Here is a 144,179-nt window from a genome sequence, read left to right on the forward strand (position 1 = left end):
AGAAGGGGCAGGTGCTGATCTATTCTTTCTGGTAATCAGTGATAGGACCCAAGGGAATGGAGTCAAGCTGTGACAGGGGAGGTTCAGGCTGGATATCAAGAAGTTCTTCACTGAGAGGGTTGTCGCATGCTGGAACAGGCTCCCCAGGGATGTAGTCATGGCACCAAGCCTGTTGGAGTTTAAGAAGCATTTGGACTGCACTCTTAGTCATATGCTCTGAATTTTTGGGTAGACCTGTGTGGAGCGAGGAGTTAGACTCAATGATCCCTGTGGGTCCCTTCCAACTCGGGATATTCTGTGATTCTATGTGTGCATTTCCTACCAGCATTCAGAAATGAACTGTCCACTGCATATTCCAACGTCAAGACAGGGCTTACTGTCTCACTGCTAAGCCTCATTCACTAACCCTCACAAGATTAAGTTTCAATGGCCCTCCTATGAACTCAAAAGGCACAACGCTGAAATGATAAATAACAGTGCCTCAGGCAGAAAGGATAGGGAAAGAGAGTGTTTCCTTCATCATGTTCAGGCATTACTGTAATGCAGAAAAAGTATTCCTTAAATAAAATACAAAGATCTCTAAAGCCAACACCTCAGCAGAATTGCAAATCGTCTTTTCTAAGCAGCTCTCCATTGAGCTGGGAGATACTACCAATTTTTGTTTTCTGAAAATGTCCTCAGTTCTATAGGAGGAGCATATCCCAGGGAGATAAAATGTTAATATTTAAAAAAAAAAAATGATATAAAATTTTATATGGAAAATTATGAGTTATCAACACAAGCTGCTTTTCAAGAAGTACTTTCTTTTACCATAGAGATATCTTTAGTTCATATACTCAGTGAGTCAGAGGAGGTTCAGTGGTGCTGTCTGTAACTGCAAACTTTAGTGTATGTTCAAAAGGAAGAATTGTCTTAAATCAAGATATACAGGATAGAATATGTGAAGGAGGATTTGTCATCTCAGAGCCTCAAATTTCCTAAAGTCAGCACCATACTGTTTCAATATCAACTGAATCATGCAATCAAGGATTACTTATGATTCAAATATTCAGATCTTCTGTGATTCACATCTTGAAGTGTTTGTTTTCAGTAGAATATAATTTCCATGTTCTGTAATATTTCTCAGAGTCACTCTAGTTATACTCATGAACACAAGACTAGTAGGCCCATAGCTCTAATTGGTTAATATATAGCCACTTGGAAGGCTTTTTTTTTTTTTTTTTTTTTTTTGCTACTTATAGTCACGGAGGACACTTTTGGGGCTTGTCTCTCTACACAAAAACATTTCCATTGTTTGGAGCATGTCAGATGAGTAAAATTTGGCTGCCAATAGATCATCTTGTTCAGTAAGAATTATTTGCTGTAAACACTGTGCAGGACTGCAGCCTTACACTACCACCACTATGGATCATAAATTCAACTAGAAATTATTCTCTCTTGCTATTCTGCAGGCCTCAGGCCTATATTCTGCCAAGCAGGAATCTCCTGCTCATTCTAGAATCTCTCCTCAGCCTTTAGGCTTTAGGCAAAATTAACAGCCCACCCAAAATGGAATCCTAGGACCCCTAGCAGAGGATTTTTTTTTGCTTGTATCTTGCATATGATGAACAAAATACAATCTTATGGAAGACAACACTGTGAAAAGGGAGCCTAACTTCATATGCAAAAAGATTTGATGATTGGCACTGAGTTAAGACACAATGTTTTGTCTCAGGACTGAGTGGTACCTCATCTCTATCCAGTCTTGAGAACCTGCCTGTATGAGTCCTGCAGGTGTGGCAGATGTAAAACTGTGACCAAAACACTCCAGTGTAAACGAGTGAATTCTTTAATCCCTTTTTATCAACAAGGAGTCTACATCTATAGACAGTGTGATAAAATGCTGAACAGGAAATTAATGCTAATAATATTTGTAGGACAAATACGCTCCTTGGCCCCCAACATACACACAAACAGATGTTCTATTTTTTCATGTCAGTGGGAATGGTGAGTTACAGTGCAGAGCTGAAATTCCAGAAGCTGTGTTTGAATTATGCTGTCATTTGGGGATAGCAAATATCTTCCATCTCTGCTCCATTTTTCATGAAGGAAATAAAAATGGAAGTCCCTGCTTGCCTCGTGAAGTGGGTCTGGATTTAAGGGAGGTTGCAAAGAGGATGCAGCTAGGTAGATACCGAGGTGGCCAGTTGCAGAACAAGAGGCAACTGAAACACAGGAAATACTCCCTGAACCCCAGGAAACACTTCTTTACTTTACTCTGTGGGCGACTGAGCACTGGCACAGAGAGGCTCCCTCTCTTGTTGTGGACTCTCCCCCCCGGAGATCTTCAAAAGCTCCCTGGACACGGTCCTGGACAACCTGCTTCAAGTGGTACTGCTTGAGCAGCAGCTTGGACCAGATGACATCCAGAGGTTTCTTGCAACCTCAGTCACTCTGTGGTTCTGTGGACTGTGTGAATCCTGGAGTCAGAGCTGCATGTTGTTATTAGATGTAGCAAAGGAGGACATTGCACTGAGCTTAAAGTATATTCTGGGAAGGCAGAAGAATGACTACCAAAAAGTGAAGTCTGCCAGTGTCATGTTAAAAGTTTGGACTATAGATTCATTGGTGTTTTCAATTATTCTCCTGTCATGTGGTAGGGGGTATGACCAGAGATTCTTCCAGTTATCATTTGATAATTTGAACCTCCTCTCCCCCTCATCCCACAAACTAAAGATATTTCATAATAGCAGGAATTGTTCTTTTTGTCCAATTCTTAGGGAAGAATTATTCACCTTCAGAGTCTCCCAATGCAGATAATTCAGTGAATCTAACAAAATAATTTAGGTCTTCTATTTATACACAAGTAAGTGTTGTCAGGAGTGTACTATCTACAACTCCAGACACCTCACAGGGGGCCTCTGTCCATGGTGCCAGCTGAGGCATTTTCTTATTTGCTGACTGTTAAGTAAGCAGCACAATGGAAGACTAGAAAGGATAAATACTTAGAATATATCTGAAGAATATGAAAGACACCATGTAATATGTTTCTTTAGTCTTCTGCAAGAATACAAACCCATCAAATTACAGACATTTGCCTTTTTTTTTTTTTTTTTTCTCCTAAACTAAAGGCTTTAAAATACTATTCATAAATCTCAACATGTGGAGAAAATTGCTTTGATCCAGAAAGCCTATAATATAGACAGATAACAGAAAAGATAAAATAGCAGAAGTCATGCAATGATAGTAGGACATTATAGCAATGATGCTGCATTTGTGTCTTTGCCTTTTTTTCTACAAATGCATTTGCTATTTGTTTGTTTGCTTTTTATCCTTCTGTATTAGCTGCCATATTGAAGAAGGGATTGAAGGAATTAATAAGCTAAATGCATTAGTATTAAATGGCAACAAAATGAATATCAGCAACCTCATAAGCCGCTTTTTTGCATAAGAGTTGACCTAGCAAAAGCTATGCCTTTAAAAATAACCTTTTCTGAAAAAGTTAATTCAAGTAAAACAAGTAAATTGGAAATATGACATAAGGCATCTAAATAAGGATCCCATTTGTGGAGATGTCATCCCTTTATCTGCTGTGAAAGAAAACAGGCCCTTACAAACTGCATTATAGCTCCATCTGTAGGAAGCTTGGACATAAATAATTTTGTGAGTCAGCAAATATACATATGGATATATCTTGCAGCTGTGGCATCTCTTTTTGAAAGCCTGGAGTTTACAAATTAGGTCTCTAATTCTAGGTCTCCTCTGGCCCTAGAATTCCTTCCTGAAGTCAAAAGGAAAACAGGGAAAAAGGAAGATGAGAAGGAAATAAAAGATCATGTTCCATGTCTTCGTCCCAGTTATCTGAACTGTTTTACATATATTTTACATATAAAAGTATCAGAATTTAGATTAAGGCTTTTTATAAAATTCAGGCTTATGATGTGGCTGGAATGCTTTTCAAGGTTTGGTTTCTGCACCTTAAGGCTTCTTCTTTGTCAACTCAAATGACAGACAATATTTTAAAGTGATAGACTGCTATAATTGTTGTTAGAATAAATGTGTTTTTGTTTGTTTGTTTGCTTTCATTTTTGTATTTGTTTTTCCTCAGAAAACTATAGGAATTCTGTAGGAACTAGCTACATGGACAAGTCTTTTCTCCCTGTCTAAATGCCTGTGCTACCGCTCATCCTAAGAGGCCACAGCTGCAATGCATCTGAAAGAACACATAAACTAGGTAGGTATTACCATACACATCTAAGAGTTTTAGCTATCAATGGATACTAATTAAGCTAGGCTATATTTAAACTGACTTTCTTGAAGGCAGTTATTGGCTTTATTTCAATAAGACAGAGCACAATGCAGACTGCAAAGCTTACCTGAAATAAATCAAAAGTCCACACTTGCTGCATTGATGTGGTTAAACTACTACTTGATATCCCAGTCAACTAATATAAAGCCATGTCACTGTAGGCAAGCAGAAGGGCACATTTTCTGATGCAATTATTTTTATGGTTATACCCAGGGATTCTTTTAATTTAGATATGAACTGTGCTGGCACGAGAGGTCTTGTTTAGAATATCTTACCTAAACAAATTATTTCAGTAATTTTTAGTCTAAGTATATTGTTAGATATCATACTACTTATATTGCAATACTAGCATAAGTTTTCAGTAGACATGTAAACCAGCTGTTTTTGCCAGTTGAAACAGTCTTTCCTAAATGATGGTAGCTACTTTTGGTAATGTGTTTTCACTAAAAGTGGTATGCAGACTGAAACAGTACTCTATTTTCTCAGCTTAGAGGCACATTCATTCCAAAACAAAGAGCACAGAGTCAATCACCAAGCCGTACAGTCTTCTCTGACAATCTTCTGCAAATGACCACATCCACTTTAGCTGATATAGTAAAATGATTTCTGTGTTTACACAAAATTGCTTTAACCAGTCTTGGCACAAATGATTCTATTTCATTGCAGATTTATATATTGACTGTATGGAACTCTAATTTTTGGTAGAAAACAATACATAACAATAAAAGCTGATCTTGGAACTTGAGTTTACCAATGTGAATCTGAAGCTCTGAAATGAGAAACTAAGAAGCAAAGGATTTTTTTAATTTTTTTTCCTGATTGCTGTAAGTGTTCTTTGTTCTCTCAGCAATTCTTTCATTCAAACTCCCTGCATTTGTTTGTCTAATTGTAAAATGTATTGCTGCTGTCAGTGTACGCTGCAATATGTTACTGGCTGGGTATCAGAGATGCTGTGACAGAAAATATTGTTAAGTAAAGTATTTGAAGAAAATTAAATAACAACTTCCTGCAGCTTATGGAACATTTGGTTTTAAATTACAGGTTTATCCTATCACCTATTTTGCACAAATACATGCCAGAGTTGGTAGTACAGCATTTGTTCAATCACAAAGTTGTTTCTACAACATACTGCAGTTCATTTTGTATTTATAAACTATGGTGTCTGACAACACTTTGAAAATTCCTCTAGGCATTTTCCCTAGTGGCTAGGTTTGGTTTTGGTGAGCAATTTCAAGGCACAAGAGCTGTTTGCCTTCTAATTGATAATTAGATGGCACATTAGCAATAGTCCTGATCCCTGAGAAAACCAGCCTAGATTTACCCCACAGGACATTCCCTCTGGTGCATGAGAAAAAAACGGTATATTTCTCAGATATTATCATTTCTTGCCATTTATAGAATAGAACCAGTGTGGTAAATATGACCTATGAATCAAATTATACACCAGGAGATTTTTACTGACTTTTCCAGATCATAGCTTTTAAAGGGTCTTTCATTACAATGAATTCTGGTTGCTCCAGAGAGAGCTGTACAGCAGTTAACAGGACAAGTAACATTCAGTTTATGTGCAAACTGTACTTTATATTGAATTTTATGTATTGTAATCGTCCATATAACTGCGAAGTGGTGAGATGTGATTATACTATCTACCAGACTCCCCTAATAATATTCAAATCTTTGGACCAACTTCACCTAGAACAGACTGAACCACAAAACCTTTGTCAAGTTTAGTTGGAAGAGGTTTTATATCCAACCTCTTGCTGAAAGCAGGACTAAATTTAATCTAGATTATATTGCTTAGGTCTTCATCCAAGATCATGCTGCTCAGGTCTTCATCCAATCAAGTGTTAAGAATTACTAAGAATGGATTCTTTAGCTCACAAAAAATCTCTGTGAAAACTACATATTTAAGGCCTAATGAAATTTGTCAGCTGGGTAGGTAGGCCAGTATGAGTGGCTTTGTCAAAGGCAAGGCAGACAGGAGGCAGTTAATAAACATTTTTTTCACTTCTACTAGTTAGCCAGGTAGGTGATAGTTGAGATTAATGTTGTGCCCTATGGAGGAACTGGCAAGAACCTGATGGACAATATCAAAAGGAAAATAAACGAAGAAACAGACATACAAACAAACAAATAAATAAATAAATAAAAGAAAACTTTGTTAGGTTTTCTGTTTCCCAAATATATTGGAGTAGCTTTCTTTTTAGTTGGTTTGTTACTTTCTTGGTTGCTTGCTTACTCTTGTTGTTGTTGTTGTTTTGATTTTGTTTGCTTGTTTATTTTGACTTCTAAAACAAATACAACATCATAAGCCGAAGTTTCATTTTTCAACTATTTCTTCTCCAGTGAAATGGAGATCCCATTCATGAACAACATTTTCACTGTGGAGATACAGGAAGTAAGATACTAGATACATAATTGGCCTAGATTAAAAACTCTTATTTGCCGACATCCTTCAAATACACTTAAACCACCTAGCTTGACTTTAACTAGGATTCAGTTTATTTCTGAAGGCAGAATGCAGATGTGCTGGTTTGTTTTCATTATATATTTTTTAATCCTGCAATTCTTACAAGTTCCTAATTGTGCTTGATACAACAGAGTTCATTTAGACATACTCCAGAGTTCATTTTCATGCTCCAGAGCAAGAAAGCATCAACTGCTATAGAGTGGATTTTAGCTTCCCCAATTAGGTTATAACACATGAGTAATTCTGTGGATTCATACAGGTTGGAACTACTAACAAAAACCCAGAACTGATGTATCCAGACCTTTCTAAACCTAGATAAACCTATATTCAAGAGCTAGAATTAGCATTACAAGACATCATCATATTCAAGAATACAGCACCTTATTACAAGTTCAATTTAAAGTCTTAAAGAAATGTTCTGACCTCTTCAGACAATTTTAGATATTACTACATTTAGTATGAGAACAATATTTTTCTAATTTAAATATGGAACACCACCAAATGTGTTTGTTACTACTGTTGAATTTTAATATCTACACATGTGTGCACAAGTATTTTATTACTGGTAAAAAAATAAAATTATGAAAGTCATTATAAAGGTGGAACCAAGGCATATAACTAAGGCATGTGAGAACAGACAGAAGCACCTGAGATTTTTGGGAATGTACCAAATGGCTGATAAGATCAGTAGAATAAACATTAAGCACTGTTAATATGGAAATTTATGTTCATATTTTTTCATGGTGGTTCAGAAAAGTCCACAGAATATATATTCCAAATGCTGACAAACCTTATGGAAGAGGCAAAAAAATAATCTCTTGCTCTGTTAAAGGTTTTCACCAGAAATAAAAATACTATAAATATAACACATTGCTATAATTTCTGAAAGACTGTAAACCTGTGGGCCTCTGAATGTCCATTATAGTAAGAAAACATATACAGGTTTATTCAGTGGGCAGCTGGCATGCCAGTTACCTAGCAATGAAAGACAAAATTTTTTCTACATGCACATTTTATTGCACATCTGTCAATAACCCCCCTTTAAGTTGTTTGATATAATTGCATCAGAGGCATTACCATAGGAAAAGACCTCTCCAAAGCAAGCATCTTATACAGAAATTGCTTTTCAGAATAATTTCATTGCTGTTTAAATGGGTATCTAACCTCTGAATATTAAAGAAAAATATCTTTAAAAGATACAACTAAGTCTCAGCATAGAGGTAAAGGCTTACATTCAAACCACCCTTAAAATTCACTATACATACGCATGGTAACTGTGGTTTTCTGCTTACCAGCACTGCATTCAGCAATACTTGGCAATGCAGCACTGTATGTTCTTGAAAGGGAGAGTGACATCAAAACAGCTAATCATTTCAGGGATCCAGTAATACAGACTGATTTCTTCTTATTTCGGATGTAGAGGACATTTGTTTAACTGACAAATTGGATTTTATTTCCCAGTCAACTATATCTTTCAATGACTGATCATCATCCAGTCCTGAAATAAATGTTACCTGATTAAAGTAGTAAAGGTTAAAACATTTAAAACACATGCTGTAGACCTCAGAAATCAAGTCAAGATGTGTAAGGGTAAGAATTATTAGAGGATTTATGAAATCCGCCCTGAACAAATTAATTCATCAGTTTAGCCAAAGGCCTGTCAATGAATTCAAGAGCTTTACAAAAAATGGAACATCTGTTGCATATTTAAAGGTTCTGTTTATATGTGAATGTAGTGGATTATTCTTTCTGAGACGGGATACATAGTTTACATAAATGTATTTGGAAGTTAATTTGGAATTGCTCTCATGTCTTTGAGGATCAGAAGTAATCCATGGAGGACTCTAACAATTACTAGTCCTCAAGCCTTCGGAGTGACTGAGGAGAATTAGGTCTTGAGTGAAGCTGAAAGATACATACATAAATCTAGATAATGACAGTGTCAAAACAATCTACTACCACATAACCACATAAGGGTTAATTTCTTTTTCCTTTTTTTTTTTTTTTTTTTTTTTTTTTAATTTTTAGGAATCAATATAATGTGTCTTTCTAGAAACAAAGTAGAGTCTCTCTCCTTCTTGTGGTCTTTCCGAGATGATGTAATAATTTAGGCTCTAATTTGTCCCAGCACTAAGTACTTACTAATCTCATTCTGTTTTAGAAAATCACATAAGTCCCATTCAGCTAAAAGAATTTAAATGTCATGTTGTGAAAGGATGGTACTGATCAGAAAATTTGCATTAACCACTTAGGCACTTAGTTTTTTTCTTCTATATATATATATCAGCAGCTGTGATAAGAATGCTCTTGGGAACTCCTTTTTCTGCTTTTTTTTTTCCATTTTGTTATACCTAAGACTGTATTTTCTCCGTGTTCTTTTCATCCGGGTGGAGGTCAATGGAAAACACTTGACAGTTGGCAAAGGTAGCGAGGGACTTCTGCCTTACACTTACAGTCTGTGTCATGCTGGCAGAATCAGCCTCTAGGACAGACACAGAGGAACAGAAGAATTTGAAACAGGGCTGGAAAGCTTTGGGCTGACTGTAATCTTCCATGTTGTGGAAATTCTCTGGAATTTCCAGGAAGCAGAAGAAACTCAGCATCTTTATTTTTCTCTTTGTCTTTGGCTGTTCTTTTCTTTTTGGCTTGTTTTACTTACCATACTTTAAGCATTTTTGTTTACAGAGAGGGGAATGAAGCCTTCAGTGCAAGAGAGCACTGTTCAGGGGCAGGCAGGTCTACCATGCAGTGCTGCCCAGTGAGACCAAATTTGCAAGGCTATTTCAGGTCAGCAACCTATCATGCTCAGAAAGAAAAATATTCTTCCAAATACAGTAAATTCTCCTACTCTTTGGCACTGGTTTATGCTACCAAAATGTGTTAGCAAAATCAACCATTTTAAACTAATTTAATATCAAATACTACATATGAACACACAAAAAGAAATCTACTCTATTTAAAAAATTAGGAAAAAAAAATATTAAGGTTGTGATTCAATCCCTAAATAAGACTGATTTTATTTATTTATTTAATAAGGAAGCTTATTACATCTTCTTGAGGTAAATTCAAGATTAAAAAAAAAAAAAAGTGTGCTTTTACTGGTAGCAGTAATTACTTTTGTAAGTCATACATGTAGATTCTTTTTGTGATCTATACATAGCTTATTCTATATGCTACAACCTGAAAAAAAACATATCAACATGGAGTTTACTGGTTAAAGTGATCCGCAGAAAATACTTGAATGGTATAGCTCATAGGAACTGAGAATTTGCTTGTGGCTGAGGAAGATATATGTTTGCTTTGGACAGTAAGACTTATGGCATATGAATTAAATTTACCATTTTGTGGTTTTACAAAGTTTTAATTATTGATACTTGCATTTGGACATGCTTAATAAACTAGGAATAGGTTTCACTTTGTTTGGAGGTCAGTGCCACAGTATGTGCATGTACCTGTATGCGCACAAACTTGCAGGTGACATATTGCTTTGAAATGGAAATGTGACATACTACAGTGATCAGGTACCTGACAATAGCTGTAAATGATATTAACCCAAGAAAAGGCATACATGACAACTTAGTTTTCTCATATAAAACACAAAACGTTTTTGATTATTTCATTAAATTAATTTAACTGGCATAATGATTTTTTTGATGTTATAAAATCATGTCACAGAATTTCTCCAATTATACTTTCATTTGCAATTTCACACACAACCAAAGACTTGAAAATATCCACCAGTAGTTTTACTAGTACTGTATTCTGTTGCTGATGTCACAAAAAGTTTCATCTTTATATGTAACTAGTAAGTGACTATTGGAAAGGGGCTCAGAATTCATCTGAATCAAAGATACAGTTTGCAGTGCAGTTCACATCATTCTATGAAATGTCTCTGTGCTTGGGTTACTGGTTTAATATATTTGTTATATTGAGAGCTGATTCTGCAGAAATAATCTCTGACATACTGGCCCAGACGTTTGTGGTTTCTGGCACCAGCGGCAGGCTGATCCTCATAGTAAAAGAGGTTAACAGACTTCAGTGTTGGGGAAAAATACCCCATGAACAAAAATATCCCTGCCTTCTACATGAACACACAGCATTCTTACATGCTTTAGAGGACCTGACTAGTGAATTGTTTGACAAGCCTCCAATTTAACTTGTTTAGCTCCAATTTGCATCTTCAACATATTTGTACACAGTTAAAATGCTCTTCTAAAAACTGCCACTTCATCAAGCTACCCCATTTTGCTAGATGTGCTGTATGAATAATGCAAAGAAACACAGGAAATAACTTGTATAAAACACTGCATTCTACTCATATTATCAGAATCTATTTTTCTGTTTGTTCGTTTAAACAGGAGTTGTTTCTTTTAATGGAGCTTCAGAGTTGCTTTCCAACATATTTTAGGGCTTTTTTTTTTTTTTGGGGGGGGGGGGGGGAGGGGGCTGGAGGAAGGGGGAAAGAGTGATGTGAATGTATGTCTCTGCATGTTTCATTGAAAATTGAAACATCAGGTTATGTTTCACACAATTGAGGCAAATTGCTTAAAACGAGTCAGAAAGAATTAAAAAAAAAATGTTCTTTATGCTTACAGCTATATGCAGATTTTCCTTCATTTTTGAACATCATAGAAGCTTAACAATTCACAGCTGGCATCACAATTTCAAGGCAACCCTACAGTTTTATTTGATGAGCAATATTTTGGCTAGGTTTGACCTGACAATTAAGTCAGACGGCCTGTTTACAAGGGTTGTGCATTCCAAGTTTTCTGATTGTAGCTACGAAAGCTGCATGTCCAGTCTCATATATCACACTGCATTTGCATATTATCTGGTTAGGAGGCTTTAAATCCTGACTTTCTTATTGCTTGAGGACAACTTGCTACGTACCTCCTGACTCCATCCACCCTCCCCTCCAAAAAGGAAAAAAAAAAAAGTGTCTTTCCACTTCTAGTCTTTTTCACTCTCTTTTTGCATGTGCACTACTTTTAAGTCTTTCCCTTCATGATTTGGTGTCAATCAAAATTCAAAAAAGTAAAATCAAGCATGAGGAAGCAAATGCTTTTTATTTTTTCCTGAAGGAAAAAAAGGGATTACGGGAACCAAACTCAACCGTAATCTCCATAAACCATTTCTATGACTACTGCTCCTAATGGAAAGCTCTGTTCCATTTCTGAAATAATTTATATTTGTAAAGTGAAATGTGTAACACATAATAAAAGATCCTCTGAAGAACAATTATGCTGATTCGGTTTAACCAGGCCCAGAGCAAAACTGAGACTGTTCCACAAACCTTTCGAATGTTCACATATTTTTCTGAAACATTCAAAACTGCTCTACACAAATATCTGCAACAAATCCAATGGAGCTGACAAGTCTCATTAGCCAGTTCCCACTCCAGGCAATCATGAAATCTGAGTGTTGCTGACATGATCCATTTATATACAATATTTATTTAAGGACAAAACTTTGCATTTTCCTCAAGTTACCCTTTAACCAGACACTTGAAGGAAATGAATCAATACTTTGTAACACTTGCGGAATCAGTCTCTCAGGTTTATTCAAGCTGAATAACACATCATCTGGCAGACAAACTTTAAAGGACAATTTTGCAGCATGTTATAAGAATTATACTGCCCTGGCTTCTAAGAGCTCAGAAGATTTAAGACTGTCTGGTCTGTTTTTGAGAAAGAATGAGTTAGCAATACAAGGTATATCTGATTTATTGAGTTAAACTCTCAAGGTGTTATCTATTTTTATCTGTTATGCATATGTTTTACGTGTTGTGCAGCATTTCCAGACACACTTAGTTAGCATTTTCAGGATTTTGTTTTATGACTGAGGGCAAGAAAGAGAAGAAGGACTTGAAGACCTTGTGAGTTATTAACAGGAAAATGAGATTGGAAGTATGCATATAGTTAGGTTAGAATTATTGTCCTGTGTTCTGACACTGGGCTACAAGGGCCAAACTGGTCTTTGGCTAAGCAATCTGCCTGGTATCTAAAGCTCTTCATTTTTAAGTAATAGCACTAGCAGTTAGCCAGAATTCAGTTTGTCCTACATACTTCACAGAATGGTTAAGGTTGGAAGGCTCCAACCTCTAGTCAAACCTCCTCTGCTCAGAGTGATTCACCTTAAGCAGGTTGCTTAGGCGTATGACCAGCTGGGATCTGAGTATCTCCAAGCATTGGTACCCCTGAGCAAACTGTGCTGTAGGAGAATCACCACCTTTTGACCATTTGGAGATGCTCTTCCTTGTGCAGCCCAGCATGTTGGCCTTCCGCGCTGTGAGCCTCCACTGCTACCTCATGGCCAACTTGCTGTCCACTGGGAACCATAGGTTCTTACCTGCAAAGTTGCTTGCCAGTCTATCGAAGTCCCTCTTGGATGGCAGCACAACTATCCGGTCTGTCAAACACTCCTTCCAATTGTGTATCACGTGTAAATTTGCTGAGGATGTACACTGTCCCACTATCTGCATGAAAATGTTCTGGCCAGTACTGGCCCCAGTATTGACCCGAACATATAGAATCATAGAATCATAGAATATCCTGAGTTGGAAGGGACCCTTAAGGATCATCAAGTCCAACTCTTGACACCGCACAGGTCTACCCAAAAGTTCAGACCATGTGACTAAGTGCACAGTCCAATCTCTTCTTAAATTCAGACAGGCTCGGTGCAGTGACCACTTCCCTGGGGAGCCTGTTCCAGTGTGCAACCACCCTCTCTGTGAAGAACCCCCTTCTGATGTCAAGCCTAAATTTCCCCTGCCTCAGCTTAACCCCATTCCCGCGGGTCCTGTCACTGGTGTTAATGGAGAAAAGGTCTCCTGCCTCTCGACACCCCCTTACGAGGAAGTTGTAGACTGCGATGAGGTCTCCCCTCAGCCTCCTCTTCTCCAGGCTGAACAGGCCCAGTGCCCTCAGCCGTTCCTCGTACATCTTCCCCTCCAGGCCTTTCACCATCTTCGTAGCCCTCCTCTGGACACTCTCCAACAGTTTCATGTCCTTTTTATACTGTGATGCCCAGAACTGCACACAGTACTCGAGGTGAGGCCGCACCAGCGCAGAGTAGAGCGGGACAATCACCTCCCTCGACCTACTAGCGATGCCGTGCTTGATGCACCCCAGAACACAGTTGGCCTTCCTGGCTGCCAGGGCACACTGCTGGCTCATATTCAACTTGCTGTCTACCACGACCCCCAGATCCCTCTCTTCTAGGCTGCTCTCCAGCGTCTCATCGCCCAGTCTGTACGTGCAGCCAGGGTTTCCCCGTCCCAGGTGCAGGACCCGGCACTTGCTCTTATTGAACTTCATGCGGTTGGCGATCGCCCAGCTCTCCAGCCTATCCAGATCCCTCTGCAAGGCCTTTCCACCCTCAACAGAGTCCACAACTCCTCCAAGTTTGGTGTCATCAGCAAACTTGCTCAAAATACCTTCTATTCCTACATCCAGATCTTTTATAAAAATATTGAAAAGTACCGGCCCTAAAATGGAGTCTTGAGGGACCTCACTGGTGACCGCCCGCCAGCCTGACGCAGCCCCATTTACCATAACCCTTTGGGCCCTGCCCGTTAGCCAATTGCTCACCCATCGTATGATGTTTTTATTTAGCTGTATGGTGGACATTTTGTCCAGTAGGATCCTATGGGAAACCGTGTCAAAATCCTTGCTGAAGTCCAAAAACATCACATCAGCTGGTTTCCCTTGGTCCACCATACGGGTGATCTTATCATAAAAGGAAATCAGGTTACTTAGGCAGGACCTACCCTTCACAAGCCCATGCTGGCTGGGACCAATGACTGCTTTGTCCCCCAGGTGCGCCTCAATAAGTTCGAGAACCATCTTCTCCACGATTTTACCAGGCACTGACGTGAGTCTGACAGGCCTGTAATTGCTAAGGTCTTCTTTCTGACCCTTCTTGAAAATCGGCACAACATTTGCCAGCTTCCAGTCTACCGGGACCTCTCCAGATTCCCAGGATCGTTGAAAAATAATTGAGAGAGGTTCCGCGATGACGTCCGCCAGCTCTTTCAGCACCCGGGGATGAATCCCATCCGGACCCATGGACTTGTAGGGATCCAGGTGGAGTAGCAAACCCCGCACACGTTCAGGGCCGGTTGGGAGTTTGTCATCCCCACCGTCCCGGTCCTCCAGCTCAGGGCACCCTGGGTCCCGAAGCCCATCATCGGCATTGAAGACAGAGGCAAAGAAGGCGTTAAGCGTCTCTGCTTTGCCTATGTCATTGTCTGTGAGGAGACCTTCCCTATCAAGGAGGGGCCCTATGTATTCTTTAGTTCTCCTTTTTCCATTCACGTATCTAAAAAAACCCTTTTTATTTTCTCTCACAGACACAGCCAGCTTCAACTCTAGGTGTGCTTTAGCCACACAAATTTTCTCCCTACAAACACGAACAGCATCCCTGTGTTCTTTCCATGACACCCGGCCCTCCTTCCAGTAGCGAAACACTCTCTGTTTCCGCCTAATCTCCATAAGAATGTTCCTGGTCAGCCACGCCGGCCTCCTGCCCCGCCTGCCTGACTTGCGATATTTAGGAATTGCCTGATCTTGTGCTTCTAGGAGGCATCGCTTAAAGAATGACCAGCACTGGTGGACATCGAGGCCTTCAAGAGCAGTTTCCCAGGGGACCTTGCTGACTAGTTCCCTGAGCAGCCTGAAGTCCGCTTTCCCCATATCTAGGGATGAGGTTTTGGTGGCACTTTTCCTTCTGTCACCGTAAATTTTGAACTCAACCACTTCATGGTCACTATGACCGAGGCGGCCACCAATCACCACATCTCCCACCAGACCCTCTCTGTTTTCTAGCAACAGGTCTAGGAGGGCACCTTTCCTAGTTGGCTCCGTTAGCACCTGCACCAAGAAGTTATCATCTAGGTGCTTCATGAACCTCCTGGACTTGCTCGTGTCAGCCGTGTGGCACTCCCAGTTAACGTCTGGCAAGTTGAAGTCCCCCATAAGGACAAGGGGAGTTAATCTCGAGGCCTCTCTTAGTTCTGTAAAGAATAAGTTATCGGCGCTATCGTCCTGGCCAGGCGGTCTGTAATAGACTCCCACAGCGACATCCCCTTTATTCGTTCGTCCCTTGATCCTTACCCAGAGGCTCTCAACTTTGCCATCGCCAACCTGAAGTTCCACACAGTCCAGCCCCTGCTTCACATACATCGCCACCCCACCACCTCGCCTACCCTGCCTGTCCCTCCTGAAGAGCCTGGAACCATCTATCGCAACACCCCAGTCACAGGACTCATCCCACCAGGTTTCGCTTATGCCGATGATGTCGTAGTTGCGGGACTGGGCCAGTACTTCTAGCTCATCCATTTTATTCCTCATACTGCGTGCGTTCGTGTAGAAGCATTTCAGGTGCGTCTCCTTACACTCAGCACCTTGTGGATCTAACCGAAGGACCTCACTGGCACACAGCCCCTCTGATTCTAGCGTACCATCCCTTAGGTCTTCACCGGCGTGCCTGGTTTTAGCCCCTTCCCCCTTCGACTCTAGTTTAAAGCCCTATCTATCAGCCCTGCCAACTCCTGACCAAAGATCCTTACCCCTCTCCGAGAGAGGCGCATCCTATCCGGTGCCATCAGGCCCGGTGTAGCATAGACCTTCCCGTGATCAAAGAACCCAAAGTTCTGCCGCTCACACCAGTCTCGAAGCCACAAGTTTATGTGAACAGCACACCTTTCAGCTTCGATCCCCCCTATCGGAAGGACAGAGGCAAACACAACCTGCGCCCCTGATCCTCTAAGTAGTCGCCCCAAATCCCTAAAGTCTCTTTTGATTGCCTTCGGACTTCTCATTGCAACTTCATCGCTACCAGCCTGAAAGACCAGTAGTGGTCTACCACTAGTAATATACCACTAGTAATGGGACTGCAGCTGGACATTTTGCTGCTCACAATCCTTTGAGCTCTGAAGTTCATCTAGTTTTCAATCCACCTCACTATCCCTTTATCTAATCCATAGTTCATTACTCTGTCTATAAAAGATGTTATAAAAGAAAATTCTGAAATCCTTGCTTACGTCAAGATAAATAACATACACTGCTCTCCCTTAGTCCACTAAGCCAGTCATTTCAGAAGGCTGGTCAAGCATGAGCCTGATCTCCTGAAGTACAAAATCATGATCCTGCTATTTACCTTCTTCCCTTCTCTCAAGATCCTGGACTCCACCATCTCATGGCTGCTATCACCGATGCTGCCCCCAACCTTCATACTACCAGCCAGATCTTTTTGGTAGGTATGAGACTCAACAGGGAAGCTCCATCTGTGGAGATCACCTGTGTCAGAAAGTTGTTATTAGTGCACTCCTGGATTGAAGTTGTGAGGAAAAACAAAACAAAACAAAACAAAACAAAACAAAACAAAACACTTCTGGATTGCCTCTATGCTACAGCACTTGTCATATGAACATTACTGGGTTGGCTAAAATCCCAATGAGGAGAATGGCCTGCAAACAAGGGTGTTCCTCCAATTATCCAGAAAAAGACCTCTCCTATTTCTTTCTGATCTGGCAGTCTGCAGCAGACATCCACTAGAATGTTGCCCCCTTCGGTCTGCTCTCTATTCCTAACCTATAAACTCTCAGCTGGCTTGGGATCTGTCCCCAGGCAGAGCTCTCTCAAGGAAAGACTGTCCCACTCCTCCCTGTTCTGGTCCATCCATCCTAAACGGACCCTGTATATCCATACCAGCACTCCATTTGTGTGAGCTATTTCACCACACTGATCACTACCATACTGTGTAGCCCTACAGCTGCACACAAGAGCTCTAATTTTTTTTTTATGTTTCCTAAGTGTGTATGAGTGCACAGACACTTCATAGCACCCCAGCAGGCCTATTTCCAACAAGAACTGCAAGAGCTTCTTGAATGTTATTAATAGGGGATGTGTAAAACTGTGTGACAAACAAACTTTAGGTAGAGACAAAAGGCCTTCCAAAATATTAATTCAGCACATATCACATAACCAAGTTCCTCTAACTAGCACTTTTAATACTATAATGCTTAATTAATATCACTGAATTGAACGACCCCTTTTTTCTTCTGGTACGGAATTAGGCAATTGTCTTATATTTTCAAAAATTCGAGGTGCTTGTGCTTTCTATGGATTTCAGCTCAATTCGCAAACAGTGCATCTGAGAACCACTAACCTGTTTTGTTTTCAGACATGCTGACACGGAGGATGCTGTAAAAAGTAATTAAGCTGCCCTTTTGAGATGCACAGCAATTAGTTTATTTCCTCTATCTGTCAAAGAAGACTGAACAGGAAAGCCATGTGAAATGCCTTCAGGAATACAGTGCATCTTTTCAAAGTGCATATCCCCATTATCCTATTCATTTGGTTATTACGTGAGTCTAATCCTTAGTCTTATGAGATCTAAAGTTAAATATAAGCAAAGTTCCAGTTTTCATATGGAGTTTGGATATATTGAACTTTTCAGTAATATCTACAGCTTTTCAAAATAAAATCTTACAAATCTTTTCCTGCAGAAACATGGTGTGAGATATTTTTAATATCCTGGCTTCTAACTTGAGCTAGAATGATTTCCTGGAAGGACTTCTATATTCTAAAAACTGTAACAGATAGATTACATAAGTAATTAATTCACTGACTTCTGAAAACATTTTCATTGTGGACCTGGTCCTACAAGGAAGGAATGTCCTGGTGAAAGTTCTCTCTCTCTGTCTAGCTTCCATTTTTTATGGTTTATTATTATTATTATTATTATTATTTCCCTGAAGTGTTGTAAAGTTACAGAAACTGCTTGTAATTTGTGAGAGGAATTTTAACAGCAGAGGAAAGTTATCTGATGAGATAAAAGATAACCAACTAAAAAGCTAAGTAAGGATGCCTTTCTCCCTTTGTTGCCCATCTTAAGAAGAGTTACAAGAGCATACCTAAGTGTAATGGAGACTCAACCTAGTAATATCAGATGGGTTTTCATGGGCAGTTCTGGCTCCAGATAAGCCACTGAAGCCTTACCACTGAATGGGACCATTGGAGTATAGTCAGAATGTTAGTTCCTGTTAGAAGAATTAAAGTGTTTAAAATTTAAAGTGTTTAACCTATTTCTTATTTCCTCCTATTGGGAAACTATAATACTGTATTTATTACAGTAAAATAACAGATGTACTCTGCTGGGAAGAATCCTTATTAAGCACAAGTATCTCTGTAGAAGAATCAAATGCAACATAATATAAAATAAATAAACACCTTGTGGTATAAACAAACCTTTATCTTCAAACATGACCCCGCTTAAAAGTTTGCCTTAGAATCACAGCATATATTCTTGCTGATCTAAGACGTTCTGAGGGCTGAGGTTCGTTAAGCATGTGAGGTCGCAGTGGGGTTGCAGTGCAATTATTTTGCCAAAGCTTCGAAATCTGAAACATCATCGTGCTGTTCCCAGCCTTGGCTTTGTGACAGTTCTTGTCACATCCCTTTAGGACCGACGCGGTGCAGGTAACTACAAGACTACACGTATGTTTTTAAGGCAATATATTTTATTGGTAGCACATTTTTGAACAGTTTTCGCCAATAGATGCGGTGCCTGATGTGTTTTATTGTGTGAGTACACACGTTGTACCCTCACGCCTCACAGAGCCACCAGCCTAACCCCCTCCCCCTCAGCCCCTCTCCACCCCCCTCTCCCGAGACAGCCCCCAACCCTCGCGATACTTAGCGCCGCGGCCCGGCCGTGCCCCGCGGGGTGGCGGCGGGCCCAAGATGGCGGCCGCGGCCGCGCTCCCCGTTGGGCGCCCCGCCGGGCTCCGGAGCGCTCCGCCGGGCCCGTCCTGCCTGGGGCTCCGCGGCCGCCCCCGGGGAGCGTGAGGCGCGGCCCCGCGGCCGGGATGTGCGAGGCGACCGCAGGTGAGGGCGGCGGGCGGCCGGGGAGTCCCGAGGGGGTGTCGGGGGAGGCTCCGCGCGGCGGTTTTTCTGTGAGGAACGGCTGCCTCCCGGGCTCGGTGTCTGTTGTTTTTCCTTTGGAGAAGGGGTGGTGTGCCTTGAAGTGAAGGCGAAGCTCCTCGCTTCGTCATCTTTCTGGAAGACAACGTTAGCCGTAGCCTCCCCCGTTGAGCAGTTTTTAGGACTTTTCAGGAAAAGCCGCGGTTTTGCTTCATGGTGTGTTGGGTGTGCTCTGAAGGTAGGTTGTCGGAGTGTAAAACCTTCCAGCTTCACGTTAAAGTGGTTCAACCTCAATATCTACAGAGCATTCGCAGTGATTTTGCTTATTTTCTGCGGGAATAGTTGTTAAAGTGGGCGAGGGAGTGACTAGGCCATTACCTCGCTTTGCATTTTCTCATAAGTGGTAATGAGATAGATAAATACAGGCAAACATCTTAAATACCGTCTTTTTCTACGGATGGCAAGTGTACTGCAGCTATACTTGGAAGCCACACTAAAGAAATTTCTTAATTTTAAAGGTTTTACCCTACATAAACAATTGTCTGGTTCCAAAAAAAGAAGCGAGTGAATCAGGCTAGTTAAAGTAGCAGTTCTTACTTCAGCCTGTACAGCGTTATTTTCTGGAACCTTGCAGCAGTGGTATCCTTAATACCATTATTTTGCCATTTTTCTCATTTTTCTTAGTAGGTTTAGAATTTTGTGTTTCTGAAGTTACTGTCCAATGCTCTGTATTCTGCTTTGCACCTGGAATGCTAGTTCTGTCAAGTCAGAAGTGACTTGTAAAACTGAAGGAAATGCCTTAGAAACAAAGGCACTGTCATCTTATCATAGCTTTAACCAAGTTAACGTACGCTTCAAAGGCTAGGTGTCACAGATATTACTGTAAAAGAAACTGAAATAGGAAATACTCATGTATTTTAAATTCTGTTTTGCATATTTACCAATGAGCTGGATATCTCTAGTTTCATATTTCAGTCTTGCTTCTCAGTTTTGAGAAATTGCCCAAGGATTCAAATGCTAAGGGGAGAAAGTCATGCTCTCTCCCTCTTTTGTTTTTCACGGATTTAGGCATGTGTGTAAGACAGTACAAATACCTTAAACTTCAAGAGATTAGTTTCATATAATTTGTTGAATATACTGTCTGTACATCAGCCTTTGCCTCAGAAAGATATACTTGAGCTTCAAATTTCGGGGAAGATCTTCAGGCATGACTGAAGGTATGTAGTGTCTTATGTACAGGGCACAGGGTGTGGGGTGGGACTTCTCATCCCAAGCAAGAATGGAAGGGCAGCATGAGAGATCTGCAGAATCATGAATCAAATGGAGTGATCCCAGTTTATGATCTCAATAGTGTAAAAACTAGTGGGCCACTGGTTTAGGATGAAACAGACCATGCCTGTGAACATCCTAGTCAGTAGACATCAAATGCAAGAAATTTGCATGTGTTGAAAGGGGAATTAAGCTACTTGGAAGAGAGGTCCACTGTGGTTTACCAAACAGAAACCTGTCCCAAGGAATTTCCATAGTTCAAAAAAAATCTTAAAGGCTAAAGAATTTTAGAAGAGAGGTATTCTGTATACTTGTGATTTTTTCATTGTGACCTGAAAGTCCATTTATGGCCACTGCTAGCTACAGAATAGAGGGCTACGTGGATGTTCCTGTTTTCTTTTACTATATGCAATTTAGCCAACTGAATGAAATATACTTATCACTAGCTAATAAAGTGTAGAGAATAACCTTGTGAGTATATGCTTCCAGGAGCTCCGGGACTGGTGAGAACAACCTGTCTCCTCCATCAGCTTTTCGCACTGAGACGTAAAAGTGGGGGAAGGTGGAGTTTCTTGCCTACAGCACTTCCTCTTTTCTGTTCCTTACTTCTGAAAATTAACTTGGTTGTATTTCTGTTTCTTTCTTTTACTCAGCACTCAGATTACTTTTTTTTTCTGTACATCTGCAAAGAATTGGAGTGTGAAAGGGTGTATGTATTGCCACTGATCGTGGGTATGAAGTACAAATTGTTGCAGGATTCTCTCTTACTCCTTTGCAAAAAAGGCTCACTGCCTGCTTCTGCTAATGACTTTCCCAGATGCAGCAAACTTATTCCAACTAATAAATAAGAAACAAAAGTTCTGAAATGAATTGTATTTGTCACTTAGTTTTTGGAAAGCTGAGCAGGACAAGGCTAGAAGTTGTTTCCACAAACTTGGAGGCCTGCTTACTCAGTTCAGATTTGAAAACCTTTTCATGCAATCATTAATTTTCTAGGACTTCCTCTTTTGACTATAAAAAGTGAATGCCCTATTTTTTCTAATGAAGACATTTTGTTGGATGTTTCCTTGTCAATTTGATGTGGATTCTCTCAAATGATATACTGCTGTTCTTAGCTTTTTCTGTTAGCAGCATATATATATAACATTTTAAAATTGTATATGAAATAGCTGGAAATAAAGCAGATCAATCTTCTCTGTTGTTAGTATTTGATAAGCTGTATGAAAGCTGTAAGACTTTACAGAGACCATACAGAGGAACAGATCTTAACAGTTTAAGGCCTGACAGCTACATAAGGAATTTGGTAAATAGCTGTTTCAGTGAACAACATGGGCATATGCTAAGATACTATATGTTCTTACAATACACTTAGTGTTGTTTCTAAGCATGTTTTTTGTTTATTTTTTAATCTAATGCTAGACTTTGTAAGGAGAAGGGTGATGTTTTAGTGCATGATTATATTTGTAAAACAACTTGCTAAAGCTGCACTACTAGATTTAGGTAGATGAGAAATATATCTAATACAGAAGATCCCTTTGACCAGATTACATAGACTGTTAATTGGATGCTAAATCTGCAGGTATCGCCTTTTAGTGTGTGTGTGGGCTGAGTGAAACGATCACAGAACAATGTAATCTATCAGAGTTTGGCTTTTACAAAGGATATTTTTCATACAGATTTTCAGGCATTTATAAAACAGCAATGCTTCAGCAAACTATAATATACCTAGCTCAGGGTTTTGTTCTAAACACTAAGCAGTTTCTAAACACTAATACTAGGGCTGCTGTCAATAAAATCTTAAGTTATATGCACTTTTCAAACAAATTTGTATCTAATATTTAGATTAGTATGACAAGTGCAATACTTCGTGCTTTTGGCTAGTTTTTCATTATGTTTTTGTTCTGCTTTTTTTTCCCTCCACAGGTAGGTGGCATGTTGGAGAGAAATGCCTTGCACCTTGTCCTGAAAATGGGAAACTTTGTGAAGGAACAATATCATCTATTGAAAAGGACAAGAATGGAAAATCATTTGCTACTGTATCATTCCTGGAGTCTGAAGAAAAGAAAATACTAGCATCTAAACTCTGTAGAGTTGAAGCTGGTAGAGGTCCCCGGAAAAGCGTAATATTTGATGATGGTGATCTGGAAAAGCCTTATTTTCCTGACCGAAATCTTCTGTCTTCAGCAGTGGCTTTTAAGTTATCTGACAATGGCGATTTTATCCCATATACAATTAATAGATACCTGCGTGATTATCAAAGGGAAGGAGCCCAGTTTCTGTATGGACACTATGCTAATAAAAGGGGATGTATTCTTGGAGATGATATGGGCCTTGGAAAGACAATACAGGTATTTATTTTATTCTTTATGACTACATTGAGACAAAAGATAACAAACTGCAAAAAAATTATCTGTGAGGTGTAAATTATTTTATTTATTTATTTTTAAATTGACTTATTTGAGAAAAGCCACCTCAGTGGAGTTTAGCTTCCCCTTTCTTGGTGTGAAATTGGAGGAGGCAGGATGTGATGATTCAGAACAGTACTTAGATCCAGAAACCTGTGCTACTTTAAATCAGCCCCTAACAGGCCACAAAACTGGCATGTGACCACTTCTAGTGTAAGGCTGGGTAATTTCAGTAGTTACAATGTTAGTGCTTGTTTCATGTCTAATGTATTTTAAGGGTTGATACCTGCACATAATGAAAGTAATTTGCACAGGCAAATGTACATACACCTTTTAACTGACTGTAGGTATTAAAATGTCTTTTTCCTTTTTTTCATGGAAATGAATAATTTGACTGCACTGGGAACTGGAAGAAGAAGCCATGTTTACTCCCCTGTCTGGGAAAAAGTGCTTAGATGTTCCATGTTACTTTTGTCACTCTGTTGGAAGTACAACTTGTATTGATGAAAGGACAAAGTATAGCTGGATTTTTCCATTATGCTGTGAATAGTGATTCAAATTATTCATTTATTTTATTAAAATCAGGGTGGTTTTGTTTGAAACAATTCTCTTTAACCTGTCTGGTTTTAATTTAGCCCATTGAATGCAATGGTCTTTGTCCCTCTCTCATTGCTCTTCCTCTACATGTGAAATGCCAGCTCATTCCCTTGCTGGCAAGTGCTGTCTGTTGCGCTTCCATTGAGGAGAATGTCAGCTGATGCTTCAGTGCGCAGAAGCTTGTTCTGTAGCGAAGCATTTAGAGAAATAAGTAAACTAAATTGGCAAAACTTGTCTGGATAGGGAATTTAGAGGTGTATCATGGATGAGCAGAGGTTCTACTGATCTGTTAATGCAGTTATTAAAATCAAACTGGATCTGTTTACTTTGTGCTTCACCTAATCTTGGCCACATCTCTTGTCTGTGGCAGCTTAAGAACTAAGTAATTATGCAAGAATTGCAAATAATCTGGTTTAATATTGTTGAAGCATCCACATAAGACAGTATTAAATCAGAAAAAAATAAAGTTGAGTTATCTTGCTTCTATGTCTTGTATTTGAGAGTTGTAGCTGATACTGTGATGACCGGGTCATACTGAACATACAGCGACTTGCGTTCCTTTGTAGAATTTAGAAGGCATAATATCACATCCAATCACAATGTCAAGTTCACTTAAGAAAGTAATCCATAAGATATTCTTCAAAAAATCTACCTTATTGAAACACAGTATTTATGCTCTTATAATGCAGTGTGTGAAAGCAGCTTGGAAGATAAGAATTAAAAGATGAGTTCACTTGTTTAGTACAGATTACTATGTATGAAAGAATAAATACTACTTAAACTTGATCAAGTACTAGATAACTGACTTAGTGTTACAGAAAATTTTGCTTTTGTTTATCAGTTGTTTGAGTCTTACCATTTCTAAATTATAGGTTGATATCTGAGATAGACTTTTCTGTAAGATTTTTGCCTTCTAATGTTCTTTCTACTCCTGTTTTTTGGTTAAATTGGCTTGAGTGCATGGCTCTCTCTTTTCAAATTGAAGTGGAAACAAGTGCAATAATGTTTTTTATATGACTGCAGTAATTTAAAGTTTTCTGTGAAAGCCTTTAAATCGCTTCCTGCATTATCTGAAAGAGCCAAAGGTTTGTCAGCAGAGTTGCTCTTTTACACCTTTGCTATTATTACAAATGTGTGATGCATAATTCTTCTGAAACTGGAGGATCTGGAAGGCACATGCAGATTTTGTTTGGTAGAATTTTATTGCCATTCTTGACAGGATTTAAAAAGATAGTGAAGTCAAACAACACGTGCAAGCTTGCCTCTTAGTCTTGGTGTATATGAAATATTATGCAGTCAATTACTTTTTCCATATATATTTTCCCATCTAGTCCTGTATGCGATGGGTTTCCCTGTGTTCTTCTCATCTAACTCTACTCTTCTCAGATATTTTTCAATCAACTCTTGTGCTCTTGGCTGGCTCTTCTCCCCCATCACTGGAGAGAGAAAGCTTTGGCTACTTTTTTTTCTTTTTTGAAATCAACAGCTGACAGCTCTACCTCTGCCTTGTTATGAGCAGCTGTGAAGCAGCTGCAAAAGTCCTGAGTAAAGGGAGACCAGTGAACTTTGAAAAGAAGGGTACCTCCGTAATGATGCATTGGTTCTTGCTTCTGCTTAGCTCCATGGATGTCATTTGTCCCAAGGGGGTGTTACAGATTTAAATGTTCTGGCCAGATACCAGAAACCTCTTCCTTCTGCAGAAGTAGGGTTGGAGTACGGTTAGCAATTATCTCTTCCTTCTCTCCTCATCCCACACTCATGTGCCCTTCATGTCAGGAGAACTGCAAGATGTGCCTTATCCCTTCCTGTCTTCTTTATCATTTCTTCTGTAATTTTGAGACATTTCTACTTCAGTGTTAAAGAGCAAATAGAGCAATTAATAAATTTACAAATGCCCTTGTAAATTCCGAATTCTCCAAGGGGAGTGGTTCCCATTTTGAAAACTGAGATTGATTTAAAATAAGAAATATATAAATATTATATATAAAAATACTAAATCCCATTCAGGATTTTGTCTGAAGTGTTTATTTTCAGTGGAACTTGTTCATTCTGTTTGTTTTGTTGTTTGTTTGTTTTTTTTTGTTTTACACGATTGCTGAGAATTGTTTTCTTTGTCAAGGTCATTTCATTTCTGGCTGCAGTGTTGCACAAGAAGGGAACACGTGAAGATATTGAAAATAATATGCCAGAATTTTTACGGAGGACAATGAAAAAAGAATCAAAGTATAGCCCTAAGAAGGTACATCTTTTAATGATAAACTTTCAAGGATTTTGATAAAAGGCAATAGTTGTTGTTTGTTTGCTTTAGTTCACGTATGTTCTTTTTCAATGTTCAGTTAATTTGGTAGGTTAGGGGTTCTTGGTCTTTCTGGGTGTGTCAGGGAAACGTTCAGTTTTCCAGATTGTCACAGCGTATTGTCTAACAGTTTCCTAGTCTGTTAATGCTGTCAGTATGTACTAGTGCAAAACATTTTGAAGTATCTGTGAGATTTGTGGCTAGAGTACTTTAAAAAGTCTGTGTCAGGGAGCAGAACATAGTAGTTTTGTGTGATTGTGTTCCTAAACTACAAGAAATGTTGTATGTATATGAGTGGATATGGTAATAGTACTTTTAAATATTTAAGAATAATGCATGTATTTGGTAAGCTTATTGCTAATATTCTTGTGACTTTGCATGTTGAATGGCTATTTTAATATCATAAGTAAGGCTGATTGATGATCTATGTAATCAAATACTGTTACAGCAAATAGGGATGTATGTAACTATTCTTAGTGATACAGTGTAGTGGAGGTCTGGTTAGTGTTAAGTCAGAGGTTAGACTAGGTGATCTTGGAGGTCTCTTCCAACCTAGATGATTCTGTGATTCTATTCTGTGTGAATGGGAGAAATAGGACGTTTGTAATCTTACACGTCAGAGGACCCATGCAATTTCTGTTGTTCAATGCTTATGCTATTGGAATGACTAGAATATCTTGACTACCAGAACGATCTGTATGACGATCGCTTTGTGAACAATGGTTATGGGTTCACTGAGAAATTCAGGCAAGCAAGAAGAGGTGAAAGGGTAGCATGTAATGTGAGAAGACAGGGGTGCTTCTGACTGGCTACAGGACAAGAAGAATTCTACTCTAGGGGCAACAAAGTATTGGAACAGGTCACAGAGAAAGGTCCATCCCTTGAGTGTTTTCAAGACCTGAGTGGGAAAAGCTATAAATGACCTTGTCTGGATTCAGTGTTGCCTCTGCTTTGACCAGGAAGTTGGATTAGGACTTCATGAGGTCCCTTCCCATCTCACTGATGTTATTTTTCTGTGATAACAAATGTGTTATACAGATTGTCTTAATTTTTTTTTTTTGATGCTTTCTGTTTTAATCATGTATTAACCAAATTATGGATTGGAGGAAGCTGCTTTACTTCTTCAATCTTCTATTTTTAGCATCTGTAAAACATTACATGGTATATGGATGCAGATGCTATAAGAAAGCAGTGTGATAGTATATCATGTCTTACTGCAGTTGATAATTTGAATTAATATCAGTACTACTTTGGCTATTTTTTGTACCATTACAGTGTTTTTTTTTCATGTAGTATTTGCACACTCAGTAAACTTACTACTTTTGAATTTATATTGACTGTTCAGATATTTTCTATATTGTGCTTTGAAGTGACAGAACAAACAGTTCAAACTACGAAGTAGTAAAATAAATCTCAAGATTTTGATACTCCTTATTGAGAAAGGTTTGTGCTGAAGATTTTCAGTAATACTATGACGGTTGTTTGTTTTCAGCCTTTTCTCATAGTGGCCCCTCTTTCAGTGCTGTACAACTGGAAGGATGAGTTAGACACGTGGGGGTACTTCAAAGTCTCCATCTTACATGGCAGTAAAAAGGATGATGACCTGAGCCGCATCAAGCAGGGGAAATGTGAAGTTGCCCTTACAACATATGAGACACTTCGCTTGTATTTAGATGAACTTAACAGGTAATTATTTTAATGCATTTTTCTACACATGCAGCTTTAAACGCCTGTTTTATTCTGTGTTACTCCTTGAAAGTACATATTTCTAATGTGTGATGTATTTACTGTTAAAATCCAGTGACTCATTGCATGGAAGAAGTGAATCCCACTTAAATGTCTTTGGAGAGTTTACCCTATACTTTCTTTGTAATAGGATGCTTGGGAGAAGTGTTTGAATAGTTTTCATAAAACTTGTCCTTGCTGTTTAACCCATTCATGAAGTGTTCTCTAACAACTGCAGGAATTGCCTTCCTGAAACAGTGGTAGATAAAGATATGCAGAAGATATTTCTATCTTTCAATACAGTTTAAGGAAAAAGAGGTGTGGAATTTTTTATCAAATGTTCACAAGGTATTTTCCTTTTTATTTGTATTTTTCACCTGCTTGATGAAATGCCTGAGTCCTAAAAACTTAGATATACAAGGGAAAGTATATAGGTGTCCAGTTTTAAATACACAATCAACTTAGCTGAATCAAAGTCTTTATGAGATTAGATCATATTAGAAGTCCTACTTTGTTTGTCTCATGGTTGCCAGTGGTTTTAAATGAGGAGTTTTGCCTTTCCCTTTGTTATATTTGGGAGTACTTAGCTTTTCACCTGATCCTAGTGGTCGTCTTTCCCTGTTTCATCTTAGTAGGGTACAAGCTGCATGAACAGCTCTCTGTTAGTAGTAGCAGCCTGCCCTTAGCAGCTAGTGTTGTTTGTCAGTGGCTTTGCAGACCTTCTTATGCCAGGTGATAGGAAAGGCCCAGGGCCCTGTGTGTCCTGCTGTTCTGGACAGCCATCACCAAAACAATCTGATCTCCAAAGATCTATCTGCAGGGCTGAAAAAGAAGTGCAGATAGAAGAAGACTAAAGGAGTAATGCTAGCAGTACCCTCTCTTCTTCCTGTTGTCTTTCTGAGGAACTCTTCACACTTGGAGATTGAATAGCCCATGTCAGCACAGGAGGTCCCATGTGTGAATAAATACATCGCTTTAGTGTATGGATTTACCAAACCATTTCTGCAGAGCATGTGACTAGATGGGCTTGATACTCTTTTGACACTGAGAGGTGTCATGCTTAGCTAGAATGATGGATTGGCCTCAGACTGGCTCTAAGTAATTATTATTAAGGATGGCTTGGCAAGATTTTGTTCTTAAGTTCTCTAGTTGACTTTCACGCTTCTGTAATAAGTAGATTAGCTGTGAAAGCTCTTCATAGCTAATTTCATATCCTTGAAGTTAGCAAAGCTTTAGATTGGGTATATAGAAGTTCTGTAAAGAGAAAGAATACATAGACTCCATTCTTCATGTAAATTAAGTTATTAGCAGACTTTAGGAATATAAGAAACTTGGATGTGAGTATTTAGTAGGCATCAGAAATGTTACGAGATGATTTTCACAGTAGTCACGTAAAATGCATAAGACCCGCTCAGGAAAAAGGTTTTATATAAGTGTGTCTGCTTCAGCCTTTTGCTGCTTCAAATAACAAATAATTTAGTTGAAATATTCGTTCATGTATATAAAGCAATCTTATAAAATTATTCAATTTCTTCCTAAGGACTTGATGATTTTAAACTTACATCACAGTATACAGTTCATTTTGCTTTCAAATTTTATACTTGAACTGGTTGCAAAGTCTCATTCAGTCCCTCCTTCTGCCTCTTGGTCTCAAAATCATGAAATTCTAAGACACCTCTGCCATATTGTTTTTTTATAGATACTGAAGAAGTTGTGTGATGCTTTCATTTAGGAAACTGCAGTTAGAAATGCTTTGAGTCTATTCCTAGTTACAGTGGATAGTTTTTTGGGGAGGAAAAAATGAGGTATACCTATGTTAGTCATGGTTCAGAAGTTCACAGTAAGAGATTTATTCAGTTTATTTCTAAATCTTATTAATGAGTGGAATTAGCGCTGGTAAGATGTGCTGATTGATAGTGCTGGTGAGATGTGCTGTAGTTGATTGCTCCGGAAATGGAAAGCTTTCTTCACAGAAAACGTTTGATACAGTTGACGTTGGTTCATCTGTTTGTCTAAGAATTTTAGCTGTTATACTTAACTATGGCAATTACATTTACTAAACAAACAGAGTATGAGGAAACTGTTTTGTATAACACAATGTAAAATACAAAAAAAACCCCATACTTTTAGGCTATAATTATCAGGGCTATGTGTGTGACTGATGTCAATTTTTATGTGTATGTGGAGTGATGGGATACGTAGTTTCAGTTAAGACAGTATTTCTTCTGCTCTTCTGCAGTGTAGAGTGGTCTGCTGTGATAGTGGATGAAGCGCATAGAATCAAGAATCCAAAGGCTCAAATAACTCAAACCATGAAGTCCTTAAAATGCAGTGTTCGCATAGGTCTTACTGGAACCATTCTTCAAAACAATATGAAGGAACTGTGGTGTGTTATGGACTGGTAAATAAAGTACCTTTTTTTTTTTTTATGGTAAAACACCTGTATATCTTAATTATGTAGTGGGATTGGGATAGAGCTGGATTTGGACTTGTCTCTGACAAGACAAGAAAAGACAGCGTATTTGTGAGAATGTAAATATTTTTCCATATATGAATTTGAAGTAAACTCTTGCTAGGTCCGCTTGTAATACGTATTTTGCAGGAGTTTAATAGATTTGGAGTTCCTCTTAACCTTCCCTAGTGGGTGATGAGGCAATGGAACAGGTTGCCCAGAGAGATTGTGGATGCCCTCATCCCTGGAGGTATTCAAGGTCGAGTTAGATGAGGCCCTGAGCAACCTGATCTAGTGGGTGGCATCCTTGCCTATGGCAAGGAGGTTGGAACTAAATGATCTTTGAGGTCCCTTCCAATCCAAGTCATTCTGTGATTCATTCTATTCTATGATTACTTCTTTGAGGAATTTGGGAAGCATTTAGTTGTTTGTTGTTTTTTTCCCTTTCATTTCTCTTTCTTTTCTAAGGACTCTTTTTTTTTTTTTTTTTTGCTCTTCTCTCTTCCACACACTAGGTTGAGAATGATTACACAGCTTTGAATGACATCATGCCTTTGTTTTGTCCAATATGTGCAGGTCATTCTGACATACTTGGAAGTTGAAAGTAATAATATTTTGCTGCTTTTCAAAATGAACTAGTGCAGATTTTACAACGCAACAGTCTTGTCCAAGGAAACTTTTGAGAGAGAGGTGGAAATCCTCCTAGATATAAATCCAAACATAGAAGCTTTTACTGGCAATACTTTACAAAGGAAAAACAAAGGAAACGTTCTTTAGGTGTAAGGAAATCCAGGCTGAAGTTGAAATGTCAGGAAAGAAATTCTTTAATGCTAAGCTTAGTGTTGTATCTGGTCCATTAAAACTATGCCAATGTTGTTGATGGGTTGTTCCAATATATAGTGATACCAGTGATTACTAAATTCATGTTTCTGTTGGGTTTCTTGGAATTTTATTCTGTAAATTGTAGTATCTATATAGCCTGTTTTTAGTAAAAATGGTAAACATTGAAAATGTGACAGTCTAGCTTCCTATTTAAGCTCTTAAACAGGAGCAGCCTTGGAGTTTGGAGTTTCTGTATGCTTGTGACTTGGTCTGCTGAGCTGTAGATTTCTGGAGATGGCATGCCTTTTCCTAAGGGGAATCTCTTTAAAATTTGAGGATCATAATAAGTAAACGAAAAATTTGAATGTCTGGAAGTAGTGTATGTTTCTATTTACATACACCACTTTTATTCATTTCCTTACTGGTTGCTAATTTAACTCTCTTGCTGTTAGCCAAAAACAATGTATGGTATGCTTTTTTAATCAGTGGAAAGGGATGGGCAGTCTTGGTGTAAAGAAAACGCTGCTATTCCTTCGAGACCAACCCCCCTGCCCCACTCTTTTTTTCCCTACTTTTTTTTTTTTTTTTTTTTTTTTAACAGGGCTGTACCAGGACTTTTGGGTAGTAGAATGCATTTCAAGAAGAAATTTTCTGATCCAGTGGAGCATGGTCAGAGGCACACTGCAACTAAAAGAGAGCTAGCAACAGGTCGTAAGGCCATGGCGAAGCTAGCAAGAAAGATGTCCGGCTGGTTTCTGAGACGTACTAAAGCACTTATCAGTGATCAATTGCCAAAAAAGGAAGACAGAGTAAGAGCGCCTGTACATTTCAAATACAATGCTAATGAATATTTCTCTTCTTTATTGTTGTTCTCTCTTTTGTCATGCCTCTACTAGTTCATGGTTTTCTTTTGGACTTATGAATTTAAGAAGAATCCAGAGCCTTGGAAAAAAATGCACATGCAGTAGTGTGCTTTGTTCACATAATTACTATGATTGCATGTTGAAATGGAGTTAATCAAGCATGAAAATGCTCAGCTAGACTTCTGACTAGTGATTTACACATCTATTTTATGTGCACTTCTGTGCTTATCGTTGCAAACCCAATACAATGTGTGTAAATCTCTTGAAATTTGATGTAGGACTTCTGAATTTGCAACTTGATATATTGTAAGTAGAACAGCTTGCTTTTAATCTTTTCTAACTCTCATTGTCAATCATTAAGTAGAAGAAAAAATCCCAAACTAAAAATAATGATTATTAGGTCTGTAATCCTGTTCATCTAGTGCTATTGCAAACGTCATATAAACAGTAATAATACTCTATAGCTAAGAGTTCTAATTAATTCTTATCAGATATATTTCCTTCTAAGTAGATGAATGCATTAATTTGAAAATGTTTTTGTTTTCAAAATTTGGTATTTGTTCTTCATCCTTAGGTTATAATAATGTTGTCTAAACTGTCTTCTAAAGGAAAGATTAACACAAATGTCAGTCAGTTGCCTTTCTAAATCTAGCAGGTTTTATTCTTTTCATTCTCTTGTTAATGTGAGTATATGTTCAAGTTACTGCTGTATTATTATAGCTCAGCATGCTGCTGTTGCTTTGTGGGTGGCCTGGGTTAAGGAATGATCTTGGGATTTCTGTCTCCTGCTGGTTAAGACTAAAGATGTCATGGAGATGCCACCCATGGTCTCTGAGAGGAGGGATAAGAGTTTTGGCCATAGCACTGTGTAGATCCTTGCCTTCTCTGTGCTTATTCTGTTTGTGCTGCCTGTGGTGTTGCCCTACAAACAGCTAGTGCCTAAGAAGAGGAAAGGGCAAATTAAGCAACTGGCAAAGCACAGGGGAATCCTTAATTACAATTACGCATTTCTCTCTTTCACTCTTCCCTCCTCCTGTCCTTCCACAAAAGCCCTACTGAAAGGTTTATAGAAACCTAACTGCAAGTTATTGTAGCTTGACATTTGTATTCTTTGTAGAATTTTGGGAAGGGATGAAACAACTTTATGTATGTTTTGGATACCGTTTCATACTACTTTTGTGTCAAAATGCAGATTTTTTTTTTTGGGGGGGGGGGGGGGGGGGTAGAATAAATTCCTGTAACTACTTGGGCAAATATATTACTGTTTTCTACTCTAGTTCCAGAGCATTCTTGATGCAATGCTCTTTGCTTTTGTTGTTTGCTGCTCGTAATAGTATTTTTGGGGTTTTCTCTTTGGCAGATGGTGTACTGTTCCCTGACAGAATTCCAGAAAGCAATATACCAGGCTGTGCTGGAGACAGAGGATGTAAGCTTAATATTAAGAGCAGGAGAGCCCTGTAACTGCAACAGCGGCCGTAAAAGGAAGAACTGTTGTTACAAAGTAAGAATTTGCATTGTCTGAATTTTAGAACATAAGACTTGCATACTTGAGTAGTAGATGGATTTTCTCAATAGGTTCCCTGCTGAAGGTGAGCAGATTGAAGTGGCTGTCTGGCCATCAGTTTGGGATATCTGACTAGAAACATTGGAGTGAGGGCATTGGAGTTAGCAAAGTTAGGGCTTTGCTAGCTGCCTTACTAAGCAGTTAGCTGCCCTGCAGGTAGTCATTATTAATACAGTAAATTTGGTTAATACAACTTTGGTAAAGTTGTATACAACTTGTATAGTAAAGTTGTATTAAGTATGTCTGTGATACAGTTGACATTGGAAAGGGTAATACATTGGGATGTTCAGTATGTGTAAAGTATGTTGCTACCATGCACCTTAACTGGTCAGTGCAGAAGATACAAATTAGAGACAACCTGGACCCAGCAGATTGTCTGGGCTTTGGCTGTGTCATGACTACAGTTAGATCATGTCTTTCTTTGCCACTATACATGTGCTTTTATTTACCTTACTGAAGGGAGAACTGTGACAAACCTTACAACGCAAGCAGAATGTTGTTCACTAGGAACAGCTCTGCAGATTCCTTCCTTCTTCTTTAACGTTGATTAACCCAGCTTTGTGTTTTTCTCTGTATCTCTTAGTAGACTCAGTTTAAGGAAATATTTTAAACACATAGGAGTATATATCTCACACTTGCTTTTCCCTGTTTAACTTCTGGCCTATTTAGATTCTTGAGCATTGGGTTTTTGTTTTTTGTTTGTTTCCCATTCAATTAATGTAGTTTTAGTCTTCTGCATCTTGATTTAAAAACAATGTCAGCCCATTTAAGTTGCCATGAATAGTGCCATTAGCTCTTTGCAAGCTCTTGTTTAGCGTGATGTTTTATAGAAAAAAGTAAAATGCTGTAGAATGTGATTCACACAGGGCATTAGGCAAGTCTGGGAATACTTGAGAGGTCTTACAGACTGACTTATTCCAAAGTTAATAATGAAATTTAGTAACCTGAGCAGGGAAAGGAAAACTAGTATTGGTCAAAACAGCCAACCATAATCAGAAAAATACCTGCTGCTGTTGCTGCTGCATTGTAGAACATTTCAAGTTGTTTGAATTATGTTACTTTAGTTGTTTGTGAAACCTTATAAATTTTTACAGTAAAATTAGCAGTTGTAGGGTAAGAAGTCATTCAAACAACTCTACTTTGATTTGCATTTACATCAGTTGTAAGGTTACTGTTTTTTTGCCTACCAAGGAATTCTTGGTTATATTAATTTCTGCAGATATCATGCTATCTGAAGTAGTTAGCAAAGAATGAACATGGCTTTTTTTTTTCGTTTTGAGAAGACATTTTTTATTAAAAGGACCATGAAGCTAGGAATGAAAACTTAATGCATTTTTCTTAGAAATACAGAATGCATTGGTTTGGAATCAATTTTAGTGCTATGCAGAATTGCTAATGCATTGAACCTTGTTAGAACGGTATTTTAGCTTTTCTTATTTTCAAGTGTATTTGTTTGCATCAAGCATTGTTGTTTGTTTGTTTCTTGTAGGCGAATGCTTATGGTGAAACAATTAAGTCACTGCGCTTCAGCTATCTGACAATCCTACAGAAAGTTGCAAATCATGCTGCACTGCTGCAGACAGATAACACTAGCAAGCAACAGGTTAGTTTCAGAAGTTTTAAACAGTTGAACTTGTGGAAAATAGGGTGAAAACTTTTGAATAAAAGTTTCTGCTGTCTTCTTTCTCTGTCTTAACTAAATGTAATTCAGATATTTTTCAAAATTCTCTTGCCATTCAGTAACTTAGAAAGCACCCATTATTTAGTAGATAGAGATGGCACACAGTGGAATGTTGATATAGTTGATTATCTGGAAACAGGGTCTATATTAAAATTGAAGAACTCTTGGAGAAAGAGTCATTTTAGTGATTTCTCATAAATGCAATAGAAATAGCATTATTAGAAATGTTTACAAAGTGTTTACTATTATGAGTGTTTACTTTGTACAAATAACACATTCTAATTGCTTATTTATATTTTTCTCTATAATTTTATTTTCAGAGATGATCTTCTGTAAATAATAGGAGAAATGTTTTGGCAAAACAAGGGGAGAACAGTATCAGTTTCTCTTGTTACTATGGCAAGTAACCACAAAAGGCAGAGGTTTTTAAAAAATACTTCTAGTGCACCTTAATATCCCAAAACGATCAAAGGTATCAGGGATGTTATCACTTCCTCTCAGAAACCACAAAGGGAAGGAAATGAGAAAGTCCTAGCAAATTTTGGCAAGTTTGTTCTATCAAAAAGGTTTTGTTTTTTAGGAAGTGTTACTGTTAGTGCCCAGAGACATATGTAGTTAATACGCACGTGTTTTTTGTGTGTTGCATATGTAGTTCTTGCTGTGAAAACATTTCATAGTGATTCTTAGTTGACAGATTAGATGTTTTCCGCTCCTCTGGAAACAGAGATGTAACATGTGTGATCTATCCAAATTTTAGCAATAGAGTTTTATTTGGCTTTTGAGAAGTTTAGTTGCAGTTCCCATACTGTGTTCTTTTATATCAGTGGGACTGTAGAAATGCAATTACAGTAACAGATACAGGAGAAGTTCTGGTACAGAACTATTGGGTCATGCAAACACCAAGTGAAGAGTTCTTTAAGCCGAGTCCTGTTACAGTCTCTGCCCCAGAGAAGAAATCTTCACCATCTCTTATTCTAGCAACTGGATTGTTTCCTTTCACATAGGATCTTCTGTCTTTTTTAAATGAAGCAAACCAAAACACACAGGAGATGAGTGATCCAATACTTCTGTACCAAACTGAATAAAAATACATAACTCTTTCTGGTAGAGTCGCTTCAGCAGATTGTTTCAGCCTCTTTGACTCCTTTCATGGCTTACTGTTAGCTAGTGCAGCTGTGACTTTTAATGCCTATTCAAACTTCCTGCTTTTCTTTCAGGAAGCACATATCAAACGGGTGTGCAGCGAGGTCTTTTCCAGTTTTCCAGATTTTGTGCAGTTAAGCAAAGATGCAGCCTTTGAAACAATTTCTGATCCAAAGTACAGTGGAAAAATGAAGGTAAACCTTTTCTTTAGAGGAAAAATAAGTATTGATAATAATAGATCTGTCACAGTGTATGGGTGTAATAAAATGTACACTTAATGTTTTTTTTATCTTACTTATTCTTTTTGTGGTGGTGGTGGCACTGCAAAGATCACTTGTTTTGGATCAGGATTGCATCATACAAAGACTGGAAAAGAGTAATTTGTGATGCGAAGACTGATATCCTGAAATACTTGCTTCGCACATTTAGTGATGGGCACTGAATTGACCCTGACACTCAAGAATCAGAATTTGGGGTTATGACAGATGGTTCTATGAAACCAACAACTTGGTGCCAGTCAGGAATACTTAGGAAAGGGAAATAGAGCAAAAGTAAATTATTATGAATTGAGTGACTTGTGCCTCCTTTAGTATTTTGGCTATCTCAGTCCCTTCTCTCAAAAAGTGTGTTAGACCTTGAAAAGGTTCAGAGGAGGGTTACAAAGGTGGTCAGTGCTAATGGGTGGAAGGAACCAAGTGGGCTGGGACTCTTCAAACTGGAAAAAATTTCAATTTATAGAGTTCTACACAATCATAAGTGGCATGGAGCTAGTGAAGATGTACTGAGTATTTATTGTCTTTTCTAATCCTTGGAGCGTTGAATGAAACTCACAGGATCCAGCCTAAAGATGATCAAAATAAACATCTTCAGTGTAAACCTGTAAAACACCTCATTTCAGGAGCTGTGAGTTTTCCTGGTTCGTTATAGAGGGGAATGAATAACTGAAAAAAATGTTTACTGTAGTTAATTAAAAAGAAAAGTATACCTGGTTTAGGAGTACTTCTGAGACAACAATAAATAGTGAATAAAAAGCTATTCAGAGTGAGGTATGCTGTATGTTTGCTTTCTTTATAAACCAGGCTGTTTATAACTGCTCACTGGTGCTGGAGGGAGGCAGAACAAAGTCACATTTTTTAGCAGTGATGATTACGATCACTATATTGATTTGTTGTTATGCAAGCAACATCTTTTTCTGTTACTATATACATGAGAGAGGCCTGTATCTGACAATATACAGTTAATTATCTCATGAAAGTTAACTTCATTGTTGGCTTGATACTGCTGAGGTGTCTCACTAGAGACTTTCCTCACCTACTATATTATGCTTTTTATTTCATTTTTGACCTTTTAGCATGTGATAAGTCCATACAGATCAATCTTCATATATTTTGAGGTAAACAGACTGTAGGTAAATGGGGGGGGGAAAAAAAGTTCACAAGGAGGGTCTTAGTATGGAGAAGTTAAATTTTTAAAAAGTGCAGTGTATATTAAGTATTCATGGAAAACTAGGTTTTTAAAGCTGTCTTTTGCTTTTGAAACATTTATTTTGAAAAATGTTTTTTCAGTATTTTTGGTAGATGAGAGGTAAGTGCAATATAAAATGCTGTGGAAAAGTAAGAAAATGTTTTGAAGTGTTTTTCACAGATCATTTTATTACCCTATGATCTTTTTAAAAAAAAAAAGTCAGCTTAGACTTTTTGTACTAGTTGTAGACATTGTATTAGTAGTAGGCAAAAGTGCAAAGCAACGTGGACCTTTCTTTCCTCCACCATAAGAAACTATAATTATTGTATCATAGAATTATCAGAGTTCAATGGGACCCACAAGGATTGTCGAGTCCAGTTCCTGGGTCTCCAAAGGATCACCCCCCCAAAAAAAAAATCAGACCATGTGTCTGAGAGCATTGTCCAAATGTTTCTTGAACTCCAGAAGGCTCAGTGCCGTGACCTGGGGAGCCTGTTCAAGTGCCCAACCACCCTCTCAGTGAAGAGCCTGTTTCTATGTCTGTCTTGAATTGTGGCACCCAAAACTGAACACAGTACCTTAAGGTGAGGCCATACCAGCACAGAGTAGAGCAGGACAGTCATGTCCCTGACAAGGTAACAGTGCCGTGCCTGATGCACCCCGGGGTGTGATTGGCCTTCCTGCACACCAGGGCACACTGCTGCCTGATGTTCAGCTCGCTGTTGACCAAAACCCCCAGATCCCTTTCTGTTGGACTGCTCTCCAGCCTCTCATCCCCCAGCCTGTACATACACTCAAGGTTGCCCCTTGCCAGGTGCAAGCACTTCCAGCAAACACATCTAGCACTTGCTCTTGCTAAACTTCATATTATTGGTGATAGCCCAGCTCTCAAATTTGTCCAGATCTCTCTGCAAGGCCTCAGGCCCTCAACAGAGTCCACCCAATTTGATATTGCCTGTGAACTTGTTCAAAAAACCCTCAGGTCCTTTATCAAAACCCTTATGAAAACATTGAAGGGACTGGTCCTAAAATAGAGCCCTGGGGAACCCCACTAGTGACAGGTCGCCAGCCTGATGTGACCCTATGTACAAGAACTCTGGGCCCAACCCATGAGCCAATTGTTCACCCATTTTATTATGCTTTTATCTAACAGCAATCTGGTCATTTTGTCTAGAAGGATGGCCGTTTTGTCTCTCAGAGGACAGACAGTATCAAAAGCCAAACTGAAATCCAGAAAGATTACATTGACTGACTTCCTTTGGTCAACTAGCTGAGTGATCTTGTCATAGAAATTAAATTTGTTAGACATACATGTAACTTCTCCTAGTGAACCCATGTTGCCTCTGACCAATGACAGTGTTGTACTTTAGGTGTGTTTCAATAACTCCCAGACCAATCTTCTCCATAATTTTACCAGGCACTGAAGTTATGCTGATGTACGATCTTTTGATCTATTATTACAAGGGGTTCTTGCATGTTTATTTTGTTTTTTACTTTATGAATTTTCAAGTGCTGCATTTATGACAGCCCAGTAGATTTATAGTATGGCTTTGCGTTTTTGATGACCTCTGGTTTCGTCTATGTGATGCTTCATTTGGAAATCTGTAGTACCTGTTTTGGTGTATTGCAAACTGTATCGAATTTTTTAGAATTACTATGCATTAATTCAGGAAATATGTCTGAATATTCTGAAGAATGTGATGGTATCTCAGTGCCTGGAAAGAGAAGTTTTATGTTGTGGGCCAAGTAGCCATTTTTGAAAAACAAGGGTTCTTGAGACCATTGAATTTTACTTCAGAATAATTTTACTGCCAAAAATTGGTCCATGTGTATCTGGTACTGGGGGTAAACAACCCAGGGACAGTGACTCCACCACTTCCCTGGGCAACCAACCCATTCCGATGCATGACTGCTCTTTCTGAGCAGAAATGTCTCCTAATTTCCAACCTGAACCTCCCCTGGCACACCTTGAGACCATTCCCTCTAGTCCTGTCACTAGTTATCTGCAAGAAGAGGCCGACCCTCAGGTTCTCACAACTTCCTTTCAGTTAGTTGTAGAGAGCAATGAGGTCTCCCCTGAGTTTCCTCTTCTCCAGACTAAACACCCCCAGTTCCCTCAGCCGCCTCTCACAGGACTTATGTTGCAAACCCTTCACCAGCTTTGTAGCCCTTCTCTGGACATGCTCCAGGGCCACGATGTCCTTGTACTGAAGGGCCCAAATACTGCTGCTGATTGCAGTAGAGGTTTGTTTTCTGAGACAAGACTGTCTAACTTGTTTTCTATTCTGATTTTTTTTTAAAGCAGAAGCTCTTTTAGATTATTTTTTTTAGATTCTCTGAGCAGACTCATTTTGAGGACCTTTCATTTAGAAGGACCTCTTACCGTCAGAAAGTGCAGAGAGGAGGGTCATCAGATATTAGAGCTTGAAAACTACTTTACATATTTTTAACATGCTTATTGAGAAATAGAATATTTACTAATTACAGAAAACGTCTTTAATATCCTTGTGCCACTGTAGTAGCTCTACTTTTCTGTTCTGTAGATACATTTTAGAAATTAATTGAAATGTTATTATAACTTTCATCTGGTAGCATAGACACAGTAGGTATTATTTAGTTCTTTTAATTAAACTTTAGTATGTACTTCTCGGAAATTTTGGCACAGCTGATTCATCTTTTGCAGTTGAGCATATTTGCACAGGAAAAGTTTGTGCCACTTACTTTAAATTTATTCCAGAGAGGAAAGGAAAAAGGCATGGATTCTTCAATGAAGTTCAAAACAGTTACAACTGCTAGCAAAGTAGCTGTAACTGTTTTGCAGAGGTAAATTTCATGCCTAGATACTTAAGCTGAAGTAGTTGAATATATGAGAATGGAAGTAAAAGGGGTGTGCTGCCTAGTTTGGAAACCACTACTTTTCCATCATGAAGTGAAAAAAAAAAAAGCTGGGAACTACAGACCATAAGGACAAATTACACTTTTACTTCTGAAAAGCAAAGATTGCAAATTACAGTTTCTGCCTCCATACAAAAGCTGTTTGGAAAAAGAAGTAAGATAAATGAAAGGAGAAGTAATTTTAAAGCATGCAGTAATCCTCAAGGCTATCTTGTCTGATAATTTCTATAGTTTTGCTAAAATCCTGTCTAAGATAGGATTCATATATTTTTGAAGTGTGAAGGGCTATTAAATGTCTGAGCAGTTGAAATGGCACTTTTTTTAAAGATACACATATATATTTCCACAGGCATCCATTTGTGGAGTTTTGGAATACTGTTCTTAACATAAAACCCTTAAATTAATCCTCTGTAGTTACTTCTATTTAACGTATTGTCATTATTTTAGTAGGAATATGGAAATCTGTGGAGAGTACCTTGCAAATAACAGTGACTTCCACTATTGAATATAAACGTAGCCCAAGTACACGTTGTTTTGAAGGCTTAAAAATCTTGTAATTTAGTATGGACATGTATATGTAAGAATTCTCAGATATGATCGGCAAAATTTCATCGTAGTCAAACAACTCACAATATGTAGTGATGTAAATTTACATGGACTCATACAAAAATAATTTTGTTTTGGAACAATCAGTTATTATTTTTCATGAACAATTATTTACTTTTTCAAGCTACCAGATTTCAGAATAATACTTTGATGTGCAAGCATAGAATTTATTTCTCTTTGGTGTAAAATCATTCATTACTTTTTAGTGTTCTTTATGATCTAGAATAGCTAAAATCCCCATGGACGTGACATTGATCCAATTTATTTAAACAAACTGGGTGGATTTGTTTTTATGTTCTCCCATAGGAAATTATTTGACCTATATTTTATTCTGATAATAACAGAACTACAGTAACCAAATTCCTTCTGCTTTAAAAGCATGTGTTTTTTTTGTTTTTTTTTTTTAATTTAACTAAACAAAATGCAAAAATAAGTCATTTAACTCTTGCTGAATTACCTGATGTGATTTTTTTTTCCTAATAAAATAAATCCAGTTTTATATTTTTATTTTTGCCTGGTTTAATTGTAAAACATCCTGTTCTACATTGTTTTCACTTGTAACTTGCTGGCTATTATATACAAATGGGTTTATAAATTATGTAGAATGGCTGTCTTATATTTTAGATATTGTCCAGAACTGTAAAATTAATATAAACACTCCTCATTATTTGCTTGTCAAAGATTTGTTAGGCTTCTAGTGAAATTAGAGTGAATTAAAAGTGTAAGTATTTATCAGTGGGAGAAGAAAACAAAACACAAGTTTTTAAATATTTATTGCCCAGTGGGAGAAAACTACAGACATGGTGTAAAAAATTCCTCTTTCCCCTCCGTGTATTGCTTCTACGCAGTACTCTGGAGCTGCCATTGCCAGATGTGGACATGCTTCTTTTGAAAATAACAGTATCACTATTATACACACGGCTCTAGATTATTTGCTTCCCCACCAGAAGAACATTGTGTGTGGGCGGATTATTGGCATTTCAATGTCTGTGCATAGTCTGGGAAGCTGGATCCTACTGTAAACAGAGCAACAGACAAGAGTGGGAGCGGGGAGGGGCATATGTCTCACTGCTTATTTTAAGAAGACAAGTTACAAGAAGTTCTGAACTCAGATGTAGTGCAGAAAACTTAAACAGGCCTTCCTGTTTTCAGGGGAATTCTGCACATTTGTTAAAAGCAAGAATTCACGACCTGACCTAGTGTGAGATAAGTAACATTTTGTTGCAGCCTATGCACTGATACAAATAGCTTCTGAATTTACCTGTTAATGGTATGATTACCGTGGAGATACTTAATGGAAAATGAATACATTCAGCATGTCTGTTACCTTTCAAATTTTTGTTATGTTAGTTTAAAAAAACTATTTTGTTAATGCTGCTGTTTGGCTTTGCAAACAATCAGTGTAGCATGTTTAAAGTCTGAAAACACAACTGAGTGCATCTGAGATGACCTGTCGATGAAATCTCTTCACTTGTGTTCTGTGGTTCATTTGTAGGTTCTTCAGCAGCTCTTAAATCACTTTAGAAAAAACAAGGACAAAGTTCTTCTTTTCTCCTTTTCTACAAAGGTGAGTTCCTTATGATTTTTCTCGATTAACCACAGCAGCAAGTTCTGATGTGTAAAGCAGTAAGGACATAAACAGTATTCAACCGCCTTTTTTTTTTCTCTCTGTGCAGTGTGAAATGATGATAGAGAAGGACAGCAGACAATACTCTAGAAGCGTGTTGAAACCTTATGTTATCTCATGATGAAAATACTGATTGCAAAATAGACATAAGCCTCTGTTTACTTCCTTACAGCTTTTTAGATTTGTTTTAGTACTTGAGGTATATTTGGCTAATACTGAATTCAGTTGGTGCATCTTGAGTTAGAGCAGCATCACTGCAAAGTATGACTGAAGTATCATACAACTGTTGTGTTAGCTCTGCAAAGTACTTAAATTTCCTCTTTTGCTGGCTTTTGACCATCAGCAGTACTCAAATTTCAGCTTTGAGACTGAAACACCAAACCAGTTGTTTTAAGCTTAAGGCTGTTTAATTGGAGCCAGAGTGGTATTTGCACTTTGCTTTTAGAGACTTGCTCTATAATTTTCTTGTCAGGAAATACTGAGTTTCTTGAAGTGGTGCAATCCATAACATTGGTTTCTTTAAATGTTTGTAATGATAGCACTAAAAAGAAAAGGCATTATAATACTGAATGACAATTCAGAGTCTTAAATATTTAATCACTTTGTGGCTGTAAGGAAGATTGCAAGTTAATGTTTAGGTGATTTAAGCTGTGGTTCAGTGCTCAGGACAAGTCTGCTGGTTACTGCAATTTATTCTACTCCATGCCTTTAAACTCTGACTGCATACCAACCTGTTTCTCTTTGTTGGCTCTGGCGCTTATTTACCATACCTAAAGTCACGTTAACTTGCTAAGATGGTAGGAAACTGTTTTAAGTTTCTTATCAGCTTATTGAGGTGAACTGACTCAGCATCATGTAGAGGTGGGACAGACAGACAGAGTGGAAGTATGAGACCCTAGCAGACCAATATTAATCGCCTTAAAGTGCTGTAGAATCACAGCTATAGAAAGTCAAGGGCTCTGATACCAAAATGTGGAAGATTTGCTCTAATTTTTGTTCCGTTGTTTATAGGAAATATTCAAGAAAGAAGGCACTAGTGATTACATGTAATTGAAAAGATACCAATGAGTACTTGATCTTTTTTCTTCCCCTTTCCTCCTCTCCCCCCCAGCTGCTAGATGTGCTGGAGCAGTACTGTATGGCATCTGGGCTAGATTACCGAAGACTTGATGGAAATACAAAATCAGAAGATAGAATGAGAATCGTAAGAGAATTCAACAAAAATCAAGAAATTAACATATGCCTAGTATCTACAATGTAAGATAATTTAACTTATGTTTTTGTTTCACTCAGATGTTGTACTGTGTAAAAAATAGGTTGTTCTAGATTTTGCTTTATGATCTTGTGAGGGATAACTTTTTGGAGAAAGCGAAGTATGTTTGTTGGCAAACATGGACTTACTGCTGTGGACTCTGGCATTGTAAAATTTCTAGAGGCTTTCGCCCTCCCCATCTCCTCTGTTTTTGAGGGATTCTAAGATCTGAAGAAAGGAGATCCTCTGAATTACAGTTTCAAATTTCCAGTTCCTGTAGGAGTGAGGAAACAGTTATTGACGTAACATCATGATTTACCAAAAGCTTTCACTGTATTGTAGACCAACTCCATTTCTTGCACATTATTAATAGAACTAGCAAGTGGGTATAAACACATGTGGTGTTTTCATACTGAAGGCTAGCTAAACACTACAATACTCTTACTCCACCTCCTCAAAACACCAAGGGGGAAAATTTTGCTGAAAAAAGGCTCATGGATTGAGATAAAGATGGTTTAATTAATTAAGGACTAATATTAGGGGGAAAAAAGGTAGTAAAGGTTGAACAGATGCAAAAGGAGAATTTTATTATTCTCTACTTCCCATCAGCAAGCAAAGTTTGTCCATGTCTTGGGAAGCAAGGCCTCAAAATGCATAATGGTTGCACAGGAAGTTACATGCTTACCTAATGAAAGCCCCCCTGTTCTCCTTCCCCGTCCCACCTTTTATTGCTGGGGGTGACATCATATGGTATGGAATATCCCTTTCGTTGGTTTAGATCAGCGGCCACAGTGATGTCCCCTCCTCTCTTTTTGCTCACCCCTAGCCTGCTGGCTCTGGGGGGTTAGAGGAAGTCCTGATGCTGTACCAGCATTGCTCAGCAGCACAAGTGAAACTCCATGTAACATGCAAACATGCTTTTATCTGTACCATCACTTTGGTCCTTTGCTAAAAGCATACGTGTTGGAGTAAAATAGAAGGGTCCATACTAACTCTGTTTAATTAGAAGTCAGATAATCATCTTAAAAATCACTGCAAACACGTGTCAGAACTGTCTTTGGATACTCCCTGGAGCATGTGTGGGGGCTTCTGAGGAGATTTGTAGTGCTGGTCATGTGCCTTTGCTTATAACTTCAGATTTTGGCCATCAGCTTCCCTAAGACCTTCAGGAGTCCCTGTTCTTTGCCACCAAAGACAGCAGGGTATTACTGTGCTTATAACTTAGTTCAGTTTTGTAGCTATAACTTTTTCAGTCCTCCTCTATTAATTTACACAGAAACAATTCTGAAGGTTAGGTGAATAGAGGTGGACCTTCTCTTACTGAGCTTGTGAATACTGAGGTAGGGGAACTGTGCATGCCTATGCCTGGTAGTGGTGATTGATAGTGGTTTTAGCATTTCTCAACTTAGTAAATGGAAGGAGCAATCAATGATGGAATTGCAGTCAATATAACCTATCTTTACTAAGTTAAACAGGAGGTGCAATTGCAATTCTTAGTGTAAATCACCATAAAAGACAAAAAGTGATCTTTTTGCTTGATTGATACATAGTGCTGGAAGCAGCTTAACTTTTGTAATCCTTTGGAAATCAGAAAATTATTTGTCTCCGTTCTACCATACAAGAGGTTTTCCTTTTACTCAGATTTTTCAAGCATTAGGGCTTTATATTATTGTCTTATTTCTAATTACATAGTAAGTTGAAACATGTTGACAGAATTGGGTCATGCTCTTCTGTTGATACTGTATTGCAAAGTTTTTGGCTGACTGTTCTCTGTAGTCAATTTGTATGTGTTCTGTCCCATTGCTCAAAGAGACAAATGTTGTTTTTCACCAAAAATACTTACGCATTCTTTTGGCTGTAAAAATGTGTTCTGCAAAGGATGAATTCCCAGCATAGTGATTTTGAGTCTGCCATTTTATTCAACTGACACAATTAACAGCTTTAAACAGGAAGTACCAATCAATAAATTAGTGAGTTACACTGCAGAGTGGTGATGACTTCACTGTTAAACATACAGTGTTCTCATTTTTCATATAAGCAAAATGGCCTTTTTGCCAGGAGTTGTCTCTGTATAGTTCATAGACATTTGAAAATTCAAATTTTAATTGATTTTTTGTGTTTCTGAGAAATGGAGCATTAAACAGTAAAGTTAAAAACTGAAGTTGTATCCCTATAGCTTGACCTCAGGTATTGCATTTAATGTTAGTACCAAACACACTCACATAACTATTCATAGTGTTTGTAAACTCTGTATGTTGAAAGAAAATATGGTTGATTTCATCAGAGCTTACAAATTCCATCAGGCCAGTTGATATAGATCATGATATTTCATCCTTAATCTTTATGGAAAAAGAGGTTTAGATCTGTTGAAACTTCTAGGGCTCATGAAGTAAAATTTGGTTTGGAGTACTTCAGTTCTGCACTGGTGTTGCTGGGAGATCACATGATTATTTGGAAGAAGAGAATGGTACTTTTCACAGAATCACAGAGTCGTCTAAGTTGGAAGAGACCTCCAAGATCACCTAGTCCAACCTCTGACCTAATACTAGCCAGTCCTCCACTAAACCATATCCCTAAGCTCTACATCTAAACGTCTTTTAAAGACCTCCAGGGATGGTGACTCTACCACTTCCCTGGGCAGCCCATTCCAGTGCCTAACAACCCTTTTGGTAAAGAAGTTCTTCCTAACATCCAACCTAAACCTCCCCTGGTGCAACTTTAGCCCATTCCCCCTCATCCTGTCACCAGGCGCGTGGGAGAACAGACCAACCCCCACCTCGCTACAGCCTCCTTTAAGGTTCCTGTAGAGAGCAATAAGGCCGCCCCTGAGCGTCCTCTTCTCCAGGCTGAACAAGCCCAGCTCCTTCAGCCGCTCCTCATAAGACTTGTTCTCCAGACCCCTCACCAGCTTCGTCGCCCTTCTCTGGACTCGCCCGAGCACCTCGATGTCCTTCTTGTAGTGAGGGGCCCAAAACTGAACACAGTACTCGAGATGCAGCCTCACCAGAGCCGAGTACAGGGGGACCATCACCTCCCTAGCTCTGCTGGCCACACTGTTTCTTATGCAAGCCAGGATACTATTGGCCTTCTTGGCCACCTGAAGTACTTTTTAGTTTAGTTTAGAAATACGTGCTGGAATTATTAACTTGATAGAATGTGAGAGCTTAGAACTTCATTGATGCTCCTCTGCCTAAAGAGAGGAAACTGCCTACAGACAATACTGAAGTTGATGTGGTAAGGCTCTATCACAGTTTTCTGGAAGAAATAAGAACAAGTATTTGCACCTTAACAGCTAAGTTACCTTTCTCTGTGTTTTCCATGCTAGTCCTTACTTAGAATTATTCTGAAGGAATTTAATGAAAATCTATTCCTCCTTCTCTTCTTTATTATATAGAGAGATTTGCTTAGATGATGATGATGGGTACAGAAACTTGTAGACGGTTTCTATTGTGAATAGGTATAGTATACGTTTCCATTTTGCCTGCAGGGTTCAGAATTACTGCCCATTACTGGACTGTTCATTGCTTTAGACGTGATTACAGGGCTTCATTTACCTTCACAACTTTTGCAAATAATTCTATGTGCATTTAATCACACTGAAAGAACTCTCAGCCACAAGATTTCACTGAAACAGAACTTGTAAGCTATAAAAGGCATATCTCAGTAAATAGAACTAAGTAGTCACAGCTTTCATGGAAACCTTCCTAATGCAATAGTGTTTTGTAACTTTTGAACATTGTGGTATTAAGTTGTCAGTGACAGGATACAAAAAAAAAAACACAGTGTGCAGTCTTAAATAAAATGATCTTTTGAAAACAGTTGTTTGCAATAGAAATGTTATAAGGCCCTTAATAAAGGGCTTTTCATTCAAGTCATATTATACTAATTTGCATGGACCATCTTGCAGTAGTATGACTTAAACAGCTGATTAAAATGATATTTAAAATGGAGGATTTTTTTTTACAATGCACAAACTAGCTACTGCATTCGTTTTGTCCATGCAGGATATAGGAGACATAGTTTTTCTGTTCTGGAGTATCTGAATTTTTGTGACATGCCTAAAATTACTGAAAGGTAAAATCTTTATAACACTGAGTATGCTGTTTAGTTATTTTTTGCAGTTAGTCCATTTAACTTGCACCGAGGCTTTTCACTGAGAATTAATATTTCAGTTTCAACTACTGCATTTTTTTTATGAGAAAGCATTTGGAAACATGTGTTGACTTATGCATCAGTCTGATCGCATGGTTGTCTTGATAAGAGGAGAGTATGAATTCTACCCTCAGTAAAAAGAAATACACCAAAAATCAAAAATACAGTAAATTATTCTGAAAAACACAAAGATTTTTATTCAACGTTTCAAACGTTGAGATTGCTCATCTTCCAGAAACCTCCATTAATACTGGCAGGCTTTTACACCCTCAACCTTTCCAGGTTTTATTAACACTACACCACACTACACCTAGTAGGAAGAGACCACAACTGTGTTTACATTAGAAGAATATTCCATGTAAACCAGAAGGTGGTTGGGTTCTGTAAGCTTTTGGTTTCTGTTTCCATTCGTTCACTTCCCTGTAACCTTTATCTTTCTCACTGCTTTGAACAAGCAGAGTGTAAAGTAATCTGTTAAACAGTTGTTTGGTAAACTAAATTGAGTAGACTCTTAAGTTTTGCAGTAGGTCTTTGAGAAAATCCTATTTTCAAATTAGTGCTGCCTATGACAATGTAAACAATTGTTCTAGTACTTAAATGCTATCATTTAGCATGTAGTTATATAGAGAAGGCTTTGCCTTTTCTGTAGGAACATTAGTTGAGACAGTGGAAAAGAATTTTCAGTATATGCTTGTTTTGCAGTTGGATGAGAAGTTGTATTTTCCTCACTGTGGTTCCTATCAATTGATACAGCTATGCACATTTCAAACTCAAGTAACTGAGCAGTTTTGTTGCATTCAGCCAGGGCATTAAGTAGTTACCTCAGGTTAAATGTGTATTCTAATTCTCTTCTGGATTGCAGTCTTTACCTGTAATCATGCCACAGCTATTTAATTATGGTGATTTAACTGCTACCTCTGCGACTCTTTTCCCCAACAGTAGAAATTTTTTTTTTTTACAAGGACTTTTTTTTTTTACATGTAATGTATATGAGTACTGCTCATACACAGATGTGTGGCTAGCTTTATTTTTAGCAGTTGTCTTAAATACTGTACAAATAGACTGGTGAAAGTTGTTCATTCTTCTAATGCAACTTACCCTAGATTTTGACAAGTTCAATCCAAGAAGCATAGCACTATTGTTAAGACCATGTACTGGGACTAGAGGAAATAAAATTCAATGCAGATGCTTAAGTCCCTCTTTGCTTAAGCTATACTTCTCCTGTTTCTGTTATGGTTCTGTAATATTAATTGCTAAAAATATGGTTATGAATTACAGTATACTCCTTCGGGGAATTGGGCTGCGTAGCTCTCAGCATGCGTGAAGAAGTCAGTACTTCTACTGTAGTGAAGGTCACAGCAGTTGGTTGTGACTGAATGGGTCATACAGTTCGTAGTCATCTTGCTACTTAGGTGAGGAGACTGCATCTCACAGAAGTGGTTATTTAAGTGCTTGGAGGCAGTCAGCTCAACATTAGCACAAAGCTGTCAACACAGCATTAACACAAAGCCATGCCCCAATTTCCAGTATCTCTGTAGTGCTGATTTAATGAGGCAAGGAAGATTCATGCTTATATGGACCTAATACATTGGGGGGAAAAAAAAAGTGTTGTTCTTGCTATCACATAATTCTGCTGGTTTTGTTTGTTTTGTTTTATGTTTTTAGGGCTGGTGGACTGGGTCTTAATTTTGTGGGTGCAAATGTTGTAATACTGTTTGATCCAACATGGAACCCAGCAAATGATCTTCAGGCTATTGACAGGTATATTCTCAAAATGCGTAACTTGAACTATGTTGTACTCTTGTTTTGGTTGTGTAATCTAATTGTCCAACTATAGTTTTCCTAAGGGAAGACATTTTTTAAATAGTCTGGCTTATCTGTAAGACAGTAAGAAATGTCTGGTTAAATTATTTTTTTTTAGCTTTGATGTTCTTGTTTTTAATCCTTATTTTTGTATCTTATTTAATATCTTAATCTTGTATTTTATTTTCCATTTTATTTTTGTGGCACTGTTACAGTTGGTTCATAAAAAAAAGTCATAGTTATTGTAACTCTTTGTTATCTCTAAAAACAAGTGCTTGGGTAGAGCCGGATGGCATTTTTCCTGTGTTTGTCAGGGCAAAGTACGTTGTCATTGACCCTAGTTCAAGTGATGTTTTGAATTCCAGAATCCTTTAAGAAAAACATTTATGTTCTTTTCTACCACACCCTTGTGGAGATTAGTCTTTTACCAGCACTCACTTCCATGATAGTATTCCTTTGTGGAGTTTTTCTAGGAATCTTGGTTTGTCTGTCAAGGCTCTTTGACCACAGGATGTTCCCTAGGAGTTCAGGACAAACATTTGAATCGTGGAAGTAAAGATCATTGGAAGCCTTAAAAATTCAGTAGATACGCGTATTTTCACGAGGAGAAACAAACTTCTTTTTGTTGTCCGATACAATTATGTAATTCTGCTTTCAGGATCTTTCTGATATCTAAGAGGTGTTTATGTGCACCTGTCCTACAGAAATACATATATCAGAAATGCGTGTTGTTGGAAGGGACCGTCTTTAAAAGAGTCTTCTTAAGTTCACATTTCTATAAATTGGTTCAGCATCTCATGAACTTCATGCATTGAATTTTCTGAATATAATTTGTTAGAAATCTCAGAATTTGCCATTTAGATAATCTACTGCCTGTTCATTAGTTATTTTTATGATGTTGTAACTTGCAAAGTGCTTTACAAAGTTAAGAAAGAACAGACTGCCCCAAGTAATCCATGATCTAACTCATGTATAATGCAAATACAAGAATATCTTGTGCAAGAGCAGATGCAGAGGGAGAGGAAAAAGACCCTGAAAAAACATAGTGGAAGTGTTTTTTAGAGAAATGAGAGACAAGCCTTGTGATACAAAGAGATGAAAGTTTTTGCAGCTGGATAGGACTTAGAAGAAACGTGGAAAACTAAGGATAAATGAAAATGGAATTAAATACTGAGAGAGTTTGGAAAAATTGAAAAGTAACTCATAAATGATTTGGAGTATTCCCATTTTGTTGGAATGGTGATCTTTGTTTCACTGCCCTACGAGCTTGCTTTATTCTTTAATTATTTAAAAAAATGTTTTTTAATAAGTCACTTTCTTTGCAGAGCTTACAGGATTGGTCAATGCAAGGATGTTAAAGTGTTTAGACTGATATCCTTGGGAACTGTGGAGGAGATGATGTACTTACGTCAAGTTTATAAGCAGGTAAATTTCACAAAGTATTTTAAATAAAAAGTGTTTTATAGGTGTTTCAGTTTTCATTTAGTAGTCTGACCTAGCCATATGTCTGATGCAAATAAAATCGAATCTAAAATACAGAAACTAATATATGTATCCTGAAGTATACTTTTGTGAATACCGTGCATAATTCAAGAACGATATAAACTGTGCCTTTGGTTGCTAAAGTTAAACTGTAATTTGGTTGTATAGTTACTGGCCTACATAATTTAAGAGACATGCTGTCTAGGAACATGCCTATTCAATGCTAGAAGTAGAAGTGAGTAGAGCTCAAGTACTACCAACAACTGAGAGACAGGTACAAAAAGCATTACATCTCTGGTATTCATAAAACCATAGTTTTGACATTCTTTTTCTTAAAATCAAATACACAGATTATTCCAAGGACTGCACATTTTTCAACATTTGTATAAAACTAAATCTCCCCGACTTCAAAAATTCTTGAATTCTGCCTGATAAACTATTTACTTACATGTTTCTGTTTCATGTGGAAGGCTTTTTAGTCTCTTCTGCTTAAGCTACTTTGGAAGAGTACATAATAATTTAATTGTATTGATCTCTGAATATTTTATCCTGTGGCTGTGTTTAGTGTTTACTAAGTAAGTATACAATTTCAAAGGCCGTGTAAAAAAATAAGTAGTCGAGATACAGAGGAAGTGTCAGTAGTTCTTATAGTAGGTATCTGATACTAGGTAACAGTGAAGTAAAATATTTGAAATAGATGTGTATTCATTTATTCAGTAAAACTAAGCGGCTTCATACTATACCACAGTCTATTATACCATCATCTGCCAGGGAAATTAAAGCAAAATATCCTCCCTTAGGAATTTCTGCCTTCTCTAACTAAAGCTGTGTATATAACATAGATGCCAGGAAATTCTGACATGTTGTTGGAGCAAACACTTCTGAAATCTGTTGTGTTGTTCTGTTTTAGCAACTACACTGTGCGGTGGTTGGAAGTGAAAATGCCAAGCGGTATTTTGAGGCAGTGCAAGGATCAAAGGAACATCAGGGAGAGCTTTTTGGGATCCATAACCTTTTCAAACTCAGGATTCACGGGTCTTGTCTTACCAAAGAAATCCTAGAGGTGTGAAGTCTTTCCCTTTCACTTTTGGTTATTAGTTCTATATTTTTCCTTTCTCATGAGATATTTTGTCAGAATTTTGAATGGAAGCACTTTACAAAACAGAATGGTGAAACTTAACCATGTGTCTTGGTAGTACCTTAAATGAAATAGGCCTGCTAATTTCTCTGCAGAATATAAGCTGGAAAAATTTCCTTAAATCAAAAAACTGTTCAATAAAATTTGCTTAAGGTTGTTTTTTCTCAACGTTACAGGACGGAGTTGTACAACTGAGGTTTCATATTCTGTAGGCTATTGTCCCAGTTCCAAAACATGTAGTGCAAATTGTTTTTAAGTGTATGCAGTACATATTCACTTTCTACTGTGCATGTTCGTTGCAACTACTTCGCATCTTAGAGTTTTATTCTGGGCTTCTTTCTATCCTTCCCTTTATGTTGTCATTTTGCCTAAGAGCAGGCTGGGGAGATACTGGGATATTTGTAATGTGCTATAGTTGTATAAATGTACCATAGCCAAAAGAGTAACACAAAGATGTAAATACATGTACTTTGGGGATGTTTAGCTCAAAACTTCTCTAAATTAAATGTTAATTTAAATATGGCATGTAATGTGAATGTTGTAGCAAGTATTCTGCTGTGGGGGAAGAAAGGTGTAAAAAAAATATTGAAACTGTGTAAGATACAATTTATACAATAGGTCAGTTTTCCCGTGGGTTGTGTGCTCCTGCAGGTCATGGGTTTGGATCAAAAGAGAAGTAAGTTTATTGCTAAAATGCAGGTCTTAGTCTGGGGTTTGCTTATTATACTTTAGATGCCTATACCTCAATAGTAAGGGAAAAAAATGTATTGCTAGGCCTGCCTTTGTTAATTTGAGAGGATACAATTTTTGTTCTATATATATTTTTGAATCTTTAGAGGGAAGGGCGAGTAGAAGCGGGAGTTATGACAGCAACTACTTGGCTAAAGGAAGAGTCTCCTCCACACAGCTCAGAAAGGGTGAGTTATCTCTGTGGGATACAGGGCAGAGTGTGAAAGTCTCTCTAATTCCTGACACTATAGTAGCAAATGTTGTCGGTACGTTGTTAGGCTGGTAATGCTTTTACATGTGATTGCACTTGCTGTCTTTCATTGTCTGCTTGCCTTTTGTTGTACATATTGTAAATCATTATATAATGTTCTGCTGTCTGGATTTACAATAGAATATTTTGAACATCTGGTGTTACAGTGTTCTGTGACCTTTACACTACTTCGGTATCATCAGGCTCAATGAAGGTTTTACTAACATGCTGTTACTATACAGCAACATTCTTTACTGATGGATTGCTCTGTACTGCCTTAAGAGCGATAGCCTTATGCTATCACAATATGACCTGATATAACAACCAGTCATTTAAGAATCTGGCACCTACTGCTCTTTGGAAGATTTTGGTTAGGTAATTGTGGAAAGGAATAGAGTTGTTTCAGAGGATTGAAAACTTGTTTCAGGCTTTTTGGCCCTCTGTAGAAGACATGGGCTATTTAGTTGATGGAGTAAAACAGTGATTATTGCATCAGTGGTTTGTTTAGTCGTGGCTTTTTAATTCAAGTAATGAATCTGTAGGCTTACTTCTGGAACCAGAAAAGTTTTTCTTTAAAGGCTAGGCTTAAATGTAAATATTTTATTTTTTTATTTTTTTTATTTTTTGACTGAACACTATATTAAGTTGATTTGGGAAATAAGCAATAGAGTCTAGAATATGGCCTCTAAGGGTGAAAATATCATATCACAGTGAATTATGCTGAAAATTAGCTGCTATCTCATGTTTTGGAAGGGAGGTTCTGCAGGTAATTATCAATACTAATTTAAATCAGTGTGACTTCACAGTGGTCATGACCTCAAATTGGACTTGGTGACACAATTTTTGGGTTATGTTAAATACTCTTACAGGCAGGATTGTATCAAGATTAATATATTAAGCTGAACTTTTGAAACTTTTCTACATGAAAAAAAGTTGAGTATTTACCCTCTGACTTCCCGTTTACATATTGTCACAGTAATATACAATTTTAGAGCTGTACTCTGAACTCCTATAGATTTTTAAGTGTTTTTAGGTTGCCTGGAGGTAATTTTTGTTGGATTGCAGTAGGGTTCAACTAATTTTAGAGCAGAATCTTAAGTACGTACAGCTCCTTTAAACTGTTAGCTGTCTTATACAAGGAGGTTGACCACAGTGCAATGAGATTTTTTATGAATACCATTCATAAAAAGGCTTTTTTATGGCTTGAATCATTAAGTCACTTTTCAAACTACCTTTGAAAGATGGAAAGTTGCAACAAGATTAGTATAAACTGAAAAAATATGGGTGTGAATTAGGAAAACAAATGTTGATTTAGACAGCGTACGCTGCCGACTGCTGAGATGCATTAACAGTTTTTTAGTGTTGTCTTCGTTATTGTTCTGCTAAAGACTTTGTTCTGCCTCACCTTGTTTGTAGTATCTAACTGCTATAATTTATTTTTCTTTTTTTTTAGTATGAACGACCAGACTTTGGAGGAGATGGAGATCCCCCAAACTCTAAGGCACAGTTAGAGAGAGAAGAAATAGATTTTCATAATGATTTTAGTGATGATGATATGCTGGAAATTTCCATGAAAAGAAATGACAGAAAGAGGCCTTGCAGTGCAAATAATTTAACAGTAACAAAGGGACAGCTTTCCTTAATGCAGTGTGGTTTTTCTAAATTGTTGCAGAGTGAAATTGAAACTACCAAAAAAAATGATAATGACAACTCTTATCATTCAAGTTCTGATGGTCAGACTACAAGAACAAATGTAAATAGCAAATGTACTGGTGTTCAGAAACATCAAAGCCATGTGCGTGTTTTAGAGCACAGCAAAGCTGCTCAGTCACCAAATGGAACTGACAAACAAGAAATGTGTAGTGCAGATTGGCTTGTTTTATCAAACTCGGAGGAGGAAGAGGATGGAGAAGATGAGGATCACTGCATTTCAAAGCAGAATGATGTAGTGATGGAAACTGAAAGTAGTTCTGAAGAGAACGATAACATTATCTTTCCAACCCAAGTTTCAGCATGCCACCAAGCAGTGCTTACTAAAAGAGCTGAAATACACAGATCACCGTCTGAAAATCCTTTAGAGTCAGCAAAAGATAGGTCTATATTTAAAAGAGACTGTAGGCAACTTGGATTCTGTAGTACTGAGTCAAATGTCAGCAAAATCAGGTCTTATGAAGATGTTAAGAACAGTGCAAGAGATTTGAAAGGTGCAAGTGATGTGAGTGATGAGTCTGATGATATTGAAATTCCCTGTAATTCTGAATCGGAAAAGTTGAGAACTTCCAGCTTTCCAAGATGGAAACAAAGGCATGCCCATAGCAATGAACTAGGTAACTTCTCCAAATCTCAGCTGCAAGCGAAACCCAGTAGAAAAGAAAAGGAAAGTGAATCTCAGAACATAGATGAATTTTCATCCTCTGAAGATAACTTACCAGTTGAGAAGATTCATGCCAGAAAGCAAAGCTATAAGTGTAAAAGCCAGAGACGGACAGTTCGGTTTGGGTCCAAAATCCTCCATCCTATTCAAGATAGAATGTGCACTGTTGCAGAAAAGAAGTCCAGCAGTTACGCTCCGCGTAAAACTTATGCACATAAAGCAGAATTTGACCATCAGGATCACAAAGTGGAATCAATGGACAAATATTTAGGTAACTAGTCATTTAATTACCTTGCTTTTCTTTAATCTAGAGTAGTAACATGTTTAATTTACCACTGTTGGAAGGTTTTAAGTTCTTCTGTTCATTATCTTGTTACAATGTACTAAGTTATCTAATAATGTCTTGCTGTTACTCTTTCTACCTGCTAGCCTTACTTTCCTGTCTTCTGGGGAAATGAGCTGCTCTAAAGTATTCTCTTGAACATGTACTGTCCATTGAAAAATACTAGGATTAAAGATTTAATAAGAATTCAGAAATTAAGCCATGTAAACAGTAAAGACTTGAAAGTCTTGACAGGGATGGTAGTTTTTCCTCACACGTCTTAGTTTTTATTTATGTGACTTAAGAGTTTGAAATACCATGTAGAAGATTTGGTTCTGTTAGTGACTGAACTTTAAACATCAGTATTGCAGCCATTAAATCACGGACACTTTAAAACTTCTTTCTCAATATGAAAAAGTCCCACACTGAAATGGCAGCAGCATTAAACTGGATAAATCTAATGATTGTTGTTAATTTCACAGAACAGGAAAACCTAGGGCTGAGTGAAATAATAACAAAAGTTACAGCTTTCAAGTAAAACCTTTTTTTAAGATACGATATGCTTCTTGAGGATAACTGTGTACCTTAAGAGTTTTGGAATAACCAAGATCTTTGATATTATTCTCCTAATATTTCAGATGGTGTTCAGGAAGTGGCATATATACATTCGAATCAGAATGTGGTTGGATCCAGCAAGGCTGAGAATCACTTGAGCCGGTGGGCAGTGCGAGATGTATTTGAGTTGAAGCAATTTTCCCAGCTCCCTGCTAATGTAACAGTCTGTAGTGCCAAGGTAAAGAGAAATGTTTGGGAAATGTTGGTTTTAGTCTATTTTTATCCTCATTTTTCATCTTAAAAAGCTGTAACAAACTTGGTGGGTTTTTTTGTTAATGGCCACCGTGAATGATCAAAGTCACCGAGGATGGGAGGAGGAGGAGGAGAAGGGTCAAATGGTGGTCTAATAAATTACCTTTTTTTCTTTTTTCGTATTGGTCAGCTCTGAAAGAGTTGGGAGTTGAGCAACAGAGCACCCCTCTGCGTGATTTTTCTCTGAGAGAAACAGTAGGAGTAACGATTAGGTGTTTGAAATCAAATTCTGTGCCATGTTGCTCTGATTTGAGGCTTGAAAAATCTTCAGTTTGACCTGGATTCAGTTAACAAAAATCCAGTTTCCACAGCACATACTAGAATCTCTGTGGCATGGAAAGTCAAACATTAATCAGTTCGAAGATTTTTTTTTGAGGGTGGAAACATGCAGTTGCTGTAATGGGTTAAATTAATGGTCATTAGAGTCTGCGCTTAATGTCTGAAACATAAAACTAGAGTTTACTGGGAGAGCTTCTTTGCAGCAACAGATACGTTTTAAGTTTTTTTGTTGGTCATGCGTCTTTTTTAATTACATTTGGAATACATACAATCTGGAATAAATTCAGGTACAGTTTGTGTATTTTTATTCTTATTACAGAGTGGTTTTAATCTACTCTGATTATCTGGACACTTTGATGTTGTTTGTATTGTAATAAACATTTGCATTTTCCTAGACTGATTCTTAAGATAAACCACAACCATATAATAAGTAATTCGTGAATAACCAGTTTAGTCTTTACAAACATATTAGCAATCACTGTAGGAATTGTAGATACAAGATTTTGTCGTTCTAGGATGTTGAACATCCACAGTGGCTAAAAGAGTTTCTTCCAGTGTTGTTGATGTACTGTAACTAATAGAGCCATTAGCAGGGATGCCAAAGAATTTTTACACTGGGAAGATCAAACCAGGCCAACTGTTGTAAAGTGAGGCCTTTCAATTCTAACACATTTGCATTAGAATGTCGCTTCTTAACAGAAAAGTAGGTCAAAAATACTCAGGAATACTGTAGAAAGATGCTTTCTTAATGGGTGTTGCTGGTAACATTAATAAAATTAAGTATAAATGAAAGAAAATGTTGAAAGGACAACTTCGAGCAACTGTGTGTTGATCTATCTCTCTCAACATTTATTTTGTGAGAGTTCAGTTGTATTGTTTGTGCAATTACCTAGAGCCTGTGTGACTACAAATATTATAAATTAGTTTCTCTTGTTTAACTTGTCAGTTTAAGCTATCTATTTTTTGACTCAGAAGCAATGGTAGTATCAATTCTCTTGGAGATTGAATGAGGCAGGAAGACATCAGTAATTATGGAGAAGGCTGCCTCTTGATTTCAGTTCCTGTTCTTGCTTTGACATAGAAAGCATTAATCTAGAAATAATTCCTCTATGGCTGCCTTTTCTTAAACACGGAGCTTGGAATTCCTTGTTCTGTGCTTTTAAAAAAAAAAAAAAAAGAGCTGCTAAAGCCTCATAAAATTGTTTGAAAAGAGTATCTACTTAGAATATAACTTTTATTCTGTTCATTTATTCATTATTTTAGTTTCAAAAGGTTTTCTATGAAAAATATGATCGTTTTTGCTCTTCTGGCCATCAGACCATTTTTCAATTAATTTGCATTAGTTGAAGTTTGGTTTCATTGTCGGAGCAATTAATTCATCATAATTAAAAAGCTGATTTCAAGTGAAGCTTACCCAAAAAGATTTCAACAGATTAATATTAGATGTAATACTATTTTAAAAATACAGCTAAGTTTCCATCACAGTTTTAGGGAAATGGTCATAGTCTTAAATGCTGGACTCTTAACTATAACCTGATAGTTCTTGAAAGAAAAACTGAATTTCTGATAACTGATATTTCTCATTTATTTTGATTTCTAGTGTCATTATTCTAACAGGGACTAACAATTACTGTATAGCTGTTTCTGTTCACTTTGAATTATCACTTTTTTAAATAGAAGGTTTTTTTAGTTATTTTATATTGAAGCTTTATTTGAGAGCATCATGAAGACCTATGAATATGTCCTTTTTTAAAGTACATTTAATGAAATTTTCTGATTTTCTACATAAGACTGATCAGAAATTGGTATTTTCAATTAATAAGTCTCTTCTTGACAATCAAACTATTTTTTATGCTGTTCAGTTTATCTGTACCAACTGTGTCTTCCTGCTTCGATCTGCAATTTGTCTATAATAAGGTGTTTCTGCCTTTAAATTTATTTTACTTTATTTTATTTTTAAGAAATGACTCTTTTGGGAAAGGAATACAAAAACATTGAAAACTAACAGAGCATTCAATTGAAGTGGATGTGTTTTCTGTTTGGAAATACTGTTTTTTCCTGCAGATCTCAAAGACTGACTAAAGCATTTTTCTTTCTACTTATGTATGAATCTAGAACCACAGGAGTAGAAAGCAACAACATAATAAGCATTAAGTAATAAGCAAAAATAATAAGTAATAAGCAACTAATATTGAACAGAATATTGACACTTTGTTGAATTCATCTTTTTTTCCTATCCACAGTGGATAAACTAGGTTTATTAGTCCTTTATTGCTGAAGCCAGGAGACTAATGTAGGCATTTAAGTTGCCTACAAGTTACAATACACATGAGGATCCTGGGGAGTCGAGGTAGAAGGTTGGGGAACAGGAAGTTTTTGTTTGTCAAAGAAAGCTTTACAGGAATTTAGGAAATCGTACTTAAGAACATGAGTAACTAATGAACTGATTATAAAAAGTGTAAGATTTGAACTTAAGGATAGAAAAAGGTGTCTTGTTGATAGTTTCTTTCCTTAATTTGACTTCAGAAAGTCTGTGAGATCTGGGCAGTGGGTATTAATGTATGTTTTTGAAGTGTAAGTTTCAGTTGAGCATGTTTTCTATCCAGTAAGGAATAGTCAGTCTGTCCTTAATGTTACTTCTGCTATGATTCATGTATCATCTGCCTTTTCTCTGATTAATGAAACATAGTATGTTAACCTCCTAACCTCCTCTACCTCTAAAGGCATAGGGAAACAAAGTCTTGGTTCTTTTTCACAAGAAATAGCTCTTGCTACTATTTCTTCTTTGCTTTTTGCTGCAGGGTCCAGAACTGGGCTGATAAACACCTCTAAGTCTGTTGCAGAGCTTTTGACTCTTCTTTGTGCAGAGGTATTGGGGAACACGGTCATACTCTCAATTCTTCTTTGTTTTCAAATGAATTGTACAAACTGACTAGTTTAGCTAGAACGTCCACTCTTATAATAGGGTATTCTTGTTTAGTGTGGATATCCACAGATCCTATGTGATGGCTGAAAATTCAGTTGGGTTGGGTAACAGCAAACAGAATATGAAGTGTGCCATCATGAAATGAGAGTAAAACATGTGAGAGCTCTCTCAAATTCTCAGCTGTGAAAAATTAGATAAAATCTTAAAGTAGTAAAAGTAACAAGAAAATATATGCATTAAGTAGACAAACGAGAAAGTAAACCACATCTTGGATGAATATTACTAGCCAAACTGAGTCCTGTCCAGTATTTGAATTAAAGAAAATAACCATTTGAAGATAGTTTGAGTATGACAATGGAAGAAGCAAGCAAATGTGGCACTCTTTATCACATGCTGTTGAAGAAACTAAAAGGTACTGTATTTTGGGGAATATCTACCCTTTGTCTGATGAGGTCATCAGATTGCATAAAAATGGAAGATGCTGTAGCTGTAGGTAAGATGAAGTGATGTTCTCAGTGAAGAGAGAAGCTGTTGTCATCTTACAGAAGGAGCCATCATAAATAGACATCTGTAGCAGTGTATATCTGCTTTAACTTTAGTTTTCAAATATAACAAGGAATGCACTTAAAAGATTAGAAATTTTAATTTATTTACTTTAGACAGACATAGTACTTATACATTTAGATATCCCTTAAAGTCAGAAAACTGGAATTATGGTAACAATATTTTAGCCTCCTAACAACAGTTTCTGAGTCATACACATTACCTAGTGTCTGAAAATTGTCCAAATTCTGCCCATTGACCACAACTGGCAGTGTCAGATCAATGTAGATTTGGGGAAGAGAGAACAGAAGAGCAGAACGTACTGTTATATAATGTCTCCCAAAGAGCTGATGTTTCTGATAGTGCTATTTATGTGAAAGGCATTGAAGTGTCAATAGGAAGAGGTGTTTAAGTTCCTTGTTCCATGCAGAAATGTGGCAAACAGCTGTTCTGAACAAATTTTGAAGATACAGATTATATCTCAAGTAATTTCCACTAAGTCCATCCTCTGCAGGTTCTGGGCTATGCAATGTATTTTTAGAACTAAGTCTTTCAGAGACCAGTCAAGTGTCTCTCTCAGATTGCAGTTTGCAGGTCAGCTGTCTGATACCATGATGCAGAGAGTATCATACCAGACTTCAGTGTTCTAAACTCCTGAGTGGAAAATGCACGTCATTTAGTGTGGCAGGTATCTACCACAGTAACAACTACTGAGAACTGTTCTTTGCAGCTTCCTTACTCATACACAGGATAGACTTCATCTGCTATTTCACAGTAGATTATTTCTAAGAAGGATTTTCTGATATTTCGTATAGAACTATGAAGGAATAAGATTATGTTAAAAAACAAAAAAGATACTAGAGTAACGATCTTGTTTGCTCGCATTTTCTGTGTTGTTTTTAGGCTGCTCTAATGCCTTTGAATCATCTTCATTCTGCATTTTATTTTTGATTCAAATCTGTTTATACATCTGTGCAAATAGACTTGGTTGGAAATTCTCTTTTTATCAAACAAGTGAAGAATTGTCTATTACTTCATCACTATCTATTAAAAAATAAGTTCTTTATTTGGGTTTTCAGCTATCTTGTGTAACTACAGAAAAAAGAATATTGAAAACAAGCACTTCTACAAAAAATGTGAAAGAAACCTCTAGACCAGACATGGTGGCCTTTTAAAGCCAGAGTGTAATTTTCAGACTAGGTGTACAGTTATTTCAGCCTTTCAGGAAGCAAACAAAGAAGTCTTGAGATTCATTCATGTGATACTTTGTTCAAAATTCTTCTGGCATTGTGAATTTTAGGTAAAAATGAAAGTGTTAACATTTTCTCTGAGATCTTAATCATCAATGAAGTATTTGAGAGTTTTTTTTCCTGGTGGGTTCCAGGTTCCAAAGCAACCTGTGGTGTAGGAGCTTGTTACTTTGTTTTTTTGGGTAACTTGCACTGTTTTTTGTGAAGCTTTTTCTTAGGTACAATAAGGAATAGAAGCCTCCCAGAGTCAAGATTAAATATCTTCTAATGTTTCTAGTCTATTCTGAATTAAATGACTGCATTCCTTAATTAATTCCCTAATTAATTGGCAAAAACAACCCGTGTGAAATATTTTACGCAAGTACAGAAGTCTGAAGTAGGCTTTCTTTACTTCTTGTAAAGCTGAACTTGTGAAGTATTTCTTCAATAGGAATCCTGGGAAGGGGGGAGGGGTGAAGAGAGGGGGCTGAAGCCTGGGGAAGACTTTACAGAAGGCATAATGTGTCATAATAGTCAAAAATAGGAACAGGGCATACTAAGTAAATTGAAAAAAATGATGACGTCCCACATTAGAGCTAACTTGCTCTTTTTAATACGTGGAAAAGTATTAGTCACATAGAACTTCTACTGTACCTGTTGAATATGTGGAGTCTTTCTTTTTTTTTCAGCCAACTGTATGTTTTCAACTTAAGTTTACTTAGTTTTACTGAAAAGAAATGTACAAAGACAGCCATTCAATTGAGGATTAATCACTATGGCAACAGAAATGTGGTGCCTGGAAAGGGGGAGGATGTATTCTCCCCTCTGCTTCCTGCCAGCTGTCATATTCAACCTCTGTGGCATGAATTCAGGCCAAAATATAGACTGTGACCAGCTCTAAGAAACTATATCTGTATTTTTATAAATTGGTACAAGAATCACACCATAAAAGAAGACTTAATCCTCTGAATTGGATGACAGACATTTGGCAGTCTTGCCAGTGTTGGACAGAGAAATAACGGGATGCTTTGTAGTAAAACCTGGATTAATGGTAAACCCCTCTTTATGTTATTGCAATGTGGTGTAAATGAGAGAACTAAGCATGCTGTCAGCCTGAGAAAAAACGTGCCCTTTGTATTTCCAATGCAGATTTAAGTGCTGTTGAGAATACTGTAAATAAAAAAGTTGTGTTATTAAGAACTTCTCTTTATTGTATTTGTATTGCATTGACATTTTGTAGATTATTTAAACAAAGACTTTCTATCAGTTATAGTAACTCTGATTGCAGTGTGTTTGCACAGCTTTCAGGTTCAACAAGTTTAGATAGTTGTTTACAATGAGTAGGCTTTGGGGAGATAACATTCCATTATGCTTGCTCTTCTGGGATGGGGAATGCCATTCAGCTTTAAAGTAATTGTTCCCAAATGATTGGCCTGTAATGCTGCTTTATTGAGATTACTGTTTCAGTTTACAATGGAATTAACTATTTCAGTATGGTGTAGGTATTTTTAAATTTGGTCAGCATGTAAGTGACATTCTGCAATGTAAGTTGCATTTTCTTTATGGTGTACGTGCCTATGGTGTACGTGCCTGTTTTGCTGCTCTTTGATGGAGGGGTGGGAGTGCAAAAGAAGGTAGATGAAAATCCACAGACTTCTGCTGGAATAAAGTTAACCTTAACCAACCTATCTCAAAATACAAAGCTATCTCCTCTCATCCAAACAGTAACAATAAGTGGCACATAATTTATGGCATTGTGTTTGTTGTGAAAAGGTCATATGGCTTATAAGAATTTTTTTATTTAAAAAAAAAAAAAATTAAAAGAAACTGCTCCCAATGAGAAAATTTGCTGGTACTGTATTGGAGAAGAAACAGTGGAACTCAGAAGTAAATGCAAAACAGAAAGAAAGCACTCTGTCCTCATTTGACTTAGTAGGCTATTTTCCACTGCCAAGCAAAATACTAGAGTCTGTGTAGTCCTTAGTTTCTGTTTGGATGAGAAAAAAAAAAAAAAACTGAGATGACGAATGGGAAAATATATACTGCTCTGATAAATTTTATTTTATCAGCAGGTGTAGCTAAATATTGGTCTATCCATGCTCTGGTAAACATAAAACTGCAAGTCCTGCTTTGTGTGTTGGTTGAATATTTTGGAGGACTAATAGGAACACTGGCTAAGTCTAAGTCTAACTTTTTTCTAGTAGCTTGGATAATATTTCAGCTATTGGTCTGCTATGATATTATCAAATATTAGGTGTCATAGAAATCATTTTAATTCAGAATTAATATAAATGCAATTGTTCAAGAGTATTTTAAAATTCCAGAGTAGGTTAGCTTTATTTTCTAGACAGTTGAGCTACTCAACATTAGCCATACAATTACTTCTAATTCTCATTCTATAATCCTATTCTGCTAGAACGATAGACCAATTCAATCTGGCTAAGACTGTCTTTCAGTTAGGAAAGTTAAATTCAGAAGGAAAATTGATGTATGTTTTAAATTGATTTAATATACAATAAGATTCAGGCATATTTCAAACTGGGATTTGTAAGTCACTGTAACGCTTTGAAGTACATAATTTGTTCGGTATTATATCATCTATAAGTAGAAAAGCAATTCTGCTTTCTTTTAAAAATTGGGTGGAAGCATTCAGATTATTCCATGAAGATAGCTTTTGTATGATCTTGAGTAGAGGGACCTCAATTTTAGATAAACTATGTGAAATTTTCAGAGGACACTATTATACTCTGTTTTCCTTGCCATGTAAAATGATTTAGGAATAAATTGTTGTTGGACATGAGTATGTGTAGAAGAGAGAAAATGAGAGCACGGAGAAACAGGTAACAAACATTTTAGTCTGTTTATATATGATATGTCCTGACAAGTATGTAAAATGTAGACAAAGTAAAAACACTATCTAAGAATAGCATATATTCAAGAACAGAATATGGAAAAGTCATACTTTTGGATATATATTATCCAAAAGGCTTCTGGGGAGTGGGGGTGCAGAAAACAAAACAAAAAAAAAAAAAAAAAAAAAAAGAAAACTAATGGGGAAAAAAAGATTAACTAAAATAATATAGAATTGTAATTTGGATAGATAAAGTCACTGAAATACAATGAGTATCACTTGGTCAAAGTAGCAATTGCCCAATATCCGCTGCAACTTGTAATATACCTGAGAAATTGTCTGTTTTGTCTGGTTTTGAGGATAGTGGGAAAATGTATGCCATATTTTACCTTGCAGTTCTATTATTTGCTTGCATGCCAAGTTTTAAGAGGATAGTCATACTGAACTCAGAGTTTTTATGCTTTTTTCTGATTGAGGTAACAGGATATTTGAGAAGCCCATTCTTGTGCGCTTCAGAAACAAAAACAAACAACAAAACTCTTCAAGGGATGATATCCTGGATATCTGGCAGCAGTGGTTTCCTGTGTAGAGAAAAGCTAGTAACACTGCTTCAGATGTGAGTGGGGAAGTCAGAGATGGGAATTGCTGCTGGGAAGCAGTATCTGGCAAGGTACCTGCCATAATGGTTCTTCAGTTAAGCAATAGAAGAGGGGAGGATACTCAGATGTCGTGCAACTATGGATGAGGAGTAATTGTGCAAACATGTTTTCATCTTCAGGCTTCTGTAGGAACTTCATTATCCTCAAACTGGTTACTAAAGAAAATGCCATAGACAAGAAGAGACAGACTAAAAAAAAGTATTATCCCGGCACCAGTGTCTTTTTCTCTACTGATCTCACCCCTAGACTCTGCTCATCTGCTCTATCACACGTTGTCATCTTGCTATACTTAAGAAGATGAACATTGTTCTCTCTTGCTGTGCTTGAAGGAGCTACAGAGAAAAAGGGGGAAGTCACAGACCTAAAATGATTGGTCACGTGTGAAGATGCTCATACATGTATGTTTGCATTCACTGCCACAGGGCATAGCCACCTCTCTGTGCCTGTAGCAGGAAGGACGTAGGCAGAAGTTTTTTGCCATCAAAAATAGACATGAATTGGCTTGGGTATGTGTATGCTGTTTTAAAAACTCCTGTAACTGTGTGGTGGTGGGTGCATGGAGCAATCAGATCCAAGAGCTGTTGGAATCTCTAAGCAGAAGTGATGGCTGTACTGTAGCACTTACATTTTTGCTTGATTCTCAGCTGTATGTCCTTGAAGAGAGTGAGTCTCTAAGTGTGCACTGATGTGGGACTTCAAAGGTGCAGGTGCTGGACTCATGGTTACAGCCCGTATATAGAATGTAACTCCAAGAAATTGGAACTTACTAGTAGTATCCAGTACCTTAGGTATAGTTTTATGAGTAAGACGCATACCTAACAAATGAAGAAGGAATAGAGGAAAACACTTTCTGTGGCAGAAAGATAGGAAGGGTGTATATGTCATATTTAAGTTGAAAATCCCAGAGTTTAAATGGAATATGAAAGGTGAAAATGAATGGTTTCTCTGACATTTCTTCATGAGTGGTAAGAGTCCCAAGTTTTTCTGAATGCTTCTAAAACTGTTTTCTGCAAAGTTATGTAATGACCACTCTTCCTTCCTATTGCTTTATGTGAAAAGGCTCTTTAGAGCCAATGTAATAAACGAAGATGGGACAGGATAAGAAAATAAGTGTAAAACAAGAAGAAATGACTGTTTATTTACATGTTACTTTCTATCATTGACAATTACACTTCAGAATTTCATTTTACCGCTCTTTTTTTACATTCCACACACACTCCTGCCCCCTCATTTACAGGGTTGTTTTCTGCAGCGTAATCTTCTCTCATGTACCTTTTTTGAATCCAAAAAAAATGTTTCTTCTACTGATAAACTTGGATCTATAGCTCTTTGGGTGTGTTATATACATGCCTGTGTTTGAAGATAAATTTTTTATTTCTCCTAAGTTTTGTGCTGAGATTTCCTTGGCAAAGAGGAATGGCAGAAGTTTGAAGACAGTAGTAGAAATACAATGTTCAGTAATTCAATAATACATCAGTACTTTTTGTCTTTGATAAAAGGAATTTAGGTGTTACTTGTTTCCAATGCCAATGTGAAATGGCTAGAGACAGGAGAAAATGTGAAGAATGCAGTAACATATAAAGGTGTGTTACAGGTAATTCAGTATATGTGTACTTAATTTATCAGGTGACCAGTGAATAAGTGGTGAAGTTTAAAGGGAAATTTGTACTTTGAGCAGTGAAAATTTCTATGTGTACTTTAATACAGTTAAGTATTTAATAAAGACTCCTTTTGTAATTGCTGTCAATCCTTTTTAAAAAAAAATCTTCTAAAATACAGTTGGGATCCACTAATTATTGCTTTAGCTTTACATCATGTGTTTCATAAGGCTAATTAGAAGATGTGCACTGCAGTACACACAAAAAAAAAATGAACACAGTAATGTGTCTGGCGTAATGTTTGGCAAGAATTCTTTTTCATCAGCATGTTCTTTTGAGAAGTTCAACAACACTTGTGGTTATTTAAGTAAAATAATTAATATACAATACTATAAGATAAGCAAAGGTAAAGTGCACTTCCAATGCACAGAATCCTTGGGGTGAGGGATTTTTCTTTCCTGTATTACTCCCTTCTTCAGGTCATAAATTTTTGAATGGGAAACCCTTTGTATGAATACATTGTTGAATGTGCTATTGTCAGTAACGTAATAACAACAGTCAGAGGTTCCTAGCTGAATGAGATTCAATTGATTTGTCTTACTTTGCAAGATTGCCTGAGGCATATGACGCACATGATAATTCAGATTCACAAGACCAGGTTTCTAAAGTCAAAGTGGGATTGGATGTAAGAACAGATAACGGGAGGGACATATGATGGTAGAGAAAGCACTTGAGGAAAAGAAAATAGCTGTCAAAAGGAATTTTTCATCATAAAATTGATTTGAATTGTTAAGTTAGAAGGCAAGTATTTAAAGGGAATTAAAAAAAAAAAGTTTTTGAGAGAGAGGAAATAGTAGAATTAATGACTAACAGATGACATCAGATTGAAAAGAAAGCTAAGAAATACAGTGCTGGAGTGTTGATTGAAGTTTTAACTTTTTTAATGGTAATGCAAGTAGAAAAATACAGGGAATATTTTCGTCTATACACGTGGAAATGCTATCAGTAGCTTGAACATCAGCCATGTGTCATCCAGAGTAACAAACTTCAGATTGGACCTTTAGACAGTGCTGACCCATCATGAGAAAAACTACTGAAACAGGTGTTTTAGTTCTACTGATAAAATGCTTAGGTATAAAATGCTTAGGCTTATCGTGCATACATATGTGTATATATGTGTATATGAATATGAGTTTGGGGATGGATTTAAGTTGGCAAACTCTCAGAAACATTCCGAAATTCAAGAGAGCCAGTTGTGTTTTAGCCTAACTGGGTGCCATGTAACTAATTGGCCTTGCTGCAGAGAGCTGTGATAAGATTTTCAAGAGTAACTCACAGTGGCCATTAGCTCTCACAACCTTACAACTCTTGGGATGACTTGTTTCCACTAAATTTTTATAGAGTCAGCAAAAATCTTTGAGCTGCTAATTTGGGTACAAAAGGAGGAACTGTCTGTGTGTTTTTTTTTTGCTGTTTCTCTCTGGTTGGCAGTGCTAGTCCATGCAGTTACGTTTGGTACTTCCTGAAGTAAATATGCCATATCTGAAGTTATTTACAGTTAGCAGTTTTTAACTTAAATTGCTTGTCTCTGCCGAATTATACAACTTCCGGTATGTCTACAAAATTTGCCTTTTTTTTTCCTCCTAAGAGTTTTTAATCTGTATGTGAACAGATACGTAAACAAAGTGTTGCTGCCTTTTATACTTTGGCCTTGTTTATTAAGTGGTAGTTGAATGTACTTTTATGGAGGCTTTAAATACTTTTAAGACAGGCATTAACATGGTCAGGCAATTATTATTAGATTACGCAATCCCAATTTCCTGACAGAGTGACAAATACCCTATGCATTGTCACAGTAAAGTCTGAGTTATATAACTATTTTGTCATGCCAAAATTACATCAAAACAGATATATTTCAAAACTGGAATTGGTTTGTTTGTTTGTTTGTTTTTTCCAGTATATTTTCCTGAGTAAGTTCGCTATCATCTATGCAAATGTTTTTTTAAAAAAGGAAAGAAGCCTGTAAATATTTTAAATATATATAGAATTAGCAAGATAACTATATAATATTTATGCAACAGATGATATCTGCTAATTCAATGTTAATTTTGTTGCTATCACCATAATATTGAGATATAGACAGTTTTTAAAATCTTAATTGGAGCCTTGTTTTCAGTTTTGTTTACTGTAATAATGTATTGAAAGTCTGATATTTGGAATTGTGCATGTAGCTTAAAGAGTGAAAATCTATACCTGTAAGTCCCTTAGTATAAACTCTCTTTGTATGCTAGTTTGAGGTTACTTGCCAAAGTAATGGATTGGGAACAGATGTGCAATCCTAAAGCTCAAGAACATTGTGAACAGCCCATGGAAATAAAGGAAGTGGACATGGATCAAATAGAAACACATTGGGAAGAAACACTGTAGATCCAAAACCAAATTTTGAACTGTAGATGACAAGGTGTGAACATAGTTTGTGCTTTCATCTTTCAGATACTGTCAGTAGGGAGACTGAGGACGTCATTAAGCAGTTGTTTTTTTTCCCTGACCTCATTTTGGGGAAAAGATGGTATAGCTTTTCTGTTTTTCTTTGTTCCCCCCTGCCCTGTTCAAATGCATTCTTTACTGTTCATATTGCCTTCTGAGAGAGATGTGTACAAGTACAGTGTGTTTTGCTCTTATCTGTTTTATAATGTAAGTAGAATGTAGGTTTTTTTTCTCCACTTTTTCAGGCAAGTATAGTGATACTTTCAAAAGTAACCTTATATGTTTTATAAATTGTTTGTGCGTTAGCTGCTTTGATATTGACAAAAATGTTCTTATCTTAATTTCAGTATCTCTATTTGTATCACTATATCTAATAATATATATTATCAGGAATTATTAGGAAGCAGAGAATCTAAATAATATTGTACTAGATAAATCAAGTAAGATATTGTTAAGACTATAACATACAGAGAAATCTTTTTTTTTTTTTTTTTTTTGCAATTATATTTGGAGGTTCTAACTGAGGTTTGGGTCCCATGGCATGAGATTAAGTATTTGTACATACATTTAAGTATTTTGTACATACAACACCTGTTAGCGCATTAGAGAATTTTGTGATCTTTCAATTATCCTAACTAACATTTACTTTATGTATTAACTTTACTCTTAGAGAACTAAGACTTCCCTTCACTGTACCAGGAAGCTGATGATGTAACAGAGTTTACAATGCAGCTCTGAATCCCAGTCTTAGCACACAAATTCTTGAGCTTCAGAAGCAGTCATAACAACATTGTTTCAGAGGCACAGTTGTTTTGACAATTTCCATGTCTTGTTTTGCTAGAAAGATGAAGAAAACTCTGAAGAAGAGATGGCGGGGACGAACATTATGAAAAGAGGGAAAGAAATGATGTTGAACAGTAAGCAACACCTCTATGTTGTGCATCCTGTGATCCAGAAAAACAAAAAAGTACACAGAGTGGGTTCAACCACCTTCTTGGTTGGAAAGACACCCAAAGAAATACGCAGGTGAGAACAAAGTAAAATTCTAGGCATGAAATGTTACTGTTGTTCAACCCTACACAGGGAATACTGATGATTTTCTGTGGCAAGAGCAGAACTAATGGGATACTTCCACTCAAACTTTATGGAGTCGCATAATTGATTAATAAAACAAACTGAATCCACAAATCAGTTTAATGTGTTGGTTCGATCTGTCATATGTTATATGACACTGTGCAGATGTCATCACCACAGTGTTCATGGTATGTGCACCATGCAGTATTGCAAACTAATGTTTTAGCTGTCTAGAAACAAGAAATGTTACAGTGAGAGCTTCTGACTGTCTACTGGTTTTGTCTAGATTTCATCACTTTCATAGACTGTAAAAAGATTGGACATATATATAACTTTTTATCGTGAAACTCAGTATTTTTTTTAATATTTCTTTTAATATGTTTTTTCCCTTCATCTTTGGAAAGATAAGAGTCTTTCTGTCTTATTTTTCCTTTTTCCCCAAATTCTTGCTGTCAATATTGTTAATTAAATTCCATTGATACATAGATAGCCAGGTGGTATGTGGAAAAGAAAGTGGAAAGCTATTGCTAAGTTGGCAAATCTGGAATTCGGATTTGGTATATATTTTTAATTTGGCCTTGTGACAAGGAAATCACGATGATAGTTGGTATATAAGTCATTTTGAAAATTGCTTCTTTTGTTCCTAATTAAAGTTGTTGGTTATAAAACGTTTTTTCTTTTTGATTATTACAGGAGACAATTTGAGGAAATGGTATCTCACTTCAATATGGGATCAGTGGAAGAACTTGCAGAACATATTACAAAAGCTACATCAGAAACACGGCAGAAGATGTTGAGAGAATTTTACATTTCAAAGCATCCAGAGGCGGAATCTTTGTTTCCAGTTGAAATACCAGCACAAGTTTCTCACGATTATGTGGAAAGAGAAGCGGATGCAAGAAACTCTAGAAAAAGAAAATCTGTTGTTAATTTCGGAAGACTCAAGTCTAGACTTTCATCAGCTAAAGAACTTCTGAGTGGAACTACAGGAATGCAGAAACAGCAAAGCTGTGAAGAAGTAGAGCAACTTCACAGTGATTTCTGTTTGCAAGATAATGTGTGTGTTAAAAATACAAAATACAAACAATCACTCACTGATGCTACTCAAGATATTGAAAGGAGAAACAGTCAGGCATTCAAGGATTTTATGGCATCTGGTTCATTAAGCAGTAAATCAGAAATAATTGAGGTGCTGTCTGTAAAAAGCTGTGAAGAACAGCAGGATTCAGAAGTAATAGAGCTGCCAAGAAAAAGATCCCTGTCTCAGTCAGAAAACAAGGAGAGAAAAGCTGAGACTTATAAGAAGTCTTTTGTGGACTTGCTTGGAGATACCTCTATTCTCAATGACCTCTTCGGAAATGGTGGAAATGAGCCTACGGAATCACCAAGGAGAATCCCTTCGGGGCAAGTAGAAAAATCAAAGGAAAGACCGAAAGACTTCTGGGACATGCTGAATGAGCAGAATGAGGAGAGCCTCAGAAAGCTCACGGACCTGGCAGTCATAGAGAAGCTGTGTGAAAGAGCACCTCAAGCAGTGACAGAGAAGAGAGGTGTGTGTGAAAGTTCTCTTTGGAAAAAAAATGAGAACTTTCTATGGAAAAAACACAGTACAGATGATCCAGATGAACCATCCACTGCTACATCTTGTGATGTAGTGAAATGAAGATTTTCTGCGTGAGTTGGACTATAATTGTTTTAGTTAAATGAACATTAAAATGTGTAGAACTTCTGCAAAACATGATACCTCCTTGAAATGAAATGTAAAGTGATGAATTCATATTTATTATGATACTAGTGTACATTTTACATTGACTAAATTGTACATTATCATAAGCTATGACATACCATTTTAGATTAAATTCTTTTTAAATGTTTTGAGTGCACTTTGCTTTCTTGAATCCTGATTATATTCCTACAGTCGGTAGCAATGCTAAGCAGTTTTCCCCGTGTGCACATTTGCTACCCTCAGACATTGTGGCAGGATCTGAGTATGGTAACAGGATTTGACAAAGCAACTCTTCGTATTTTCTGAGCTACTGAGGACTCGGAGCATCCAGAGACAGGGGTGATTTCTAGACTGCAATGTTTTGTTTTTTTTATTGGATTTTGCTCAGTCTCTCTACAAAGCTTTGGAGCTTCTAATTAACTTCAGTATCCTGCGGCAGTGAGTTCCTCGGCTTAGTTGATGTGAAGGAGCACCAATTTTAGTTTGTTCACTGTCTTTTTCAGTGTGAGATCTGCTGCATGTTAAATGATGTGAAGTGTCAAATTTCATGTCACTACATTTCTACCTTTTTTATAGGCTTCAGTGATGCCTTTGTCAGATTATGTGGTCTGAACACTTTGGTGTTGAGAACTATGTAAGGAAAAAAGTTTCTATTTTCAAATGGAATAAAATATATTCTGACTTTTAGCAAATTTCAGGAAGAATGTATTGCCATTCAGTAATTGAGACTCGTGGTCTCTTCATTTCATACATCTATTTGGTATGAAAAGATACAGGTGGTACAATAATGCAAAACAAATATGGCTTATACTTGAAAACTGTCTTTCTTGCTCAGCTTAACAAATGAAACAAGTTTCCTTTTATAAGTACTGTATCCTGATTTTATTTAAAAGTTTTAACAAAAATGTTAATTTTTATTTTATTTTTTAAAACTATGATATGGTATTTCATGTGCACTTAAAAAAGAAAAAAAAGGTTATACTACTGTGTATATGGACTGTCAGGTTTTTTGTTCTAAACTCAGGCTTGGTTAGCTTAAAAAAAAAAAGTTGACGAAATTAATCTGAGTTAGTTTTGCCGTTGACACTAAATATTACTGGCATTGCAGCCTAAATTCAGCTTCTGCTGATAGTTGGAAGTTTTGTCAGACGTGTTTCCCACTTTCAAGTCACACACTTCCAAGTCAGACCTTTCTCTCAAGATGATCCATTATCTCATCGATGTGCACGATCATCAGTTTAAGGAAGAAATGACTGAGTGCAGTCATTCCCATCAATCCTGTCACTACTGGAAGCATAGGGGAATTTGTGCATAACGTGGTTGTATCCCATTATTTAACCTTTGAGCCTATTTTCAAGAGGGCAGAAGGGGGGCAGCTGTGGGTATGTTCTGGGTGGTGTTCTGGTTTCATAAGTAGGCATCATGGCACATGATGGGCCTCGATGTGGACACATCAATGTCTATTGGCTCTACTGCATGGGCTGCTGAAGAAGAGGCTGGGGTACAGCAGTGAATGCTTGAGGAAAGCACTGATGCCATTCCCAGCTTTGCACCAAATACATTTCAACCTCTGCTATGTAGAGTTCTCTGCAGATTTCTGTCTTTAAATGTAGGGTGTTTTGTGTTCCTCTAGTTTTGGCATGACAGCTGCTGTGTGCTCGTTTTGATCTGGTTGCTCTTTTTCAGCCAAGGCAAATATTTACATGCGTTTTCTGCATTTGACTTCACCCTCCTACACAGGAATTGAAATGTGCCTGTATATGATCATAGTATCTAACATTAGCACTTCTCAGAACATCAAATTTATATACTATTACTTTCCACTCACAGCTTTCAGGGAAGATTATTTTTGTGTTGAACTTCTTAAACTTCCTTTTTGACCAACAGTTCACTAGTGGTATGTAGGGTTGCAGACTCAGGCACTTAAAAATGAGGATGGAAGGTTCAGCCATAAGTCCTTTCTCTGATGCATGTATCAAACACGTGTTACCAAATAGGATGTGTAATAATGTTTGTGTTTTTTTTTTTTTTTAATCTAGTCATGATTGCAAGGTGAGGTACACGGGCTGTACACTACCCAACTAATTCTGCAGTGGAACACTGATTTATTCTACCAGGAGGCTAAGGAACACGATCCTAAGAGTTCTTTATATTCTGCATCCAAAATGCTAAAAGTAATTCCATACATCTGTGTAAAAGTAATACTTTTGGAGGTGTGCTTTAAAGGAAAACACCTAATGGATCTTTCTTTTGTTTCTGTAGGTGATATAATACACATAATTCAAGAAGTCAGAGGTTATGTTGTCAGTTTTTGAGAACGTACAATAGAGTATGTGTGGAGTAAGAAGACTGCTACATACCCACAACTTGTCATCTTACTCCTGAAACACTGGCTGTAATAAAATCTCCAAATGAAAACTTTTTCACAGATTAAGAGAAGTGGTTATAAGATAAGCAATGTCATGTCTCATATGCCTCATAGTCTGTCACATTTCTCAATACTACGATATCGTGTGAAGGAGTACCTTATCATAACACACAACCAAAAGAGACCAAGACTTCATGTTGCTCTGGAAACCTTAACCATAATCTTTGATTTCTGTAAGCTTTGACATCTTAAATTTAATGCTGTATTAGCATAGGGTTTTACATTGAGTATACTGTATAAATTGTTTTATGTGAAGGGTAAATGTTATGAAATTTTAAAACCTTGGACACTGAAGCTGCACAGCAGCAGTCTGTGAATGGTGGTGGTTTTTGTGGTCTGGATGACTGCCCATTGGAAAATAAGCTTAAATTTGATCTGGAGCAGCTTCTACTTTAGGTCATGGGAAGCTGTTGTAGGCTTTGCTCTGTCTGTTAACTGTTATGCGCTTGTTGTAAGTTGGAGCCATCTAAAAACTGAACTGGGAAATCTGACTTAGCTACCTGGAACAAGGAGCTCAGTTCTGAACGTACACGATGAAGTAGTAAGATGCTTGGTCTCTATAGACAACTAATGTGAATAAAATAAATGTGTTCCCTAATCATTTCTCTTTCTTTAACCCTGAATCTATGCAGTAAGCATTTTATTATACAATGACATTAAGATGCAAAATAAAATTCAGGACAGTCAACTGGAGCAGCTGTTTGTTTTTATTTTGTTTTGTTTTTTAATCTCAACTAAGAAAATAAAGGAGCCTTAAAACTGTTAGTTATTTGTGCCTTCGAATTATGTACAGTTAAAAGAAGTCAATGTACGATAGGGAATATCTGGACCCTTCGTGTTGATGTTACTAAGTAGGGCATAAATTAAGTCCTTTGATTGATGGCATTAATACTGATTTTCTTTACAGATTCTTCTGCTTAGTGAGGCAGACTGCATCTGCTTAACGTACAGAGGAGAAGATTTGGTGGAACAAAGAATATGGCCTTCAAATGCATAAAAGTGATGCAGAGAAAGGGCATAGTGCCTTCACTTCCACTGTGAAAAGACAAGAGGTGAGTGGCTTAAGCCACACCAAAGATAACAGGTTAGATAACAGGACAAGTCTCTAAGAGTAAATATTGTGTAATATGTTGCTTAGGGAGGAGTGCCAATGTTAATGAGGTCATTAAGAATGCGAGACAAATATCTGTTAGAAATTACATGGATATAACTGGACATATTTTAGGGAAAATGAAAGGGCTGGTAGCTTCTCAAATAATCTGAAAGCTGGAAGGGGCTAAATAATGTGTATTTTAGTTTATACCAAAGTGCTAGGGAGAGATTTCACTCCAACACCACTAGATTGTCAGTCATGGTGTAAATCAATAGATAATGGGGAAGATGTGATCATATTGAGTTTGGTCAACATTTCCTTCTTTCCTTTCTTTTAGAAGGTTTCATTCAGTAGAAATGTACAGGTACAAGGCTGAAATGCTAATTAATTCCCAAGAAAGAAGTCATCAGATTTCTGAAGTAATGAGGAAATTGTTTCTCATCTGTAAGATGACAAAATGTGTATGTCAAAACCTCCATAGAAATGCATGTTTTATTCACATCTATGCCAAGTACTGCTAACTTATTAGTGGAAATGCATTTTTATTTTAATCTGTAATTAAGCTGAGCTACGGGGTGATGTCTTGAAGTAAGATTTACGTTACTCTGTATCTTCCTGTGCAAATTTAACGTATTTTACCAGGGAGTATCACCTAACCCGTAAATAGTGCAATTTAGTGCCCTAGGGATGTGTGTATAAAATATTTTTGTCATGAATAAGATGTGTGTATGATTTTAAAAAGACGAACTAATTCAAAAAGGATGACATTTTGAAGGCATATCCTTCAAATGTTAAAAGTAAACAGCTTTTTTCTTAATGGAAATCTGTGACTATCATTTTGTTTGGATTTGAAAATGAAGGAGGCTTTGGGGAATTCTATGTTTAGGATTTCAGTGGAGTGAGATTCGTGCAGCTTCCACTCACAGGTTCCTGCTTGATTGCAGTGAGGCACAGACTACTGGGAGATTCTAACAGCTTCCAATCGTAAGGAAATGGCTTCCTGGCAGTTATCACCTGATCTCAATTAACCTGATTAAATCACCTGATTAAATCAGCCAAGAGGAGAAGGATGTCTTTTTTTCTTTTTTTTTTTGACCTTGTTTCCAGCTGAAAGCAGCTTGCATGGGTTTTTTGTTTGTTTGTTTTGTGTTCTTTTTTTTTTTTTTTCTCCTGTTCCTTATTGGAGTTTCCTTGTTCTTGTAGCTGATGGGGTTCTGATGGTTCTGGCTCTGGGTCCCTGACCCGACAGAAGGTTTCAATAGTTCCCTTTGGCTTTGGTGGGAATTCTTTGACGGGGGGTAGGGGAATAGGATGCCAGTGAAATGGCAAGAAATCTGACCCTGCCTGCAGTAACAAATGCAGCTCTGTCAGCAACCTGTTTACAAAACTGTCACCAGACCCACTTAAAAACAGTGTGTGTGTCCTGGGTCTGTTTTGTAAGTGCAGTTCAGATCTTAAGCATGTTTTACAAATTAGAGCTATGCTTATAACTGGATTTGGGAATAGCCATGTGGTACACACATTTCATTTTTAGGTCTGGGGGAGGGAGAATGAATAATTTCCAATAATGAATGTGTTTAAAAAAGTCCGTGTGTGCATACAAACATTTCATGAACACAAAAAGGCAGTTTGAAAGGATGTATTTGCTCAGCTTTAGCGGGTCATGACTTCAAGCACTGAAAGGCAAACCAGCGCCAGCACCATAGCCTTAGCACAGTGAGTGAAAGCAGCATTAATAGGAAATAATTAATAATAATGAATTATTAGATAAGAGAAATGGCTAACAGTATAATCATAACGTAAAAATTATCACTAGATACTTCAAAGATGAGAATACAGTTACCGTGTATGAGAAAGATTATTTAAGTTACTTGCTTAAGAATCTTTGCAGCAGAAGGAGAAGATTCTGTTCTTCCAAGGAAGCATTTAACTGCCTTTGCTATTAGGTCTTTTCCTGTTCCAGCAGTGCCCTGCATATTTTATTCACTGCATACCTTCCAGCTTATGCAACAAATGAGGTAATATTCTTATGAAAACTTGCTCTCCTTACATTCCACAATTCCATACATCTTGATTCAGTGCATCCTATGGATAAAAGTAATGACCATCTAAGTAGACTTCATGCCAGGATCTACCTTCCTGAATAGTGCACCTAAAAAACAGGTAACTGGCTCAACGTAACTCAGACCATTCAATTTCTGAGATATTAATTGTACTCCTAGATTGTGCAAGTGAGAGGTACACAGAGATTCAGAACATTTAAGATGTTATGCCCTTTTTGCTGTAGAACATGTGTGGACCGTAGGATCATCCTTGTGATAGTAATTGAACCTGTATCTTGTATATGATTGTGCACAGAAGACACTAATTCTAAAAGAGGAAAATGGGTCTGCACAGATTGGTGGGCTTCAGAGTTGTTCAGCTGACATCCTAACCTTTGTTGAATTGGCATCCAAAAGCCTAAATTGCATTTTTTCCAAAGACCAAGTGAAGACTATTCCGAAATGAAAGAAGTAACTTGATGTAGGTATTCCCTATATGCATGATACTTAAGAGTTATTTGTGTTTGCTTGAGTTGAGAGGATGGAATCAAGTGGTCACATTCTGACCTTGTGTTCAACTGAGATTGTGCACATAGTGATCTATACAAACTGGAACATGAGCAGGCCTGCTGCACTAAAGCACCGTTTTCTGAAAATGCATACACAGAGAAAAATTACATTAGAATTTGCATCAGTGTATAGTAACATGTACCAATGGCTAAGTATTGGTAATATGTTTAATATTAACGTTAGCAATCCCTAACATTGCTCTCATTAAAGACAATGGCAAAGCAGCATGGATAGTTCAGATGCTAAATGAATACCAGCTCAACTCAGAATGAATCTGTGTTTTACTTCACTAGAACTGTTTATACTAAAGGGATTTTCTTCCTCTATGGTTTGATACTAAGTTGTTTCCATCAAGTGGACGCTCATGTAAACATGATCTCCTGTATCACCCTGAAAATCATTCTATGCCAATTGCTTTAAAAACAAATACCAGATGTATATTTATGTTGTTTGAAGTAAATGCTCACAACTGTAGGCAGTGCTGGCCTCTCTGTGATTAAGGCTCTGGTGGAAGTTACAGCAGTTCCGAGTTGTCCTGGTTCATAATTCAATGACAACGAAAATAAATCCATACTGTGGTCTAATTGGGAATATAATTTACGTACCTCCGAGAAAGCTGCTTTCTTAGAACATCTCTTTTGTGCTTTGGTACCTACACCCCCACAGTAGATGCAGATTTGAACTTGCCTTAGTCCTTCTACATGCAGAAATTGTATGAGCTCCTCTTGCCTCTGCCTGCCCCACACAGTTTTGTAGTTGCACTTTACAAATTACTGGATTACAATACACTACTTGTGATTTAACAGTTTTATACCTGGAGGGAATATTGGGGAATATTTTGTCTGCATGCTTTGGGAGGGATATTGAGGGTTGGGAAAAGGGGTCTCCCTACTACAAGAGATCAGGCTGTCAGGGCCATACACAGAACCAGCCTTCTGAAAGCCTGCCTATTTTTGGCCAACCTCTAAAAACTGGTTTGTCCATGTTCCATGTATGTTTCCTAGAGAGTAGCACCATTATTTTTCTTAAACTCAGGATATCTGGGTTTTAAACACACAAAGTCCTCTTTAATTTAGTTACTATGTTTTAAGCATGTCACCCGCTTGTCTTCTGTTGCTTCAGTCTTTCAGAGGCAAGAAGTGAGTGTTCAGAATTGCTGGGAGGCTGTAGTGAATCTGTTCCACCTACTGCAGAGAGCTTTCTAGACTTGAACATTTTTAGCCTTGCAGGATTACAGGATGACAGACATGAAGTCTGTGATATGTGTCTGGTTTCACCTTTTGGTTTTGGTCATGTAGGAACCAGGAATTAACTGAGGGCTAGAAAAGATTATAGTCACCAGTAGCTTAATTTGGATGAGTTGAGATGGAAGCCACTGTGCAGCTGTGGCCTCTTCACAGCCGCAGAAAGGCTGCAGCTGAACTGGAGGTGCAAACTGGAATTTCTTCATTCTTGGCTTTCTTCTGGGACTGTTTATACAGAAGAATTGCAAATCTGAAAGGGAAAGAAATAAAGGCATATTTCCAGGATCATGTTGTTCTGTGCAAAGAAAAAGGGCGATGGCCTGGGAAAAAAGAAGTTAGTATCAATGAGAATACTGCTAAAGATTGTGCTGTGGTACATATATGGAAGTTTTCATGAACAGTTTTAACATTGGCATTTTCTAACTTTTGACTGTTTTTTTAGCCTTAATATTTCTGCCATGGTTTTGACGCTGTGATTTTGGAAAACTTTAAGGAAAAAAAAAATAAAAAGCAAAAAGAAAAGCAATTCAAACATGAGTGATTCCCACATGGATCATCATTAACATTTAGAATCACAATTTCTGACATTTGTCCAATTGGAATGGCTCATAGCAGTAACTAGTAGGTTGCAGTCTCGTCTATGGACCAAACACTTAGAGGAAGAAAGGATATAGATGCTAGTAGATGTCACAGATACTAACTGAAAACAAAGGAGTGCTGGGACTTGTGAATTATTGTTTCTGTTCTACAGTCTGGCAAGATTGTATTATGTATTTAAAACGCAATGGATCATTCTGCCCTGATTTCTACTTTCTCACTGCACCTGTCCTTCCGTGTCTCCTCTGCTTTTTCATTTCTTTCTTGCTTGTTCTCAGGTTAAGCAGCTTCCTTAAGTATACTACATGAGTACCATCAATGGTACCATCAATATACTGCATCAGTACCATACTGATGGTGTCATAAACAGAATTTCTATGCTTTCAGATCTGGTGCCACAGCAACTCCTGGGGGCCAGAACTAGAAACTGCATAAAAAGTCCCAAACTGCCCTGTATATCCTTTTCTACCTGGGAGGATGCTGCTTAGTTGGCCTGTGGGAAGGATGCACACATGGTCTGATGATGGGCATGGAGGAGATGTATGAGGTTAAGGTCTCCTTCTGTCGAAGAGGAATATACAGAAAATAATGGTGCTGCTCTCTATGAAACCTATATGGAGCATGGGCAAAGCACAGTTTTTAGAAATTTATAACTTGGCCAAGGTTTGGGACATTTTCAGACAGCTAGTACCAGGCACGACCCTGACAATTTGATGCCTTACAGTAGTGAAACACATTTTCCCAGCCTCCATATCTCTCTAAAAAGCATACAGACAAAATAGCTTCTCGATAGCTTTCAGGGGTAGGGAGGGAATGGGGAAAAAAAGGAGATTGCTCTCCTTTAACCCCATATTCAGAACAGCTGTACTATTTTACTTGAAACTTAACAGAAAAAAAAAAATCAGCCTGATGCAGACACCCAGCATGGAAAATTTCAGCTGGAGCACTGAGAGTTTGGCAAAGTTATAAACAACTGAAAGCAAGGTCCTATAATGGAAAGTGTTAAGCAAGTTTAGCTGTTGGTGGGAGTAACAGCCGTGCTTAAAATACATGTACAGATATACATTTGTATGCATAAGCAGCTATGCAGTGTCACCATGATAGAGCAGATACCAGTGGGTGAGACAGTTCCTGGTATTTCTGATTAGGTATAAAGTAATGAGAAGAAGTCAGTCTGTAGGCACTTTTGCTCTCTTTAAGCCCTACGGGGGCAGCTCAGCAGCCATGCTGCAATCCTCATGCATGAGAACTCCTTACCTGCCGAACACAATGAAACTGCTACTTTTGGATCAGTATGTAGGACATATTTAAGGAGACCTGTGCAAGGGTTTGGCCAGTGTGTCAATGGTTAAGCACACTGTCTTGCTTCAAGACCCTGGGGAATTAAACTCTGGAGATAATATTTTAGCACTAGAGTAACAGCTGTGGAAAAGTTTGCCCTTTGCCTATTCTGCATGTAGTTTGTTCTCACCATACACCATAATTCCTGTGCTTGGGAGAGGAAAGGATGTGAGGTTTTCTTGTATGCAATAAACTCTATCTGTCTGTTTTACTTCACTGGATTATAATGGAAAATAATATTTGAAACACTCACTGATTTTAGCTAAACTAAACAAGGAGTGACAGAACCAACATTATTCTTTAACAAAATTGTGGGGAGGGCTCCTTGTCATCTCCCTATGCAGTAAAAATAGCTTTAAGATGTTTGCATCAGCAGTTTCTCCTCTTGAAAGCTGTGTTTAGATGGCATAGGCTTTTCACTATTTCTTTTTGGCATGGTATGCGCATACTGTAGTAATCCATTTTTTCATCAGCTTGTTGCTAATAATGAGCCACCTAAGCTCTGAAAACCTCCCTCTGCCGTTAGCTGTAGAAGAATGCTTAAAGGATTTAGGGATGTCAGTCATCATCTTGTTTTTTAGCAGGAGTGTGTGTATGTGTGTGTGGGGATGAGGGGAAGAGAGCATGAGTTGGAGTTCAGAAATTACACTGTGTGTGTGGTCTGAGGTTATTTCTCATTTCATGAAATGCACGCTTCATTCCTGGCTCAGGCAAAACTTGCACGTCACTGAATAAGTCCCTTATCCACTTTCCAAAACACTGAAGAGATTTGAAAGGGCTCTGTGGGTGGACTGCTACTATCAGCAAAACCAAATAAGCTAACTTATTTAGCTAAGCATTTTTTAATACTTAAACATAATAACCTTCAGCAACACTTGAACAGTTGTGGCCAGCCAAGGGAAGAGAAGGGGAAAAAATGCAGAAGTTTAAGCAGTCACACCTTAATTAACCTTAAAGGCTGGATTATAGTTCTTGATGTGTAAAGGTGCTGTCTGATCAGTCCAGGGAGAGCACAGGGGGATGATTAAATGAACTGGCTGTACCGCTAGGAGTCCCCTGGGGTGTGCTAGCCATGATTTATTCAGGATTTCACCTTCCCTTAATCAAATGTGGTGTGGTCCCAATATAGTCATGCTTGAAAAGATGAATCCAAAGACACCTTGTATCAGGCTGTTTTGGTGTCCAACAAAAGCAAACGGTGCTACCTGGAAAACCATGGATGTCCATCAGCAAAGAGTTACTGCAGCAAATACTAGTTCAGTGTTAAATCTCAGTATACAAAATAACTTTTGGTTTATTTAATGGCAGAAAAAAAATAAAATAAACCCAGAAAGCAGTCAGGATACTAATGAAGCAAATGAGTAATCATGGGTGGGAAAAACCTAAATGACAAGACAACACCAGGGAGCCTTACAAAACATTGTTATTCCTCTAAATGGAAATTATTTAGCCAGAACAGGGCTGTGTACTGCAGATTGTTTTCAGGCCAGTAGACTAACACTGATCTTGATAAATTTACTCTAAATTAACAGTGTAGCTAATGCCCCAACTGTCTGACCCATGTATTTACAGGATTAACTTCATTATCTGTCTGAGTTAAGTCAAGCTGGAAGAATCTCTTTCAAAGTGATCTTGGAGCCTGAGAGATCAGGATCTGTGAAAGACCATGCAGGGTAAAGCACGGTAATGTAATTTGATCAAGGCATCCTCCGACAGGTGTATAGCATGATCTTGCCCTTATTAGCACAGGACAGACCCACACCTCTCAGAGCAGAGTACAGGGCTAAAGGCCTTTGCCCAGGGAGGGAGATTCTGTTTCACTGTGGCATGAGAGGGGAAATAATTGGGTTATAGTTGGAGGATTTTACTGAGACCTTTGCAACCCAAAGGGCAAGTTTGAATACTTCTTACCTGCCAGTGTTAAATCTTGGCCTGATAGGGTTTGCTACGTGGCTGCTGGTAACCTGTGTCAGAGTCTCACTGTATTGTTCATTGAACAAGACTGTCCCAAGGGGCTCACTTTCTGAATAAATGGGGGACAAATGAATGTTAAGAGGTTATTGAAGCACAGGGCTGAAGAAAATGGTTCTTGATGCTTTTGCTTCCTTCAATACATTAGCAATTCTTAGTTGCATGCCAAAAACTGATGCCAGTGCATGCCAAAGCCATGTTGCATGTTGTCTTCACAGAATACAGGGAGCCAGAAAAACACTGGCAATGCTGTGCAGTTCTTATCTGTGGCCATAGCCCAGTGCTGCTGACCTCCCCCATCATATCTTGCAACGTGGGACAGAGAGGGTGGGCTTAGCCTTCCGTTTGATGTCTGATTTGCATCTGTCCCTAGTTGTCTCCACCCCAATGGGAAACTGAGGCAAAAGGTGTGTAAACAGCACACACACAACCTGTGATGGACCCAGGTTGCCACAGGCCTGAACTTTTCTTCCTTTTCTTCTTTTCTTAGGCTGTTTAGCATCCTGCATCAGATCTTCCACTGGATTGGTTGACTGCCCAAACAGTGGGCACACGAGAGGAGACATGAAGCACTTTGTACAGTCAAGGATGATGGTACGGAAATCTTCACAGTGTGTGCAGTTACAATCTAGAGAGCTTAGTCAATGTAGGTACAGAAAAGACGTGTTGGGGTATATCTAATTAAAACTTAAGGGTAAATGAATCTGGAGAAATAGACAGCTTAGCTGATGGGGAAAGGTGGGATTGGAAGAAAGTTTTAGTTTTTTTCTGCAGGCCAATCACAAATGCTCCAAAGAGAGTTCTGAATAATAGTACACCAGTGTGGTATAAAAGTCATTACGTGTTTTCCCTGGCCTTGGATAACAGCAGTTATGTTGAAGTTCTCCACATTTTCACCAGCCCCAAAGCTGAAATTCATCTTATGTTGTTGTTTATTTAGTCTGACTAGTTCTGGACAAGGTGTTAGCCCCTCATTCATTTGTGCTTAATGCACAGCAAGTCCAGCTGCCGAATATGGGACTTTTCTCGGCAGTTGTCTGCATTAGTGTCTGGCTACTAAGACCAAGCTCTGCTGCCAGACCTCCATGACACTGTCCAGACAAGGCTTTCCCAGAGTTGGATGAGCCTAGGAAAAGCAAAGAAAAAAACCCAACTCTTAATGAAATCAATGCCAATTTCAAATACCACACTATAAAGTGCTTCTACTTGTGAAGCTAGCAATCAGAAAACCTCTGCCTAGAAGAGGGCTCTGAACTGGCTCCTATTATGGGACCTGACACTGAGTTCTTGGTGGTAAATGACCACATTACTCTTTGGGGCCTGTGGGTGTCAGAGAAAAGATGCATGTGAGAAAAGTCACTAGCTGAAAGCAGGGCATGTTTTGAACACTAGAGGTAGTTTAGTAGCCCAAGCCTGTTTCTGATTAAAATCAGAGACCTTCAGATGAATGGAATGTAAACCACATACCAATTATTGGAATCCCATAAAGGAAACTCCCTTTTCCGTCTGTCTATCCATCCATCCATCCGCCCACCCACCCAAGAACAGTGTCCCAGAAATATCACTTTTTAGAAAGGATGGAAAAATTCAGTGCTTGCTTCCTTTTTCCTTACCTCCCAGGTGCTGGATGACAACTGAAGAGATGAAATTGCAGCGAAGCCACTTGAACACTTATCAAAGAAATGGACCTGCTAATTAAGAGGATAATGTTTCCTGGCACCAAGACAAAACATACAAAGCTGAATCTCAAGGCCTTCCTCAAGCAAACTTCTGTGGGAATGTGGCTGTGTGAGGGCTGCAAGAACAAGCCTTTAAGTAAAACCCACTCTAAATGAAAGCGTTAGATCAGCATGCTGGTTAGAAGAAAATGTACTTCCTGAAAACTAAGGCATGAGTATACCTGCTTCTTTTGCCAAATCTCACATTGCTTTGCATTCCCATTGCACTTTTTGTTGAGGCTATTCTGTGTATTGATTACAGTAATTAATCTTTGTATCACTTCTGTGAGGCAGGACATGTTTCTCCCACGTCCATTGTGCATTTTAACTATTACACTATCTACTTTACAAATAGTAAAACTAAGGCACAAAGTTCAGAGACACCAAATCAATGCCAGAGTACAGCAGAGTCCTATTCCTGGCTCTATACACAATACACACGTTTTTTCCTATGTATGCAGTAATCTCAAACATGCTTCTTAACTGAGCAAATCTTCCCATATGAATGAGGGTAATATATCTTTTTTAGTGAGTATTCTGTATTTCTAACATCTATGACTCCACAGAATTTAGATCACGATAAAGATAATACTATGGCATGCTTTTTATATTTACTATAATTGTGAGACAGTTCAGTCTGAGTACAAAAGGCAGCCTTTGGACAGCTGGAAGAAGTTTTAAATGTTAATAATTTGGGTAAGAGTTGGTTCTACAGTGGTATTATGGTCTAGTTCACAGTAACTGTTTTTTGATACTTTGCTGGCCTCTAGAGGGATAACTTATACACGGGCTGAAGCAGTAACACAGGGATTTTAAGCATTACAGCCTGATCTTCAATCTTTCTTGCCAGGTAATTTGTTTCTATTTTGCAAGGCTTTTAAGTAGTGAGGCTTTGTAGCTCTTTGGAAACACTTTTTTCACTTCCATGATTTTCTTTCTGTCTGGGCAATAGGTGTAAGGTATGTTTCTTCTGCTTGAAGAAATAAGGGTAGAAGATCCTGGCAATAAACACCTCTCAGCCACTGAAGTGAGAAGCTCTGAGGAAAATGTGCCAGAAGGGTGTGAGAGAAAGAAATGCAGAGAAGAGAATACAGCGTTTTTATGTATAACTTTTATTTGTAATTTAAAAGCTCCTAAATGCTGAGGGTTCTTCTCATAACTCCTGTCCTGGTCAGTGAGAAGCGTAACTGTATTGTGTAAGCAAACAAACAAACAAATGGACCATGAACTTTGAAATCCCCAGAAAGAAGCATATTTTCCTTGTCTTTTTCTGATTTGTGCTTCTCTTCTTGCATTTGCTGTATTCTCTGCTTCGTTCCCAAACTCCACCTTTTTATTTCTTTCAGGATACATGTATTAAATCTGAGAAAAACACTAAACAGAAAGGCTGAGTGTTTTCTGCTGAGAGTTGATAAAGTTTTATAAGCAGTAACTGCTTTCAGGGAATGTTGTAGCTTTCTTCAATATTAAGCGCACAGTTTTCTAATGTTTCAGTATGCTTTTCTGTAACTTGACTGCGTAGCAGGCATCTTGGTGCTTTTGGAGGCCTGAGTTACTGTTCCAGCTCATCTGTAGACTTTATGCAACACCAGCAGCATACATCCTCCAGATCCTCAGCTCTATCCTAGCCCATAATCTCCAGTTCTAATGGCCTCAGAGTTGAAATATCTCATCTCATGGTATCTCCATTACCATCCTATTAGCAGTTTTCCACCTGGAGCGAGGTTGGCTTGCTGGACCTCAACCGAAACTAATTTAATAGAAACATAGAATATCCTGAGTTGGAAAGGACCCACAAGGACCATTGAATCCAGATCCTCATTCTGCACAGGACCACCCAAAAATCAGACCTGAGATGTCTGCAAGCATTGTCCAAATGCTTCTTGAACACCAGCAGCTCGGTGCTGTGACCACTGCCCTGGGAAGCCTGTCCCAGTGCCTGACCCCCCTCTGGGTGCAGACCCTTTCCCTAACCCCCAGCCTGACCCTCCCCTGTCCCAGCTCCATGCCGTTCCCTCAGGTCCTGTCACTGTCCCCAGAGAGCAGAGCTCAGCGCCTGCCCCTCCGCTCCCCTTGTGAGGGAGCTGCAGGCCGCCATGAGGCCTCCCCTCAGCCTGCTCTGCTCGGGGCTGGACAAACCAAGGGACCTCAGCTGCTCCTCATACGTCTTGCCCTCCAGACCCTTCACCATCTTTGTTATCCTCTTTTGGACACTCTTTAAGAGTTTTATGTCCTTCTTACACTGTGTTGTCCAAAACTGCACACAGTACTCAATGTGAGGCCACACCAGCGCAGAATAGAGCAGGACAATCAAGTCCCTGCCCAGCTGGGACAGGCAGTGCCGTGCCTGATGCTCCTTGGGTTACGGCTGGCCCTCTTGGCTTCCAGGGCACACTGCTGGCTCATGTTCAGCTTGCTGTCGACCAAAACCCCCAGATCCCTTTCTGTGGGGCTGCTCTCCAGCCTCTCATCTCCCAGCCTGTACATACACTCCGGGTTATCCCTTCCCAAGCGCAGAATCCAGCACTTGCTCTTGCTAAACTTCATATTGCTGGTGATCGTCCAGCTCTTCAATTTGTCCAGACCTCTCTGTGAGGCCTCTCGTTGAGGAGGCCTTATTGAGGGTAGCCTCAATGGAATCAACAGCTCCTCCAAATTTGGTACCATATGCGGACTTAATCAGTATACCTTCAAGTCCTGCCAGCATCCAAGTAATCTATGGAATCAGGCTGTGGTTTAACCCGGCCGGCAGCTAAACACCACACAGCCGTTAGCTCACCCTCCCACCTCCCTCTCTAGGATGGGGGAGAGAAATGGGAAAGTGAAGCCTGTGAGTTGAGATAAAGACAGTTTATTAAGATAGGAAAATAATAATAACAACAATAATAATAATAACAATAATGATGATAATAGTACTACTAATAATAATGTGTACAAAACAAGTGATGCACAACGCAATTGCTCACCACCTGCTGACTGATGCCCAGCCTAACCCCGAGCAGTCCGGCCCTCCTCCCTGTGGCTAGCCACCCCTATATATTGTTCAGCATGACCCCACATGGTATGGAATACCCCTTTGGCCATTTTGGGTCAGCTGTCCTGGGTCTGTCCCCTCCCAGCTCTTGCTGCACCCCCAGCCTGCCCACTGGCAGGACAGAGTGAAAAGCTGAAATGTCCTTGGCTTGGTGTAAGCACTGCTCTGTAACAATTAAAACATCAGCGTGTTATCAGCACTCTTCTCATCGTAAACCAAAACTTAGCACCCTTCCAGCTACTAGGAAGAAAATTAACTCTGTCCTAACTGAAACCAGGACAAATCATTAAGAGAACTGTCCCTAAAATGGAGCCCTGGGGAATCCACTAGTGACTGGCCACCAGCTTGATGTAACCCCATTTACTATTACACTTTGAGCCTGAATTTGTAATTCCTCTGTGCCTACTAATATGATAACCATAGAATATGTTTGTTAACTTCTTCCTTTCTCTTTAGGGTGAATGTCAAGAGCTTTCAGTGTAGGAAGGAGCCTCACCTAGGGACTATCTTGATGTCAAATGCTATTTTAACATTTAAGTTAACATACTTCTTGACCAAATTCTCCCATGCAGTCCCTTGCACCGTTTAAACATATATGCAAATGTTACCAGGTGTGACAAAATGTCAAGATCTCACTGGTAGGTTGTACATCTGTCACAGGATTTGCTTCTGTTCAGCTTTTTTTTTTTTTTTTTTTTTTTTTTTCCTAGCAAAACAGCAGAAGTCAAATGCTGTAGTAATCCTGATGTCTAGCTAGAGTCTACAGCAAAACTCATTTAGAGTTCAGGAGGACTAGGCTTCCAGTCTTCTGTGGAAAAAATCCACCACTCCAGCATGCCTGTCTCCCATGGAAACATTTCCTCTAATTCCTTCTCTGTGCTGGTATTCTGTAAGGTATGTCATCAAAATACCCAAATTTGACCTGTAGTTTTGTCAAAATTTATATGTACTCCTCAGAAAATTCAAGGAGTTATCAAGTTAAAACACTGAAACATAATGTAGCAACATATAAGCATTTGGTGAGAACTTTAAAAATCATCTGAACAACTATTGATACTTGCTGTGTGCTGCTTCAGAAGCCAGAAAAGGTAGCTTGTACAAAACTGGTCTTCAGGAGGATGTGTATTTACTAAACACAGTTGTGGGGAATCATGGGGAATCTGTGTAGTCTCTATGTATTTTTAGTGGGTTTTGTTTGTTTGTTTGTTTAATGTCTCTAAACAGAATAAAAATTAAAAAAAGGAATTCAACTGATTCAATTAAGAAAATTAAAGGAGCTATGCAGAGCTGCAGAGTTTCAGTGTTATTTTGCAGGCTTGGTTAGTGTGTGGTGTGCAAAAGGAGGCAATCAAGAAGTAGCTGTTGGCTGTTTTGGCCCTAAAATATGTACTAGAAATTACTGGATTAGGGGAGATGGTAACTAAAGATGCCAGGGAACTGCAACAGCTACATGTCATCTGTGCAACAAATAACTGGGGTCAAAGAGAAAGCACAAAGACCACATTCAAGGACTGTGTCCTTTTGTTGTGGGAAACAGCCTCACAATGCAAATGCTTATTCGTTCAAAGCAACCTTGAAGAAACTGCTAGAAACGGGGACAAATTCAAAAAATATGCAGGTCAGTGCTAGCCTTTCAGGAAGACAATGCCAGGGTATTTTGGATTCATCAGCTTGCAGGTGACAACACAGAACAGGCTGAAAATGTTGTAGCAATTCTACAGCTACGACAATGACACAACAATGATTACTGTGTTATAAAATGAGAGATAAAGCAAGGCTTGATACAACCTCAGTGGTTGCTTTAACTTTGCAGCCAGGCTATCAAAGGCACACTAGAGGGATGAATTTGCAAATAATAATAATAATAATAATAATAATAATAATAATGCTCTGAGCAGTTTTAACAGGGGAAATCCTTTTTCCCTTGGATATTACTACTGAAAAGGTCACAAGTAATTGAAAGAAAATTAGGCATAAGGCTCTCTGTTGTGGAGCACAGGAGTGCTGCATTTGTTGGCAGAGGGTAGCAAAAGGGTATTCATCTGATCTGCTGAAGTACGGGATATGCAGACTGTCTACTATGGAGCCTAAATTAGGTGCTGAATTTCTCTCACCACCCCCACCCCTGAGCTTTGGTTTGAATCACCCATTATTCTCTTGAATTTGGAGGCTGTAGCAGGCATGCAGTGTCATTGAATATGTCCCAGAATGCCTGAGGGTTTAGGGAAAAAAGGGGGGAGGGAGGGAGAGAGGTGGGGGAGATTCCTGCCTAAATAAAAAGGGAGCTTTGGTTTCAGGTATGTCAGAGTTGGATCAAAATTTCTGGGAAGTCCAAAAAGCACATGATTTCTAAAGAGGTTTCACCTTTGCCTGTAAGGTGAATGTGTGATTTTCTTGTATGGAGTAGAGGCTTATCATGTGGTGGAAGGTCTTTCCTGTCTTTGCGTTTTGATCTTTCACATCAGCAGAATGTAACTGTGCTCATGGTAACAGAGGAAGTTATCAGGTACTAAGGGCTGCTGGGTAGGAAATGATTTTCTGCCATTGCAAACAGCCAACTTCTAAATCTTGTTCTAGAAGTACATGTAAAGGTCTTATGCTAAGAACGACAGAGAAATGTGGTTGTTTATGGCACCAGCTGTTAATGATAGTCATTTCCAGCTATCGTCCAACTGGCAAATATTGGTTATGGCTTGCCAGTGGAAGCAGGAGACAGCAAGACTGAAGGAACTGGAAAGTTGTTTTATGGCATATTCTGATATGATGGTGCAAGGTGTAACATGACTCCACGTTGTCTGTACCATAGCGTATGATGGCAAATGGATTGACTCATATACACAAACTGTTGTTTGTCACTGCCTTTAGCTGAAAACAAGTTAGAGTAGCTAATTTATATTTTCAGATTATTGTTCTTGTGAAATACAGTTCTTTTATGCTCCAAGCAACATCAGAATCCTGTGAAGCTGCTGAACCACAAGTCTCTGAAAGAATTAACCACATATTTCTATGCAACTAAAGGGGGGAATTTTTATGTTAATCATAGTAATGCCTCTGTAACTTTCTAATGTCTTTTTCATAGATTCATGAAGTGTAAAGCTGGAAGGGACCATTAGTTTCTTTCACAACCATTGGATTTCATTTGTTTTATGTTAAGGCACTAAGCATACAAGAACTTAAAACAGCTTTCACCGTGTTTTACACTTTCAAGATTGGCCAGAATACCATATGCATAGATAGCCTTCAGATGTTCATTATAATTAGCAAATCTTGCTATCCAAAAGCCAACTGTTCCCATATGATTTTTCCATATTATTTTGTTGTATCAAGAACATGAGATATGAGAGGAGGCATTCCCATCATCCATTCTTACTCATCTGTAAACACTGTCAAAACCAAGAAAACGGATTTCCAGTAAACCTTTTTCTTCTTCTTTTTTTTTTTTTTCCTTGAAACTAGAATACATAGATTGATGCTGGATTTGTTTTTTCCAACTCCATCCCCCTACTTTGCTTAGGTTTGAAATTGCTGAATAGGATTTCCAATAGGAACTCCAGTATAGGCTTCAGCTTTCATGACTGGATTCTTTTTCTACAGTGAAGAATACAAGAAATTCTCCAAGAAAAGGAAGGAACTCATTGGAATAATAGGAGAAAAATGCTACTTTCAGTTTGCAGGGGGGACTGTTTCTGGTAACAGTCTGAGTGGGTCTATTCAGCACGCTGAATGCATAGCACAAGGGACAGGACTGTTTAATGAAGGACATTGTTATCTTTTTTTAGCTTTCATTGTTAAGAAAACTGGAAGGTATTTACTGAATCAAGCTGAGCTAGGGTTGTGAAATGCCTCCACTAACAACTGAATTCTCTCTCTCTGACACATTTCATCTGCAGTGTATTGCCAAGAATTCAACAGGTAATTGCTTGCCCTGTGCAGGGGTCTTGTTTGCAGAACTGCAGAGCACTTGCAATAGCCATGGAAGTCAATGGAAGTGGTGTCTGGAAAGTGTTAAGTGCCTGCTAGTGCTAAAAACTAAATAAAATTAAATAAAAAAAATATAGGACCTTCAGTTTAGGCACCCAAAACAGACGGGAGGTTCCTTTGGACATTAATCTGCCTATGCTTCAATTCCCATCTTTTATAACAGTCCCTCATTTCAGAGGCTTCTTGTAAACACAGTCTGTGAAGCATTCAAGTATTATAATAAGAAGTAAACAGAGAGACCTGCAAGCAAATTAGCAATTCTTTCTTCAAAGTTGTGTCTGAACTGTGCAAAAGGCGCATGCAGAACAATGGGGATGGGACAAACTGTGTGCCTCACCATTCCCTGAGGCACACACACAAGTGCACCCAAAGAAGATTTTATGGGTGTTGGAAGTTCTGGTGTTCTTCATTTTAAAGAATTGAATCTGCAACTTCATTGTGTATTTTTAGTTCTACATGTGTGCACCATGCATACAAAATATTGCCATCACCAACAGCATTGCTTTACAGTCCTTAAGACTAACTGGAGGATCCTAAAATATTTCTTATATTCATAGTCTTCTCTTTTACTAGAAAATTGTCTGTGGGTTTTCTAAGTCATGTCATCTTTTATATCTAAAACATGGGAATAAGTATTTAATTGTCCACAAACACATCCTCCCTCCCTCCAAAATCACAAGGAAAATCAAGAGCTTTGCATTTTATAGTCTTGTACGGTCCTTATATGTTTTGGTTTTCAGTTCTGTAAACAGTCATTTGCTGATCCAGTTATTTAACTTCTGCTTTGTTTCCAGCTTCCCTACTCCCTGCCCTATCCTTCTTTCTGAGGATGTCCTTTCCAGTATTTCAGTGAAATGACTTCTCCGATGATACTAGCATTTACAAAAAATCCTCTCATACTGTGTATGAAATATTACATGCTTTTCCTAACACACTATGAGTTGCTTTCTCATCTTTTCTTGTAAGTGGTGCTTAAATTTGCAGTATGCTTCGCTTTAGGTCTATCGAATACCACAGAGCTTTCTCTTCTACCAGTAAAGGAAACCTCATAAATTTTAATGGCTATCAGTGTACTTCTTACTTCAAAGGCACTTCTACGATCTCGCTGGAATTTCCCTTCTTGAAGATATATCCATCAAAATTGTTGCTACATATAATCATCACTGGAGAAGCAGAAGGTTGACTGGAGGCAGTATGCATTTAAAATAACCATAAGGATGTGACTGAAAGATCACACTAAGGACGTAAGCCTGAGGTTGTAAGCTTCCCTTCCTACCACTATCCATATAATAAAAGGAATACTCTCACAGACAGACCTGTAGGACATTTCTCATCCATCACGCAGAAAATGGATTGATTTGTAATGAAGCCAACAAATCTCTAGCTTGTGCATGCTCCTTATTTGATGTGTGATGCATCTTTCTGTTCCTGGTCTGTAGTTCATAGAGACCAAAATGATGTCTTTAGGTGAAACAGGAGACTAGAGGGCTGCTGGGTTCTTCAGGATTTGCAACTTCCAGATGTTTTTGCACAACTGTTCAAAATTGAGATGTTGGGTGAATGGCTTTCATTTTGGTTTTCTACAGTACTCTCTCATGCTACTTCTCCCCCGCCCCCCTTCCTTTGTGTGGTATTTGAGATGGTTTAAGGTAAGGGCATATATTGTCTATCCATTTTTATTGTGGCTCTGGATCCAATCAGTGCTGCTAGTGGTTGAGTGAGCTCTGTCTAGTAGCTTTTTACAAGCTTCTTTATGCTGTCTGAGTAGTTGTGTCTTTCTTTGGCAAAAATGTTTGACACTGCTGGATCGAATGAAACAGAAATTGTCAAACTAATTTCTGAACTCTGCTAATGAAAAGGAGTAATGTGAAAAAATAAATCATTACTTTGAAAAGACCCCTATGTTGTGTCTCATAAAAGAGCCTTCAGATGTTCTTTAGTTTGAACTGTATTTATTTTTATTACTCTTCTTAATATCTAATAATGAAACCTTCTATTTATGTGCTTCATCTTCAAAGTGCCTTGAAAACATTTGTTATCTGAACATCTGGAGGATTGGATGTCCTTCCACCATTCAAAGTGTCTCCCACTACTACACGAGATAATCTGATGTCTTAAATGATTCCAGCACAACTTTTACCACATGCCAGACTCCTGGGAATGATGATTTTGCAGCAACTTTAACCTCGTGTCCTATTTGCCCAAAGGCTTGCCATATATTTTAGGTATTCTTGACTGTGATTCAAATATGCTATAGCAAAATAATATATTTCAACATGACACAAAAAAATTGAATTTGATTTTTCTGTAACTGGAGAGTTGTGGTGGGGTTCTTCTGTTGTTTGTTTGTTATATATAGGTATATGTATGTTACATACATATATGTAACACATATATATATACTAACATATACACGTATATATATGTTACTTGGTAGCCTTAATCTCAGAATCTTGTGAAGTCTAGTACAGCACAAATGTATATTGAGACCTGTCAGCTATTCCAGCTGGATTGTTCATGGTGATCTTCCTTTACTATGATGCATTTGCATTTTTTACTGATGGTTGAATTGTCCCATCAAATCTGATATCAAGAATTTAATTCCTTTCCTGTTGTGTGATCTGCTTACTGTCATCTTCTTCTACAGGAGTCACAGTTTGCCTTTGTGGATGTTAAAGAGGAGTTCAGGCACATTGTGTGAGCACAACTGATTGACTCAGTGTAAAATTTTGCTATCCACACAGAGGCTGAAGTGGTTGAGGCTTCAGTGAAAGCCTTTAGTATCTAAGCCTTTAGTACCTGCCAGGCATTTGTGACTGCCCTGCGTTGGAGCTTATCACCTCCCAGCTCTGGGGACAGAACAGTAACAGTGTTCACTATGTCCCTGCCAGCAAAGTTGTCTGTGTTAACCAGCATGTGTGTGATTTCTGTTGTTTGGAGTGCTGAGCAGCTAAGGGGGGAATGCTTTAAGGCAGAGAAGCAGCTCAGGAAGTCCACAGCCTCCTCCACAGCTTCTCCCATACATCTTGGTACAGCAGAGGAACTCAGGAGTGGCCTGCTCTATCAGTGGCATTGAACTACTGAAAAAAAATGTCAATGAAATTATAATAAAGTGAATAGTTTTGCTGTGGGATTACTATTCATTGGGCACTCACATTAGTCTTATGTGGGATGTGAGTCTAGGTACAGTGAAACAAACAAAAATATTATTTGCACAGACTTATAAAGGAAGAGCATAGCAATTCAGCAAACTCAAATTTGGAGCTAACTTTCATCTCCTGCTCCTGAAGTAGGTCCTATTCAGGGCCTACTTGCCCTGTTTGAACCTATTTAATTTTTATTTTTTTCTCTTTTTTTCATTTGGATACTTGAGTAGTTGAGATTGGGAAATGGCAGATGAGTGTGTTTTACAGGAAAGTTTAAAGGAAAGAGTTAGTGTGCAGCATGTTATCAATCATGTCTTGTAAATATGATTACAGCATTTACACTGCATCACATCAAAAGCCAAATGTTATGTGACATCTCCACCATCGTAAACTTCAAGGAAGCTTTTTTTTTTTTTTTTTTTTTTTTTAAGTATAGTGATCCATCTCTGAAATTGGATGCCTGCTGTCAGCATTGAAAGCAGCAGCACTCTGATCTGAAAGAGCTGGTAGTAGAGGGTGCAAATGCCAAGTTTTCAGTGGTGTGGCAACTTAGGGAAGAACCAGAGATTCACTGTCACCTGCTCCAGTTACATGTAGTGAGGATGTTTGGCATCTCTCCAGCTGTGCCTGTGATGAAATCATTATGGGGGTCTTGTTACAGCATCTGGAGAGTTGTCTGTGTTAAACCACTACTCCCCACTATCCTAGTGCCCTCCTTTGGTTATCTCATTGGGTATTTTATTTATAGAACTTGGGCTTTTTTTTTTTTTTTTTTAATAGAATTTTACAATGAATGTGACTTTTTCAACATTTTCATCAGAATTCAGCAAAGGTAAGTTTTCCACTGTGATGACTGGGGAGATGGATCTGAACAGAAAGACTGGGTCTGAATTTTCCCTTGTCATTGAGATGAATCTAAGTGCAACCTGTGTCTGGCATTTATTTTGTCACCATGATCCATTGTGTACCTTTCACCAGCAGCTTTTATGCAAGAAAAAGAATATGACTCTGAAAAACACCGTGATTGAGCACGATTTATTTTTCGCTCATTTGCCACTCATTAACTCCCCTGTCAAGCATTCTGGGTAATGTAGTCCACCCGGCCTCTCCTTGGGGTAAACAGCACCAGATGGTAAATGTTAGTGCTGTGGGAGATTCTCCTACAAAGAGCCCTAGGCACAAGAACCTTATACAATACAATTGTGCTCCAAACAGTGGGCTTTGTGCATGTGCTGTCTGCAGAGGCTGTTTCTCTCTCAAAAAGAGAGTCTGTGAGACTCCACGCAGCAGGACTTGTGGGGATGGGGAGGTGGAATGGGGACATGCACTGGAAAAGCAGCTTAGCCTCTGGGTGCTGGGATCTGGGATACAGGAACAATGGGAACAAAAATGGCTGGGAATTGGGATTTCTGTTATAAAGGAAATTCCAATGGTTTCAAACAAAGCTTATTCCAAAACAGAACAAAATGCTGAAATACTCCCATCAATCCAATGTCTGATGGGGTTTGATTACTGTGGTAGTATTGAAAACAAAGATTGTTTCAATATTTGTGTATTATATCTGCAGAACTTTCAAATAAATTAGTGCATGTGATATATTATGCCTACAACATGTAACTAACATAGTATGTATAGATGGCAGCATTGTATAAACTTGATGTTTTTTTAATATGAGCAACTTAATCAAAATTATGAAATTTAATGTATGTATTCCAGCTACTTCCTGACAAATTTGTGTAAATTTGTGACCCCATTGCCACAAAGTTTTCTCATACAAACAAGCTGCATATTTTTAAGTAGTGTAAGTGGGGACAGCATCATGTTACAGTTGTGACCAAATGGATGCAGTTCATTTGCTAGCATGTACAGGAGATCAAGTACTGTCCTGATAGCCCCATTCAGCACTGTTGTGCTAAACCCAGATATTCAAGCTTATAGACCAGTATTTAGCATATCAGCAAGTTTGCATATCAGCAAGTCTCTCAAGTTTGGGAAGGTAAGTTGTTAAGCTCTAGGCAGTTTCCATGACACTACTGCATAAGCGGAAGTCTAGTGAATGAGCCTGTTTTTTCATTATTCCATCTCCACAGAGTGCAGTGGCCTTAATCTGCTTATTACTAGGTACAACCAATGTTGGATTTCTTGTAGGCAGCACTGACACTGTCATGGGCAAAGCTAATTTACCATAACTTTTCATTATTGACATATCCCGAAAGTAGCAATCTAGTTGGTCCCCATACATCTTTAAATGTTGTACAATCCAGGATAAGAATTTCCTACAAGGCACAGTTATTCCATGGTTTTCTCTGGTGCCCCTTGGTACATCTCTGTAAACCAGCAGCTGGATACACTAATTAGGAAATGAAAACCATAGTTTTGTCCAGAGACATACTTATGGGGCTGTATTGCTCTTGCCCCATGACTTCTAGCAATTTGACTGTTTTGCAACCCCAGCAGGCAGTAATGAAAGATCAACATATCCTTCCTAATCTTCCTAAACTGTACAAAAAAGATACAGACTCACACAAACCACCAAAACAGCTTTAAGCGTTGCCTCTGTCTCTAAGCCAGATAATAACTCAGGACAACAATGATTTCAACAACCAAGTGTAAATACATTCCTTCCCTTCAGCAGGTAGCCTGGACTTGCAACTGGAGGTCATGTGTGCACTGGTAGTTGCTTAGTTAAAGCCATCTTTAAAAAGGACACATGCTACAAATGGTTTAGCTGTCCCACTGAAAGTATCACTGAAACGTGTACATCTCCAAAAAATTGTCCAGCATGACTTTCTTGGTAGAAGTAAACCATCTGCATGTGTACACATCCACCAGTGTAAATCTAGCCCTTCACATGGAGACTTCAGACTAGGATTTTGGACCATCAGTAGCAATGGCTATCTTTTGCCATCAAGAGAGGTAAATGTCCACTATATTACAAGCACACTCCGTGGGCTGAAGCAGCATACAGCTGTCTTTCTATGAAGGAATAAGAACAACAAGAATTGCTGGGGGGAGATTTGATGTTGATGTTGGCCAATGAAATGCAGTCGGACAGCAGAGATGAGCAATTTCTCTGCTGCCAAATCATATGAGCTGGCAGAGCCCCCCATGCCGTGTCTTATCACGTGTTCTGCTCTGCATCTGTGCAGCACCATTCTGAAACACATCCAACCAACACTGCTTAGGCCAGTCTGTACAACTCCGGCAACTTGCTACCCCTGTCGTCATAAACTACTTTACTAAGCACTCAAGACCAACAAAATGAGTCTGGTTTTACCTACAGCAGAGCAAAGCTGAGGTGGGGGTGATGCGGCAAGAGACCCTTTCAAACTGTTCAGTTCAGACTCCACCTGCCAGTAGATAAACAAGCTATTTTGTAGCTTGGAATTCATCTAGGTTTGTCACTTCCCCATGATAAGCAGGAAACAACCAAGGTAAAGTATCAGTTCAGTTCCATATATTACAGTGTGTATATATATATATATTTGTTTTACCCCTCTTTTGCTTTTGTTTGACACCATGTGAAGAATTCAGTAACTTAAATATGGGTGTCTAGCATTTGGATGCTATGGGGTATCACACCTTACCTCCAGATGCTGTCCCAGGTTGTCACAGAGTGCCCATAAGTCCTTTACAAGGGTTTCAGGTGTATAAGGGTGTCTTAAACCACAGTAGGCTCCTGTGTCAGAGCAACAGAATCTAGTCTTTTATTGCTGTAGTTGAACTATGTCCCCCATGAGATACCTTGGCTATAACACCACTACTATAGCGTAGAGGAACAGCTCTGGCTTTTTACCAGCCCCAAGCATTTATTAAGAACAGGAAATTCATGTATTATTGTAGAGGGATGAAAAGATCAACAATGAAAAGTTGGATAACTCCCCACGCTTTTAGTTCACATATAGAGAAATGACTATTCCAAAGCACTACACCTAGAGTTTGGTCAGCCTGGAGCTCTAAATGTGTATTGCCCAGCTTTCTGAAGCCCAGAGCACTTAATCCCACCACAAGCTTCATTCACCCCCTCACTCAAATCATTTCCTTGCACCCTTGGTGGACAAGAGACCAATGGAAATGGTTGCTCTCTGCAGACCCACTGAGGCCTACCAGCATCCTGGTGGTACCTGCCCTGCTTCTGCCAGCCAGAAACTTCAACAAGGTTAAGTTCAGGTGGCTGCCACTGGCCAGGTTCCCGTGTAGCCAGCTTTGTGCAGATGCTGTTGACTCTGTCCATCCTTGCTCTGAAGTCAGCTCTCCACCACAGTCATGGCTGCTCTCCACGCTTGGCACAGGCCCTCCATTTTGGGAATGCGGAGCAAAACAAAGCCCGCTGCTACCTCCAAGCTTTTGAACTTTGTTATTAAGCCAAAAGATGTGACTTGTAAATTCAGTGTCCTTCTGCAAGCATACTTAGAATAATAATCTATAAACAATCAAAACATAAACAAGTTCCAACCAAACCTTCAAAACTCAGCAAGAGACCTTATCAGTAAGCATGTAAACAAAGACACCCTGAAGTATATTTTGTCCTTCTCTGGGGAACAAAGCTGAGTTTAAAATTAAAACTCTTTCCTACACCTAAAAGCAGACCTTTTACTCATCTTTTCTCTCTCTCTTTTAAACCCATCACTTCAGACAATGTTTACTCTTTTCTCGTCATTCCTCTCTTGAACTATTGTCCTCTGCCATGCCTTCTGTTTGTCGTGCCTGATTTAGATATAAATTCTTTGGGACAGGGGAAATATCTGTATTTGTAAGTTGTCCAGTAAATTTATGGTGCTGTATAATTTATGGTTGTAAGTGCAGGACATATTTCAGTTTGACATTCCAACTTATATTTTCAAAGCCATAAATAAAGTATTTATGAGCAAGATCTTGAACATTTTATTTTTAACATGTTATACTCGAATGTTTATTTCAGGGATGGATAAATATTGAAATAATGTGGGCTGAACATACTCCTCACTTTCTCCTTCTTCAGGCAATATTGAGAGGCCAATGCCCTCTTTGCTGCCAGAAAAGGGATATTTTACTCTGCTTATGAGAATCCAGCATACTGTGCGTCACCAGGGAAGAGTGAGCAATGATGGCTCCAGCTAAAAATGGCTTCAGAAAGGACAAACAATGACTGCCTTTCAAAAGCACTTGTGAACTAAGCTGATACACAGAAATGTTATTTTGATATAGCACAGAGTGAGTATGAATGTTCATCTCTTAAGAAAATATTTGAGTGCAGCTGTTGCTCTCTTGTCCCATATGGTTATGCTTTTAAGCATGGCTTGAACTTGAAGCATTTTCCATCTATAAAAAAAAATACTTTAATGAAATCCTTTTTCCGAAAATAATATTCACATGTGTGTCTTCGCTTCTGATATTTTTCTAATTAGTTAATCTTGTGACGCATAGTTCCCTTGTCCCCTTGCTCTTTTCTATCTGCATTTTATACCCACAGCTCTGAAATCTTCTTAACTGGCTCAGGAGTGCGGAAAGGTTAGGCAGCCTTGTTTTTGCTCCAAAGGACCTTAACTTACACTATTATGACAGTGTGCAAAGTCTCACAAACCAGGTGTACCGCCTCTTCTTTACAGACTCAAACCAATCCTCCTATTTTAATGTACTCACTGACAGAGCTTCCTGTTATATTTGTCTCTGTGAGGCTGTTCTAAACTCAGCCCTCAGCATGGGCAGATGCTTTGTTAATGTATCGCTTACATCACCATGAAAAAGAAACATCCTTTTAAACACGGGAATGTGTTCGTGCAATGTACTCCGGGCCACCTGGCAATGTAGCCGAGATTATACGTTAGGAGTTGGGCTCATATCTATACTGACACTGAAGCATAGCTGCAGACAGGTCATTTTCTTTTAAAGGTAATGTTCTGCATGGGATATTAAACAGACACCCTTTCCAGTAGCCATACAGATGGAAGCAAAAATTGCACTGAGCCTCCCAAAGAAGATTGGTAGACTTTAAATATCACTGGCAAGGCAATAGACTAAAGTACTTGCTGTTTGTCAAATGACCTTCAGGAATGTCTTTTCTGAGCATCACATTATTTTAACAAAAGTCACGTAAATAAAACCAGTTTGTCTTCCCATATGTAATCTATTACTGGCTAAGCAAAAAAGACATATGCTCTTTCCCTATCTACTGCTGTGGCATGTCTTCATAAAGGAGATGAGAAGAGAGCCCTTCCTTTTACAGGGAAATGCTGGAATGACTCTGATATATGAATGATAAACAGAATATCTGAATTTGCTAATTTCTGCTGTGCAAGCAGTGCAACTATTGTGACATTAGATACTATATTTTATTTTCCCCTGAGCACCCTGTATAAATAGTCTGTGACAGTTTAATATACTCAGTTTAGTACATCTGTAACCCTCCACTATCAGCTTTGCATTTCATGTATGATGCTAGGAGCTGGTGGCACTCTGAGTCTCATAATAATACTTCTCCATTACAGACTTGCAAAATAAAATGGCTTGTGATCAGGCAGCTATGTACATTATTATATTTCATCTTTTTTTTTTTTTTTTCTTTGTCCTTTTGCAAGTATAACCTGCACTGGTTAACACTGTACTCTGAAATGCAAGTATTTTGATACACCACTTTTTCACAAGTGTTTAATATCTACAGTTTCTGCTGTTTACATTACAGTTTGCAGGTCACCTTTAAGGGCCTGACAATAGGAAGTGCCCAGTTTGAAAGCAGCCATGAGAAGATGCAAAGAAGATAGGTAAATACTTAGTATTAGCAGAAAAGACACGAAGAACAACATTTATAGTGAGTGGTCAGGTAACACTTTTTACTAAAATTGCTGAGGACTGCACAACATAAGTTTAAAGAAGGAAACTTTCCTGCCAGTTCTGAGGATTAAATGATAATGGATCAAGCCTCAAAAATTCATGAGACTGCCTTAAATACACATTTTAAAAATATATATAATAACGAAAGTCACGTTCTTTATATTTTTCTTTCTTTCTTTGATACTTGCTTATGCCTTGCTTTGTCATGCAAACAGTCATTCAGGCTTGTTCACAGAACTAGGCAGGGGGCTGGGGCTGCTCTTGTATTTATTTAACATAGCTGCAGCGCATGCAGGATGCTGAGGAGCATGAGGAGTCCATGCCTCTTCTCCGCTGCACAGCCTGGAAAGACACAGACAAGTGTGCAAGGAGCAGCTCAGCTGGATCAGGGGCTGCATCTTTTGGCCACCAGCGTGATGCCCAAGAGCTGTGTGTATCCTGCTCTGCCTTTCCACGGCCACACGTGCACAGGATGGACTCTGTGGCTACTGCACAGACTGGTTGTGCCAGCTGAGAGGAGTGCACTTTGGGATACATGACCCCCAAATCCTTCTGTTCCCTGTCCCTGGAAGGAGAGTTTCAGTTTTCAGGCTTCAGCTAGGGAATCTAGACACTAGCCACACATTAAAAAACAAAACAAAACAAAAAAACTTGATTCAGCAGCTCAGGTGCTTGAGACTTTAAGAAAGAGGCTCCAAATATTCTGAATCATGCTTCAGCGACTCTAAAAAATAAAAACAGCTTTTAAAATACCTGAAATGCATCAGTGACTCAGTCAATTAGGTAACAATTATCTATGCAGTCTCTCCATGATTACACATAAATGTATAAAAGATGGAGTGGCTGTTCTTTCCAATCTTTATGCTTGATCCAACACCTGTTAAATCATTGGTAAAACAATAGAATGATTTCTATCAGCCTCAGAGCAGGTTTTGAATAAAGTCTTCAGTAAAGAGGATGGGAAGAGGAACCACAGCCAGAAAAGTTGGAGCACATGAGGAACTACAGGGCTTTTAGGGAAATTTCTGTGTATGTTTTTCCTTCCTATTCACTCTTCAACTGATGAGCAGATGGTGTTCGGCTACAAAAATGAGATCTCAGTCCAGATTTGGGACCATTGAGAATTTGCACTTTCAATTGTCTTTTATTCAGGGACAGAGTAAGAGTTCAAAGGACTTGGGATTAGCTTGATTTCAAACACAAAGTACAAAATAAGGGCTTGTAAAGTGCATATACAGCTGAAGAACTAGATCCTGACCAAAAATTAGTATGATCAGGATTTAAAATCTGTCACTGAAGAGTCAAAAATCGTATATGATTGGAAACAAACAAACAGGAATTTCAGTATCCATTAATTGCTTCTATATGATGAAGGCCCAGTGATAGTTTAATTCTACAAATTCCAGTCTGATTGATTACCAGTGGGCTTTCATGCTTCTTTGGGCCAAAACAGGTGTTAAAGTTTCTTCACAAGCACAAGGATTTTCTTGACTGCTCCCCATCACCTACATACTGCATAGAAAACAATTTATATTGTGGCCTGCTGATGGCTCTGTGCCTGTGGTGGTTTCACCCAGCTGGGCAGGTGAACTCTACCTAAGCCACTCCCTCACACACCCTCTACAAAGGAAGAGGGGAAGAAGGTATGATGGAAAGGGCTCAAGGGCTGAGGTAAGGACAGGAAGATCACTCAAGAGCTATCATCATGGGCAAAACAGACTCAGTGCAGGGAGATTAATGTAATTTATTGCCTATTGCTAGCAGATCAGAACAGAGAGAAACTAAAAGAAAACTAAAAAACACCTTCCCCCCATCCACCCTCTTCTACCTCCTCCCTCCAAACAGGGAATGGCAGCTGCGGTCAGTCCCTAACGCTTTGTCTCTGCCCCTCCTTCACGGTCCCTCCCTGCCCCTGCTCCCCGTGGGGTCTCTCCCATGGATGCCGTCCTTCCCCAACTGAGCCTGCGGGGGCTGCCCACAGGCAGCAGCTCTCCAAGCACTGCTCCCACACGGCTCCGTCCCACGGGGTCCATCCATCCATCCCCCAGGAGCAAGCTGCTCCAGCACGGGTCCCCCACAGGTGGGCGGCAGCTCCCCCCAGACCCCCTGCTCCTGCTCTCCATGGGCCACAGCCTCCTCCAGGCCACATCCACCTGCTCCACCGGGGGTTCCTCCACCCATGGGGGGGCCGCAGCGTGGAGATCTGCTCCATGGGGGACCCATGGGCTGCAGGGGGACAGCCTGCTCCACCAGGGGCCTCTCCCTGCACAGGTCGCAAGGGAACTGCTGCTGCCTGCCTGGAGCACCTCCTGCCCTCCTGCTACACTCACCTGGGGGGCTGCAGGGCTGCTTCTCTCTCATTTCTCATTTCTCCCTTCCAGCTGCTTCTGTTGCAGTTTTTCCATTTCTTCAGTCTGCTCTCCCAAAGGCCCAACAAGCATGGAGCGGGCTCTGACCTGACATGGGGCAACTGCTGGGCTCTGCTCATGGAGGCCACCCCCATAGCCCCTCTGCCACCAAGCCCTTGCCATGAAAACCCAATACAATGTCATTGTGCTTTCATTTGTACCAGCTCTGGCCCCCTCAATAAATTGTTCATATGTAGCTCTCCTTTTCCTCCTAAATGTGTACATCTAAATCTAACCAGCACCCAGAGCTGTTACTCCACCTGAGATACAGCCCATAAACTTATTTCTAGCTGTCATGAAAGGCAAGGAGGAGATTAGTGGGCAACTTGTAGTGGGGCCTGGAGTCTGTACCTTGGCCCAGTTGCAGAACAGCAGCTTTCCCATATTCTGCATACTGTAACTTTAGGGAGGTAATAAACTAAAGAGGAAGATAATGCCCTTCAGTATTTTCCACTAAACAAGGAAAGAGACCCTAGAGAGAAACTGCATCAGAAGTAATGAGTAGCAGGTTCATCTTTTCTAACAAAAAAATATGTCACCAGTGCTATTTCAAAATTTTGGAAGTGGGCTGACTGGTTAAGGGGCACCACATACCAATCCAGTTGACTTGCAAGCCTGCCAGGTGAGAAAATATGAACTGAATGTTAAGCATACCTGCTTTGAGCTTTAGATTTTTAAAAAATCATGGACTGAAAGAATGTACTTCTCCAACTTTGTAATTGCAGCACTAGATAATAAACTGTATGTACTCAAGCTATGCTAGGTGATCTGTTTCTGCCTTGATTCAATCTTTTCCTGTTAATATTAGAGAGAGGATTATTCCTCTTCTCTCTTTAACAGTCATTTTGAGTCTATCTTTCAAACAATAATGGAAAGATAGGCTTTATTCTAAACTATTATAATTTTTTCAGTAATCACTGAAAACATTATAACTGGTATAGTCTGAGAAGCAAATAACAAAGTGTATTTATTACCCCATCTACCTTTTCTTTTATAAAGTCTTGTTAGTTCTGTAAGGTACTGTTAGCTCATGTTCAACACTACTGTTCACATGCTTCTATTTGCACTTGTCCATTTCTTTGCAAGTAAGTACAGACCCTCCCCTTCAAGAAATTTCTCCCCGAGTTCCTTCCTCTCCCTGAATCAAAACACACATTAGATTCTGAAAGTTTGCCCAAGAACAGAGCACAAGTTGAATTAGCCTTTTCTAGGTAAGACTGCAAACATTTATTTATTTGTTTTCAGAAATAGTCTTAGTTCGGGAGCTTGCTAACCATTTTGTCCTTACTTTAAATACTTTCTTTTTTAATGCAATTATTAGTATTCCTACATTATGTTATGAGAATTTCCATATTTCACATAACTACTGGTGTGTGGGACTGTCCATATTTGAGTCATCTCCTAGTCAAAATACCAGGCAGACTCACTTCTACCTGCAGTATGTCAAAGAAAATATTGCTGTAGAATCTACTTACACAACATTTTCTCCATCACAAGATGTTTCTTCTTGGTCTCAGGCATTTAATGACTGGCTTTCTTTCAATAAATGAGTCTCTCAGTGGAGCCTGTGAGCGTAACTCATATGCAGTGAGCATGCCACTGGGGCTTGTATGATGAAAGTCTTGCTTCTTCGGTGCAGCAAGTGCATTTGAGCTCGCTTCAAAGTCAACAGAAGTAAGGGGTATACAGAGTCTCGGTTCAAAGTATAGAGCGGTTTGTGAGTGTAGATCTGGCCTGTGTTACTATCACTTTGGTCTCCATAAGTGTCAGTATTACAGCAGTAGGCTTGGATGTCCACAGAGAGTGAGCATTCTGCATAAGGGCTTTACATAGAGCACTGGCAGAACCAAGAAAAATAGGCAAAGTTATCAGTAACTTCTCTCCTCATTGTGACCCCAGTACTCTGTGCCTCCTAGATATTCCTTGGAGACCTTCCAGGTAAAACAACCACCATAAAAAGTAGGCCTCTTAAGTGACAGGAAAGACCACAGGCTTGGATTCTTTCTTCAGCTTGCCCAACAACAGCCACCATCTGGCTAACCATCACAATGCAATAAGTAACTCAGATCAAAAAGCTAGCCTTATTTACTGTCTTCTCACATAAATGCAGACTAAGAAGAGCTATATATGTACAACAAAAGCTAAAACCATACAAAGATAATTTAATCTAACATTAGGAAAAAAAAAAAAAAAATCTGTCAGAAATTCCACTCTCAGGAATGGCTATTATCGTTATGCCTAGTTCAAAGTCCAGGAACACTAATGTATTTCAGCAGCTAATAAAATTACTCTTTGGGATTTTTTAAATTTGCAATCCACTGGGCTTATACATTCCAGGGATAAAAAGGAAAAATACATCAATGCTTTGAAGAAATGCTGTCTAAAATGGAGTCATTCCATCTGAAAACAAATCAACTGTAATATTACAAATACCTAGCTGTGATACAGTAGACATTGAAGTCCTTCACAAAGAGTTCATTGTACAGGTGGGGAAATTGCAACACAGCCTGGGGAAGTGGCTTCTGAAGGCTATTCAGGGCAGAGCTGCTCTCAGAAGTTTGCTTAGCACTACATGCACTTACTAGGTTAGTTTAGGTAAGTGAATGACTTTTCTTGCACAAGTAGAGGAAGGAAAGACGAACACAGAGCAACACCTGGGCCTCTAAGCAGGCTTTCTAAGACTGACTGTGCTGGGCCAATGAAAGTGTAAGATTAAAATCTGAGTACTGAGCCTGTCACATCCACCAGTATATAATGCACACACCTATTCTCATTCAGTAGGTCCACTAATAATGAAGTGGAAAGGGGCATTGTTTTTTTACTTTGCAAGGAAAATGTGATTGAACTTTTCAGACACTTTATGACCTTTGGGTGTGAAACTCTTGCTAAAATGGTAAAAGAATTTTGGCAGACTAGAGAGAGAACAGGAAGAGGTACATTGAAACAGAGGAAGGCAGTACACCAAGGTGATCTTTCTGCACTAGATACCTTCTGAAAATCTCAGTGAAATTGGGGCATGCCTGCCTTCTTCTTGCACTTCAGCTTCCTAATTTAGGCAGATGACAATTAGTGTGACACTACTTGGGTCAGAGGAAGACAAGTACACCTTCTTGCTCCATTGCTTCTCATTTCTTTTTGTGCATCTAATTTGAGGTTTCCAGCTGCTGTGGCTCAGCGACTTCAGTAACTCTAGTCCTACCTGAGCAGGAGTGTGGGAGTAGTGAGGAGCCTTCCTTCCAGCTGCTGTCTTCTCAGTAAGATCAACTCCTTTCTATACTTAATTCCTGCTTGCCTCTGTTAAATACAGGTCTTGCAATCCTACATTTGTCCATGTTGGGACACTATAATATTCAGAGAGATAGGGACTCACCTTACAAAATCTGCTTCACCATCACACTTACTATTGCTCCTGCAGCTGTTATTGCCTCCCCTTTCCGCTGTACCGAATAACAAATAATATGCACTAGTGAGTGGAAAGGGCCCTTTTACAGCTACATATTTTGGTCTCACTGTAATGAGATGAACAGGAGAAATGTCTGACTACTGACCACCCCAGGTGCTATGCAGGAGGGTGGCTGCTGTTGTTTCGCTCGGTGTTGCTACAGCTGTTTTTCCCCAGCAGGGATGCACTGCCAGTATTTTAACTCCATCAGTTCACAAGTCTGACTTCCTCTGCAAAATGCTTGTATGTGTTTGTACATACATACGTATAGTTGCCATAGTTCTTCTTTTCTCCTGCCCAAATCCGGTGTTACTTCCCCCATTTCCCTTCCTCTTTACCCAGCTGAAGCTCATTTTGTTGGTCCCCAACTTAGAAATAGCATTGGTGAGGGACAGGTTTCTGACTTTCCAAGTAGATATCTTCCCCTCAAGGTAGACTACATGTTCACAAAGATAAACTGGTCTTACTGCTTGCTTGTTCAGAGAGCTGGGAACCAGACTTCACACTGTGCCTGTTCTCCAGGTTAGTGTTGGTTCACCTGTGAAAGGGAGAGGAAAGCAGCAAAGAAGAAGGTGAAGACTGAGCAGTGTAAGTGGCAGTTTTAGGTGTAACCAGTGAAATACTAAAATTCAAATATTGTCATGGAAAGGCAGTGTGGATGTAGCATGAATGCAGTGTGAATAAATCAAGGTAAAAGTATTGTTGCACACATGCATAGATGTGACTTTGAGAGGAGAAGATATTGCTGAAGTTTCCTTCACACACCAAATAGTTCCTTTTGCTTAACTGCATTATGTTTTGCAATCTTTTGTAGAAAACTACAAAGTTGATTTGCTACGTGGATCATTGTCAGAGTGAGAGTAACAGTGCTTTTGTAATTATCAAAAAACTAGTTGAAGAAGTGACTTTACTTACTCATGTGCTTTTATTTTTTTGTTTTGTGTGAGTAGTAGTAAACAAATATGCAGGTACCATACTGGTGGGAGTTGTAATGTGCTAAGAAATTGAATGTAAAAATAATTTTCAAATTGATAGCAGTATCTCCTTCCTTTTAGCTCAGCTCTGCATGATCGCTGGAATTTTGCTTTGACTGCAGACGAAAGTTTGATGAAAAATTCTTCACTTCTCATGTTTGCATCCTGCAAATGTTATGTCTTAAATCCCTCTTTTTTCCACATGACTTCATGTGCTAGCAATTTGACTTAATGAGTAGCTACAATAAATGTACAGTATGGAAATATTGTTATAAGTCTGCTAGAACGTTCCCATGCTTAAACAAAGTGTTGTGTTGAAAGAGATGTAAAATATATAATTACACTGAGGCCTTGAACAAAATCCCACTTCTAAGTTCATTCTTATCCTTTTTTGGACAACGTGAGTAGGCCTTGATTATCCCTTCTTTTTAAACAGTATTGCTGAGCTTCTAAGCATCTGAGCTTTACTTTCCCTATCATCATCCATGGTTGCATTCAGACTATTAAAATGAATAGATTTCCTTGTGTATTGTTTATTTTATCTGAACCTTGGCCAGATTCCTTACGTAGTGATGTCATTAAAAAAATCTCACATATGCCCATTGGTAATTTTATCTGGAAATTTAATTTACTGGAGGCAACAAACAAGCAGAGCCTAGAATTAAATGCAATGAGATTTCCTCTCCACTATATTTACAAATATTAGACAAGTTAAATCTGCCTTCCGCTCTGCTTCAGTGCCAGCTTGCTCCCAGTTTGTTTTTCCTTACATACAAGAGCATAAGTCATGGCTGCAAATGTAGATTCCACAGATGGGGACTGTGATTTTTTTTTCCTTCTTTTGTAACCAAGACTTTTCAAAGATTAAGGAGACAAGTTATTTCTAACTTAAAAACCAGAGAGCTTAAGGCTGTCCTGTCCCAGCCTCCAGACTTTGCAGAAGAGCATGTGCTTGATGTGTTTTGGGGGTACCTGTATACCATTAGCAGGGCTCTCCCTGGGTAATCAATGTGTTGACATGCACATATTTTGCATTTTCCATTGATATCCTGGTACTGGCAAGGAGTTCTCACCTGGATAAAGGCTTCCTCTGTGAACTGCCTTCTTCCTCCTTCCTGGCCTTCCTTCTCATGAAATGTCTGCATCCTGGTCTGCAAGGAGGAGAAAGAGCTTATGACCCAGGGAAGGGCTGGGAGGCTGCAGGCCAGGGCTGGCCCAGCTCTCCATAGGGCTGGTGTGCAGTTGTGCTAGGCCCGACCCATGGCAGCTTGCATGGAGAGCACAAGCTCTGCTCTGCTTCCTTCACTCTGACGCTCTCACCTGACCAGCTTCTGAGAATATTTTGAAAAAATTATTCAAAACTCTAAGCCGTCTGTAGCCCCAGCGCAATAATAGCACTGTCACACTGTTTTACAAGGCTGTAATCAGGTTCCCTTGCTGGCATAAACCAGGAGAACTTCAGCCTGGTGGTTTCTCCACTTGGTGACTGGCTTACTGCCTTGTAAAACAGCACGACAGGACTGTTACTACTGAAGGACGGGACAGGCATCAGGAGGTCTGATTGGTTGACACCTCTTTTTCATTTGGCATAATATTTTTCTTCTTGGAAGTAACGTATAAAACAAAATGTTTGCAACTGTAACACCTCATAACTTACTTTCCCCCCCCCGCAACGCAAAATCAATTTTAATATAGTTTGCTTAATTTATAACCAACCTACCGATACCGCTACGTGTGGTTTACACAGCGCCCCTAGCAAGGGGGATGCAGGCGCCATGCCGAGGTGGGCAGAGGAGGTGGCCATGAGGCCCCACCACGAGCAGCAGCACCTGCACCAGCCTGAGCCGTGGCTGACGGGAGGCCTGCGGCCCCTTGGCTTCTCCCTGTTGGTCCACACCAGCTGGAAAGGCATGGGACATCTCATAACGCTTACGGTGTTTTCCTAAGTACTCTTGTGGCTCCTTCTGGAAAAAACAGTTGTGCGCTTGCAAGGCTTCTGTGTGGTCGGGAAGTACTTTTTGCCCCAGCTTTCACCATCAGCCCTGGTATGGACCCTGAGGCCCAGCCCCCTGCCACTTGTCTTTGGGATCAAAGCGGCATGGTCCCAGTCCCAGTGCAGTATGCTGGTTCCCCCTGGGTGATTCCCCTCCAGCTGGAGAAAGTCCAGGATCTTGCAAGGAGGTCTGAGTGTGCAGCAACCCAGGCTGCAACAGCCCCTGAGGCCCGAATGCTGACATTGCTGTGTTTTCCATGACTTCTAAAGGAAAGAAAATGGATTCAAATGAGCCCCAGGTTACTGTAAACCACTGCAAGAGAAAACCGCATTGTGGAAAAGCTCTTAAAAGGGCTTGTACTGCTGAAAGAGCAATTAGGCGGCTCTTCCTCCCTCCCTCCTGCCCAGGGCTAAAGAACAAATGCCAACTACCTGGCACTTGCCAGGGGCTGAGATGTGTGTGCACAGTTACTCATGGTCAGGTGAGGTTTAGCAACTTCTTGCCTGTCTTAAGTCTGTGCTAATAGGCACTGGCAACGCATGAACAAGTGGATAACAGGGCATGACCATGGGCTTATCTCCATCTGTCTCACTGGACTTAGATGGCCATCATCACTGACACCTATTGTCTTAGACAATCAAGCAGCTACAAGCTAAAAATACACTTTGGGTCAACCTAAGAAGAAAACGAAAACAACAACAAAAGACATAACTGGTTTTAGTTCATTGAGGCCCTATGCTATGTATCTCGTGAGGACTGTTTGTCTTTACTGCCTCTAAAACCAGGTGTAGTTTTTTGAGATAAAATGCCTCTTTGAAAAAAATAATCTTTCACGTTCAAAGTCTCAGAATGAGCGTTTATGTGTGTGTGTGTGTGAAATTTCTCATTATTCTCTTCAGCTTTGGCACATTTTAACATATTCAGCTTAGAGCAGTGACTTGTCAAACCAAAGCTGAATTATGTGTAGGTAAAAGAAGTTCTCTCCTGAAATAACATCCCCTAGCCTTAGTTATGATCTAACGTGATCCTGGTTGACTTTGCCTCTTAGGGTCATGGGTGTTCATGCTGGATCAGATTCATTATCTGTAGAGGATGTAAGGAATGGCACAGTTACAATTCCAACTTACGCAACTGGTGGAAACAATGAGTTCAGACTGCCACTTACCATTTTTTTCTTTCAATTTTTATGCTAAATAAGTTTGATTTGGACCAAATTCTAGAGCATCTGCCTAGTGTGAGGTTAGGGTACAGCAGCTCCAAAGCCTGGGTAGTGGCAGCTTTTTTCAAGACATTTCCTGAGGATATGGCTGGTATTGAGATCCACTGAGGACATGGAAGTTTCTTATTAAGATTCACCTCATTCTTCCTGCTGAAACAGGAGATCACAGAATCACAGAATCACAGTAACATCTAGGTTGGAAGAGACTTCCAAGATCACCCAGTCCAACCTCTGACCTAACACTAACAAGTCCTCCACTAAACCATATCACTAAGTTCAACATCTAAACATCTTTTAAAGACCTCCAGGGATGGTGACTCCACCACTTCCCTGGACAGCCTGTTCCAATGCCTAACAACCCTTTCGGTAAAGAAGTTCTTCCTAATATCCAACCTAAACCTCCCCTGGCGCAACTTAAGCCCATTCCCCCTCGTCCTGTCACCAGGCACATGGGAGAACAGGCCAACCCCCACCTCGCTACAGCCTCCTTTAAGGTTCCTGTAGAGAGCAATAAGGTCGCCCCTGAGCCTCTTCTCCAGGCTGAACAATCCCAGCTCCCTCACTCCCTCAGCCACTCCTCATAAGACTTGTTGTGTGGGGATCAAGTGCGGCATACTTCAGCTACACCTGGCTAATATGGAGCCCTGATGGCCACAGTGAGCCATAAAAAAAAAAAAAAAAAAAAGTCCTTGGGCTTCTCCAGGTTTTGCAAGTGCTGGGTCAGGCAATTCAGCCAATTAGCTTTTTTTTTTTTTTTTTGCCTTTGGTCTTGTGCAATTAATAAACATTGCTAAACAATATACTGCCAGATGAACAGCGTTTGCCCTTCTGACCAGGCAATTGCACCTCTCCTTGCAAACTTGCCAAATTTATTCTACGTCCATACTTGTCAGGCGCACTTGCTCTCTGAACTGCTACCAAATGATGAATTCCAGGTTCCTTTGCTTCGGAATGACCCTGAGCTGCCTCGAAGTTGCTTTGAAGGCAAGTTCAGTCCCACATGTAAAATCTTGTCACTTGAGTGGGACTCATCTCATCATTTCTCTTTTCTGTACTTACAGTTCTGGTCTGAATGCCTCAGGAGCTCTGTTTCACTGGTGATGGCCATTGCAGCTCTCCTCTGCAGATACCTGCTGCACCCTGGCTCGTGCTCCTTTGCCTGATTTTGCAGTGGCAGGATACGTCCCAGCTGACAGCCTGTGCCTCAGCTGGCCTCTGCTAGTCCTGCTGCAAACCAGCAGAGCAAGCTGTGTGAACCACCATGGGTCACAGCCCACTGTGTCCCTGTGAACCCAATTAACAAGCTTACTGCAGAGCAGGCTAATAGCTGACCTGTGAATGACAGCAGCTGAGAGGCAGGTTAGATCATCCAGTCCACCACAAGCTGCAAGGCTGGCAACCTGCAGCTAAGAGAGGTAACCAAAGTTAATTCCAATGCACACTTGAGTCAGGTCCCTTTGGGGAGCAGTGTGCTAATGCATTTCAGGCAAACTGAGACAAGTGTATCAGTAAAAGCTATGTGCATGCACTCCGTCCAAAAAATACCCTGGTAGCTCCACAACGCTAATTTAAATTATTTTCAGACATCACCAGTATGTTTTCCTGTTAAACCTGATGAGCTAAATGTTTCTTCAATGTGAGTCTGCCCACATGACTCCTTCACAAGTCCACCCGTGCATCTCCTGGGAGTCCCTGTAGTCCCTGCCGCAGGGGTGCCCATGCCAGCAGCCGTGCAGCTGCCACACAGCAGAGCAGCCCAGGGGAGGACAAGGGAGGCAAGTGTGAGGATTCTGGGATATGTTGTCAATGTCAATATTTTTGCAAGAAAAGGGAACTTCTTTACTTAAATTGTGGAACCTGTTTCTCTGAGGGGAAGCATGGAAAAAATGACATAAGCTTGCAGATCCAAATCTAACAAGTTTATTCAAATCCCAGACCACTCTTTTTTTTTTTTTTTTTCTTTTTTTTTCTTTCTCTCTTTTTTTTTTTTTTTTATTTAATTGAAGAAAACATTCTGTACTGAAAGTAGAGAGTCTAGTTCCCACTTGGTAACATTCCCAATGTGCTGCCTGCATTTTGGCTGTTTCTCAGACAGACTCTTCAGAGTGCTGCTGACAGGATTTAAAGCTCACCAGTGGTGCTGGGCTGAGTTAAAAGCCCAAAGCTAACAGCCGTGGGGGCTGTCTGTGTTTGCATGCATAGTTAATCAGACATTGATTAACATCTTCAGCACAACAAATCCCAGTGGACTGAGATTTAATGGATACCTCCTTGGTCCTACAAAGAAAATGTTACATAGCGCAGTCTGAGTGAGCTTGCAGAAAACCGGCTTCTGACTGTGAAGTGGGAACAATTTTTTGTCAGGTCATCAACATTTTAGATCAGTTTATTGTCCCTGTATACACACTTAAAGGTGGGACCTCCTATTTATCAACCAACCTTCCTCCCTTCCTTCTCCTAAAACCCTCAAACATTAGTTTATTCACTACCAAGCTTTTATTTATTTATTTATTTATTTATTTATTGCTTCAAGTCCTTCAATTAAAACCACAACTGATCATTTTATTGCCCCAATGTTTCTTCTCCGAGAGACTGCACACCTGGAGGTTTTTACAGGAGTTTAGTTTTGGTCTAATTCCTATGGGCTTTTGTCCCCTTCTCTTAACAAGAATCAGAGTAGCTTACATTCCTGCACCATGCCTTTCCTCCCAAAGGATCCTAAAACCATTTACAAACTATAAAAGCTGCTTTTTCTGTAAACAGAAATCACTTTACCCATCAGTGAAGTGCAGCCACCTGGAGGGGAGGGAGAGTGGAGTGTAACAGCTGTTTAAAAAGCACACTGCATTTTTACATTTTAAGCTAGAAAGTGGTAAGTACTATATCCAGTTGAATGTATGGCTGGAATTTAGGAAGGTAGGATGTAATTTTTCAAACTAATTTGACCAAGGGAACATACCATGTTCTTTCCCCAAGTGTGAAGAGGCATTTAATTTTAGTATGCAGTCAGGACACCAGGTTTATGACTTATCAGAAAGAAAATCAGGCAGGAAATTATCCTAAAGCTATGTAGAAAGGAAGTTAAAAACCAAGTGAATAATCAGCTCCCAAACAAAACTTTGCAATATTATTTCATGAAGGATTAAGTGCCAAGGGATCTTGGGGAATCTCAAAAAATTACAGCCCAGTAGGGTATGAGTGCAACAGTTCTCTTGGTGGTGCTCACAAAAGTCATCTTTTCCAATGTCACAATAATAACAACAACAACAACAATAACAATAACAACAACTAGCGACGATGCAAGTAAAATGAAATTCATGTGAACATACTCAAGTCTGGCTTTGTTTGTTTACAAAGAGATTTCTTTTTGATGAGTCAGAATAGATACTGAGGTTTGTTATGGCAAGCTGTGTAGTTGGCAAACCAAAGTACATAAAAGTTACAGTAAAATCAACACGAATTGGGAGTTATCATATATATCGTACCATTAGGGAGAATGTGCCAAGGGAAAAATCCACACGCATTTTAAAAGACTAAAGCAAAGATTTGCTGTGAGCACCTTACTGAAATGGACTTTCGGAGAAGATGTTAACAGCTTCTGAAACTGCACTTGTTATATGATTCTTATGGCACTACATAGCACAGTAATTACCACTGATTTAGCACTCCCCATCCAGGGGTGTCACAACAGTCCTGAGGGACTTCATGAGAGAAAGGAAGGGCTACTACTCTGACCAAAGCAATAAAAAGGCACCGTTATTTTCTTAATTAATAGTTTCTCTCTTTTTGAAAGAAAGAATTTTTTTTGATTTTTTTTTTTTTCAAGTCAGAAGAGTGTTAAAGCCCCTATACTGTCTCCAGGTTATCTCTGATTGGCGAATTCCTGAGAGTTGCTCTTGTGCTGAGCCTGGTTCTTGGACATGTCCTAGAATGAGGCACATCTTTCTTCAAAGACAGGAGGCAAGTGTGCCCTCCTTTTCTTATTAATATTTTTTGTGTGTATTTTCCTAAAGCAAAATGGTGCTATCATCCAGTGAATGACCTAACAAAAGGAAAGCAGGAGGGGAAGAGCTGAAAAAGAACTGAGTGGTTTAAGGTGGAGTGTAGGAAAAAGGGAGTGACCTGAGCCCTAAACGGCAAAAATTAATTTGTGCTATTCACACTGTGTTTATCCTAGAAGCATCCAGACTCCTGTACTCACATACATCTTACTGCCCCCCCAAAAAAGGGAGAGAAGCCCTATGGCTTCTCTCCTCTCCTATACACTTCTGTACTAATGTGAATTGCCAGTGTCAGTGCACTTGAAACTGTGTGCTCGTCATTGTTCTAAGTGCTCTTGGTGCACTATGAAGGAGATAACACATGGGAAAAAAAAAAAAAAAAAAAAAGCCAGAAGAGACAGAAGTTCACTGAAGGAGAAATCTGTAGAATAGGATAACTTTTCCTGAATTTCTAAATATATCATAGATAGTAGAAATTAAAATATGTGTTAAAATAGTAAGCTCCCCATGCAGCTTATTTTTTTTCATTTCTTCTCATCTCTCCAATTAAAATAATCAATTTTCCCTTTTCCCTCAGGCCAGTGAAATCCATGCTGAGGTCAGAGCAGCACCATCACAGCTGAACACCTCTATCCAAACATCACATAAAGATGTTTTCTGCAGTTTGATGATTCTTCTTCTTAATCTAGATTTTTGTGGCTCAGCTAACATATTCTCTATGCATTTGTACTTTCACTCAAAGGGAAATTAGGTTTTTCTACTACAATGACTTCTTCAAAAAAAGGCATGTTAGATGGTCAACTCAGAGTTAAGGTAGGCTTGTAAACCAGACTGAAGCAGTTGGTACCTCTAATTTATTTTCTTTTACTAGCATTAATTGAAGATAACCCTTTTAATTCCATTTGCTACCCACATGCTGTTTCCATGTTAGAAGGTCATTCACAAAGTATAAGTCATAACCGGGTTCACTCCATGGAAAGACAGAGCATGTAATTCTTGCAAGGAGATCAACTGATATTTCATCCCTCAACGATAAGAGTCTATAACAGGATGAAGATAACATCAGAGCCATTGAGGAAAGAGTAACTGTACCTGAAAAATACATCATGATCAAACCTGTAAAGTATGTCTGCAGGAAACCTTAGAAGGCCTCTATGTTTTTTATCAACTCTATCTTTTTTAAGTACTAAAGTGATATAAAAGCAGGGGGAAATGATTATAGAATTTCAGTTCCTTTACAGTATTTCTTTCAAGGCCATGGGTCAAGTAGAAATACAGCAGAAAAAAACCTTGGCCAACTTAATTTGAAAAATATAAATGCAGCAAAAGCTGTAGAGGAACACTTCATTTTAAAATGTGAAGTTCCTTATCCAACAAACATTTACACAACCTCTTTACTGATACTGGGAGTATTAAGTTCAATGGTACAAAACTTTAAGCCCTTTTGAGTATTTAAAGATGGTTTTTGTCTCTACTACACCTTTGTTCAGCAGTAAGCGTATGAATAGAAGCCAGTTATGCCATAATAAGTCTGTCTAAAAGCTGTGCTAACTTCCATAAGGGACAAAAAAGATTTTGTACCTTGGCCACAGGAATGAAATATGCTCATAAAGGTGTGCTCTCATATCAGGAGAATCACATTCTTGTAATGGAGGAATTAAAGTGCTGTGATGAATTTGCATGTTAGCCTGAAAGCTTTTTGAGCTCAGTAGAAGAAATTTTACAGCAGTAAGTGTCCCTATTAGCAAGGTTGTGTTGTGAATATATTTGGAAAAAAAAAAAGGCAGCCATATAGCTCTGATTAAGTTACAGTATTAGCATAGATAATTCTGGCATAGATAAAGTATGGCAATGGATAGAGTTTGTCAATGTGTATCTAAGTATTATGGCTTGGGGGTAAAAACAGAGCCAAGGAGAACTGTTTTTCTAGGAAGAGATCTCTGGCATCTGCCATTTATTTATTTTCCTGCTAAATATGAAAGAAAGTTTGTGGGTATGAGAACTGAAAAGACCTTGGCTTTGCTAGAAAGCTTGCTCAAAGAGTAATAATAAAGAGTATTTAATTTATACTTTTTGTAAGCAGTATTTATTTTGCAGGTATATAATATCTTCTGTAATAACTTTAATATGTCCATGTGATTGTTCAGTAGGATGTACCTAATGAAAGGGATATTTAACAGGCCTATTTTTATCACTACTTCTACCTAACGATCTACCACATATGCATACCATGTGGAAGACATGGGGCCCAAACAGGCAGACTTGGAGTAGGTTCAAGACAATATTTGAGGCAAAATTGGAGCTTGGAATCAGAGGTAGATTCAAGGTCGGCCTTAAATCACCTTATCTGATTTTGTAGGACTTAATGTCATCATAACAGGCAGAAGACATGAGAGGACTGTTCTTGTAAGTTATTAATAATGGAAACCTCACTTTTTAAAGGTAATCCTTGTGAGTCTTCACTGCTTGTCCCCAGAAATTTCAGACGTAAAGCTATCTTCAAGAAATTCTAATTCTATATCTGACCTATACAGAAAAAGAAACACTTTCAGATTTCAGATGTGATCAAACACATTTCAGATGTGATCTGAGAAACCACCCAACCCTTCCACCTAATCCACCATGATGGAAATGATCTGCTGTGCTGATCAGGACCTTGTTCTGCAGTAGTGTGAGGTGACTATAGAGCAAGAACCCTTCATAAATCTTCTGAATCTTCCCATTCTGTAATAGGGATATAATAATCCGCTATTACTAGGGGACGTCAGTAAGGTCTCCATTATATTTTATGGGAGCTTTTAAAGTATGTTCTCTTTTTGCCATTCCCCTGTATAAATTATATATGAATCCAGATTAACTCCATCCCTAACAGCATGCAATTTTTTTTTTTTTAATTAACTGGTTGAGTTGAATGAGCTGCAGTGGTCTACAATACCTTTGTTTAAATTTGACCTACAACTGGAGGAAGATTTTGCCCAAAATGCAGTCTTTTTGGGGGTTGGAACTGGATGATCTTTAAGGTCCCTTCCAACCTGAGCCACTCTATGATTCTATGAATCTCAAAGTCATCACAGGGCTTATAAATGTTTTAAGTCCACATCACAGGATCATAGAATCATATTATCATACTATCATTCACATTGGAAAACACCTTCGAGATCAAGTCCAGACATCCACCTAACACTACAAGTCCACTATTTGAACCATGACCCTAAGTGCCATGTCCACATGTCCCTTAAATACCTCCAGAGACAGCAACTCCACCACCTCAATGGGCAGCCTGTTCCAATGCCTAACCACCCTTACTGTGAAGATATTCTCCTTGATACCCAATCTAAACCTCCCCTGGTGCAACTTGAGGTCATTTCCCCATATCCTATCAGATGTCACCTCAGAATCATAGAATCACAGAATGGTTTGGATTGGAAGGGACCTTAAGGATCAATCCTAATGCCTCTGCCATGGGCAGGGACACCCTTCACTAGTTGGTTGTCCGAAGCACCAACCAACCTGGCCTTAAACACTTCCAGGGATGGAGCATCTACATCTTCTCTGAGCAACCAGTTCAAGTGTCTCACTGCCCTCTGAGTAAAGAATTTCTTCCTAATATCTAATCAAAATTTCTCTCTTTTTAGATTAAAACCATTCCCTCTGAGCAACCAGTTCAAGTGTCTCACTGCCCTCTGAGTAAAGAATTTCTTCCTAATATCTAATCAAAATTTCTCTCTTTTTAGGTTAAAACCATTCCCTCTTCCCTACAATTCTTGACAAAGTCCCTCCCCAGCTTTTCTGGAGGCACACTACTCCAGGTGGGTTCTCATGAGAGCACAGGAGAGGTAGGGAATCACCTCCCTCACCCTGCTGGCCATGCTGCTTTTGATGCAGCCCAGGATGCAGTTGGCTTTCTGGGCTGCAAGCGCACATTGTCGGCTCATGTTCAGCTTCTCATCAACCAACACCCCCAGGCCTTTCTCATCAGGGCTGCTTTCAATCCATTCTCCACCCAGCCTGGATTTGTGCTTCGGATTGCCCTGGCCCAGGTGCAGGATCTTGCACTTGGTCTTGCTAAAATTCATAAGGTTCACACAGGCCCACCTCTCAAGCCTGACCAGGTTCCTCTGGATGGCATCCCTTCCCTCCAGTGTCATCTGTTAGTACGCTATGGATGGAGTATGTTGAGGGAAGTGAACCTTCCTCTCTGCACAGTGCTGGTGACAGTTCTGGGTCACCCAGTACAAGAGAGACATGGACATACTGGACATACATGGATAGAGTCCAATGAAGAACCACAAAGATCCCTAAGGGACTGGATGCAGGACAGTGCCCAGTGCAGGACAAGAGGCAAAAGACACAAACTGGAACACAGGAGGTACTGTCAGAACATGAGGAAACACCTCTTTACTCTGCAGGTGACAGAGCTCATGTTACCAAGAGAGGCTGAGGGGTCTCTCACCTTGAAATTATTCAAAAGCTGCCTGGATATGATTCTGGGCAACCTGCTCTGGGTAGCCCTGCTTGAGCAGGGGACATTGGACCAGATGACCTCCAGAAATCCCTTACAACATAAACCATCCTGTGATCAGGATAGCCAGCAAGACAGTGTGAAATAGTGTATCCACCAGAAATAGAAAAGAAAAATAAAATAAAAAGAGGAACTGATGAAAAAGAACTGGAGGAGTGATAGAAAAATCTTATTTAGGGCTTACTGTAAGTCCATAGATGAAAGTAAGCTTCACAAAATCTAGTAGCCATAAGTTATTTAGTTATCCAAAAACAGTAGACAACATGCTGAAGATTCTGCACTCCCTGCTACCTTGTTCAAGGGAGATAAAGAGTTACCTAGAGCTGATTCACCAATGAATTAGTGTATCTGATTTGCACAGAAGCAGAAAGAATAATTGGAGTGTTGAATGAAAATGTTTAGCAGTGAGTCTCCTAACTCCTCACTTGTAACCTCATGCAAGGAACAGATCATAAATTGGTCTGTCGATAGACCACAAGTAATTTGTTGATTTTTTTCTTCAATTTTCTAACATATGCAACATCTGATTTAACTTTGATACTGTAAATGCAATATTGTTACTGATTTTCCTACCTCTCTTTACATTAGGGAACAAAGATAGTTCCAGGGGAACTCCTTGCTGTTTCTTCTTCTAAAGTACCCAAGTATATGTAGTAGTAAGTAGTTACTAATTAGTAGTTAGTAGTAGTAGTCAGTAAGTAGTTAGGCATATTTTTCATATTTCATGCTTTATTGGCGCTTTGCACCATTTTAAATAGATGTGACCTCACAGAATTCTGCTAGACTCTAAACCAGAATGATGATTATGATGATTGATGGAAAGGTATCAGGCCAAATTCTCCTATGGACTGTGGTCATCACCATTCAAATCTAAAGCTCAGAATGGAATATGCAGCCCTAGAAAGACTGATTGAATGCCAGGGAGGTTTACAGGTGGTACTGAATTAGCTTGAAGGCTTTTGCAGGATTCTGTTTCCCTGCTGCAGGAGAAAAAAGGCCAGGTTAAAACTGTCTTTTATCAATCTGTGTGTAAGGGTTTAATTCCTCGGGGCTGAGAGCTGGAATTGGCATTAAGTTGCTCTGACTGAGTATAGGAAATCAGAACATAACTGAAACAGGAAAGGGATTTGAAGGATGGAAAAAAGGGAAGGGAACAACCGCAACCCCAAAACAGTTCCTACTGCATACAATTCAACCCACGCCTATTGTGCTTAGCTCCCTTTTCCCATGCACTTGTTTTTGATCTACAGCGCACGCGACGGTGGTAACTACTAAAACCAAGGAAACATTTGCAAGCTATCAAAGGAGGTGGAGTCACTCGGGCAACTGGAAAGGGAAACTCTGCTATTTCTCAGGATATTTATAGAAGGGTACCCCACTGCCATTTGTGCTTCAGGGAGGTCCTTCCCTTGATTACTGATAGTGTGTACTTTAGCCATGTGTGGTGCAGCAGATTGGGCTCAGCACTGTGAGCCACAGTTCCCCTTTCCCAGAGCTTCCTTTGAACTTTGCAGCCCTACGCAATAAAGTTATGTGTGGTGTGGGGCTGGCCCACCCAGAGAGCAAGATATTTCTTGGAAGCTGTCTTCCACTTCCCTATGGTAAGCTACTGTGAAAACGCTATGGTAGAGGATCTATGTGTCAACACACTGCTTTCCTTCCTCTCCTCACTCCAGCCTGCCCACTGGAGGCAGACTTGGACTATGCCAGCTTGCATGCTTTGCTTGGTATTGTCTCCAATTTTGGACCTTTCATTACTGTCCCACTCTGCATGGACTGTTTGTAAAGCAGGATGTGCGGTGACAACATCACATTTGCCCAAAGCTATTGTTTCAGCTTTTATTTTTAATTGCAGTGTTCTCAATAGCTGGCTTTTTTTTTTTTTTTTTTTTTTCCTTTTCTTTGATTATGAGAGAAACAGAGCTGTGTTCTGTGTGCTTCATTAGTGACAGTGGCTTTTAAATCTCTACCACATTCTCGAAACAACAGTTGGAAAATTGTTGTCAGGTCCTACTCCCCAACAACAGCTGGTGTATTTTCAAGGACTTTTGGTTTAAGATGTGAGAAGGGGAGGGCACACCAGAAGGGGAGAGCAAGCCCGTCAGCTCTCTTATCCAAACACCCTGTCATCCCTGTGATTGATGGGGTCCTTGGCCAAACTCTGGAAGGCTTTCAAACACACTCTGTTCAGGGGTGGTGTGAGTTTCAGAGGGTCATTCTGGCAGGTGTGACTATACACAAATTAAGTGCTAGCTCCCCAAATAAGTATTGACTCCAGGAAGATAACAAGTAAAATTTTCACAACTCGCTACCTTTGAGCAAAGCAAATTGTCTTAGAGCTTAGAGATATTCAGAAAAGTCTCTTAGAAGTTTGCACTTCACTAGGCACTGAGCATTAAGTTTAGTCATTTAGTACCTCTGCCAATAAATACATGCTCCACACCCAAGACTGTGAATGTACACTTCTATGCTGTGGCTTAAAAAACAACTGTACATTTGAGGTAAGATTTTAATGTAGTATGCAGGAAAACATCCTGCTTACTCAGAAGCATCTTCTAGGAGTAGCTTATCAGCAGGAAAAGGCCTGTGATATGGCTATAATTCCACTGAGGAAACAAACAAACAAGCAAGCACAAAATAATAATAATAATAATAATAATAATAATAATAATAATAATAATAATAATAATAATAATAATAATAATAATAATGAAATGACTTTAAGAGAGTCCCAAACTTGAAGAGGTGCAGCCTTTGTACACGGTTGGTACAAGACAAACATCTGGTTCAATACAAAGCTAAATGCAGATGTGACTGAACTTGAGAATTTCAAATACACTATCTAAATGGAAAGGACAAATAACTACTTGCACCTTTTAAATTGTACTCTCAATTTTGATGGCCATAAATTAGAAAAACATGTTATTTTAGTGTTTTCTTCTACTGTGAATTGTGACTAAAAGTGTGTATCAGGCTATAAATGCAATGCCTGGACACCTGTTTCAATGTTAAACAAAAGCACTTCCTTCTGCTCCCAGAAACTGAATCACCATCTTTTTTCTTTTAGAAACACTACTTTGCACACACAACACCTTCTACTCAGATTTGCAGAAGTGGGAAAAGTCTCCCTATACCTCTGGGAGACTGAAAAGTGTGAAGTGAGGAAGAGAGAAGGTGTTAGGTTCCTAACAACCAGGGGAAAGTCAGAGCAGATGTAAAGAATCAGTTCCAGTTCATCTCTCTGTTAATGTGTTTCTGTAACTATTAAACCTTTACTCTTCTTATATTAATAACAGTAATTCAGTGGAGAGTTACTTACCCAGCTAGTGGATCTACTTAGAAATATGCTTTCGCTGTGTTTTCCCAGGGTTTTCTAGAGAACAATAGACTCATAGGTTTTCTTTGGAATTGGCATAGGCAGATTAAAAGAAGAAACCTCAAGTGCTGTGTGATATTCGTGGGTCTATACATTTGGTGGGGCTCTCAGTTTTGCCAGCAGGCAGATGGGTTGAAATCAAAGACTGTATTCAGTCACTCTATGAGCTTTGTGGCTGCTTCCAGATGAAATACTCTGGGAATTTGCTGTTATACTGGAAAATGCTGGAATTAATTTTGCTTTTACAATTGCACTAACCATGGTCAGTTCTTCATCCCCTGTCACCAAAGGACAAGAGAATTTTTATGCCATGGATGAGTCAGATTTGTCATGCGCAAAAATCTCGCTCTTGGCAGATCTTCATAATCAAGCCCATTTCTTGTTAACGTGGATGCTGCAGTATTGTTTCCTCTGTTTCTTTGACTGCCTAGATTCCCTGTCTATTTAAAAGTCCCAAATAAGTTGTTGCAGGGGCTGAAACTCATGCACGTGTCAAAGACTGGAACATTTTAGCACAGCTGACTCAAATTGGATCATTGTGCATGTGCCTCCTTTCTATCCTGGCACATGAATCACTCTCTAAATGAGAACTCTTATTTACCATTATACCACTTTAATGGTATAAAGACAACTAGATGTTTCATTTACAACTGGGTTCTGAATCCTGGACTTGAGGAATTCATTCTGGTTTTAATTTCTTGAATACTTTTGTTTTGAATATAATGTCAGTGATTGAAAGCGTATATGGGGTGGGAAGGGAAAGACAGCAGAAGAGTCACCACAGTGCATAGCTTGTGAAAGGCTGGAACAAGACGGCTGCTGTTGAACAATGCACATTAGTAAGGCACAGAACCTGTGTTGGCAACTTTAGGGAGCTTTAAAGTAATGTGAATATAATATGTCCCCAGTGTGAGGCTGCAATGCTTTGCCAGCGTCCTGCAATGGCAAAGTACTGCCAAAGGGTAAATGCAGAAAAGTTCCCAATGTCTCATTGAACATAGCGGCTATGAAAAGCAGCCATAGAGGATGCTTTATTGTTGCAATACAGGCACAGTAGGGCTGGTGAAGGGAGAGAATTGCTCTCTTCCTCCACTCCTATCCCCATATATGTTTACTGTGTGGTCTCTATGGTCCTTTTACAAATGATGGAGAGAAATCAGCCTTCTGTGGGCTGATATCAGACTATTCCAGAATCTACTTTTTAAAAGCACCATTTTTTCCCTAATCCACACTGTATATTGACCTGATAGCTGCCGAGTATGAAAACACTCAGAAATGACTAACTCATTAGCAGATGTCTACTTTGTAGGCAATATCTGTCCGTAGTTAGTCAGATTCCACCCCAAATAACTGAACTGTGAGGACAACTTTCAGTGTTGCTTCATATACCCCTTGACCTCACCAGGTCTTTTCATAGGGAGAGTCTTTGATGCCAGGCACATTTTACCTTTGTACTGCTTGGGGTCCTTGGATTATAGCTTGTCCATAGCGTTGCATGAACAGATACTCAAGTAGCAGAAAATGAATGAAAAAAATAGACACAATAGACATAAACATACGTTTTTGTAAAATACACACACACACAAAGGTACACGCAAAAATGTGTAGATGAAAAGTCAGACTTTTTTTCTGGGTTTGGAAAAATGGTTGGAAAAGAGTAGACAGCTGATTAATAAAAGGTTGTTTACCCCTTACTAGCCCTTATTGGTATCGTTATGTCAGGGAAGTCATCACAGTATTAGCACTGCAGTTTTACACATGGGGTTAGAGTGAGACAGGGATTACAAAAAGCAAGAGCAGATTCACACTGAGTGTCATCTATGTAAAACTAATAAAACTAAAGTGCTGTTTCTTGTCACTTTACATACATGACTACCAAATTTCTGCTAAACTAGTTCCTTATGTAGGTCATATTCTTTCCTGAAACAGAATATGGTCTGATCATGAGTTACTATGCCAGAGTTCCTAACATTGTAATCACTTTTTTATTTGCTGTAAAGCTTTAATTATGCTTTACTCAGTTTGTTTGTTAAAACAAACAAACAGAAAAAAATAGAAATGTGCAAATTTAATTGATTAGATACAAAAAAAAAAAAAAATCAATTAAGTGTTAGCAGCAGTATGGGTATACTTTTCTTCCTTGTTGGGCAGTTGGCTAATAGATTGCTATGACCTGTGGCAGGAATCCAAACCAAACTTACATGTGTTTCTAGTAATCGAGTAGTACAGTGATTACTAAAATAAGGGAAACAAGTTACCTAAACTTGTTATGCACTTCAAAACTGTGCTGAAGCATGCAGGAGATGATGGGAAAACCTCCATTAATTTCTCTTCATACCCAGTTTTACTCTCTTCATTTGTGCAGTCTCTTGGTGTACTGGAGTTTTGGGGTTCTGGTGTGTTCTTGTTGGTTTACTTGTTTGTTTTGATTTTATTTTGTTTTTATTTATTTGTTTATTGGCAAAAGTATTAGTGTCTTTATTCACCCTAGAGAGGTGGAAGGGGAGGTAAAGCAACTAACAGTTTCTGAAGAGGAAATCCTATAGAAATTTAACCTTAGAAATAATGAAGTTAGATGGACAACATTCCCATAGTAGCCCAAAATATCTGAGCCTCAAGGAAAGGTGTGAGGAGCAAAGGGGACATAGAGGAAGGAAAACACACAAGCTGGGGAAATGTGGGGAAATGGGCTGTTTGGAAGGTTGTTACTTTAAAATGACCTCGTTACGATGCTTCAAAGAACAATTCGGTATTACTATTAAAAGAAAGGAATAAGAACAGGCAAAGAGCAAGAAATTAGAGTGAGAGCAGTTTCTTCTTGATCTTATTCCTGTTATCTCTACTTCTGTGAAAATACCTACTTTCTGGTTTATTTAAATGTGAATGTCTACCTTCAAAAGCAAGTAACAATGACTTTGCTCATATGCCTAGGCAGAGACTTTAATAGATGTTAATGATTTATGTGGCTTTAGTGAAATCTGTTATTGTTTAGATCCCATATAAACAAAAAGCATTGCTATCACCTGTCATAATACCCTATATTGTTGTAGGTTAAGATAAAAGTCCGTTAGAACGATTGACTGACTCACTGCAAGAATTCAAAGGCTGTTTATCTCGATTAGTTAAAGACCTGTAATTACAGCAGTTTGACCTCAAGGAAGGTAATTACTCCACAAAAGCTCTCTACAGGAAACCAGACATTAGCCTTGGCTAATTAGCTTGACATTCACAAGCTGCCCGTATCAGAATGCAGATGGTTTGGCAACACCAGCATGAAACAGCATCTACAAATGCTGCAGGAGCTCCCTCCAGAAAAGCAACTGCCTGTCAATGGCGGCTAAGAGTGAAATGATTTTCTTGATGGCTTTTATAACTCGCTTTAAGAAAAACCCCTTTCCCAGAGACAATTTCCCATGGAGAAAGATAGAAGAAGTGGATGGCAGCCTGGGAGACTGACTCAATTTATTATGGGAAAAAGTAGACAGGGCTGTTCTGTAAGCTTTTCTGTTATTCCTGGTCCTTCTGACAGTGATTAGTCTTCTCGTGCCTATTGGCACATTCTTCAATCCTGCCTCTTCGCAGCGTCTATAGGGTTTATATTTAGGATGCAGTAGGCTCCCTACATATGGTCCAAATACATCTGAGCAACAATCAAAGAAAAAAATGGCATTTAATTTATGCTAGAAGTTGCATCATTTGCACACAAAATAAAACGGAGTTTTGGTTTGGATTTACAGTTCCAACATCCATAGACATCTAAATAATGATTCAATTAGCCCTGTAGAGTTGTTTTAACATATACTCAGCATGTAGCTCAAAATAAGCTCTCTGTAGAGTTTACACTTTTTAAGAAAAGAGAATTTAGTGTTTATTTATTTAGTATACGTTCCAAATGACAGCCAAATTTTAACCTGTATTTGATCTTCCTTTTTCAACTCAGTTTCATGCTGTGCATCTTACGAGCTTATATGATGTCATTGGGATGAGCATCATATAATGAGACGAAAAAATGCAATTTGGCAGTGTGGCAATGCATGGTGGGCCTGGATACCGAAGTGCCAAACTACTTTGTATTTCTCTAGTAACAATGATGAAACAAGGGGTTCATCTGGTACAAATTAGTATTTCCATAAATGATAAGCCTGAGAATCAGCAACCAAAATGCCTTGGCCCTGCTCTGAAGGTATGATCTTGAGAGATAAGAGATTTGCTTATTCCTCTGCATGTCTTTGGTGTTCCACCACACTGCTGAGATATCAGTGACAGAAGACCTCACCAAGAAGGGTTGTCACGACTCAGGCAGTTTGCTGTCTTCTTCTTCTTAAGTGGTAGACTCTGATCTGTCTGGATCAAACAGCAGTTTTGCTAATTAAGTAAGACAGTAGTCTTACTAACGTCCCAAATATGTAAGGTCTCTTTTGTGCCTCTAGCCTTCCTCCTAATATCTTTGGGAAGCTAGGCCTCATCTTCACACATCTCTGCTCTGAAGGTTGTATTCAACATGCAAGTGGCCTGGTGGAAACAGAGCCACCAAACTGCTTCATAATGAAACTTGGTAAAATTACCAAGAACCTCAGTGGAAAAAGTGCATGAGAAGACCTAAACTTGAACTTGTCCTACACCAACCATTCTTCTTTGCATATTTATACTCGTGTCACATATATAAATGGCACTAAGATCAGGTCCAATGTCAAAATTGTTGTGTATTACCAGTGAAAGAGCAGACTTTTGGAAAATTCATCCGTACATTTCTGGTTAAGTTTTGTTATAGCCAATAATTATTTATCTGTTAATTTTTAAAAATGTTGAAATTACTTAAAATATTTTATATTAAAAATTATAATGATTTAGAGGACCTTAAAAATGTATGCATAGAAATCTGAGACATGTTAAGACATTCTTACAGAATGGATAAACTTATAAAATGGTAGAGAACCTGTTGAGAATCAAAATAATTACTACATATAACTAATAGAGACACAACTTTTCTTTTGTTTGTATTAAAAGCATTTTATCGAATATCAAAACTTAGTATTTTTATTATTTATTTATGCTTTTTATTTGTTATTTTATTATCTTAAATGCAATTTTAAAAGCAAAATGTTACAGTGTTACATCATTTTATTCTTCCCACCACATATATTTTTTGTGAAGGGAGACATGTTTTGCAGATGAAGAAACTATCCAAGAGAAAGATGAGCCAAAAAAAGTGGTGAAATATTAAAGTGTTAGTAAATGAGTGTTCATGGCTGTTGCTGGGCAACGTTCCCTCCTGCTTCCTCTGCCTGTGTATGAACATTATAATGTTTAGCTTTCCATCAGCTAAACCACTTTTGCTATGACTTCTGCAATTGTCCATAAATTCAATAGAAGAAAGGACTAGATTATCTTGCAACTTTTATGAGATACAGATGAAAAAGGCAACAGGGAAGAAGAAATACCCCCTGTGGAGTTAAATATGTTCTGTAGTACTTTCTTTTAACTAACTTTTTTCCTCTCTGCAAGATGTGATATGGATGAAGAATGTTGAAATAAATATTAACAAATGTACTTCTTCTGTGTTTATTTGACATTCACTTATTTTCCAGTCTCAGCACAAGCAAAGTTTTATTTCTTAACTGACAGAGTAATAGAGTAATATCTACATCAGCTAAGTGTTGTTTGAATATTCTTTAAAAGAAAAAAAAAAAAAAAAAGGGAAAGAAAATATGTATACAAGCAAGACTTTGTTGCACTGAAAAATGTCAACTAACCCCATGGAAAAATGTGCTTAACTAAAGAAGAACTAAAGAAGGTTTCCCAACATGTAGGGAATCATTTGACAGACAAAATTAATTTTCTTCCTTTCACCATTCCCAACACCTGTTCTTACTCCAGATTTGCATCTCTGTTACACTAAAAGGTCTTTAGATTTGTTATGAAATTGTCCATTATATTCACAGGCATTCAGACCATGTTTTGAATTTGACAGGTTTTTCTTGACTTGCATCTGCAGTTTTCTACTGAAATGATTCAGCATCACTCAACATGATTCTGCCAGTGTATCAATCTCAGAAAAAATGCAAGTATTGTAAGATAAGTAAATTTTACCAAAACTAAATAAATCAGAAAACAAAACCAGCCTATTCTCAAACCCCCTTAAGGTCCCCTCCCAAATATTTCCGGTCTGTTGGCCTGTCAAATATACCTCCTTTCGTGGCCATACACACAGGGTCTACCTGCTGTGGTATACACAAGATAAATACTTAAGTGCCATCCCAGGACATTCTGTTAGTGTAAGCAGAAAATGGATATATTATTATTTAAAAAAAAAAAAATAGTAGTAAGGAAAAAGAAAAACAATATTTTCCCCTTGTCTGCTCTTAATTCTTGCTCTTGCCTTAATTCTGACTTGCTCTTGCCTTAATTATGACTCATAGCAACTCCCCTCAAAATAAGAAGACCCTAAAAATAAATGTTCCTATAGCCGCTTGATATTTCTGTGGAGAGGCCAAAAGATAATTGTGGACCTCATGCACAAAGTGATGAATTCCACCTACCATGAAGGATTTCAGCAAAGTGAAAGGATAAGAGAAGCCATGGAGTCTCAGGACTACAAGGAAGGACCTTGTGTGAATTCCTGACTTTCTAGGTAGCATTACTACCTCTCACAGTTCCCTCACTTGCCCCCCAAATCCCATGTGTCCTGAGATATCCAAAGTCTTAGATGACATATCCTTTCAAACACACAGACATCCATCCAGTCTTACTGCCTGGCACTGAAAATCCACAGAGCAAGACTTGCAGCACATGCCAAAACTGGAAATGGATATACTGGTGAAAGTGCTTTTTCTAATTTCCCAGTGCTTTTCCATGTCACAGAGTTTCACAGAGCTGAGCACTTCCCTAGTTGCCTCCAAAACATAAGTGCCAGAATCAGAATGAACTGGAAAAGGATGTGTATCTGCCTTCCTGATCCACGTAGCCATGAAGTTCGAGCCTATCTGCTTTCTAGACGATCCAGACTATGCAAAAGGGTAGGAGTATGCAGCTGCAGTTTTCCAAACTCATCCAGTCCTTGTTATTGACAGTCTTTGCTGATAAGAGTATCAAATACAGTGGTGGAGTGTGAGCAGCTTGGGTGGGTGGCGAGAGAAGATGGATATGTTATTTTTCCTTCAGGAAAAAAGGCTAAATCACAACAAAGGTCCACTGGAACAAAATTAGTAACTCTGAGTGTGATGCCCCATCAGTCTGATTTTGGAAAGGTATCTTGGTATGCATATGGGATGAAAAACTCTATCCTGGAAAAGCACAGAAAGTAAATATTTAAAGAAAAAGAAACACAATGAAACAAATGCCTTGTGTTTATATTTCCATGGGCCACTGCCAAGTATCTCTCAGCCTATTACCCATCTAATGTTTAGTGTACCATATGTTTTTTAAACCAGTGGATTAAACTCCTCCATGGTTGTGAAAAACATCAGTGCATTTGTTCTGGACTTCCTCTCCCTGCATTTGTTGTTAATTTACAAGTTTCTCACATCCCTCTGACAATTTCTGTCTGTCTGTTTACATGTTTCAGATTTCTGATGGAATGTATATATTGCTCTTACTGCCACCCAGGATCTGTTGCCCATTATCCCCAGGAACACTGGATGTCTCTCAGCCATATTTTAGTGGACATTTGAAAACACAGACCAGGAGTATCTATGGTGTCTTTTCAGTCACTCCTTGATGCCTGCCTTTTAATGCTAGGAGCACCATCTCCCTTCAAAAAGAGGAAGAGCATCAGGTCTCAACTTCTATTCAAAAATCAGGAAAAGTCTTAATCCAAATATTTTTGAGTGAAAAAGAATGAGAAACAGATGCTCTTAAATCTGACTTAGCTTCTATCACAGCTGTTTTAGTCACTTGCTTAGTTTTGTGATGTTTGGTGGTCAAGCATCATCTCCAAAGCGAGCTAGAGAGCTGGTTTTGCACATCTCAGCATAGCTGGAGGTAGGCACAACTTCTCAGACTCTGAAGCTCAGTCTTTGAAGAGACAACAACCAGTGCCACCCAGGTTTGCTCTTCTCAGCTCTCTGATCTGCACAATGGAGAAAGGGGTTCTCTTAACTGCCACTCACATGAGCCAAAAAATTGTATGACAACGTTAATAGGGTGCACAGTTTTAAAATTCTTTAATGTTTCTGATATCAGTGCTGAGGTTTAGGGAACTTGGTTGGAACATAAACATTCTCCTGTGTGGCTTCTGATTTCCGTAGAAGCAGAAAATGTGAAGCACATACAGAACTGGAGTAAAGACTGCCTGAACTGCTACCCTCCTTCCGAATGTACAAGCAATTGGTGGTGCATTTTTAATGACTTGCAGTAAATATTTTGGAGACTGGGTTTGTTAGTGGAAACCTGATTGGAGGAGCAACTATTAACAGATGACACACTTTGATTTGTAAATGTGACTGTTCTCTGCAGGAATCCACTCATTAGAAGGGTACTCACCCTCGCTGAAGAAATATGTGTATGTCACATGCAACACACATGGCAGACATCCCACGGAACTGGGCTCTGGGCTCTGGCATGGGAGGGAGCCAGTCAAGAGCGGTCACCTCCACCCGTGAGCAAACAGCCTTGCTCACACATTTCCTGTGCACTCATAGGTACAGCACTAGAAGACGGATATTTGCTCACCTCCTCTCTTGAAAGTGTCTGGACAGCTTGCTTCCATATGGTGTCCCAGCCAGTCCAAGGGATGCCGGGAGTTTGCTCATTCGGGTGGGAGAAATGACGATGCTGTCACTTTAAACCACGAAAGTAATCTTTTCTCAGTGTTTCATCGTGGGCGAGAGCTCATTTCTGACATGAGGGCAAGCAGTGAGCTGTGTCTAAATATTCTGAAAATGCATTCATTTACTTGAAAGGAAAAGCTCTGACTCAGCTTATGCAATGTGATAAATATTTGGTTGTCGTATTACCTAACCTGGAAAAGTCTAAATTGCTTTCTGGGAACCAAGGCAATGGGAAAAATGTCAAAAATTCATTGTTTTAAGTAGGAAAACAAAGTAAAAACCTTCTCACTGAGACTGTGGCTGGGAAGAATATTAACTGGTACTCAGCTATTCACAAGTGCTTAGTACCAAATTCCCATTGATTTCAATGACATGTCTGGTTTCTGTGGGAATTAGACTCTTAATTTTTTTTTTAAGAGCTGGCCTATCTTTCTTATAGCCTGAGCCTTTGATAGAATATGAGGCATTTAAAACCATTTTGACATAAGGACTTTGTTTTGGCTTTATTACTGCGACCTCCAAGCAAGGACTGTGAGTGTTCCTGCAACTGTTGGTCAAAATCCAGAGCCAAGACTGACTGAAAAATCTCAAACATACATAACTGCCTAGTTCTCATTGCTTTCCAAAGCCTCTGATAACCTGATTTGTTCACCTGCATCCATTGCTTTCCATCAGATGGTTGAGAGACATGGAGAAAGCCATCTTGTCCAGACCACATCACTCTCAAGGCCTACCACTGCCCGTTTTAGGCATTCCTACCTCCCACACCCCACTCTCTGCCTTTTTTTTTTTTTTTTTTTTTTTTTTTTTGACTGTTTTCATGCCTTCTGTCAGGAGAAGATACAGCAGCACAGCTCCTTTTTGGGAAGAAAGTCTGAACACCAAACCAACTCTTGCTGGGAACTCCAGAGTTGCAGAGGAAGCTCTTGTCAGTCCCCTGATACGAGAGTTACAGAGCAGACGCAGTGCTGCTGCACTTAGCGGGGCAGGGTTTCCATCCCACTTTACATCTGTCTTTTAAGTAATCTCCTCTCAGCGTCCAGGAGAGATAGGACACAAATGGGTATAAATCATATCAAGAGAGATTCATACCTCATTTTAAGAAAGCATTTCTTATAGTAAGTTTGTCTCCAGCATGGATCATCAGGCAAGTCCAGGAATTCCTGGCACTGAAGGGTTTTAAGAAGTGTTTTAGGCAAATATCAGTCAGGAGTAACTTAACTGAGATATTTGGGCCTTACCAAACCCTGCTGCCAACTACTGAGCTTTTCAAAAGTAAGCCAAGTAAAAATCTCCTTTACTCTGTATAACTCATTCGTGAAAGGCTACAGGTCTGGGGCAGGAAGAGTAACTTCCAGTCACCAGACAACAGACCTGTTCGGCCTGGTGAGAGTGTGGGGGGACTGCTGCAATCCAGGCAGTACCAAGGGAGCCAGCCCTGATGGTGCCCCCCTGCTGTCACTGGTGCATGTACGTACTTGCAAGAAAGAAAAAGGTGACTTGCACACCATGCCCGTGACATGTTACCTGACCAACCTTCATCTAGACAGCCCCTGACCTCCCAGACAGCCTCCCCCTTTGCTGGGCCTGGGCTTAATCCTACTACCCTCAGGAGAAGGCAGAGAGATGGGTGGACAGCCTGGGGGTACCCAACTCGGTCCAAAGGCATTTGTTCAAGGGAAGCTTGCAGCAGGAATATTAGACTCTCCCTACCTCCAACGCTGTGTCGTGGGTTCTCCATGCAACAAAATTGGTGCTGCAGGTGGAGAGCATTTTTGTCACATGATGGGAAAGGAAAGTGCATTGCATGCTTCCATACTGAAGGACAGGCTATGTCCTGAGAAAGCAAGTGTTGGCACCTTCCTGACAAAACAGCCTCAGAAATATAAAAGTTGTTTCAAAACTACATAGGCAGTGTCTGGTCAAAGAGCTGCCGAAGAAGTGACAGGTGTTTGTTCTCATGGGCCCTCTTCATGTCACAGCTTGTCTGAATATTAAAAGGGATCGTTTGTGTGTGCAGGGGTAAAGAAGGGTCAGGGTCACATTGTTCTTTGCTCTCTTTGTTCTGTTAGAACAAAGCAAGGAGTCAAACTTGAATCCACAGAGTGGAGGGGCAGCCAAACAGCCTGCTTGGGAACCTGTTTGCATTTGTAACTAGCACAGTTTTAATTAAATTGAAATGGATTCACAGACATACTTTCTGTGCTGGTTTGCTTTTCTATAAAACTTTGTTTCAGAGTTAGGAGGGAAAGAGGAGAGACATTCCCTTTGTGTGCCTGTGTGACAATTTAAGCACAGTTACTTAACACTCCAGCCTCCTCTGCATGCATGGTGAAAATCACAAAAAGATCATTGACAGTCTAGAATATCACAATACTTCTTATAGTAGCCTCCTGTGTTGGTTTGCTTTTTCATTCAAAATGGTATAAGTAAAATAAAGTATTTACACTGTCAGTACAATTTGGGGTTTAGCTAAATGAAAATGATTATTCCAACAAACAGCAGCTCCAAAATTCAGCTGGGATTAAATTACATGTTATCTCATTAGTATTCAACATCACTACTGCAGCCTTCAGTTGCAGCTTTGCCCTATTAAGTGTCTGTGTGAACACAGCACTGAACAGTCTCTGTGTTTCTAAACCACTCTATATCAAGTTTGTTCGGTGATATACACAGGGAATAGGCTTTCTGCCTGGTGTCCCACTGCCAGTCTGTGCTTGCCAGGCCAGGGGATACACACAGTACATTTGACTTGGATCTGTGAGACATGCAGTATGCACATTTCTATGCTACAGTCATTCTCCAGAGCAGAGCTGTACCTGACAGAAAAACACTATATTTACTGAAAAAAATAACAAGGGGAAAATATAAGAGGGAAAAGAAATAAAAGAGAAAAGAAATGCATTGCTCAAGTAGGGAGTAAGCAGACGTTTAGATGGGCCATGAGATGGCTAGCACTGCTGTTTCTAATAACTTGCGTGGTTTGGCTGTGAGGAAGGCCATATAGACAGTTGTAGGATTCATCCTCCTATGAATTGTCCACAGACAAAACCAGGGCTCCCAGTGAGCACGCTGGAATGGCTAGCTCTGTCCTGTGTGTCACAAGAGGAAGATGCTACCTAAGTCACTCTGCAGCTCCCACTGTATCTTGAGCTGGGAGATGCTGAAGGATCTGGGAAGGGACAGGGGCCTCTGCCTCATGGTGAGCTATCGAATCAGAGCAAGTTTCCATCAAGCAAGGATGTTTCCATGCTTGATCAGGAGAGGAAGTCCCCATTGCCACCGAGACAGGAACTTGGCAGGGGACCAGAAGCCCTCAAGATTTCCACAGTCAGGGTGTCACCACTGGGAACAGCAGTGTCTCCCTGCTCTGAAGGGGGTGAGGAGCAAGTGGATGAACCACCCGCTGTACCCTGCTATTCCCAGGCTGACTGTCAGCTGAAGTACAGAACAAGAAACAATCAAGAAGAAGGACTGTAGGTATCTTGACACCAAATCAAGGAGTTGCATCTTGCTATGAGAGGCATGTTTATTCCAGTGAGTCGTAGTCAGAGCTGTGGAAGCTTGACTTCAAAATACAGCATGATTTCAAAGAGTGCTTAGTGGCTTAACCTACCACCTGTGGACTTTTTTTGTGCCTGAGGAAACCTGAGAGCTGAGATTTACTTTGTGCCTTTTATTAGAGTTCTATATTGAATGAAACATTTTGTCTGTGTGTGGATCCCTTTTTTTGTTTGTTTGTTTGTTTGTTTGAATCAAAGTGAATGCGATCAAGGTGAAAGTTGTGGGAAAGTAAAGAAGTTAAGTGGAAGGGTAGAATACATGTATGTCTTATTCCTAAAGGTGATGATTATGTTGTGGATGGTTTGTTTGTTTGTTTTTATTTTTGAAAGAGTGACAACTTCAGACTGATAGACTTCATCTGATGCCAAACTGCTGAACTCAGGAGAAATTCCTATCTAAGAAACTACCTCTACTTTTTGAATCATTGATCTTTTGGGAACCGGGGATTCATGTGCTACGATGAGGCATAGTGTCATCTGCATGGGCCTGAGGCTCAGAGAGGAAGCTTCCAGTAACCTGCTTGTGCTTGTTCTTCTGAAAAATGGAAGGGGCTGAGCCCTTCAAGCCCGTGGGCTAAGCTTTGTTGCCCTGCTCTGTTGGAGAGAGGTGCTGATCACTGTGAGAAGTGTCTTTTTCAGTTTATTAATGAACAATTGTATTGTGAGCAATGAACCACCACCATCACTTGCTATGGCTATTTCATGTTTTATGGCATCTTCACTGAATCAAACACTTCTGGAAAGCCAGTTTTGCTAGGCACTCACCAAAGTGTTTAGTTTAGCCTTGGTCTTCACCTGCATGATATATCTGGTGACAGACTTCATCTATACCTTTTCTTCCATGGTGGTTGAACTTCATCAATCCAATCTCAAAATAGGTGAATATGTTTGGGGAGGGACATAATGGAGAAAAACTTTGTGATCTCTGGCACCTTTCATTATTTTTTCTTTAACAAACTACGTGCAATGAAGGCACAAATTCATTCAGAACTGTGTCTCAGCTAGAAATTCTGTTCCCAGGTAGCAGATAGGCACAAAGACCAATGGGTGAAGAAGCCACTCAATTTGTTAAATCTCTTGCACTTTGTAGATCCTGTTAGCTTCCCCAGGCTCCCAGTATAGGCAGAGGAGATGGGTAGGGAGGAGAGAAGGAGAGAGAAGCAAAATCACAGAGATGGTGAATTTGAAGAGGAGTTACTGGAAGCTGTTTTTTTCTCACTGACTACTTATGGAGTTAAGGGTGGCTAGTCAGCCAGTTTAGTTACTTTGGTGTCTACATTTGGGTGAAGAGAATACCCATGGATCTGTAAAACAAAAGTACATGAAAAACCATGTGCTGTTCCAGCTGATATAAAAACTCCCTATTAGCTCTGGAGAGAATCTCTGTTGTGTCAGACATTGTTTTTCCTGATGTAGGTTAACATCGACAGAGGGAAATGAGGCAGAGGGGATGCAGTAAAACAGAAAATACACTGTTTTGTACTCTTATTTGTGTACCCTTGACAAAACAGGTGCAGATTCATGATTTTGCATCTCACTTCTGCACAAACACGACCTCTAGTCCAGGAAGGAGGCAGGCTGACAACAGGGCTTCAGACAGTATTCTTCCAGTTTTGCTGAGGTTGACCACTGACTTGGACCATGAAAGGTTCATTTGGAAAAACAAGAAGAAAAAAAAAACAAAAAACAAACAAGGAAAACCAAAGTGTCCCGTGATGGCTGTTTCCCAGAATCTTCTTTTCGAAAGAGATAGGAAAGATGGTTTCAAAATCACCTCCGCCATGGACTTCCCATCGGAAGGCTGAGTGCTGACAGGATGTTGGGGCCCCTCATGACACCATTTGGTCACCGATTATTTGTAGGTTGTGACTTAGTGGGTGGCATTGGAGCTCTCTGTGAACTTTTTCATCTTGTTGTTGCTTTTGGCTGTTTTTTTTTTTTTTTTTCTCCCATTCCCCGGAGTGGCCGGGAAAGGGTGGTGGTGGGAGGACGCAGCATTCACAGCTAGCCTGAGACACCGGCCGGTTTATTTACTTAAACAACAAACATCCAGCGTGCCAGGAGTGCAGTGACAGAGGGCAGTTCCTGAATGGGATGAGACAGTGTGTCTTCTAAAGCGCCCACCCACGTTGCCTGAAAGGGTTTAGCAGTGCTGACTCCTTGTGAGGAAATGACAGCTTGTGTGCTCAGAAACGTCACAGGCTACCCAACAATGTGTGTGATGTGAGGATCTCACAAGCTGTTTGCAAATGGCCAGAGGCAAAACTCTGTTTATTTTCCCTTTATTTCTTTCACCCCTCTGTCCCCCACCCCTCAGCCCCCTTTTGGGGTCTGTCATTCTTCTCACCATCCTGTGTGCAGCTGGCATTAAGCAGCAGAGCTCATTCTTCATCAGATGGAGGGAGAAGGGGGTTATATAAACAAACAGAACAACAAGAACATTTCTAGGAGCAACATCAAACCTGACCTTTTGTTTTATGGCAAAAAGTAACAAAGATGTTCTTGGGAAAACAGCTTAGCTGGGAGGGGAATAAACACGAACCCTTGAACTGTTGTGCCTGCATGGAGCTGACCAAGCAGTGCTTTGCTTTCTTACCAGGGCTCTGAACTCTGCTGGACTATAAAAATGTACATTGCCGTCGTCGTTCTGTGAAGGCTGGTAACCTCAGAACCCAGCTGAAATGAAGCAAAACAAACCTTTTACTATCTGCTGTTTTTCCTAGCAAGCCTTGAACTGGATTTCTGCTGACAGCTCCTCAGCGTGGCAACGTGTGACACCAGTGCTCTGTGATCTCTGCTGCTCGCCTGCTGCGTTTCCAGATTGAAGCAAAGGTGTTGACTTTGACCTATAAAGCCCTGAAAGGCTTCAGACTTTCTCCCTCTGCTAGCTGTGACCTGCAGAGTTGCCCCAGATGCTGTGTTTAAAAGAAGAGAGAGGGGAGAGTGCTTTCTCACCATGGATCCCTAATGGTTAGCTTCAGTTCCTCTGTGCCCACTCCAAAATACTCCCCTGATCTCCAGGCGTGCTGGGAAAGAGAAAGCCATTTCCTCTGGGTCCTGTCACAAGCCTGAGGCATGCATGAAAGTGGACTGGGAAACCAGGGAGTTTAGTCCTGGGTCTTCTAGGCACCAACTCAGCAGCTCTCTTAGAGCGGTTTTTAACCACTTGGGCATTGGCAATGCGGTACCAAATGCAATTCAGTTTCAGGTGCCTCAGAAACAGGGGATGCAATTAATTTCACATAAGATTAGGTGCATTAAATGTAGACATCAATATTGAATTTGAATATTGAATTTGAATATTGATTTTCTAACTCATGAGTACTTATCATTTAATACTGCTTCATTTGGATACAAGTTGAGATGAACTACCAGATGGGACTCCATCAGCAGTCATGCTGAGGAATTTTTGTGACCTATCTAGACATCTTGTCATGGGATGAGAGGAGCCATGCCTTAGAGCTTCCTTCTTCTCATCACTGTTTACATAAAGTGTCAGTGAAAATTGGTATGTATTTGAAATGGAATGATCTAAATAAACTTGAAGAGAAAAATTTCAGGAAGTAGGTCACATCGGAATGATTTTTATTTTTTTTTACTATTCTCTTTTAGATAAAATACCTTTCTGTTGTCTTTATTCTTTATTAAAAGGTTAGTGATTTCTTGCCAACAATGCGATCTTTTCATCCTCAACTGTTGAGATCAATAGCAATAGTTAGTCGTCTTATGCCAACAAGGCACTTAAATAGCTTTCTGCCTCTGAGCTTTACTATCCTACAGTCTATCTAATCCACTCTTCCCTGCTCGGCCCTGGTGTTTTACAAAACTACACACAGTCATCCTCCTCTCTTTCTTACTTTTGTGAGAGGTGGACAAACAGTCTTCTCAAAGCACACATCCTTGGGTGGTTTTGAAATCTACTGGAGTAGAAGCAGCACCCACTTGCATTCTGTATTGTCAGGGAAGCAGTGAAAACGAGTCCTGAGTGTGGCATTGAAGCACAACTGACCAACCTTCTCTGAGAAGGGCACTCCTTGCTTCTCTTTTCCACAAAACACTGCAACAAGCTAGTTAATGCTGATTATATATGCAGTGAGCTTCACAAGTTATTTTTGTAATGCTCACTTTCACAGTTTAACAGGGGGGTGCTGACCTACAGAGAATGATGTATTGGAGCCAGGAAGGTGCACGCATTTCTTTACACATGAGGACCACACCTCTAAAAGAAATAAATTGAACCATTTTATTAAATGGAAAAGAAAAGTTCCAGAAGAGGGGACACCAAGAACTGATTTTCTTCACTCTGCCCAGGCCATGAAATCTTGTAGAAATATGATTATTGATAAAATAGACCTATCTACTTCAGAGGTATTGTGTCTGACTGACAGCAGTTCACTCCTACAGTTTCATGGTATCAAGCAAAAAGAGGTGAATCCATATGGGTCCTCTCCAGACTCTGTGAGGGCTCTCTTCATCACAGGGAGCCATGGCATGAAGAAGATACGGAGAGTCTGATACCTCTATGGAGTTGTCCAGCAAAAATGCTGAAAGTATACATATACCAACACACATACACAGTTTAACCACGCATTTACAGAAGTATAGTGGGCAAATGCAGATGATAAAAAAAGGCACTCTACTATTTCTTGCATCTGCCTCTAGATCATTACCTTCTGACAAGTGGTGCCTGTATTTGGTACCAGCTGGTTCACCTATTCTCTGGTCTCCAGGCTGGCCATACGCATACTCAAGTGTCTGCCTGAAAGATGTAACCCTGCATCCATTCCTGTGCATAGTTTATAGCCCTATGCATTGAGAGATTAAAACTCTCCTAATAATGCATTTTGAGCTTTGTGCCACTACTCCAGCCTGTGTTTCTTCAGTCACTGCTTGCTGATCATGGATACTGACTGACACAGAGTCAGTGAAAAACCAAGATACTGATACATGCTCAGAGGGGGGAAGGCAACCGACAGCAACAACCAATGGGCATTTATAAACCTCGCTACCTTCGTTTTGGATCCCTGGAAAAGATTTGCCCTGCATATTTCACCATGCAGACAGTCGTAATGGTCAAACACTTGAACTACAGTAAAGTGCTCCCATGTTTTGTTAATGAATCATAGCACAATCTTTTCATGTTATAATTTTAATCTGAGTATCAGACTATCCCTGGGGAAGGGAGGAGAGACTAGTCCGGATTTTTAATAGATATTTGTACTGGCCTGTACCCAAGGGAGAAGACACTTGCATTACCTGACAAGTAGTGATTGAATCTGAGCAATTAGCTTTTGCACATTTGTTGACAATTTTGGCCCATTACAAAGTGATTCACATAATTCACTTTTTTTTTTTTCTTTTACAAGCCTCAAATGAAAAACAAACTTTTAAGTACAGCCACTGGCACACATTTTACTTGTGCCAAGAGTATAAACACTTTACCAATATCTGTCCCAAGGAGGAAACAGGTGAGAAACCAACACTCAAACTTTGCACTCCAGTAAGATATCAACTTCTGCCCACACCGTGATCATATACCCAGGAGTGACAGAGCACTCAAGAAAGTGTTATTTGCAAGCAAGCATGTGTCTCCAAAATATCACAGCATGCTTCTTAGTGCAGCTCCAGCAGTGGACATCTGCAGACAGTGTTTTGACTGCTGTGCTTCTCTGGATTTGTCGGATAGCATGCGATCCAAAGTATCCAACCCAGACTACTTGTTTTGGAGGTAGAGTGGAAAATTTGACTAAGAAACAGTAGAGCAGATACAGACATAGATGATGAACAGCTCTCCTATGTAATAAAAAGACACTTAATGCCTTAATCCTAAACTATTTAGAACAAAACGAAGCTACATCATATTAATATACAAACTGCCACGCAAGCATGAGAGTACGTGATTGTAAAAATGAGCTGTCAGCTCCCATTCTGAAGACTTTAATGTTGTGGAAAGTCTGCTGAAATCTATGTGGAATGCAGATAAATTCCAATTGTCCAAGTAGCTCCAGGACAAACCAAGGGCCGTGATTTCAAATAAATTCAAACACTGCATGATTTTTAGAACAGAAGGACGTGTATGATATCTGGGTAATCTGAAATTTGGTTACGTTTAATCTGAAACATCTGAGTTGACCACAATGCTGTACTATTGATATCTTTATTATGGATTTACCTTCCTTCCTTCCTTCCTTCCTTCCTTCCTTCCTTCCTTCCTTCCTTCCTTCCTTCCTTCCTTCCTTCCTTCCTTCCTTCCTTCCTTCCTTCCTTCCTTCCTTCCTTCCTTCCTTCCTTCCTTCCTTCCTTCCTTCCTTCCTTCCTTTCTTTCTTTCTTTCTTTCTTTCTTTCTTTCTTTCTTTCTTTCTTTCTTTTCTTTCTTTCTTTCTTTCTTTCTTTCTTTCTTTCTTTCTTTCTTTTCAGGCTCCTACCGTCAGAGCTCCACCCCAGCTATCTGCCAAACTAGAAAACAGCTGTTTTCTGCTAAAAGATCTGCCAAAAATACCTTGCCATTCTGTATTGCAAATTTTTGGCAGAGACTGGGCATCATCAGCTTTGCTAATATTCTCGGCAATTTCAACACGTGCAAAAACTCTCCAAGTGGGGAAACAGAGTTTTGGAAGAGAAACAGGATTTTTTCTGGAGAATATTGTCTCAGTAATATAGAAAGTCAAAATTAATGGTAATATCAGTCTCTTATGGCCTTAAAATCTTTCAAACAAATCTCAAAATAAATGCATATAAAGAGAGGAGATGTTTTTAGTAAGTTTTTTTTTTTTTTTTTTTTTTGCTGATGTTTACTTTGTAACATGTAAAATGGAATTCACCTTGAACTCATTAAGCTGTTTTGGCCACACAGAGAAAAGCAGAAATCCTTTTAGATGTCCTAAATCAAAATTCAAAAAGCTTGTTTTGTCATTTTGAAGTGACATTCTGTTTAGAAATTATCTTGTTTTATTTTATAAGACAGAAACATTTCTGAATGAATTTTGCATGTTGGATTTAAGCAAAATGACTTGTCCATTTTCTTCAACACTTTTACAATTTTCCTGTCTGGTTGTGACTGAATGCCCAGCTAATCCTACAGGTGGACTACAGGAAAATGCAGT

The 144,179-nt window shown here is 39.0% G+C and overlaps 1 protein-coding gene and 1 long non-coding RNA gene across 8 annotated transcripts; both read left to right on the forward strand.

Annotated features, from left to right (window-relative positions):
* Positions 1-19,460: 19,460 nt before the first annotated feature.
* ERCC6L2 (ERCC excision repair 6 like 2) lies at positions 19,461-72,991 on the forward strand. Of its 6 annotated transcripts, none has more exons than XM_068665963.1 (19): positions 19,461-19,648; positions 22,877-23,301; positions 26,075-26,194; positions 27,744-27,937; positions 30,216-30,377; positions 31,852-32,059; positions 33,474-33,614; positions 35,167-35,280; positions 36,576-36,695; positions 42,962-43,033; positions 44,205-44,350; positions 50,163-50,258; positions 51,626-51,725; positions 52,693-52,845; positions 53,757-53,837; positions 55,353-56,544; positions 57,234-57,388; positions 70,876-71,060; positions 71,802-72,991. In XM_068665963.1, the coding sequence occupies exons 1-19, from the start codon at positions 19,630-19,632 to the stop codon at positions 72,769-72,771; spliced, it is 4,653 nt and encodes a 1,550-aa protein (XP_068522064.1). In that variant the 5' UTR covers positions 19,461-19,629; the 3' UTR covers positions 72,772-72,991. The 6 variants fall into 6 exon arrangements, with proteins under 6 accessions (XP_068522064.1, XP_068522065.1, XP_068522067.1 ...); XM_068665962.1 differs by lacking the exon at positions 19,461-19,648 and adding an exon at positions 19,883-19,922; XM_068665964.1 differs by lacking the exon at positions 22,877-23,301 and having other exon boundaries at positions 19,462-19,648.
* A 3,182-nt stretch (positions 72,992-76,173) lies between these two features.
* Positions 76,174-100,848, forward strand: LOC137847666 (uncharacterized). Of its 2 annotated transcripts, none has more exons than XR_011091022.1 (4): positions 76,174-76,314; positions 83,722-83,832; positions 84,611-84,714; positions 85,741-100,848. It is a non-coding gene; the product is annotated as an uncharacterized lncRNA (long non-coding RNA). The 2 variants fall into 2 exon arrangements; XR_011091023.1 differs by having other exon boundaries at positions 83,722-83,822.
* Positions 100,849-144,179: the final 43,331 nt, after the last annotated feature.

The sequence above is a fragment of the Anas acuta genome, chromosome Z, assembly GCF_963932015.1.
Source record: "Anas acuta chromosome Z, bAnaAcu1.1, whole genome shotgun sequence".
Lineage (NCBI taxonomy): Eukaryota > Metazoa > Chordata > Aves > Anseriformes > Anatidae > Anas > Anas acuta.

Bases quoted from the DNA above. Each gene is read 5' to 3' on its own strand.
- ERCC6L2 (XM_068665962.1), top strand. From the start codon at position 19,898: ATGGTGTGTTGGGTGTGCTCTGAAG. The intron at 32,060-33,473 runs GTAAGAGCGCCT...TCTCTTTGGCAG, and splicing joins TGCCAAAAAAGGAAGACAGA to ATGGTGTACTGTTCCCTGAC. The intron at 56,545-57,233 runs GTAACTAGTCAT...CTAATATTTCAG, and splicing joins ATCAATGGACAAATATTTAG to ATGGTGTTCAGGAAGTGGCA.